Below are 115287 nucleotides of genomic sequence, written 5' to 3' on the forward strand. Positions count from 1 at the left end.
TTTATTGGGGTGGGGGAAGTAACAAAAGATGTGAATGATTTAAAGGGAATTCCCCAGAATGAAATAATATTGATAATGTTGATGAAACTCACAGTTGAATTTATCTACCTAATTTGGCCAATCCTGAATATACAAGATTCTAAAGGGAATAAAGGGGAGAGAGAAAATAATCTTGACTTAAAATTTTTAAGACTATTCTCATTAAAAATTAAATACCTAGTACTATACCTAGTAGGAACTCTCTGTACTTTTTGTTCATTTTTTTTCTGTAAATTTAAAACTGCTTTGAAACATAAAGTCTAATTTATTTTAAAACATTTTGATGAAATAGCCCTTTAAAAATACTTTTAGCCTTTTTTGCATTGCATTTCCTAAGAAAAATATAAAACAGCATGGGAGAATAAAATTACAATTGAAGAGGTCATGCAATTTAAACAAAGCAGGTCATATTCTTTAGAGATCATGTTTTGCTGTCTTCAATATATAAAAAAAATTCTAATTTACTTTATTCAATAGAATTCATGACGTGTAAATTAGTAATACAAATCAAAACACAATTTAAACCTATTCATTGATCATTTTCAAGAATGATTAAACTGAAATTTTGAACATATTTAAATGTTTGTTATTGCAGTATTCAACTTCTGAGAAGATAATTATAAATATCTTATTAAATTTCTTTAACCCTAGTTCCAATATTTCTTATATATTTACAATGACTCTCTGAAATGATAAATTCCCTTTAACATTAAAGAAATACATAAACACAGAAGAAAAAATCTTTTAAAAATCTTTGTAGATTATCCTAAATCTATCTATCTATCTATCTATCTATCTATCTATCTATCTATCTATCATCTATCTATCTACTACGTGTTTACGTACAACCAAGTAAAAATAGAGAATCAACATGAAAGAAGATAAAAAGTGATCATAATGCCTGCGTACTTAGTATGATTGATCATTTGATTTGCCTGGCAAATTTAACTTCCTGGAAGTCAGATCCAAACTAAAACAGGACAAAATCAAGACAGGTTACATAACTTTCAGAAAGGAAGAAGCCTACCTATTATTCAAGACACTAGAGGCCTTGTGCACAAAATTCATGCATGGGGGGGCGGGAGGGGGTGTCCCCTCAGCTCAGCCTGCACCCTCTCCAATCCGGGACCCCTCAGGGGATGTCCGACTGCCGGTTTAGGCCACATCCCTGGGCCTAAACGTCCCTCTTACAATCTTGGACCGCTGACTCCTAATTGCTCATCTGCCTGCCTACCTGGTCGCCGCTAACTTCCACCCTCCCCCTGCCGGCCTGATTGCCCCTCACTGCCTCTGTGTGCCAGCCTGATTGCCCCTAACTGCCCCCCCCTGCTGGTTTGGTCACCCCTAACTGCCCCCTGCTGCTGGCCAGGTTGCTCCCAACTTCCCCCCCCACACACCCACCAGCCTGGTCACCCCTTACTGCCCCCTGCTGGCCTAGTTGCCCCTCACGGCCCCCCTGCCGGCCTGGTCACCCCACACAGCCTGCTTGTTCAGTCGTTTGGTCGTCCCTCACTAACTCCCTTACTGGCCTGGTCGTGGGCAGCCATCTTGTGAGAGTGTGAGGGTTAATTTGCATATTACCTCTTTATTATATAAGATGCTTTCAGGCTTTCAATTCTATCAGCAATTTCTGACAAGAGACCCAAGCTCCCGAGAGGGTTACTGCATGCCTGCAGGGCTTGGTCTCTGCCACCCAGGGGCGGGTTCCTTGTCCTCTCTCCAGCTGAGGAAAGCTAAAACTCTTTCTCCCAGTGTTTGGAAATGGTCTCTTTTCTTGACTATACATAAGGAAAAGAGATGACACCCCCAGTTCATTTTTTTCTCCTAATTATGCACAATGTTAAACTTACATAACTCAGAAAGGATATTAACCTTTGTTGTTGTTTTTTTAATATATTTTTATTGAGTTCAGAGTGGAAGGGAGAGGGAGAGAGAGATAGAAACATCAATGATGAGAGAGAATCATGCCGCACACTGGGGATCGAGCCCGCAACCGGGCATGTGCCCTTGGCTGGAATCGAACCTGGGACCCTTCAGTCTGCAAGCCAACACTCTATCTACTGAGCCAAACCAGCTAGGGCTTAACCTTTGTTTTGAGTTTATTCTCACAAGTTATCATTCATTATTCAAGTGACAAGTAGAATAATTAATTTCACTTCTCTGATTTGAATTTCAGTTCTCTTTCTGGCTCCAGTTTACATAATAACTGGCAGTGGAATTAGATCACTAACAGTTGGTTCTTCTCTTTATAAATTGATTGATATTATCAAGTCCATCTTAACCTTAACACATTTGAGCTTTGGTGAGTTTCCTTTTGCCAGCTCCAAACATAAAATTAGTGTAACTGTGTATTAATATAATCTGCCTATATCTTTGAATTCTTGTAGATGAATTTAGTTGTGATTATCCTTAGATATATAAAAGCAACCAGTAGTTTTGAAAAACTTTTCTTATTGACCTGTTTTATGACTTGAAAGAAAAAAGTAGAAATCTAACATTAGAATTCTAAGTAAATCCTAATCTGATTTAAATTTAATTATGATTCCTTTGACTAGTTTAATAATATTTTAGTATCATAATTATGGCAATAAATAGGATATGGGCTTATTATGGTATTAAACACTGAGATTAACAATGGCTAAAATTTGGACACATATGTAATACCCTTTGTAATACTTTAAGCAATAAAAAAAAAACAAAAAAAAAAACCAATGGCTAAAATGCTTAAATTTGTTTACAAAAGTAAATCTAAAGAATTGGCTTAGTATTATACATAACTATATACATACATAACAAATATACTACATATATTTAATTTATATATATTAACCCCTCCTCCTTACCACCATTGGTCTCATTTGGAGGATACAAGGGAATAGATCATTCTTCTGAAAACTGTCAGTAAAGTAAAAGATCAGAGATTTAACCTCTCTTTCCTGTGTGAACTATATTTCAGGAAACTAAAGAGTTGTCGAAGGATTTTTTCTCCTCTAAAGAGGAATTCCAGCCAATGAATAAAAAATAAATAATAGATTAGAGTATCACAATTTTGCAAACCCCGAATCAAAGAATGGATCAAAGCAGTGGTAATCAATGGTTGCTAACATCATTAAAAGAGAGCCGACGAGATACTATGTGCCTCCTGGTGGAAGTACACATACAGCAGTCCTCTTTCATCCCTGGAGGGTGCATTCCAAGACCCCCACCTGAAATTACTGTATGTGTACAGAACTCTACATATACTGTGCTTTTTTCTTATACATACACACCTATGATAGCATTTAATTTATACATTAGGCACAGTAAAAGATTAACAATAACTAATAACAAAACAGAACAATTATAACAATATACTGTAACAAGAGTTATGTGAGTGTGGTCTCTCTCAAAATATCTTATGGTACTGTACTCACCCTTCTTCTTGTGAAGCATTGGTGGAACCATTTCATAAACACGATGGCCATCACCCATGCTTTCTGATTATGTCGCCAAAATACAGGCAGATCATTCTTGTTTTTGAGAGCACTCTGTACACTATGACTGCCTTTATCATATGTCCTCCAGCATTGCCACATAGTTCCACAGTTAATCTGTCCTTCCATGTTTTATGCCCTGGTGCCTCATTTGCATTTTTATGAATGTAGATTTTATTGGGCACCTTTTTTGAAAACAGCTCCGCAATTAAAGACTTGCTTTTAGATGGTATCCTTTCTCTTTATTGTTTCTTTTTTTCTTTATTGATTAAGGTATTACATATGTGTCCTTATCCCCCTATTGCCCCCTTCCCCCCCATCCTTTCTCTTTAATCAACTTTTTCAACTCTGCCAGAAATGTGACAGCGGCTTCTTCATAGGCAGACACAGCCTCTCCAGTAATTTTTATATTTTTCAGTCCAAACTTACTCCTGAATCTGTTTAACCATCCCTTACATGCAGTACATGGCCTGGTATCACTGGTTTTGGGAAATCCCTTGCTGAAGTCTTCCTAGAGGCTCTGTGCTTTCTGGTGCAACACATTGCCATCATCGGAATGTTTTCTGTCCATGTCTCCCACCCACACATTTGATGTCTTTTCCATTTTAACTAATCAATTACTGTGGCTGCAACTTTTGCAGTTTGGGGTGCAACAGCAAAAGTAGCACAAATTTCTTTTTCTTTCTTCGCGGTTTCATGGATAGAAGATTTGTTCTTACTGTAGATATGAGTAACCTTAGCATATGACTTTATTTTTCTTGAGAGCTTTCACTTTTTTTACTTAAAGGAAGTACTTTACGCTTTCTCTTTGGCATATCTGAATTGCCAACATCACTACTCTTGTATTTTGGGGCCATTAAGTAAAATAAGGGATAATTGAGCCAAACACTGTGATAGAAAAGTCGATCTGATAACCAAAATGGTGGCTACTACATGACTAACAGGAGGGGAGCATGTACAGTGTGGATACGCTGGACAAGGGGTGATTCATTTCCTGGGCAGGGAGGGGATTTCAGCATGCTACTCAGAACAATGAGCAATTTAAAACTTATATATTGTTTATTTCTGAAATTTTCCATTTACTATTTTCAGACCACGGTTGACTACAGGTAACTGAAACCATGAAAAGCAAAATATAGATAAGGAGGGAACTACTATATCACACATGAAGCAGCCCTGCCAAAAGACTGAACCCATATCAAATTAAGCCTCTAAATCTAGCTAAAAGTTTATAGGAAACCTAGCAGGAAAAACACGTTAAAAGATACCATGGGGCCCTAGCTGGTTTGGGTCAGTGGATAGAGCATTGGCCTGAGGACTGATGGGTCTCGGGTTCAATTCCGGTCACGGTCTAGTACCTTAGTTGCAGGCCTGATGCCCAACCCAGTATGGGCGCAATCAATGCATGTGTCTCTATCACATTAATGTTTTTCTCTCTCTCTCTGTCTTTCCTCCTCTCTTCCACTATCTAAAAATCAGTGGAAAAATATCCTCGGGTGAGGATTAACAACAACAACAACAAAAATACTATGGGGAGGTAGGTGCAGAAAAATCCAAACACTGAAAATTCTACAGACCGACATGATTTTTCAAAAACCAAATTGCAAGGAACAAGAAAGAAAGTGGGAAAATTACTTTAAAATAATTTGGACTCCCACAAATTATTTCAAAATTATAACATTTTTTAAACAATTGGAAATATGAACACGTGCTTAAATATTTAGCATTATTGAAGAATTGTTGCTAAGTTTTTCAGGTGTAAATAATGGTAGTGTTATTATGTTTTTGTAAAGAGCTACTTTCTTTAGAAATATATATTGAAATACTTAAGAATTAAACGAATTTTTTATTCACAAATTTGCTTCAAAATAAAATGGGGGGATAAGGATATGAATAAAACAAGATTGTCCATACTGAAGCTGGGTGATGGTATTGGATATAAGAGAGCTTATTGCATTTTTATTTTATAAAGGGCTTATCTTTAAAATATATATGTAGAAAAATTTAGAGATGAAAAGGTAATACATGAAATTTGCCTCAAAATTATCCAGCTATGAGGTAGGGTCAGAGTGGGTGAGTCTACAGATAAAATAAGATCTGTGACCATGAGTTGTTAATGTTGAAGCTGAGACGTAGGTGCATGGTTTATTGCAATATTCTCTCTACTTTTATATGTGATTGACATTTTCCATAATAAAAATTTTTAAATTAAAAATTCACTATCGGCAGTGACCTCGGTGGTCCCACAGATCTGTCTCTTGCTTCAACAGTATTTGAACAGAACAGACCCAGGGATGCCCCTCCTTCCAGCCTCCAGCCTCTTTTCCAGTCACCACCTCCTGAACCACCTCAGCCATCCTCAGACTCCCAGATCAGCCAACACCGTTTTGTTGTTGTTTGTTTTTACCTTAACTCATTGTCGAATAGCCATGAGCTCCCAAATTCATCAGAATTATTCCCCAGAGGAGGAGGTCGCCGTCAACTGCCTGGCCAACCTGCATCTGCAGGCCTCCTGCACCTACCTCTCTCTGGGCTTCTATTTCAACCACAAGGATGTGCTCTGGAGGGTGTGGGCCACTTCTTCCTCGAGTCGGTGGAGAAACGTGAGGGCGCTGAACGTCTCTTAAAGAAGCAAAACCAGCGCAGTGGCCGCATTCTCTTCCATGATGTGCTGAAGCCTTCCCAAGATGAGTGGGGCAAACTCAGGATGCCATGGAAGCTTCCACGGCCTTGGAGAGGAACCTGAACCAGGCCCTGGGTTCTGCCCGTGCAGACCATGGTCTCTAGAGAACTACTTCCTGGGTGAGGGAGTGAAACTCATCAAGAAGATGGGTGACACCTGACTAACCTCTGCAGGCTGGCTGGCCCTCAGGCTGAGCTGGGTATCTTTTCTGTTTTGGGAGGAGGGGGGAGGGACCAATATCTTCTTGAAAGGCTCACCCTCAAGCACAACTCAGAGCCATTGGAGCCCAGAGGCTTTTGCCTGAGCCTCTCCCTGAAACAACTAGGCATTCTTTTAGCCACCCTGGAGCCCCCTCCCATGCATTGAACCAAATGGAAATAATAAAGGGCTTTGCAGGACAAGAAGGTCACTATTACTCTTGCAACAAAATGTATTTATTTACCTGGCAAATTTTAACAATTATGAGTAAAGAGCAAATCACCTAGGAAAACAATAGGAAACAATGGTGCTGCAGAAAGCCTCCCTAAGACATTGTCTCAGAGCATAATACAGAATGGCCACCCACAAATCTCAGAGGTACAAAACAATGTTTATCTGCCGTGACAGGCTAAGTTAGGTTGCAGTAACAAATCATAACCAGGTGTTTTTTATTTCTCCAGAAGTGCTCTGAAATCGGAATCCCTTGCAGTGGTTCTCAACCTTCCTAATGCCGCGACCCTTTAATACAGTTCTTCATGTTGTGGTGACCCCAACCATAAAATTATTTTTTTTGCTACTTCATAACTGTAATTTTGCTACTGTTATGAATCGTAATGTAAATATCTGATATGCAGGATGTATTTTCATTGTTCGCGACTCACAGGTTGAGAAACGCTGCCTTAAGGCCTCAAACTGATGGTGCAGCCACAATATCAAGTCTTGCCTATTGCTGTGCCAGAGGGAAAGCAGGCCCTGGAGTGTCTCACATTGGTGAGGAAAGGATCCACTCTAGAAATGACATGTCACTTCTCAGAATTTATATGCTTGAATCAATCACATGATCCTATTCAACCACAAGGGGGCCAGGAAGTACATTGGCATCACATGCCCAGAAGAGAAGAGAAAGAACTGGAAATATGTGGCAAAGAACTCTATTGACTTTCTTGTTAAGAGAACCTGTTTCATGATGTTGAAGCTGCATCATACTTGAGTCCTGGTGATGACTGTACCTTGTTGCCACCTCTAACACAGTATCCAGGCTTATGTGCTCATCTATGCTTTTTGGTTATTTCTCTCCTAGGAGTCATGCAATATATTGTTTGCAGAAATTACAAAAGAAATGCAAGGTAAGTTGGATGATTCAACTATGCACTCAGCAACACTTTTTTAGAAGGAATTGTTTCATTTTTTCCCTTTTGGATTATAAAGTAGTGCTATTGTAAAAATTTTGGAAAATATGGACAACTAAAAAGGGGAGAAATCACCCATAATATCATCTTCAAAATATAATCCAGTTAATATTTTAGTGTATTTCTTCCAAAGTTTTCTATTATTTAAAAAAACTAGCTTTCATGGTCAACAAAACTATAACTATTTATTAGTGACATTGCTCCGAATACCTGATTTGATTGGTCCTGGAACAGCAGATTTTTAAAAAGATGTTTTAGCCCTTTTTCTCAAAACATGAACATTACACATGGTTATGTAGCACTTAAATACTAATGGTTAATTAACAGTTTCAGGTTACATTTTGTGTGTTATTTTTATTGATTTCAGAGAGGAAAGGAGAGGGAGAGAGAGATAGAAACATCAGTGATGAGAGAGAACCACTGATTGGCTGCCTCTGGCACACCCCCTACTGGGGATCTAGCTTGCAACCCCGGCATGTGCCCTTAGCAGTAATCAAACCCAGGACCCTTCAGTTTGCAGGCTGATGCTCTATCCACTGAGCCAAACCAAGTAGGGCTACATTCTGTGTTTTGTAGCAATGAATCCCTACTTCTAAAATCGCTTGTTAGTATAAGATCAGCCATGGAACAAAGGAATAATTGTAATAGTTATTTTCATTTGTTTCTGGTATTTTCTCCACCCAGATTACTTATGAAAAGGAACGGCTTTGGAAGTTCATATTACTGTGGAATTTAAGCCTCTTAAAATCATCAAGATTCTGGTTACCTTTCAAAATAATAAACTGCTGATTCAAGCAATGACTAATCTAAGAAATAAATTGGCCAGATATATTACAATTGGGATGATCTCTTCAAGTCCAGAAACAATTTGGTTATAAATTGGATCTTTAGAGGTTAAAGATGGTACATATGATTTTTCAGAAATTACTCAAACTTTTCTGAGGACTCTTTTCGACACTGCATTTGATATGCAGATTTCTTCTTTATTCCATTCGACAAAGGATATCACAGAAAATTTAACTGGCCCAGAATCTATACAAAGATCTCACAATCTTATATTACAGCAATCTCTCAATTACTTATACTACTAAATAAAAGAATAACAGCAGATTGTGAATTTCAAGGCAAAAATGGATCATGATTTATCCATTTTTATAATCCTTACAACTCGCAACAATGCACTGCACAGAGGAAAACATCCATTAACAAATAAATGTGATAGAAAGTACAATTTCATTTGTATATGAAAGGCATTTGTTTGGATACCTTGTTTACTTTCCTTATTGTTATTTGATATAAGCCTTTGTTTTCTGGAATATCTCCTTATAATTTCCAGAAGGAAAATTACCGAATTAGGTCATCTGGACATTTCTTAATTTGACAAATAAGTTTCCAAAATCTTTGTCCTAATTTAGATCCCCAACAGGATATGAGTGCTTATTTCACTCTACCCTCACCAATGGAATTTATTCATATTTTAAGCAAACGGACTAATTAGGTCCATGGGAAATATCTCTTTCGTCTTCATTTCATTATGAAGGTGAACATTAGTAAAATTTGTAGTAGGCACTTAAATTTCCTATTTTGTGAATTGAATTCATGAATATACATTTCCCACTTACCTATTTAAGGTCGTAGTGTGCTTTATTTCTATTATTTATCCTCACACTGTATAATATACTTTTATCCCAAATATGCACATACACACACGTATATGTATGTCCCTGTGGTTCCATAAACACAGTGACCTCATTTTATTAATCTGTGAACAACACCTAACACAAAAGAGAGAAAATACAGCCTGTACTTTGCAAAATTATCCTTAACTGTAATAGAATTTTCTGTGATTTCCTTTGTAGGATTAAATGAGATAATAAGCAAAGCATCTAGAACAGTGCCCGTCACATAGATGTTCAATAAATTATTTTGAGCAACTAGTCAGTTTCACGGTTGAACTAAAACCACACGCTTGCATTTCAGAGTTTAGGAAAATCAAGATTAGGGAGAGAAAAATCAACATTAACTATCTTTGAAGGGTAAACTTATAGTTGTAAATTGCAGATTTGGGATAGGAACACCAGTTCTCAAATCTCTCATCATCATCACATCTGACTGGCATACTTCTCTAAGCTACTGTGACTAGTGGAGTTTTTGAGGGGCCGGTATGAAAACTGAGCTGGAGAGACCTTGTGGCCGTGGTTGGGTTCTTCCCCCTCCAGCCTGTAATGAACCCTTGATCCCATACGGAGATGATCCTTCTTCCCTCGTTTAAATGTACAGGAAACGGGTGGCACGAACAGAAAAGCTCAACAAGCACACGTGTGCATCACATGCATGAGAGTTTGTTTTCCGCCCCTCAGATGAGCTGGCTTTTGGTTTTAGGCGGGGGAGGCAGCTTCTCGGGGCCAGTGTGAGGAAAGCAGAACTAACGCAGGGAGAGGGAGGACCGAGCTGCAAAGGAAATGGCCCGTCGGCGGGAGGGCCTAAGCTCGGGGTGGGTTAGGGGCATTTTCCTTGCGGCCGGGGAAGCGCGGGGGGGTTGCCAACAAATCTAAAGTAAAGAAGCTAGGACCTAGCTGCTAGGTTTTCGGGGATAGCAGCGCGGATGGAAGCCGGGTTTGCCACCCGCAGGCGGCCGTGCCCGGTGCAGGCTGGAACGCTGCTCGGGCTCCAAGGACTCCGGAGGCTGCGGCGGAGGAAGCTGCGACTAGGACATCCACGGGCAAAGGGGGCCGGACACTGACGCGGGTCGTTGCCCGATCCCGGTTTCAAAGCATCTAATGGGGAACGGAGTCCAGCTTTAGGGCCGATCTTCCCCTGTCCGCGTCCTCCTCAGCCTCTTCCGGGAAGTGGCCTCGGCTCTGGCCAGGGCCTTGGGCTCAAACCCCGCAGCGCAGCGCGCAGGCGCCTCCGGACTGCGGCGGCCGCGGCGGGAGGGCGGGGCGTGCGAGTCGAGGGAAGCCTCCTCCGCGCCTGCGCCGGGCGCTCACTCCCAGGTCGGGAAACTAACCTGGAGCGGACGTCGCACACTCCCGGGACTCCGGTCCAGCGGCTCCTCGCTCCGGGGCGGCGTCGCATCGAGTGCCCGAGAGCGCCGCTGGGGCGTGGGGAGGTAAGAGCCTCTGGGGACCTGCATCGTGGCTTCTGCTCAACTCTGCTCCCCTCCCGGAGGGGGCGGGGTGCCGCTGGACGCTCTGCCCCAGGGTCTGGGTCTGGCCCTCTTCCTCCGGGGACCGAGCCTGGGCCCGGACCGGTTCCTTATCTGATCCCCCTGAGCGGGCCGGGGAGTCCCGACCCTCCAGCCTCGGGTCCCCCCGATCGAGCGTGAAAGGCCGCATAGGCCTGGAGGGCAATCTCGGCGGCTCTTGGCCGGCGCTGCCGCCCCGGGTCGCCTGGAGCGCTCGTCTCTGCGGAGGCAGCGCCCCGGGCCGCTGCCGCTCCGGGGGAGGGGCTGCGCGGCTGCAGGGGCCGTGGTTCCCGCGAAGGAAGGACTCGACCCCCGCCTGCGACCCGTCCTCGCCCCGGGTGCTTCCCGCCCTGGTCCGTGTTCTCATCACTTTGGACCGGAAGGATGCGGCAGTGTTCCTTCTCCACTACCCTTGCTCTGGTACCTTTGGAAAATGCTGATAGATGACCTAACTTTTAAACTCGTAATTTGTTTGTATTTCCGTAATTGCAAATCATTGTTTTCCAGATTAAGAGTGTTCTTGTTAGACTCTTATGGAAACCAGCCCGTAAATTTGATACGTTGATGTTTTTACATAACAAAATAGGCAACTTGTTGGTCGACTTGGGTTCCTTCGTTTATTATTTTCAACTCGTCGTTTTTTGAATTGGCAGAAGTTTAATGGTTTGATCTAGAAGTATTATATAATTTTCCACCCAATTTCTTCCTTTATTTCCTCCCCTCATGTTAAACTATATGCTAATGTCAAAAAGTTCTAAACATAATAACGAATAAGGGAAAAGAATCAATGATATTCCCATTATTTAGAAGTAATTAACCACAGTTAATGTTTTGACTTCATCTTCGAGCTTTTTTATATTTTTTAAAACTCATTTTTTAAAAATATATATTTTATTTTTTTACAGAGAGGAAGGGAGAGGGATAGGGAGTTAGAAACATCAATGAGAGAGAAACATGGATCAGCTGCCTCCTGCACACCCCCTACTGGGGATGTGCCCACAACCAAAGTACATGCACTTGACTGGAATCGAACCTGGGACCTTTGAGTCCGCAGGCCGATGCTCTATCCACTGAGCCAAACCGGTCAGGGCTCCTGTCCTCTTTTATATTCTCTTCATAGGTGATCTCTTGCTGCCAATTCCCAATTCTTTATCTCAGACTTATTTACTGAAGCCGAGATCCTTATATCCGACTGCCTATTGGACATCTCCCCCAGGATGTATTCAAGTTACATGAAATAACTGTCCGGACGGGAACTCATGTTTTCCCTCAGTTCTGCTCCTCTTTGTATTGCCTGTCGTGGTCAGTGGTACTGCACAGTCACCCACAGTGGAAACCTGGCAGTAACCCTAGCATTCTCCCTTGCTTTCACTCTCCAATAGTTCCTGCTCTCTAACCGCTTTTATATCTGTCTCCTTTCCATTTGCACTGCACTGTCTACGCCTAGGTCAGGTCCTCATCATCTGTTACCTTAACCATTTTAGGAGTCTCCTTACTACTGTTTTGTTGATTTTATTTATCTTCCATGTTGCTGCCAATTATTAACATCATGAAGACATTTTTAAGAAACTTTTTTTGTAAACATGGTAAATGTTTGTAAATCTGAGAGTATATAAATGACCCAGTGAGTAAACATATTACCTAAAACATATTACCTAAAAGGTTATCATATATACATATAATAAACTTAGAATAGGGATATATCTTATATTTCTTTTGTATCTTCTACTGCCCATGGTAGATTACTGGCACAATATGTACATCTTGGTGGACTGAAATGGGAAGCATGTGCAGCTTAATAACATTTCATGAAAAAGGTTTCAGTATACAGTATTTGCATTATCAAACCTATGAATTGTTGGGTTATGCTATTATTTTGTAATTATTTTACCTTATTGTATATTTTTAGGCATCAAATAATATAATGCTTAGTACATTGTTATATAGATAGAGATACTTTGTGAATAGTATTTATTGAATTGCATAATTTTTTAAAGAAAAATTCCTTGGCTTTTTCTAATGAAAAACTATTTCTAGACCTTTTAGTTCCTGTGCTTTATTTTTTTGTACATTCTATATTCAGAGTTCCCGTACTGCTTTTTACTGTTTTATTTATTTTTAATGTAATGGTTTTGTTTATCAAAGAGATACCTGTACATAATTTAAAGATTTAAGTACTATTAAAAGACTTATAATGAAAACTAATAGTCCTCTGCATCAGTCCTTCTCTCCCTTGCATCCCATTCTCCAGAAGTGTCCTTTCTCAATCAACATTCCTCATCAGAATCACGAAATACAGAAAATGATTTGAGTAACTATTTTTTCAATTCCCCCAAGGATGGTATATAACTAGTTATACTTTAGATGCATGGAAGAGCAGTTAATTTATTACATAAAGTGGATGCCTTTGGGCAGTGGTTCTCAACCTTGGCTGCACATTAGAATCACCTGGGAATCTTTTTAAAATCCTGACTTCTGGCCCTGACCCGCTTGGCTCAGTGGATAGAGCGTTGGCCTGCGGACTGAGGGGTCCCGGGTTCGATTCCGGTCAAGGGCATGTACCTTGGTTGCAAGCACATCCCCACTAGGGGGTGTGCAGGAGGCAGCTGATCGATGTTTCTCTCTCATCGATGTTTCTAACTAACTATCCTTCTCCCTTCCTCTCTGTAAAAAATTTATAAAAATTTTTTTAAAAAAAATCCTGATTTCTGGGCCCCATCCTCCCTAAATTCTGTTTCTTTGTTGCTAATGTTGTGGCCTCACCCCATAACAAAGAAACAGACTTTCCGAGGATGAGGCCCAGAAATCAGGATTTTAAAAAGATTCCCAGGTGATTCTAATGTGCAGCCAAGGTTGAGAACCACTGCCTTAGGACAGGGGTCAAACTATGGCCCGCGGGCCACATGCAAATACAAATATTGTATTTGTTCCCGTTTTATTTTTTTACTTCAAAATAAGATATGTGCAGTGTGCATAGGAATTTGTTCATAGTTTTTTTTTTTAAACTATAGTCCGGCCCTCCAACGGTTTGAGGGACAGTGAACTGGCCCCCTGTTTAAAATGTTTGAGGACCCCTGCCTTAGGGCATTAAGGCTTACTTCTCTCATAGAATCCTTATTGAGGAAGGCTGCTCCTGAAATAAATGATTATTCAACTCTTTTTTTACCTCTAATTTTTAAAATAGCATGCGTACTTATACAGCTTTCTCCCCATTCTGCCCCCATCCTACCACAGTTTTAGATATTATGTACCAATTTGTTATAGAAGATGAGAGTATAGGTTTGTTATAACTACCTCCACCTATAAACACTGCATTGCATTGTTCCTCCCCTCTTTTCTATATTCATAAATTAGTTATGTTAATTTTTAGTTTCATTATTTAGTGTTCACATCATTGTGTAAATATTGTATACAGCTGAGCCTGGTAGTATATTATGATGATACTAGAGGCCCGATGCATGAAATTCATGCAAGAGTAGGCCTTACCCTAGCTGCTGGCACCAGCTTCCCTCTGGCACCTGGGACCCGGGATTCCCTTGAAGCCCTGGCTTCATCCAGAAGGTTGTCCAGAAGGACGTCTGGTCTAATTAGCATATTATGCTTTTATTATTATAGATTTCCTTTTTTATATAATTTTGTTTTTCCTAGAGTTATTAGCTCTTTTAGATATCTTTCCATGTACCTTATAATGGATGTTTTACAGCTTTTTAATGTATCTTTCATATCTTTTTTTAAATATATTTTTTTATTTTATTGATTTTTTACAGAGAGGAAGGGAGAGAGATAGAGAGTTAGAAACATTGATGAGAGAGAAACATCGATCAGCCGCCTCCTGCACATCTCACACTGGGGATGTGCCTGCAACCCAGGCACATGCCCTCGACCGGAATCGAACCCAGGACCCTTCAGTCCGCAGGCCAATGCTCTATCCACTGAGCCAAACCGGTTTCGGCCATATCTTTTATTAATCTATTAACAACCCTTCAGATAAGATAGATAAATCTCCTTTTTGTAGATTGAAACACATCAGATAATCTTTGTTTGTTTTTCAATATCTCTCTTGTAATTGTCTGTCACTCTGTCAATCTCTGTGTCAGTCGTGATGGGTTGCTCTCCTCTCTAGGCCAGTTGTAGAGCTTTCTTCCCAGAGTGTGTCCTTTTATGGTCTGTGAATTCCATTTGTCTTTCTTCGTGTTGGGTAGCCTGTTTCCAGGATTTCAGGTCTTCCACTTCCTTGCTATCTTCTTCATGTTGGTACATCTTCTAGTAGCTTCCTGAGAAAGACTGAATGGGAGGCAAATTTTTAGGATTCTACATGTCTATACATGTTTTTTTATTATACCCTTACACTTGGCTGATAGCTTAGCTGATTATAGAATTCTATGTTGTAATAATTTACTTTTAGAATTTTGGAGACATGGTTCCATTGTTTTCTCGCTTCTAGTTTGCTATCATGAAGTCTACTTCCAAAATGACAGTCAGTCCTTTCTATGTGACCCGTTATTTCTCTCTGGAAGCTTTTATATTTATTCACTAAGTATGTGTTAAGCATTTTTATGTGGCAGGTACTGGTCAAGATAATTTGAAAATATGGGTGAACAAAAATACAAGATTCCTACGTTCATGGAGCTTAAATTTGCAGAGGGAGTTATTCTAAATGGTAAACAATAAATGTAATAAATACACTATACAAAATGTTAGAAGGTTGTAAATTAAATAAATGCCTAGAAAAGAGAAAAAGGAAAGCAGGATGGGATGGGGTGGTCAAGAGTGTTGGGGAAAGGAAAGGTGGGGGATGCATATTGCAGTATGATGTGGTGTGATCTTTCCTTAAACCACTCAGGTATTCTGAAATTTCATAATGATGTGGCTCGGTAAGGGTTTTTCATTAATTGTGTTTGGCCCTAAATGCACCCTTTCACCTAGGAACCATATCCTTCAGTTCTGGGATATTTTATTTGACACTTTTGTTCTTTCCCCCCTATACTTTCTTTCTGGAGTCCTTGTAATTTGAATATTAGACCTTATTAGATTGGTTCTTTAATTTTCTAATACTTTTATTCTTCATCCCCTTCTTTTTGTTTTACTTCCTAGAATATTTTCTCAACTTTATTTTCCAATGCTTTGATTTCATTTTTTTAAACGTAGAACCGTTTTAGACTTACAGGATTATTGCACAGATAGTACAGAATTCCCATATACCCCACTCCCAGTTTCTCTGCTATTACAGCTTACATTAATATAGTACATTTGTCATGATTAGTGCAGTCCGTACATTACTCACATTACCTCAGTTTTTTCTAATAGACGTTTTCTGTTCCAGGATACCACATTACACTGAGTAGTTTCATCTCCTTAGGCTCCTCATGGTTGTGACAGTTTCTCAGTAATTTGGTTTTGATCCTCTTGAGTGTTGAGGATTACTAGTCAGTTATTTTGTAGAATGGCAATTGGGATTTGCCAGATGTTTTTCTCATGACTAGATTGTGGTAATATGTTTTGGGAGGAAGACAACAGAGATAAAGTGCCATTCTCATCACATCATACTGAGGGTACAGACTATCATTATGACTTGTCACTGTTGATCTTAACCTTGGTCCTCTGGCTTGAGGTAGTGTTTGTCAGGTTTCTCCACTGTGAAGTTGTTTTTCATACTGTACTCTTTAGCAAGTCACTGTGTGCGGCATACACCTGAGTAGCGAGTTATGTTCCACTTCCTTAAGAACAAAGTATCTACATACATTATTTGGAATCTTTCTGCATGGCAAATTTATCTTGTTCCCTCATTTACTTATTTAATCATTTATTTATCTCATAGATTGTTTTAAAGTTTTGGGTTATAATCCAGTACTACTTTATTTATTTTATTATTCAAATTGTTCCAGCTTTGGCTTTCGGGAGCTCTTTCAGTCGACGCCTGTATCCCTTTGACATACTTCCTACATTTTTGTGTGTGTGTGCATGTGTGCGTGTGCACACTCCCGCTCATGTATGTGCGTGTACTTTCTTCTTAGCATTACAAGATGCTCCATGCTCATCTTGTATATTTCCTGCCCCAGTCTTAGAATCACCCATTTCTCCGAGGAATCTCGGTTCTTTTTATTGGAGAAACCAAGATCTAGGCACCAACTGTGATTGTTGCCATTGAGAGGTCTTGCTTCTATGCCCTCCCAGATGACAGAGCAATATATGTATATATACTGTATATGTGTATTTGTATATATGTGTATATATATATATACTATCTATATACAAATATCTAGAAATATTTCTATCTGTAATCATCTGTGCCATATTAAGGTAAACATAAGTTTGTTTATACTGATGTCTCAAACTCAAATCCATTACTACATAGATCAGTGATGGCGAACCTATGACACGCGTGTCAGAGGTGACATGCGAACTCAGTTTTTTGGTTGATTTTTCTTTGTTAAATGGCATTTAAACATATAAAACAAATATCAAAAATATAAATCTTTGTTTTACTATGGTTGCAAATATCAAAAAATTTCTATATGTGACACGGCACCAGAGTTAAGTTAGGGTTTTTCAAAATGCTGACACGCCGAGCTCAAAAGGTTCGCCATCACTGACATAGATCATTGTAGCTTCCTTTCCTTGGTTATTTATAATCTTTCCCTCTAACAGAGAGAAAACTGGCTCCTACCATCAGCCATCAAATTATTTAATTTGAATTCCAGTATACATGTATGGTGATTTCAGAATTGTTAACCTGTACCCTCATGGGAAACAACTTTATCAACTAAAGTACAATGCTCGTGTTCCTTTTGCCTTTAGTATTACATACTCCACTCATTTCCAAAGATAGCACTTTATTTCTCCACTTGTTTTATACATTTGTAACACATCTAGATAGATTCTTTTGTCACATTCTGCATTCCATTGGATAATCCCCTGACCTTCTTAATAATTTTTAAAAAATTAGCATGCACTGAGGTTTATTCTTTGTGCTATAAAATTCTATGAGTATTGACAAAGGCTTAATGTCTTGTACTCACTATTACAGTACCATACAGAATAGTTTCACCACCCTAAAACATCCATTTTGCGTTACCTGTTTAACCCTTCTCTGCCCCAGAACACTGGCAATCACTGATGTTATTACTGTCTCTGTAGTTTTACCTTTTCTAGAATGTCATGCAATTAAAATTGTACAGTATATACATATTTTTAGACTGGCTTCTTTCACTTAGAAATAAGCTTTTAAATTTTATGTATGTCTTTTTGTGGCTTTCATAGCTCACTTATTTATATCACTGAATAATATCCCATTGCATGGTTGTACCATAGTTTATTCACTTACTGACGGGCATCTTTGATGTTTCCAAATTTTAGCAGTTATGGATAGAGCTGCTGTAAACATTCAAGTTCTTGTGTGAATATAAATCTTTAAATCATTTGGGTAAATACTTAATAGTATGATTGCTGGATCATATAGTAAGACTTTGTTTAGTTTTGTAAGAGACTGCCAAACTGTCTTCCAAAGTGGCTGTACCATTTTGCGCTCCCACCAGCAATAAATGGGAGTTCCTACTGCTCAGTATCCTTGCAGCATTTGGTTTTGTCAGATTTTTGGATTTTAGCCATTGTAATAGATATGAAATGGTATCTCAATGTTTTAGTCTGCCGTCCCCTAAAGAAAATTGATGTTGAACATTTTTTTATATGTTTATTTTCCATCTGTATGTGTTCTTTTGTGCTGAGGTGTTTGTTCAGAACTTTTACTCATAGTATGTATTGACATCCTCTCTAATTCAGTAAGAAAAAAAGAAATAAGAGGTACACTTTTTGGAAAGGAACAAATAAAACTGCCTCTATTTGTAATGATATGATTTTTTCTTTAAATATATTTTTATTGATTTCAGAGAGGGAGAGGAAAAGAGAGATGGAAACATCATTGATGAGAGAATCATTGATTGGCTGTCTCCTGCATGCTCCCTACTGGGGAATCAAGCCTGCAACCAGGCATGTGCCCTGACTGGGAGCTGAACCGTGACCTCCTGGTTCATAGGTTGATGTTTAACCACTGAGCCACACCAGCCAAGCTGGTTTGTCTGTATTTATTGATGGTGAAACTGACCACTGGATTCAGATATGTTGGACTGATCCCACCATTATACTTACCCTCCAACCTTTCATCTAAATTTCACCCATTGATAGCCATTGCCTAATCCATTTAGGGTATTAGGGTCTGTGAGAAGATGATTTTAATATCCTTCTTTATTTATTTACTGGCATTCTTATCTAAAGGACTTTCCCTCAGCAAATATTTTGTTATGGTAAAGCATGTTTTGTAAATAAAGGGTAGGATAAATTCTTGGCTCTTTTCCTTTAATGTATCAATTTCAGAGTTAATGGGTTAGTGCCCTAGCAACCCTCCAATGGGTGGGGGTTTGTTTTGTTTATGTTTTAAGCATCATTATGATCTCTTGGTTTTTGTCTGTTTGATTTATGTTCAATCCTTTGCAGTCTTCATTCATTTGATGTCCAGTTGTCCCATTTAAGCCAGTGGGAGCCCTTCAACTTGTTTCCTGTGTCCTTTTGATATTATCACATTAGTCATTGATAAGATTCCTTTAGGGTCCTCAGGCTCATTTAATGGAGTTTCTGACACAGATTAATGGTTCATCTTTATTCATAAAACTAACTTTTACTTTTCTTGTTCCTCTCTCTTGAATGCTTGTTTTCTCTTTCTTTAATTTCTGCTCTAAGCTTATAAATTTTTAATCTTCTTTTCTAGTATAAGCATTTAAGGCCCTAGGTATCTATTGAAGCTCCACTTTTGCTGAGTCTCACAAGTTTTTATATGCAGTCTTTTTTTTTTTTTTTAATATTTTTTATTGATTTTTTACAGAGAGGAAGAGAGAGAGATAGAGAGTTAGAAACATCGATGAGAGAGAAACATCAATCAGCTGCCTCCTACACACCCCACACTGGGGATGTGCCCGCAACCCAGGCACATGCCCCTGACTGGAATCGAACCTGGGACCCTTGAGTCTGCAGGCCGACGCTCTATCCACTGAGCCAAACCGGTTTCGGCTATATGCAGTCTTTTATCTGGATGTAGTATACAGTGGGGCGTTGTTACGAGTGTCCCGACTAACGAGGTTTTTTTTTTGTTTTTTTTGTTTTGTTTTGTTTACTTTAGTAAATCTTTATTGTTCAGATTATTACATTTGTTCCTCTTTTTTTCCCCCCATAGCTCCCCTCCACCCAGTTCCCACCCCACCCTCTGCCCTTACCCCCCCCCCCCACTGTCCTCATCCCTAGGTGCACAATTTTTGTCCAGTCTCTTCCTGCATCTCCCACACCCCTTTCCCCACCAAGAATAGTGAGTCCATTCCCTTTCTGTGTCCCTGATTCTATTATTATCACCAGTTCATTCTGTTCATCAGATTATTTATTCACTTGATTCTTAGATTCACTTGTTGATAGATGCATATTTGTTGTTCATAATTAGTATCTTTACCTTTTTCTTCTTCTTCCTCTTCTTAAAGGATACCTTTCAGCATTTCATATAATACTGGTTTGGTGGTGATGAACTCCTTTAGCTTTTCCTTATCTGTGAAGCTCTTTATCTGACCTTCATTTCTGAATAATAGCTTTGCTGGATAAAGTAATCTTGGTTGTAGGTTCTTGGTATTCATCACTTTGAATATTTCTTGCCATTCTCTTCTGGCCTGCAAAGTTTCTGTTGAGAAATCAGCTGACAGTCGTATGGGTATTCCCTTGTAGGTAACTGAGTTTCTTTTTCTTGCTGCTTTTAAGATTCTCTCTTTGTCTTTTGCTCTTGGCATTTTAATTATGATGTGTCTTGGTGTGGTCCTCTTTGGATTCCTTTTGTTTGGGGTTCTCTGTGCTTCCTGGACCTGTAAGTCTATTTCTTTCACCAGGTGGGGGAAGTTTTCTGTCATTATTTCTTCAAATAGGTTTTCAATATCTTGCTCTCTCTCATCTTCTGGCACCCCTATAATTCTGATGTTGGTATGCTTGAAGCTGTCCCAGAGGCTCCTTACACTATCTTCGTATTTTCGGATTCTTTTTTCATTTTCCTTTTCTGGTTGGGTGTTTTTTGCTTCTTCGCATTTCAAATCTTTGCCTTGATTCTTGCGCTCCTCTGGTCTGCTGTTGGGAGTCTGTATAGTATTCATTATTTCAGTCCGTGTATGCTTAATTTCTAGTTGGTTCTTTATCATAACATCGAGGGTCTCATTAGATTTCTTGAGGATCTCACTACATTTATCGGCGCTTCTAGACAGTTCTTAAGAGACCTTAAAAGTGTGGTTCTGAACTCAATATCCTCCATTGACAGTTTTGTCCTGTTTCTTTGTCTCCACATTTTTTATGCTTTCTTTGTGCACCCCCTAGTGGTCTTTGTGCGCAGTCTTGTTGTAGTTAAGCCTTGATTGTTGTCAGCAATACCGGGGGTGATTTGACCTCCAGGCTAACTGGCTATGAGAGTCAGCTGTGTCTGCAGTGGGAGAGCTTCTGTGCTGGATCTCTAGGGTGGTGCTAATCTAGCCTTTGCCTGAGGCTATCTGGCAAATGGCTCTGCACAGGGCTTGGGCGGGGTGGGTCGCACGGGATCAATAGAGCGGGTGGAGGGAGCAGTTATGGCTGCTCTCAGTCCCGTCCCCAGAGGCTCTGCCTCTCAGAGTCCCAGCAATCGCTGCAAACATCGGAGAGAAAGTTGCCCTCGCGTTCCGACCGATGCTAGACAGTCCCGCTTCTCCCGTTTGAGTCTGGGTCCCTAGAGACTCGCCCAGAACTGGAGCTCAGAATCTGAGACTCCCTCCCAATTGAAAAGGACAACCGGGCCCTCAGCTACCAGCCCGCTCCGCGCATACCTCCGCACCTTTGTATTTTCCGCACTGCGCCTCCTCTGAGTCTTGTATGCTGTTCTCTTTCCTTCTAGTTGAAGAATTTTCCCTCAGCCAGTCTTCTGGGCGATATCCGTTCCATCTTTTAGTTGTATTTGTGAAGTGGTTGTTCGAGGCAGCTAACTCCGGTGTTTACCTATGCCGCCATCTTGGTTCCCCCCGCCCCCTCCCCCCCCCCCGACTAACGAGTTTTTTGAGATACCAGCTGTCTCTCCGCCCATTTTTTGCATTGAGTTGATAGAGTAATTTGAGTTAATGAGCTCCTTAACGAATTAAACTCGTAAGTCAAGGCCCAACTGTATTTATATTATTTAATATATGGTACTTATAACTATTTTTAGCTTTCAATTATGAATTTTTCTTTGATTCATGAGTTATTTGTATAAGTGTTTCAAAATTTACAGTAGTTAATGTTTGCATATTATGTTGTTAGAGTTGGTTTTCATGTCTTTTTTTTTTTTTTTTTTTTATAGAGGCAAATTCCCCAACTAAATTATAGATGCCTCAAAGCAATACTCTCAAATTTTATTTGTGTCTCTATCCTGACTATGTTTTTTGGCATACAGTAGATGGCATAATACTTATATGTTAGAGAATAAAAGGAACTATCATACTTTTTGTTTTCTAGGTATACAAGAATTAAATTCTGAATAAGTCTACAAGTAGGATGGACAGTTATTTTAAAGCAGCAGTCAGTGACTTGGACAAACTCCTTGATGATTTTGAACAGAATCCAGGTTTGTTGGTTTTTCATTTTTGTCACTAATGAAATTTTAAAATGTCTTTAATTCTATTATATCAGATATAGAGTACTCTTAGCAAAATTTGGTTTCGATTTTGGTCATATGATTATCTTCTACAAAAGATTCACTTATTTCATTATAACAGATTAGTTTGTTCTTATACTGAATGGAACAAATAGCTAGAAATAAAAGTAAGTTAATTAAAAGTTTTTCTCCAGGTACAAATTTAGCTAAAAAAGAAGGATCTTTAAAACCAACATAGGAACCAGCTAAAAGTAACTTGAAAGCTCTACATGAGTTTGTATTTCATTACTATGAGAGTTGGTATTTTCCACATCTTAGAATGAAGACTAGGAACCTGGAAGATGGAACAAAGAAGGTAGATTGTTTTTTATAGTTTAACTGAGTTATTTTGAGTGAATTTCTATCACTTTATGATATTGACAGTCAAAAGTAAAAACCCCAAGTACTTTAAATCCAAATAAAAATAATTTTGGATGTTATTACTATTTTGCAAGAGAGTACTCTATCTCTAAAAAAAGTTGTTAGCTTGGAAGTCTTTGAAACATGACATCTTTGTAATAATTTTTATTTGGGTCTCTTGAATAACACTGTATCTTTATTTTAATTAGATGAACAAGATTATCTCCAGGATGCACAAAATGCATATGATTCTAACCACTGTTCAGTTTCTTCAGAGTTGGCTTCCTCACAGTTAACTTCACTGTTACCAAAGGATCAGCAGTGCATTAATTGTTGTGTCTCATCAGAAACATGCTATGAAACAAATCAGATTTCACTGAACGAAAAAACAGATGAGGGACTAACTTCTATACAAAATGAGAAAAACGTAACGGGACTTGATCTCCTTTCTTCTGTGGATGGTGGTGGCACTTCAGATGAAATCCAGCCTTTATATATGGGACGATGTAGTAAACCTGTCTGTGATCTGATAAGTGACATGGGTAACTTAGTTCATGTAACTAATAATGAAGAATATATTAAAAAATTATTGCCAGATGATTTTAAGTCTAGTGCAGATTCTTTGATTGGATTGGATTTATCTTCAGTGTCAGAAACTCTTTCTGTTTCATCAACAGACCATGGTAATAATGCTGTCAGAGAACAAAATTATGTCAGCTCTGAATTACAAAATAGAGAAATCAGTGGAACTAACGAATTGAATATTAACATAGATACAACTCTTTCAGATTCATGTAATTATAGTGGAAAAGAAAATTTAAAAGATATAAAGATCTCTAATCAGTTAGGACCAGTTGATGATTTGAACATGCCATCTGCCTTGACTCAACAAAGTTCCAAAACATTTGATGCCAAAGACAACCTACAACACAAGAACCAGCCATGTGAATTAGTAAAAGCGGATGGCTGTGTGGTAGAAGAGGAGGTACATGTGGCGGCCATAGCTCCCACAGAATGTTTAAAAGAAAGAGGTAGCCTAAATGCTTTGCCTTGCAGACTTCCAAAAAATGACAGTTTATCCTTAAATGATTCAAATTCAAGAGATGAAAATTTCAAATTACCTGACTTCTTTCAAGAAGATAGGACTGCTATATTTATAAAAGAATCTGCAAAAGAAGACTCAAAATTAGATCTTAAAGATAATACAGATGTAATCCAAGATTCTTCTTCAACTTTACATGTTTCAAGTGAAGATATATATTCCTCATTGTCCTGTCTTCCAGTACCTGGGTCTTTGTGTGGATCATTGATTGAAAGTAAAACACATGGTGATTGTTTACATCAGGATGAGCATAAAGATAATATACAAGAAGCAGTGGCTGTGCATGAAGAAATAGAGAAGAGTGTTATTCTGGGTGGGGAACCATTGAAGGAGACTGATCTTTTGAAACAAGAAAAATGTAAAAACATACTTCCTCAGCCATTAATTGAAAAGATGGGAGATGGAAAGGCAGATCCTGACCAGAAGGAAATCAGAGTTGACTCTTTGGATTACTCTGATAACACCAATTCTTCTACAGCAGCAGAATCGCAAATGGAGCTTTTGGGTGCGAATGCCCCAGATTCTTCCAATCATTGTGAAGGTCTCACTTCTCTAAGCAATGATATTGATGGACAAGACTTAGGTTATTTTAATATTGATGAAGGCATACAAAGTGGCACACTAGTTAGTGATGCTGAACTTGATGCCTTTCTAACCGAACAGTATCTTCAGACAAGTAACATAAAGTCATTTGAAGAAACTGTAAATGACTCAAAATCTCAAATGAATGAGATAGATTTGAAAAGCCTAGATGATGGAAATGACAATAATACATATTTCAATGCTGAAGCAGGAGCTACTGGGGAAAGTCCTGGTGAAACAGTTGATAAACAAAATACAACAGAAATTGGTAGCCTTTCTTTAGGGGAAAAAAGTACAATTCCCATTGAACAAGGGTTAGTTAGCAATAAATCTGAGAGTTCTAGTGAATTGTCAGTCTCTGATTTTAACAGTCAATCTGTTTATGTTGGAGGGGCCAGACCTAAGCAGTTTAGTGTTCCATCAAGAACAAGGAGTTCAAAAGAACCAAATAAACCAGATGTTCCAACTGTGCCTGAAAGTGAACCCAGCCTAACCATTGCTCCAACAACTTGTACTACAAATTCTATAACCGATCCTCAGGTTAGTTTTAACTCTAATTACATTGATATAGAAAGTAATTTTGAAAGTGGATCCAGTCTTGTAACTGCAAATGAAGAATCTCTACCTGTAAACACTTGCAAAGAAGGCTTGGTTTTGGGCCAGAAACAGCCTACTTGGGTTCCTGATTCAGAAGCTCCAAACTGTATGAACTGCCAAGTCAAATTTACCTTTACAAAACGGCGGCACCACTGCCGAGCATGTGGGAAGGTAAGTTATACAAAATTTTTACGTCTTATTCTTTTGAGACATTTTAAATGAAATTCTATGTGACAGAAAAGCTCATTAATAGATTATTAAAAACTTCAGTTAATTTAAAATCATTGTTTTTCACCTTCATAGAAATATAGAAAGCATTATCATTTTATAGATTGTTTGAGAGTTGAATAAATGTCAAATCATCATGAGTATTACATAATGGAAATGAGGAACACTATTTACTAATTTTTGTGAAATCTAAGAATACTTGTCTTTATTTATCTAACATTAACACATCAGATACTCTCAATTCAGCCAGATCTCCATTTATCCTTGAATACTTAATTTCAGAACTACTCTGTAGCTAGTGTTGTGGTCAGGTAAACACTGAAAAAAGATAGGCTTACGCAAGGTTCATAACAGTGACGCTGACCTCATTTGTGTTCTGGCTGCCATGATTATCTGTAAACTCCTGAGAGTTGGCTATAGAAGTAACATTGCTTTAAAAAAAAACACAAAACCTCAGATGAGTACATGCTTAGAGAGAGAGGGAGAGAGAGAAACATCAATCGGTTGCCTCCTGCATGTGACCTGAGGGGGCACTGAACTCACAACGTAGGCATATGCCCTGACCAGAATCGAGCCAGAGACCTTCTGTTGTACAGGATGACGCCCCAACCAACTGAGCCATACTGGCCAGGGCTAGATAAAAGTATTTTATTAACTATCTATGAATATAGTGATCCAAAAAATTATATAATAAAAAAAATGGTTTTTGGTTAATTAGATTTGGGGCCTCCCCCCCCCCCACCTCCAATAGGTATAAGTATGTATGAAATAAAACCAAATTTGATATTTTATTCTTTATAGGTATTTTGTGGTGTCTGTTGTAATAGGAAGTGTAAACTGCAGTATCTAGAAAAGGAAGCAAGAGTCTGTGTGGTCTGCTATGAAACCATTAGTAAAGGTGAGTAGTAACCTGACATTTGATCTAAGTAATTGAATATGTCTTCATAACAATTGGATTGTGACAAAGATAAACTTCTTTATTTTCTTAAGGCGAGGACCTAGTGTTGACTTATGTGGCTTAGGTGGGACATCCCAAGGCTTGGTTTCTCTTCTTTTTGTTCCACTGTCACACTTAATGCTACCAGTTTGGAAAGGAAGCATTCAATTTCTGGAGTGGCATTTCATTAACTTTTTAACAGGTACCAAGTCCCTAAGTGCTGCATTTCATCTGCCTATTGTTTTTGCCATCATCATTGTTGTCATTATCATCTTAATCTAAACATTTATCGAATACCTACTGATAAGTGGTATTTAATCTTATATATTAATAGCACCAGGCAAGATAATAGTTCTTACCCTTTAGAAAACTACAGCCTAAGATGGGAATAAAATAAGATAATGATATCTATCTTATAGATAAATTTATAGGACTGCCACACTATTTGTATATTTTTGTCTCATATTTTTTTTCCCTTTTCAATTTATAGAATTTTGTTTTTATGTTTTTCCTACTGTTTCTCTGGCTCCCTAGCTAACTACCATTATGAGCAATAATCTTTGTGGTCTTGAATTCTCACAGTTGTATGTGTGTGTGTGTGTTGTGTGTTTTGTGTTTTTTTCCTCAAATACACATTTGTTCTTTTGAGTACTTCTTGGCATTTTCTAAAATTTGTTGACAATTTAATTCCCAGCAAATATTACTTGGGACTCTTTAAAGACCAAGCCTGTGTACTAGCTCAGGCAGTGCTTCCTGTTAGCCAGGAGAGTAAATACCTGATAATAATTTGTTTTTCTCTTTTGAATGAAGATAAATTTTTTCAGCAGTTCTCCAAAAAACTTTGATGTGAGTCTGTTAGCTTGAGGTAAGCTGCTTTACTCCCTGCTGTTGACATGTGTTCTGGAAGATAATAGAGTATAAATCTTTTTATATTTCTGTATTATCGCCATTGTTTGTGAGGAGGTTAGCTTAAGTGCTTATAGTTCTGGTTTTTTTTTACACTGCTTCAATAGCCTAGAAGACAACTACTCCTGCTGTTAGCCATGAAGATTTGAAACATTTGAGTAGATAGGTCAGATTCTTAGGTGGACATTAATACATATTCTGACTGTAAGAATCCAGAAGGGGAGAAGATCAAGGGTCATTAAAGACTCTAAGTAGGGTATTGAGCTCAAACATTGGTTTAGCAAAGAAATTCTTTTGAAAAACCATTTGTTTATTTAGCTATCTTTTATTTATTCTGTTTTGATATCATATAGCATGTAATTTTATTTATGGTTCTCTTTAGCATTACTTTATACACCACAAGAAAACATAATAATTTCTTTTCATCACCTTTAGCATTGAAAATGGTAGAAATGATCATTTAAGATAATGTTATTAAATAAGAGGAGAAAGATGGCTCAAAGGTTGTGAGACACATTTCATGAAGTATTAGAAGAAAAAATAATTTGAATAGAGATATGGACATTGAGGAATTTGTGCTGAGACTGTAAGTTTCAAGACAGCCTGGGTGCGAGTGCCATTAGGTTGATTTAGGGCAAGATGGAAATTCCTTTGAAACCCAGAGTAAGATGTTCGGATTTCAGTTGGTTAGTGGAAACCATTTCATAAGAATGCTATCATTTACTGTCACTTAAGGAAGGCACTTTTAGTAGTGGCAGCATGTATAGCAGGTCTGTTTGGAGATATGCTGAAGGGAGAGCTACCAGTTCTGTTCTGTGTTACTCGGATGAAAAATCATTCAGCAATGTTCGGGTACCATTCTGTATTCTGGAGCACTGACTGAGAACAAATAGACTCCTTGTTCTCATGGAGCTTACAAATTTGGGAAAAGTGGACGGACAGTAGGCAAAGAGAATATCAGATGATGATAATATCCTAAATGAAAATAAAAGAGTGTAAGAGGGGTAGATAGTAACAGATTGGAGGCAAAAGTCTGTATTTTTTTATAAAGTGGTCAGAGTAAGATTTTATGATAATGACATATGAGCAGAGACTTGAAGGAAGAGAATAAAGCTATGTGATTATCTATGGGAAGAACATTCTAAGCAGAGAGAACAATAAGAGCAAAGGCCCTAAGCGAGGAGAGTGCGTCTTGATTTGTTGAAAAACAAGGAGGCGTAGGTGGCTGGATCATAATGAGCAAGTGGAATTGTAGTGAGAAATGAGGTCAGACAGTAACAGAAGGCAGAGGATGTCGGGATGTAGGCTGTGTAGGGTCTTATGAGCCATTGTAAAACTTAAATTGTTCACTCCAAGAGTTGGGAAATCATTAAAGGATTTTAAACAGAGTAATGATATATGATTTATATCTTAAAAAAATCACTCTGTACTATGTTAGAAATAGACTCTAAGGGTAAAAGGCAAAAATAGTCATATTAAATAACAATAATTTTCTTTAATAGATATCAAACATAAGTTAAGTATAATGTTAAAATAACTGATTGGTAGCTTATACAGAAGTGGAGTGCTGCCAACCAAAGTAAGGACATGATCTTTGTCAAGTGCCACTTCTTTTTCTTGCTAAGCCAATGATTTCTTACTCCTTACAACTTGAAAAATAGAATATCATATTTACTTCGAAATTTTAAAAAATCTGAGATTTTAATGGTATTTTCTCCCCGTTATAGCTCAGGCATTTGAAAGGATGATGAGCCCAACTGGTTCTAATCTTAAATCTAATCACTCTGATGAATGTGCCACCATCCAGCCTCTGCAGGAGACCCAGACATCCAGTGTACCTTCTTCACCTACAACCTTACCAATCTCAGCCCTTAAGCAGCCAAGTGTTGAAGGTAACTAGAAGAAAATCCTGTGTCTTAGACTACAGATAAATTATTAAAACAGAAAATTTCTAGTGTTGACAAGGTCTATTGAGGAAAGAGAAGCCAGACTAGATATCAGAAGGAATTTAATACAGGAAACTGGTTATACATCTATATTAGAAGGCTGGAAGAGCAAAAAGGCTATGCTCAAGTGACTCAGGGATTAGAAACAGCAGGAAGCAATCACCAGTGCTAGGGCAGGGGGAACAAAAAGTGAGAAGCAGTATTACTTGAGTACAGTACAGAAGTACCAGAAGTACTTGGTTCTCAGACCTGGGATTTAGGGTTTGGGGTACCATGTGGTTGGTCCTGTGACCTCTGGGGGAACACCAACAGGCAAATGGTAGAACCATCAAGGAGACTAATAAGGTTCATGCTCGGATGACTGAAGGAGTGTTCTGGGGTTGATGTAAAGGAGTACTGAAAATCATGGAGCATGCAGCTATATCTGGGGGTGCTGCTACTTCAAGAATCTTGGCAGGAACTCAAACGAAAAAATTCCTTCTCATCTTCTAATCTACCTGTGCCTACCATTGGTGAAACCTAACTAGGCCCAACTAGCAAGAGGGTCTAGGAATTGCACTTTGCAGACTTCCAGCATGGCATCAAAGAGCTTGGTGGAAAAGGTAGGCTTGAGTTTGAGAAATAATAGGTAAAAACCTGGCTTACCTCCATTTCCTTAAAAATCTGTTTCTAAATGTATGTTTTACTAGAATAAAAATGGTTTTTAAATCTTTGGACTCTGTTCTTTTTTACAACCTGTTGTAGATTAGGATCTTAAGTCCATTCACATTTTTAAACATCAACTATTAGTGTGTTGCATGCTATAAAATGACTTTAACTATCAGTTAAAGGCAAATTCAGATACTTGTGGCAATTATTTTGGACTTTAGTTTCCTCACTTAATAGCTATGTTCCATTTATCATTATCCTATATAATAAAAGGGTAATATGCAAATTGACCCTAACAGTGGAACAACTGGAAATTACTGGTCACTATGACATGCACTGACCACCAGGGGGCAGATGCTCCATGCAGGAGCTGCCCCCTGATGGTCAGTGCACTCCCACAGGGGGAGCTCTGCTCAGCCATAAGCCAGGCTGATGGCTGCGAGCGCGCAGTAGCGGTGGCAGGAGCCTCTGCAGCAGTGCTAAGGATGTCTGGCTGTGGCTTAGGGCTCCCAGGCTGCCAGAGGGATGTCTGACTGCCAGCTTAGGCCCAATCACCCCAGGAGCGGGCCTAAGCTGGCAGGTGGACATCCCCACAGGGGTCCCAGACTGCGAGACAGCACAGGCCAGGATGAGGGACCTCCCTACCCCCAGTGCATGAATTTCATGCACTGGGCCTCTAGTAACTTAAATAAGGAGATTCAGCATATATAGGAGTGGGCAAAAGTAGGTTTACAATTGTAAATGCACGAAACAAGAGTTAATAAAGCTATTGTAATAATCTTATCCCATGTGTCTTTTTCCATCTGAATAAATGTATGCTTACATATTATAGTTCTAAAGCTGAATAAATTTGTTTTTAGAAATATTTATATATTTTCTTATATTGACATTGTGAATTATTAAACTATAAAAGTATTGCAAATATAAGAAAGATACTTTATTTAATATGTGTACTCATAATGCAAAAATTATATATGATTCTAGTTTTTTCAGTGTTATTCTGTATTATATTTTGGAAAGTAGATATATTAATCCTTTTAATCTTAATATTGTTCTAAAAGCATCTGGCAAAAATTTTCATAACCCTCCTTTGTAGATGCTTTATAACAAAAGAACAAATATTCATGCTGATATCTAGTTATTTCCTCCAAATATATGAAAATCTTAATAAATATTAATAAAGTTTAATATCTTCATTATAAGAATAAAACATATTATGCTTCTCTCATCAAATAAATTAAAAGAAATGACCTCTAATGCACAAGTGATCCTGTTTCATTTTTTAAATTTTTATGCCTCTTTCTGTTCTTCAAGTGTTTTTCTTTGCTTATCTGCCATGCTCTGTATAGTCCATTTTTCTTTCCTGTGCCTTAGTCCCTAAATTTTATTCAGTTTCCACTCCACACTCACAAATAATTTTTAATAATATAGGCTTTAAGTCTGCCCCCTTTGTCTTTAAGAAATAACCTCTCCTGTCCATTCCTTTTCTTGTTGTTTTTTTTGTGTTTTTTTTTAGATATTTTTATTGCTATTTTACAGAGAGGAAGGGAGAGGGAGAGAGAGTCAGAAACACTGATGAGAGAGAAACATTGATGAGCTGCCTCCTGCACACCCCCTATTGGGGGTTGATCCCGCAACCAAGGTACATGCCCTTGACCAGAATCGAACCTGGGACCCTTCAGTCCGAGGGCCGACGCTCTATCCATGAGCCAAACCGGTCAGGGCGTGTCCACTCCTTTTCCGAATATGTGCTTCCCAGGCTCATCCTGCCTTAGTATGGATTAGAAAAAGACTTGCGCTCTGGGTAGCTGCACATAAGGCCATTTCTCTAGGCTTGATAATAGATAGCAAAAGCTTTTGAAAACATTTTCTGACCCATTTTTATATTAAATCATTGCAGTATTGCCAAGTTAAAATGCTTTATTTTTTAAACTGAATCTAGGATTATGTTCCAAAGAACAGAAGAGAGTATGGTTTGCAGATGGTATATTGCCCAATGGTGAAGTTGCAGATACAGCAAAATTATCATCTGGAAGTAAAAGATGTTCTGAAGACTTTAGTCCTCTCTTACCAGATCTGCCCTTGGTAAGGTATCTAAAGAATGACTTGTTAATTTAATAAAATTTTATTTTATAGGTAATTCAATTCCTTATGTGATTATTAGAGTATGGTTTTGTTGGGTTTTTTTAACACTATGAGTTTCCTAAAATGAGAAATATTTGATATAGAGGATATTTTTTAGGTTTTACCTTTTCATTGTCAAACTTTTGGTCTCAATACCATTTTGTGCTCTTAAAAGTTATTGAGAATTCAAAAGAGCTATAAGTTTTGTAGATTATACTATAGATAATTACTATATTAAAATTGAGAAAGTTTAAAATTCATTAGTTAAAATAAACTAATATTAATAGAAATACTATGAGAAAAATTTCAAAACAAAAGTTTAATCAGGGATAACTTTTTTTTTTTAATATTTTTTATTGATTTCAGAAAGGTTGGGAGAGAAAGAGAGAGATAGAAACATCAATGATGAGAGAAAATCATGATCGGCTGCTTCCTGCGTGCACCACACTGGGGATCGAGTGACCGGGATTTGAACCTTGATCTCCTGGTTCATAGGTCGATCCTCAACCACTGAGACATGCTGGCCCAGCAGGGATAATATTATTTTACATTTCAGTTTTATGTCTAACTTAGTAGAAGAAAAGCTCTCATAATTGCCTGTATATTCAGTCTGTTGTGATATGTTGTTTTGATGAAATTATATGAAGAAAATCCTAGGACCTCACTGACTCCCTGAAAGGGTCTTGGGGACCCCAGGAATCCTTGGACCACACTTTAAGAAACACTGTTATAGGGAAATAGAACTGAGATTTAGACTAATATTTGTTTAATGATTTTCAAGGATTTAGTAAAGTATGTGATGGTGTATTTATGTTTGCATTTACACAAATGTACTAGGTGTTGAGTAGAAGATACATAATATAGACTCCTAGTCCACTAAGAATTCTCGTTGTAAAGTAGCAAAATGCTCATAGAAGCAAATATTAATACACGAAGTAAGAATGTTTTATTCATTAAACAAATATTGAGTATTTACTCTGTGCCAGTTACCTGGTTTATTCTGGGTACATACATTAGACAAGATGGATATGTATCATGCTCTGTTCAAGTTCACATACCATATGCTGTTTGTCAGTAAGAGTTCTGGAGCTAGGCCCTAACCGGTTTGGCTCAGTGGATAGAGCGTCGGCCTGTGGACTCAAGGGTCCCATGTTCGATTCCGGTCAAGGGCATGTACCTTGGTTGCGGGCACATTCCCAGTACGGGGTATGCAGGAGGTAGCTGATCGATGTTTCTCTCTCATTGATGTTTCTAACTCTCTATCCCTCTCCCTTCCTCTCTGTAAAAAATCAATAAAATATATTTAAAAAGAAAAAGAGTTCTGGAGCTAGATTTTGCATGTAGCCATTATTACCAAAAGTTTCTGAGCTAGCACCTACCCTAATCAATATTTTAACAAAATGAAAGTTCTAAATAGGTTAGTAAGTATTATTTGAATTCATAAATGGTATCATTTAATATTGACTCAGGTTTGGCCAGTCTAAAAGAAAGGGCTTTATTTAAAGATATTTGAGATACAATATATTACTGGTGGTTACTATTTTGGACTATAGTTACCATTCTGCTGCCTAACCACTCCCCTCTCTGTCTTTCCCCCTTTTCTTCTCCCTTGCTTACCCAAGGTGTTTTGGTTGTCATGAGAAAGAGATCCTTGGGTTAACTTAATTTGCTCACTATGTGATATGGTATAAGATCCTGAAATTCTCCTTGCCTTCTTTTTCTAATCTACAAAATTAAAGTCATTAGTACCTACCTGAGCATACAGTAAAGCTAAACCTTATGCTCCTAGATTTGAAGAAGCCAAATGGTACTGTTTCTAAGGAAATTTGGCTTCTGAAGAATTTCTGAGCCCATTTCGGTTTTATTCTTATTAAAACGATATGTTTGGCTATAGAGATGAACATTTCACATTTGAACAGAGACTAGAAACTGACTTTTTTTTATTCCATATTTTACAGACGGTAAACACAGTGGATCACGTCTATTCTGCTACAGTGGAAAAACCAAACAATGAGATAGGAGATATTACAAGAAATGAGATAATTCAGAGTCCAATTTCTGAGGTTTCATCTGTGGAAAAACTGCCCATAAGCACGGGAACTGAGGGGTTGCCTACTTCTGGACCTTTTACACTAGATGATGATGTTTTTGCAGGAACTGAGGAACCATCTAGTCCTACAGCTGGTGTTTTAGTGAACAGCAGTTTACCTGTTGCTAATACTTCAGATTATAGGTTACTATGTGGTATTGACAAGAATGTGGGCAATAAGATTAGTCTTCTACCTTGTGATGAGGACAGTTTGCCCCCTCTTCTGGTTGCATCTGAAGAAAAGGAATTAGGTAGGAATAGCAGTTACTTAAATTTAAAAGTTGTGGTGTGTTTTTTTTTAAAGAATGTACTGATGAATTTTGTCTGTGTTGTATGAAATGCATTTTTTTAAATTTAGACAATTTGAAACATGTATTATGTCTTGATAACTTTAGTTTACAAAAAGTCATATATGACAACAAATTCTAAAAAGATTTGAACTTTTGAGATGAAGATGATTCAGTTATAATATCTGCCTTCCTAACTTAGAGTGAGACAAAAGGCCAATACAGCAGGGAAACTCATAGACTTTTAGCTCTGAAAATATTTCCATTGTATTAGAGTTTTGATTACATATCTTTTTTTTTTTTTAAAGGAGAGTGGTGCCTAAAGAAAAGAATATTGGATTAGATGACAAAGCTAGGAATTTTAGTTTGTCATCGGCTATTTAATATGTATATGACTTGAAGCATGTTATATAATCTCTTTGGGCCTCAGTTTCTTTTTAAGAGAAGAGAACCTAGATCTATAAGGTCCTTTCCAAACTGAAGATCCTATGGTTAGCTTCTACCTCATAGTAGTTACCTAGGATACTTGCATTATGCTGCATCCTGCAACATGAAGTGATTATGCTCTGTGCATGGCAATGTAGGGGAATGGAGCTTAGGACCTCTTTATGTCAGTAGGTGCTATTTCATAAACCTGGCTAGTGGTGAAAATACCTTCAAGCCCTGTTCTTTGCAGGCCATGGATATTTTTCTATTGATTGGCAAGATTTTTATTTTATTTTTTAATTTTTTTTGCCACTTGTTGCTGGCATAGGGCATATGTCAGCGAGCAGCATGTACAACTTGGGTCTAGATTACTTTCCTCAGCATTGTAAGTTTCAGAATTTATAATTGGAATGGCTGGCAGACTAGAATCCACTTTACAAAAATGTTTGTTTTAAAATTTTAAAGGTGCTAAAATTATATAAATATGCTTTTTAATCAACATTTTTGTGTATACACAACATATCAAGATTTATATGCATTGCAGTATTAATTCTTTACATACATAGAAAAGTAAAAATCTATATATATAAAGAGGTAATATGCAAATTAGTCAGGATGCTGTAACAGTCACAACTGGCTCAGGAGGAGGCTGCGCGCACAGAGGGGGCTCGCCCCCGGCCCGGAACGGACACACACACGGAGGCCCACCCCTGCTGGGAGACAGCGGACCAGCAGTCCCACCTCTGCGCATAGCTGCAGAGGAAACACCTTTTCTTACCACTCGTTGGCTAAGCTCCCTGTACACCACTCACAGTGTTCTTGGTAACTTGGGTAATAAGAATCCAAGAAGGTGTTCTAGGGTTTTCCACCTCACTCCTGGAGGAAAAAACGAAGGTCCGCTGCTGGAGGGACTAAGAAATGTCATATCCTGCCCTAGTTAGTTTGGCTCAGTGGATAGAGCCTCAGCTTATGGACCGCAGGGTCCGGGTTTGATTCTGATCTAGGGCATGTACCTATGTTACAGGCTCCTCCCTGGCTGGGGCCTAGGTCAGGGCTCATGCAGGAGGCAACCAATCGAAGTGTCTCTCTCACATTGATGTTTCTCTCTGTCTTTCCCTCTCTCTTCCACGTCCCTAAAGATCAATGGAAAAATATCCTCAGGTGAGGATTAAAAAAAAGAAAGAAATGTCATATCCTATGAAAGAGACATCTTGAAAATGCCTAAAGAAAGTTGTCATTTTTTCGTGGTGAAGGGACTGGAGTCCGTGTTGATGAAAACACCTTGGTGGCTGTGGCAGCTGGCAGTGGCAGCAGCAGCGGGGTGATGGGGGTGGCGCCTTCCCCTGGTCACCTTCCGTAGAGAGAGGCCAGACTGCAGCTTAGGCCCACTCTCTGGGGAGCGGGCCTAAGCCATCAGTAGGACATCCCCTGAGGGCTCCCAGACTGTGAGAGGGGGCAGGCTGGGCTGAGGGACCCCCTTCCCCAGTGCACAAATTTCATGCACCGGGCCTCTAGTAAGTATATAACAGTTGTCCAGGATATTGATTGACTTTTTGGAACATGTTTGCTTTTGTTTAAATTTGCTCAAGCCATTGGTAGATTTATAAATCTTGTTTTTTTCACTGCAAGCATATTTAACAGGATGTCATATTTATTCTAATTATATGTCATTTTCATGAATTAGGGCCTGTAGTAGAAGAACACCCATCTCAGGAGCAGATCATTTTGCTTCTTGAAGACAAAGCTTTTCATCCTGTTACATTTGTCCTAAATGCTAATCTACTCGTTAATGTCAAGTTAGTATTGTGTAAGTAATGATTCATCTTTCTTTGCCTAATTGGAAAGCAGTATTTCTGAATTAATTACAACCTCAAGTTAGATTTATACTGGCAATCATGGAAAATAAGCAGCACTGGATATTGGATTTTTTAGCCAAATATGAATATAAGTTTTTGCAAATTTATATTTGGTGGAACTTAAAATACAAGCTTACAGATTTTTACTAGTGTCCCTCAATAAGTCCTATGTTAAGGTCATGGGCTTATAGCTGAGCTGTATTTTGATGTTCATGATACAATTAAATACATTTCATTCATTTAGCTTTTAGCGAAATTAAAATTTGGTAATTGAGGTAAGCAAGAATCCTGATTTAGTAGCAATAAAGACAGTTTAAAGTCAATGACTTGTGATCCAATTAAAAGTAAGAAACTAAATAATCTTCAGTAATAAATAATCCTTAGTACTCAACAATGCATCTCTCAGCTTTTCATTCTCTTTGAAACTAACCTAATTCTTACCCACTGCATTTCACCATATTAGTGCATCTTTTATTTTAGTGTTATTTATTAGTTGACTCCATCAGATAATCTTTTCTCTTTTCTACATTAATCTTAAGCAATTCAAAGTTTTTGTGAGGAGAACTCTGGAAAAATAAGGAATTTGAAAATTGTGCTTCATGCAAAAGACAATTATATTTAGTTTTTTTGGTTAATAGAAGTGGAAATTGATAGTTGTATGTTTTTATCACTTAAGATTCCTCAGACAAATATTGGTACTTCTCAACCAATGGATTGCATGGCTTGGGACAGGCAGAAATTATTATTCTATTGTTATGTTTGCCAAATGAAGATACTATTCCTAAGGACATCTTCAGACTATTTATCTCCATATATAAAGATGCTCTAAAAGGTATAGCTTTTTATTTTGAACTGTTTTATTTTTGTTTTAATTTTTTTGTTTGTTTGTTTAAAGTATTACAAATAGTAGAACATACTTCTCCTTTTTCCCCATTGACCTCCCCCTGGCCTCTTCCACCCCCCAGCACATTACCTCATCCCCCTAGTGTCTGTGTCCATTGGTTATGCTTATATGCATGCATACAAGTTCTTAGACTAGGGGATGGACAAATTAATTAAAGGCATTTATGCTTTTGGTTATGCTAACTGTACTAAAGATTTATTTTGTGAAGAGATTATTGCTTTTTCAGGTCTTAATCATTGTTTTCAGTCTCCTTAAATCTAGCATTTTATCTGATTAGTGTCTTTATACAGATTTGAAAATATTTTTACGTCAAATATATTTGCCTTTAATTAATTAATTTATTTATTTATTTATTACCTTTTTTATTTTTTATGTGTCTATATGTTTTTCTTACTGCTTGTATAAGATTGGGGGACATTTTGATTTTACTTGACCATTCAGTAAGGAAGAAATTTTTTAAATAGCTTATGGTTATGCCTAGCTCCAGGAATAACCGAGCTTTGTGCACACAAGGTATTGAATAGATGCTTGTTCTAGAGTGGAAATAAAATTCTACATTGGCTTTGTATAAGAAAGTTTATATGGGAACATTCAAACTCAGAAAGCCTCTTTAAACAACTTAAAATCTTTTTTAAATGATTTTATTTCCAGGAAAGTACATAGAAAACTTGGACAATATTACCTTTACCGAGAGTTTTCTCGGTAGCAAGGACCATGGAGGATTCCTATTTATTACACCTACTTTTCAGAAACTTGATGATCTCCCCTTACCAAGTAATCCTTTTCTTTGTGGAATTCTTATCCAGAAGCTAGAGATTCCCTGGGCAAAGGTTTTCCCTATGCGTTTAATGCTGAGATTGGGTGCAGAATATAAAGGTAAGTTTTAGAATATTAAGTTAAATTTCATAGGTTCAAATAGTAAAAGAAGAATCCAGGGGTATCATTAAAATAAAAATTTTAATGGATTAATGGAACCACTTCTGTTTTGCTGTACTTTTAAAATTCCAAAACAACCCTCCTGTACTACCAAATTAGTCTACAAAACCTTGATATGTCATGAAGTCAAGTTTATAATCATTATATAAACTTACCTTAAAATATATTTTTTAAGTTTTAGAACAAACCCACAAAAACTTGAAGTTTTCTAAAAAGTATGTACTGTAGAGAGTTCATTTTATGTTGCCTATGCGGTAAGAAGACAAATTATTGCCCCCTTCAATTTGTGTACATTAGAGAGTCAAACTTAAAGGATTTTTGGATTATCAGTGCTACTACTTTCAGTTCCTGACTATAATCGAGTTGACTATTTTTAGAAAAGGAAATACTTAAAAATAGTGGCTCCCATCTTTGTTAAGCATGAGGTTCCTTTTTCTTATTTTTATATTCCTGACATTTAGCTTATTACCTAAAAGTGATGTAGACTGTATCATTTATGTATAATACTAGTATATGTATATGTGTATATTTGAGTGTGAGTTTGTGTGTATCTTTACATATCTACCCTTGATACAGTTGAGATTCTAAAGAGGTTTATATGTATGGTTATATCTAAGTTGAAATTATTTCCAGTGTTAAACTTTAAAAAAAAGAAAAAAATATATATATATTTGAGAGAGAGGGAGGAGAGGGATGTGGGAGCGGGGAGGAAGAAGGAAGGAAGGAAGGAAGGAAGGAAGGAACAAAGGAAGGAAGGAAGGAAGGAAGGGAGGGAGGGAGGGAGGGAGGGAGGGAGGGAGGGAGGGAGGGAGGGAGGAAGGAAGGAAGATAGATCTGAGAGAGAAACATCGATTGGTTGTCTTTGACCAGAGAACGAACACACAGCCTAGGTATGTACCCTGACCCAGAATCAAACCTGAGACCTTTTGGTGCATGGGATAACAGTCCAGCCAACTGAGCCACACCAGCCAGGGCTCTTTCTCCTTTTTTTGAAGAAATAGTTTATTTATTCAATGTGAAGTACATCTAATGAAATTTTATACATTTCATTCTAATATAATTTAATAGATATTTTTGGAGGAAATTAAATGTAGGAAGATTATAAAGTGACCTTTACTATTTCAAAATGGACAAATTCAGTGAGAGAGAGATTCATTAAATCCCTCTCTTTGGCAAATTTTATTAAACTGTGATTTTTGGGAGGGGGTCCTTATTTAGGATTTAAGTATGAGATGCTATTAAATTGTATAAAAAGTAACAAGATTTAATTTTTTTTTTTTAAATATATTTTATTGATTTTTTACAGAGAGGAAGGGAGAGAGATAGAGAGTTAGAAACATCGATGAGAGAGAAACATCGATCAGCTGCCTCCTGCACATCTCCTACTGGGGATGTGCCCGCAACCCAGGTACATGTCCTTGACCGGAATCGAACCTGGGACCTTTCAGTCCGCAGGCCGACGCTCTATCCACTGAGCCAAACCGGTTCCGGCAAGATTTAATTTTTATCTCAGGTTTTACGCTGTGTAAACCGAAGAACTTAAAAAAATTTTCATTCTGAGCCAAGTGTTACATCCATTCAACCTAATATTTTGTCTCTGATATTAATATTTGAATGCTATTTTTATGGAAGGTTAGATCAGTATACTAATACTAGGTAATTTTAAGTAATTATGTAGCATATAATCTGTAAGTTTGGCCTGTATCACTTCTAGATACCAAGTCTGTTTCACACACTGAAAGGAAAATCATGGGGCAAATGAGGGACTTCTCAAAAGATACACAGGGATTGGAGCTGCAAAGCTGTGGTAGCTATTTAGTAGTGATGAGGGCATATCAGCAGTTATTCATAGAAGTTAACTAGTCTCAGCTATTTTTTCTGAGTTCTTTATGTTCTGCTGGGTTTTGGATAGACTAGCATTTTGGTGTTATTGGTGCCCATGCCTCTTTGGAAATGGACTTGGAAGTGTGGTGTGGTGTGTGTGTTTATATTGTTATAGAGATAATGTACATATGGAAAAATTAATGACAGAAGTTGATTCCCGTGACTAAAAACTGAAAATAAGTGTCTGAAATTAGTAATTTTCAAATGGGGATTATCTATGCTTTTATGTTGAGATCATTTGGCTAAAATATCATTAAATTTTGGATTAGATGACTTGTGAGGTCCCTTTGAAACTGACAGGATGTCATTCTAAGTCAGAACCTTTTGAAAATAGTTTTAAGTAAAATTCTATCAAATTACAAGGTTGCTCCCTGATTCATAAGAGATGAAGGAAAAAGTCAGCATTTACTTAATGTCATTTACCACTACATCTTATGTTTTTTCTAGTCTACATCCCCTGTCCTCCAAATAACTTATCCTTTTAAACACCACAAAACATGTAATAGCAAAGATGTGAGTTCCCCTGACTTAAGTTTTGAAAATAGATAATGTCAGGTGTGTTGTCTTAGAATTTTAAGAACTTATCTATAATAATAAAAGCATAACCAGACGTCCTTCCTTCTGGACAAAGCTACAGTGGGTGGGGGCTGCGGCAGAGGTGGCAGAGGCCCCGGGCCACGGCGGTGGCGGGTGGGGGCCAGGGCCAAGGCCCTTGCACAGATTTCGTGCATCAGGCCTCTAGTATTTGTATAATAGGTATTAGAGAGGTTTGCTCCTTACCTAAGCTGAAGGTTAAAAATGTACCTGCTTTTTATCATCATAGAAATAGTCTTACCTTCCTTTTTCACCTTCTTTTCCTTCCAGAGGTCCTGCTACATTGCCAGCAAGTTATCTTTTTCTTCCTGCTGTGCAGTATTTATAGTGCCCTAAAGAAAGAGGAAGGTTGTTAGGTGACAGGCTCCATGTCCCTTCTCCTTCTCTGCATTGATTTCTCTCACTCTGTGTGCTTCTGTTATCATGCTGACCCAGGAACTATAAAAGTTTACTATATAAATCTGTAAATTAGTACAGTTGAATATTAATTATACACGCCATTAAAATATTTAATTCTTATTTTTCTTCAAATTCAGAACTTGATAGGGGGCCCTAGCCAATTACTGTAATTTTCCAACCATCATAATTTTGTGGAAACATATAGTGAAAAGATTAAATGTTTTGGAATCAGGCAAACCAAATTTCAAATCTATGTTACATTAACTTAGTGACCTACTTTCCCATTTGTAAAGTAGGGGTAGATATACTTGCCTCATGAGGTTGTTATAGAGTTTAAATAAGATAATGTATGCAGAGTTCCCAGTTCAATGCCGCACCTGATTAGTACTCAGTATGGGTTAATTTTCCCCAAAGAAATGATTGGGGGTAATTTATTCATACTGTTTGAAAAATAAGAATTAAAGGTAATACATTCAAGACTCTGTTGTGTTTGTTTGGGCTTTTTGGGCAGTAACCAGTTTGTGTTTTTCTTTTGTATAGCATACCCTGCTCCTCTAACAAGTATCAGAGGCCGAAAACCTCTTTTTGGAGAGATAGGACACACTATAATGAACTTACTTGTTGTGAGTAATTGAACTATTTTGTTAAGTGTTCTTATATTGTTACTTTAAAAATGTGTTTAGTAAATTTTACACACTTATGTTTTCCTATTTTAATTTAGCATATTTGGTATAATGAAAGTTTACTTATAAATATATCCTAAGTTCATTTAACACAAATGGGCTGCTTCTAATGAATTGCTTTTTAGAGCACATCTAATTTATATGTACCTGATTTATATTGCCTTTCAATTCATCCTGCTGGGGTGCTTACATATTTAGGTAATGTGAGATCTACACAGATGTTGAAGCTTTTGAAGATGTAGTTAAGGTGTTTGTAAAGTTAGTAAGTTTGGTGAATGTGAACAAAGTGTGGCCTAAGTTTCCTCATTTGCTTTAGGAAGGATTGGAATAAGCCATGTTTCAGGTTCCTTTCCACCTCAGATTTCTAGAATTTTGTATTTACCTGTTACCAGAAAAAAGAATTTCAGTGGACTTACTTTGATTTATAATATTCAGTTTGAAGACCTATTTGAAAGATCTTTAAGTAGAAAGAGGAGATCACCCCCAAATACTATAGAATTCTTCCTGGGAATGATATTGTTTACTACTCTGTGGAGTAGCTGGATTAGTTGGTTTTATAAGTTAGTACTAGTTTGTAGATGGCATTTTCAGTTATGTATCACAAGTCTTAAAATGATGGATACTTTTTAATGGATTTGATGAATGGGTAAATGTGCATGAATAGTAGTTTAAGGTTTATGGAAATGTCATAATTTTATATAGGACCTTCGAAATTACCAGTATACCTTGCATAATATAGATCAGCTATTGATTCATATGGAAATGGGGAAGAGCTGCATAAAAATACCTCGGAAAAAATACAATGATGTAAGTATAATTGCTTCATTAAAATTTTGAAGATAATTATTAAACATTAGATTTCCTTACAAGTGTGTCAATTAAATTTGATGTTTTGAAGCAGACTAATATATAATGGCAAGATATATTATTTTTGAAGTTTTAGATTTGCCTCCTAACAAGGCATTTAATTCTATTCTTTCTTCTTCTTCTTCTTCTTCTTCTTCTTCTTCTTCTTTTTTTTACTGTTTTATGCATTGAGGTGATTTTATCGTAATAACTTTGTTTCTATCACATTCTTGGGGGTTTTCCAGACCAAAGTTTGAGGTTTATGAAGCTGGTCAGAAATGTGACTCTTTGAATTAGTGTAACTGATAAAGGCATGAAATGGTAAAAGTGTTTCTAAATGAATGTTGTTTTTTTCCCTAGGTAATGAAAGTAATAAATTCTTCTAATGAGCATGTCATTAGCATTGGAGCTAGTTTTAGTACAGAAGCAGATTCTCATCTAGTCTGTGTACAGAATGATGGAGTTTATCAAACACAGGCCAATAGTGCCACTGGCCACCCTAGAAAAGGTGAGTGTTGGTTCCTAGTGTTGATCCATTAAACCACCTCAATAAATAGAATTCTTTTCAAAGAGGAAATATATATATTTTACGTGTATGCTGAATTGACAGTGATAAAACATGCTTTAAAATTTTATCTACACAAATATGTATATATATGTGTATATATATGTATATATATACACACAAACATACACACACACACATATATATATATATATGAATATATTGATTTCAGAGAGAAGGAGAGGGAGAGATAAAAACATCATTGATCAGCTGCCTCCTGCACGCCCCCTGCTGGGGATTGAGCCTGCATGTGCTCTGAGTGGGAATTGAACCATGACCTCCTGGTTCATAGGCTGATGCTCAACAATTGAGCCACACCTACGAGGAAACACACAGAAGTATTTTAAAATTGCTTCTGATTTGTGTTTTTCTCTTAGGCTACATTAGGTTTAAAGACTTGGAACACTGTACAGAGATATTCAGGCTTAATATGTCCTGTATGGTGGGAGTCTTTTTTCCCCCCCAGTTATTTGTCTCTTGAATGAGGTTTTTTTCACCTCTACATGCTTTTTGCTCCAACTCTCTTAATTAAGGGAGCACAGGATAGATAAGAATGTAGAATAATTTATAAAACTATAAGTGGCTGGGAATATAAAAATGATAAAGGTGGTAGAATACATAGCAGGTCTGAGTGACATGACTCTCAGTTCTGGTTGAATGACCTTAGTGACTGCTGGATTACCAAACCCGTGCAGTAGAGGGCCTAACCAGTGGAAAGTTACATGGAAGTACACATTCCATAAAATTAATACATTAGTATAAAATAACAAATTTTAAGATATTCTAACATCTGTCAGCTAATACAGTTTTTTTCTTCTGATTATAAAAGTAATTTATACTCATTTGTAATAAGCTTGGAAAATATATTTTTAAAAGTAGCAGAAGAAAAGAGTAGTAAAAGAAAAAAGTGTCAATATACAGCCATTGTTGATATTTTTACTGTATTTCCTTTTTATATTAATATCTGTGTTAAATAGATGATATAATACTGGATATTTATACTTTTGTATTGTGTTTTTTTCACTTAACATGTCAGTGATATTTTTGACATTAAAATTTAACAACTATTTAATATTTGTTGAATAGGTATATATTTATGTGGTGTAAGTTTGAAAGATATACAAATTTATAGTATAAAGTCTCTTCTTCCTTGACCCTCAGGCTACCCTCTCCTCCTCCCCATAGGCAACCAAACCAGTATTTTCAGTTTCAGTATGTACATCTTTTCTGAGACATTTTTTAAATAAGTCATTTGTTCCAGACTACACCTTGCTTTTTCTTTTGTTAACATACTTTGCATATTATTCTATATTAGTATATAAAGAATTTTCACATTCTACATAACTTTCCACTTTATATGTGTACTTCATTTAATTGTCCTTTATATTGGTGGAGATAACTTTTACCAGTCCTTGGCTATTTATAAAATAATAGAGGCCCAGTGCACGAAACTCATGCACTCAGGGGGTTACCTCAGCCCTGCCTTTGCCCTCTTGCAGTTCAGGAGCCCTCAGGGGATGTCTGACTGCCGGCTTAGGCCTGCTCCATGTAGGTAGTGGGCCTAAGCTGGCAATTGGACATCCTTAGTGCTGTTGTGGAGGCGGGAGAGGCTCCCGCCACCGCCGCTGTGCTTGCCAGCTGTGAGCCCGGCTTCTGGCTGAGTGGCGCTCCCCCTGTGGGAGCACACTGACCACTAGGGGGCAACTCCTGGGTTGAGTGTCTGCCCCCTGGTGGTCAGTGCACGTCATAGTGACCGATAGTTCCACCATTCGGTTGATTTGCATACTAGCCTTTCATTATGTAGGACTAGAGGCCCAGTGCACAAAATTTGTGCACGGGGGTGGTCCCTTCAGCCCAGCCTGCACCCTCTCCAATCTGGGATCCCTTGGAGGATGTCCTCAGGATTGGGCCTAAACCGGCAGTCGGACATCCCTGTCACAGTCTGGGACCGCTGGCTCCTGCATGCTTGACTGACTGCCCCTATTGCCCCCCCCGCCCCCCCGTCAGCCTGATCACTCCGCCTCTGCCTGCCAACCTGGTCGCCCCCAACTGCCCCCCCGCCAACCTGGTCGCCCCCAACTGCCTCCCCGCCAGCCTGGTTGCCCCTAAACTGCCCCCCCCCACCAGCATTGTCGCCCCTTATTGCCCCCTCTGCTGGCCTGGTTGCCCCCATCTGCCTCCCCTGCTGGCCTGGTCACCCCACACAGCCTGCTGTTTGGTCATTTGGTCACCCCTCATTGCCCAGCCCCCCTTCCCCCGCCAGCCTGGTCGCCCCACACAGCCTGCTGTTCAGTCATTGGTCATTCCTCACTAACCCCCGTGCCGGCCTGGTCACCTCATGCAGCCTGCTGTTCGGTCATTTGGTCGCCCCTCACTGCCCCCCCTGCCAGCCTGGTTGCCCCACGCAGCCTGCTTGTTCAGTCATTTGGTCGTCCCTCGCTAACCCTCTGCCGGCCTTGTCGCCCCACTCAGCCTGTTCAGTCATCTGTTTGGTTACGATGGCCCCGGGCTCTTTATATATATAGATACTGTGAATAACATTGTATCCGTACCATTAATTTCTGAAAATGGAATTGGTGCATAAAAGAATACATTTATTTGTAATTCTAGTAGATAATTATCAAGTTGTCTACCCAGAGATTGTTGATTTATGTTCTCACTAGTAGTGGATGTTCAATTTCTCACACTCTCCCTGACACAGACACAAACATTTTATTATTTTTAATATATTTTTAAAATTGATTTCAGAGAGGAAAGGAGAGGGAGAGAGAGATAGAAACATCACTGATGAGAGAGAATCATTGATCAGCTGCCCCTTGCATGCCCCCTACTGGGGATCAAGCCCGCAACCTGGGCATGTGCCCTGACTAGGAATTGAACCCAGGACCCTCCAGTTTGCAGGCCAGTGCTCTATGTCCTGAGCCAAACTTGCTAGGGCAACATAAACATTTTAATTAATACAACTGTCCATCAATTATTAGGTAAAACTATTAACTTGAATGCAATATTTATCTTATTTATTAGCTTTCTAATTTTAAGTGGTGTGGGCATGGCATTTATCAGGTACTTAAAATGTGCCATGCTCCATATTATATATTTAGCAAATATATTATAACATAAAATAGAGCAGGTTAAAACATAATTGTTGTATTTTTTTTTATCAGTGACAGGTGCAAGTTTTGTAGTATTCAATGGAGCTCTAAAATCATCTTCAGGATTTCTTGCTAAGTCCAGCATAGTTGAAGGTAGGAGTTTCATCTTTAAGATTGTTTTAATGTAAAGATGTAAAGTTTTCTTTTTGAAACTGTATTTGATATTTATATAAAAGGATATATGTAAGTTATGTCATATTCTCCAAAGTACCACAAGCTTCTGTGAAATCATTCTGCAGCCCCAAAATTAGAACATGATCAATATTTGGATCTATTTACACCTTCTTTCTTCTCTCTCCAAAAATTAACTACCAGACTGAATACTGTTTATCATTCTATTGCTTAATTTTTTTACACTGTATAAAAATATGCCTAAATAATATGTTTATTTGGGAGATGTATAAAATTGATATCATTCTTCACACAGTCTTATGGAGCTTATTATTTTCATGCAGTGTTATGTCTCTAAAATTTATCCATGTTGTTGCCAGCAGCTATGGCTTATTTATTTTCAATGTTATTAAATATTTTATTTTGTGAATGTGTGACTATCTTTCAATCATGAACATCTGGGTTGGTTCTCTGTTTTTGCTATTATGAACAATGGTGCTAGTAGCATTCTTGGTGTGTGTCAACATTGGGCATGTGTCTAAGAGTTTCTCTGGAGTATATCTCCAGGAGTAGAATTTCTTGGCTGATAGATTAGAAAATGTTTAACTTTATAAGATATTGCTAAATTATTTTCATTATTTAAGATTTCCTGTTGATCTTCATATTCTCCAAACTTAGTTTTATCAGACTACTTAATTTGTGTCAGTCTGGTAGGTATCTCTGAACATGGTCATAATTAGCATATCCCTATTAAGTCGAGCATCTTACAACATATTTATTGGACATATATGTTGTCTCTTCTGTGCAATGCCGGTTCACATCTTTTGTCCATTTTTCTGTTGTTTTGTATATTTTTCTGATTTATAGTTGCATAGTTTTCTATATACTGTAGATTTCCTACACCATTTTATAGTGTATTTTTAATAGAAAGTCTTCATTTAAATACAATGTAATTTATTAATCTCTTATGGTTAATGTTTTTTATTTAAGAAATCTTTCCATCCTGTGGTTAAAAAGATGTTCTCCTGTTTTGTCCCAAAAGATTTAAAGCTCTGCCTTTAATATGCATGTATCAATCAGATAGGGATCCATTGACATTTTTTTGCATTTGAATAGGATTTGATCCAGCATCAGTGATTCAGTTCTCCCAATGAGAGAGGTTTTTTACTCACACCAAATGTGTGGATTTTTCCCCTCGCATCAGTTAATTTTCTAGTTCTCTGGCACCAACTGGGTGTCCAACAATTTAGTTCTGACATTAACCACCCAGAGTTAGCACAGACCCCATAGGTTAAGGGCTCAGTCCCACGACACTGCCCCTCACTTTAGATACCAATTAGAAGTCTAGGGCCTCTTATACTTCTAACTGGCTGTAAATCAGAGGATCCCACTACCTCTTCCTCAGGTTGGTTCAAACATTTGCTAGAATAGCTTACAGAACTCAGAAAACACTTCATTTATGTTTACTGGTTTATAATAAAGCATTTATAAAGGATATGACTTAAGAATAACCAAATGGAAGATAAGCACAGGGCTAAGTATGGGGAAGGAGTCATGGAGATTCCATGCCCTCTCCAGGCGTACCACCACCCTTCCTTCACATCACCCTTCTAACACCTTGATGCGTTCCCCAACACAGAAGCTCCTTGAACCCGGATATTTGTGGATTTTTGTAGAAGTCTCATTATATAGGCATGCTTGATTAAATAAACGGCCATTGCTGATTGAACTCAACCTCCAGCACTCTTCCCCAGTTCTAGTCCAATGACACAAAGTGACCCTTACACAAAGTCTTTTGGTTTCCCTTCTTCTTTGTCTTGACCTCAGATTCAAGGACTTTCCAGTCTATTATTTCTGGCTTCTTAAGCCAGTAGGGCCATTGCAGCTTAATGGATCACCAGACACTGTCCCAAGACTTTGCCTGGGCAACTTTGGGCTCACTTGTTGAATTTTCCTACAGGGGTCACGGTATTGCATTTCCTATTGTCTACTACTGAAACAGTTGCCTCATACATTTTGTCTAGTTTTATGATTGGTTATTATGAAAGAGTTAGTTTAGTATCATAGCCAGAAATGGAAAATTTTTAACCATTCATTTAAAAAAATTTATTTACCATTAAAAAATTAATCCTTTGTGAAATAGTTTTCTTATTTCCTAATAGAAAACAACCATTAAAATGATTTAACAGATGATTTTTAAATATTTTCAAATAACAAAATACATTTATATTTTGGAATAAATTTTATGGCTTAGACATATAAATTGATATTTAGTAAAATAAATATGAAACATAACTCTCATTTTCAGATGGCTTAATGGTGCAAATAACTCCAGAGACCATGGATGGCTTGCGGTTAGCTCTACGAGAACAAAAAGACTTTAAGATTACATGTGGGAAAGTTGATGCTGTAGACCTGAGGGAGTATGTGGACATCTGCTGGGTAGATCCTGAAGAAAAAGGAAACAAAGGGTAAGAACTTTTTGTTACTAAAATGTAATTGATTTGATGGAAAGGGGAAGGATAAAAACATGTTGTTAATAAAAAGAAATCTTTTATGAATAAATATGGAATTATACCATGAATTTCAGTGCTTATACTTTAATTATTATATTCAGTCTCTTTTTCAAACATATGCCTAACCAGCCTCATGTGTGTTTTCTTGGCCAGGATGCTGTCAATTATTGAAGGGTGGTCAATTGGGAGGGGGCCAATGACAGTATGTCCATTGTGTAGCAGTGTGGGCTTGATGCAAGACACTTTTCCTGTGGTAGGGTACCTATTTTTGTCAAGTAAGTAAAGGAGTCCCTTTGGATGTTTATTCTGTTTTATACTGACTCACTGTAAATACAAACAACTGAATTTAATAATATATACTTTAGAGGCCTTACAGAATATTACTGCCATTCATTCCTTCCTTTTTTCCATTACCCATTTCGTTTCTTTTCTTTCTTTTCTTTTCTCCTCCCTCCCTCCCTCCCTCCCTCCCTCCCTCCCTCCCTCCCTCCCTCCCTCCCTTCCTTCCTTCCTTCCTTCTTTCCTTCCTTCTTTCCTTCCTTCTTTCCTGTCTGGAGCAAAGAAAGAAGAGGGCTAATGCTGTAGTACTCTAAAAATTTTTTTAAAAATTCATGAGACAGCTTTTCTGTTAAAAGACTAAGATATTATTTTATTTTTAAATATATTTTATTGATTTTTTACAGAGAGGAAGGGAGAGGGATAGAGAGCTAGAAACATTGATGAGAGAGAAACATCAATCAGCTGCCTCCTGCACACCCACCATTGGGGATGTGCCCGCAACCAAGGTACATGCCCTTGACCGGAATCGAACCTGGGACCCTTCAGTCCACAGGCCGACGCTCTATCCAGTGAGCCAAACCGGTTAGGGCAAGACTAAGATATTTTAAACTTCAGGTATGAATTGGGCATATGAAAAAGTAGGTAAAATTTGCTACACATCAAGAAATCTTGGTAAATGAATATAAACTAGTTTTAATTATTTTATATGTAATTGAGATACCTTACTGCTGTTTTAAATTTATAGCTTTCATAATTTTTCTCCTTATTCCATTTATTCAAATTTAATAATTCATTTCATAAGAAGCACCTTAGTAGTATTACTTCCTTTGTATTTCATTTTATTCTATAGTGTTATTAGTTCCGTGGATGGAATATCGTTACAAGGATTTCCAAGTGAAAAAATAAAACTGGAAGCAGATTTTGAAACTGATGAGAAGATTGTAAAGTGTACTGAGGTAACTGCAAAAGAAAATGCCTTCCCTTTACATGCTGTGTTTAGATATGGTTTTTGTCTTTTTTTAACTGGGAGATTTTCCACTTCTCAGCTTCTGAATGTTTAAGTACAGTGTATTACACTTTTTACATTATATCTTGAGACACATATTTCTTACCAGGCTTCCTTTTACAACGCCAAATTTGGTTTTCCGTAGTATTATTTATTTCAGGCTATTATATGACAGCACTGCCTGCCAGCTCACAGTTAAATTTTGGCAGCATTTCCATTTCTGTTTATAAAGAAATATATTGTTTGATCATATTATTTTCATTTTTCTCTTATTTAACAAAAATTAAAAGATTTTGTTGATGTCAATTTATAATCACATATACAAGTTATTTTTAAAAGCTTCTTTTATTTTAAGAAGGGGATATGAAATTATACAGTAGACCTCTAAACCCTTAGTCTACCTCCATACTCACCCTCTCTCTACCTCCCAGGTCAGACAATCAGTGTTACTTACTGCGTATGTATTCTTTGTGATTTTTATGCAGGCACAAGATAGAAACTATAGAGAATATAGAAATTATAAAACATTATTACTTTGTTCTATCTTAACTTTATTAAAATGTCCTTACAGGATGGTAATCTTACAGGGTTGATTCATTAGTACCCTTCTCTAAACTGAGTTAACAAGGCTCCGTTGCTACAGGTTAACTTTAGGCAAAAATAGCTAAGTCATTTCCAAATTCCATAACCTTTGGTTTTAAGTTAACTTATAGTATAAGTCATGGTTTGTTTGTGTGTGTAGATCATGGTGTGTACATCCATGTGTAATGCTCATATATATATTGCTCTTAAGCTAATGAGTTTCATGGCACTAGCATTAGAATTTTATTAATAAAGTTGAAATGAAAGTAGCAGTTGTTGCATTTTTAAATCATGACCTGTTTCCTAATTTCAGGTGTTCTACTTTCTAAAGGACCAGGATGTATCTGTTTCAGCAACTCGTTATCAGTTTGCAAAAGAAATAGCCATGGCTTGTAGTGCTGCACTGTGCCCTCACCTGAAAACTTTAAAGAGTAATGGGATGAATAAAATTGGCCTCAGAGTTTCCATTGACACTGATATGGTGAGGCATGTTTTTGCAATGTATTTTCTAAATGAATTTATCATATATTAAAATAATCAAAAGGTGTTTCTTTAACCTTTTATTTTGGGATGAATGAAGACAATGAAAATTTGTTGAACATCAGTTTGTGCACACACTTCATGTTGATTATCTCCTTATTCTCCACAGTGGGTCAGCAAACTTTTTTTGTAAAAGGCTACACAGTAAATATTTTTGGCATTGCGGGCTGAATGATTTCTTTCAGAACTACTCAGTTCTTGTATTATAGTGCAGAAGCAGCCATAGATAGTATGTGAACTAATAGGCTCGGCTTTGTTCCAATGAAACTTTGTTATAAAAAACAGAGTGCCGATTGGCTTTCAGGCCATAGTTTGCTGACCCCCTGCTCCACAACAGTGCTTCCTGTTTTTCAGTTTATTATTCTGAATAGATTCTATATTCATACGATTTAAATTTACTCTAAAAGTGTATACATAACAGTACAACTTTATTGGACATTTCCAGAATACAGCATTCTGACTGTAGTCTATGTAATTGGCGCCTTAACTCCTGGCTACAATGTAAATGTTGCCCAGTAGAGTTGTGTAAGGTAATAGACTTGGAAAGATCGCCTTCCATCCTCATCTCCAAACCCTTTTGTCCACCTCAATACTCCCTCTTATTCTTCCTGGTAAGGCAATCAAATGATACCCATTTTTATGTATTCTTTGTGATTTTATGCATGTACCAGCAAATAAGTGTGTGTCCTTTTCATTTCCCCCTTTACACTGTATTTTTTTAACCTTGCTTCTTTAACTTTCTATACCTTAGAGATATTACACGTTACCACATATTCTTTTTAAGTTGCATAGTAGTAGTTTATTATATAAGTGTACTCTTATTTCACTAATTCTTATGCATTTTTATATGTACTGATTGATATTTAGATTATCCACAATATTTTGCCTTTGTGTGAGTATATCAGAAACATTCTTAGAAGTAGAATTGTCTGGTCCGAAATGTACTCAATAGGTATTACCATACTGTCTAAAATAGAGGTTATACCAATTTATATTTTTACCATAATTTGTGAGAGCATTCTTGACCCTCACATACTTATCAAAGCAGTATGTAATCAAACTTTTGAACTTTACCAATTTGATAGGTAAAAAATAGTACTCCAGTATTATTGTAATGCACATTTCTGTTTCCAACATCCAATATAATAAATTACAAAGCAGTTTCTTCTTTAGAATGGTTTATCTAAATATGAATGAGTTCAAAAGCTGAAGATTTGCTTTTCTTCAGCCAGGATGTGTTGTACTCAGAGTTCTTATTGGAAGGTACTTATATTTTCATCTTACTGTTAAAAGTTCCTTTTTCAAGGAAAAATCTGATATTTGTGTGTTAATTTGAGTAAGCACTGTTAATATTTCTTTAGGCAAATTAAAATGTAATTTTCATCAGCAACATTAAATTCAAATATTAAATATGCAACAACAAATTAAAAATATTTTAAAGTAGATTATTTTTATTAATACCATGGGGTTTGTATTTAAGTTATGTTGTTAATCATTCAAAATCTAGCCCTTCCGTGTGTTTACATGTTCATTGAGAAGAAACTTAAAGTATGAATTAGTGGCAATTTTTTTATTTTAATGATATATGTGGGAGGAACAATTACAATTTATGTAATAGATGGATAAAAATATAGGAGAATATTTTATGAATAAAATGTCAATTATTTTCTTAACATGCTTAAACTGGATGATATTTTTAATTTAATTATTTTTACATTCATCTGCGGAGCTAAACAAGATTGCTCACTTTCTAGGGTTGACTTACCAAGATTTTTTTTTTTTCCAGGTTGAATTTCAGGCAGGATCTGAAGGCCGACTTCTTCCTCAGCATTATCTAAATGATCTTGATAGTGCTCTAATACCTGTGATCCATGGTGGAACATCCAACTCTACTAGTTTACCATTAGAAATAGAATTAGTATTTTTCATTATAGAAAATCTTTTTTAGTGAAAAGATATTAATGAATCATATTATTTATATTGCAAACTGATTTGTTAAAACTAACTCCAGCACTAAACCTAAAATGCCACAAACACTAAAAGTAAATATGTTTAATGTTTGAAACACATAGAAGTTTTGCTTTATAGGCCGGAATGATCTTTTTAAAATCATTAGTACAATTTCAATCTCTAAAAACTTAATGCGATCCAGTTTTTGAAGATTTACACTTAAAAAATACTAAAAAGACAAGGATTACTTCTTCAAGAAATTTGTAGCATTTGTTGTGTTATTTAAATGCTATGCCAAAGTATCTGCACTTAGTAATACCTCTTTATGCCAAGATCGATTTTAATGAAGGCTCTTTTTCAGATGTAACCTTATAAAGGGAAATATCTGTTTTCTGTATATGCCAGTTAGATTGCTGGTTTCTAAAGTCTGTTAAAAATATACTTCAATAGCACAGACCAGTTTCCATATTAGACTTAATATGATGTTCTTTGAATAAGGCAGACAACTTATTTGTATAATTGGAGTGGAGACCTACCTCCGTGACTAGATAAACTCTGACTGTTTGGATTAAAATCAGAATTTTCCTTTTTTTCTTCTCAAATTATTCCATATATGGTTTTCTCTTGATTAAATGGGTATTCTTAAAATAACTGTGGGTGCTTCAGGATTCTGTGCTTCTGTAATTTAAGTATATTGTTTTTATAGCGAGAACATGTGATTTGGTATGTGTTTTATAAATCTTTAATAATTTATAAATAGGCAATATTTTTGTATTGCAGTATATTATTTTTCCTCCTTTCTTTCCAAAGTGTACCACTATATTTGCCACTTATATAAAAAGTGATTGACGACAGGCCAGATGACCCTTGAAATAGTTATTATGTAGCAATAAATGAAGCATGAAACAGATTTTTATTACTTTGCCTTTAAACCTTACAAGTTTCTTGGCAAGTTCACATGTTTTCATTGACACTAATGTATTTATTATAAACTTTAATGAACTAATTACTTTTGCATATTTTAAATTCTTTATATGGTAGTTATTTTTTATAACAGAATATTAACATAAGTTAAATTCTATGTATTTAAAACTATTACAGAACTTTCCTCTTTACTTCAAACAGCAAAATAAGAAATGTTGTGTTGAAAAAAAGAGTAATGAGTGTATTGTTAGTTAGTCCTGTCATTTAAGTTATATAAAATATAATCATATTTTGATGCTTTTTTTATTCTTAAGTGGAATATATATGTTTTTGTATAAAAAACTTGTATATCTCAAGAAAAAGAAATTATACTAAAGGGCCCTGTTTTAAGAAAAATATTTAGGAAGTATCTTAACTTGAAGACCAAAAAACGGTTAAACTCAGGAACTGAGGTCTTAGGTTAGGAGAGGCTAAGAATTTTTATCAGATTGGTCATATGGTTCCTACTAAATCAATCTGTAGTACTAGCCAAAGACAGTATGGAGGAGAATATCAATCGTATGTGAATAGCTACTTCAAAAACAGTGTGAAATGTTGCAAATATTAAATAAAATAACACATAACTTGTGAAATTAATTGCAATAGTATAAGTTAAAAGCAATCACATATCAAACTCAATTTATGTTTTCTTTATATAGTGTGTTTATTTTGCAATATAAATTATTGCACAATCTATAAATACTGAATTTAAAATAACCAAATGGTGGAGGGCTCTTCCATGATGGGATAGATTTTGATTTGTTTTTTTACATCTACATTTCATAAAAATTGGAATTATGTGCCTTTGGAGGCACCTTTTTAAGTATTCTTTATAGTCCTAGGTGGTTTGGCTCAGTGGATAGAGCGTCAGCCTGTGAACCAAGGGTCCCGGGTTAGATTCTGGCCAACGGCACATACCTTGGTTGCAAGCTTCTCCCGGGCCTGGGCCCTGGTCAGGACTCCTGTAGGAGGTAACCAATCGATGTGTTTCTCTCACATCGATGTTTCTGTCTTTCCCTCTACCTTCCACTCTCTCTAAAAATCAATGGAAAAATATCATCGGGTGAGGATAAAAAGAAATTAAATAAATAAAGTATTCTTCGTAGAGTATGTCTCTGAATGCATTTGTTGCTTATTTTGGTCATGTTCTTCATATTTTTAAAGGCGAAAAAATAGAAATGGTTCTTTGTACTCAGTCTGCATTGATCTGGTTTTGGTATGCCTTTTACTAGTAATACTATTCTCTGAATTTTGAAATGTGAAATAAAATCTAGCTGTTTTATGCAGCCATCGAACAAACTTTGCATATATATACTTGCTCTCTGCAGAGCACTTTATTAGCCTTCACTGGTTGAAAGATGAATAAGTAGTTCTTTCCCTCTTGGAGCTGAATGTGTGAAGCAGATCATTGACAAAGTTAAAGTCATTGTTGTAATAGAAATACAGATCTAATCTAGGTGGTTGGAAAACAACCCAGGAGGATAACTACACCAATAATGAGAGGCAACCTGAGAACCTGTTAGATGGTGGACACTAAACTTGTCTAGCCAAGAAATGAAAATCTAAAAAGTAATATGTAAAAAGACCAAACTTTCCCTCATAAGGCAATTTACTTTAAAGAGTCTTTTGTGCTCTAGCTGGTTTGGCTCAGTGGATAGAGCATCAGCCTGTGGACCTAAGGGTCACGGGTTTAATTCCAGTCAAGGGCATGTACCTTGGTTGCAGGGTCCTCCCTGGCCCTGGAACCCTGGTCAGGGCTCCTGCAGGAGGTAACCAATTGATGGGTTTCTCTCACATCGATATTTCTCTGACTTTTCCTCTCTCTTCCACTCTCTAAAAAAAAGTCAATGGAAAAAATATCCTTGGGTAAGGATTAAAATAGTCTTTTGTGTTGTGTGAATGTCTTACCTTAAAATTTAATTATTATAAAAGTAGCCTGATATGGTATCTCAAATGCCCAAGTTTATAACAGCTTATAACAGTTTATAACAGCTTCGATTTAGATACTGTTTCATAGGTAAATAACAGAGCTTTTCTTTTTTTAATAGCAAGCATAACTTTACTCATTTTTAAACAATATATCTTGAAATAAACCATAAACCTCCAAACCATGCTAGGTTTTAATTTTTCTTTGTGATTAAAAAAATATTCCATATATGTACATGATTCACATATCAGAAAAAACTTATCAATGTAAGTTTTGCCTGTCACCTTGTATGCACATACCTTGTTCTTCCCACTCTCCATACTCAACAGATAATCATTTTTGTTAGTTTCTTGTGTATCTTCCTAAGTTTGGGTACAGTAATAGCAAATACATACATATATTTTTTTTCCTCCATATATTTTTTAATCTTCACCGAAGTTATGTTTTTATTGATTTTAGAGAGTGAGGAAGGGGGAGAGAGAGACATGGATGTGAGAAAGAAACATTGGTTACCTCCCGTATGTATCCCAGCCAGGGATAGAACCCACAACCTTTTTTATGTAAGGGATGATGCTCCAACCAACTGACCCAGCTGACCAGGGCTCCTTTTTTTTATACAAATGTAGCATACTATTTACACTGAAGAACACAGTTTCAATTATACTTCAATTACTTTGAATTATGTGGTTATGTTTAGAATCTTAAAAGACTGCATTGCTTGTTTCTTTTCCTCAGTAATTGATAAAAGCATCTTATTGCAGAAAGGCAAGAAAATCCATTATTGAAATTATAACCATATGTTTCAGTGGGAGGGTTATTTTCTCTTAAAATTTTCATTACTAAAACACTTGCATGGTTATTTTTTATTTGATCTTTATTTAAAAATCTTTGTTTTTTCTACCAGGCACTAAGCCTCACCATCTAAATTTATCTTTTACCACTTAACACATTTATTTTTACATTATTAATAGCTTTAAATATTTACATTCTGTGTTTGGGATTTAGCTTGGAATGATACACAATTTAACATTGAACACCTTTTGGGAAATATTTTTTGCATTTGCATAGATAAAATTGAAACCATATTTTCACGGTTTTTACGAGTGGAGAAACAGGTCTAATTCAAGTGGTTTATTGTGAACCTCTGAATATGATAAAGGTTTTTTCTCTTTGGTAAAGTAAGGTGCTTGAAAGCCTCCAAGATAACCCACAATGTTCCATGCATCCTGGTATTCACACCCTTGTGTAGTCCCCTCCCACACTGTACCAGTTGGTCTTTATGACCAATGGAATATGGTAGAAGGAATGGGATGTCATTTCTACGATTATGTTATAAAAGACTGGTTTCCATCTTTGCTGCATTTCTCTCCACCCTCTTTCATCCTTTTCTCTCCCATCTCCTTCCCTCTCTGTCTCTCTTTCTCCCTCTCTATTGGATCATTCCTCTTGGGGAAGCCATTTGCCAGGTGTGGGCAGCCCCATGGAGAGGCCCACTTGGTGAGGGACTGAAGTCTGACAACAACCACATGAGTGGAAGTAGATCCTCCAGCCCCAGTCAAGCCTTCAAATTGCAGCTCCAGCCAAAACTGCAACCTCATGGGAACCACTCAACTAAGCCACTCTCAGATTCTTGAATTTCAGCAACTGTGTAAAATAAACATTTGTTTTAAACTGATGTATTCTAGTGATTTATTTATATGCAGCAACAAATATGAGTTAACAAATAGATGATACCTTTATTTTTAGCAGCTGTAAGTAAAACTGGCTAAAAATGATAAATTGCTCTGACTGCATATTATCACCATTTATGGATTCCATGCCACAAGTAATGTGTGCTAAGGGCAGAGAACACTAAAAGAAAAAGTAGGATTTGGCCATGTACAAACAAAGATGCAATTATGGGAAACTTCCTGTTTCTGGAAATTACATGCTAGGATATTTAGATCATGCTCTTGCCAAAAACAACTAAAGCTGATTAAGATACAAAAAATCATCTTAAGCCCTGACTGGTTTGGCTAGGTGGATGGAGCGTCGGCCTGCGGACTGAAGGGTCCCGGGTTCGATTCCAGTCGGGGGCATGTGCCTTGGTTGCGGGCACATCCCCAGTGGGGGGGGGGGGGGGGTGCAGGAGGCGGCTGGTCGATGTTTCTCTCTCATCGATGTTTCTGACTCGCTATCCCTCTCCCTTCCTCTCTGTAAAAACTCAATAAAATGTATTTTAAAAAATCATCTTAAAACATGAAGGAGATTTTAAGGCAGCAAGTGATGTCCTGTCCAAAGGTAAGAAGAGAAGTTAAGTGAACATGGGGCCCTACTGTGACAACCTTACGGAGTAAAGGGGACATAGCAAAGTTCAAGGCCTACACAAGGTGGTGAATCTAACAGAATTTTCCCAACAGAGGCTGAGACCTATCCCAAACGGTTTCAGTCTTTGGATGAGGATGAACCAGAAGTATAAATTATGCAAAAGTATAGCCAAGTTTAGAATTGCCCACATTGCACAAAGAATCTGAAGCATTCAACCTGCTTTAAGGTGGTCCCACACTGGAGACGTCTCCTGGTGCTGTCACCATGGCAAAAATGTAAATCCTCTCCATAGAAAAGTAATTTCACTGTAGGCCTCAAATTACTTTTCAAATGTAACATCTAACACAGTAAAAAATAAAAAGTAGGCACAAATGGAAACTAGTCTCCAGAGGCAAGAATTAGTAGAAACAATGAAAACAAACTCAGACAGACTTAGGCATTAGATTTATGCCTTCTGTGTTTAAAGAAATAATAACAATTTCAAAATCAAGCATGCGGTACCTGTATAGCAGGGGTGGGCTATGGAATTTGGAAATGACTTAGCTATTTTTGCCTAAAGTTAACCTATAGCTATAAGAGCCTTAACTCAGTTTAGAGAAGGGTACTAATGAATCTACCCTATAAGACACCATCGCATAAGGACATCTTAATGAAGTTAAGATTGAACAAATAATGTTCCATAATTTGTACGACCTATATAGTTTCTATATTGTGCATGCCTAAAAATCACAAAGAATACATATGCAGTAAGTAACGCCGATTGCCTGATATGGGAGATAGAGTGAGGGTGAGTATGGAGGTAGACTAGGGGTTTAGGGGGTCTATAATTTCATATCCCTTTCTTAGAAAAGAAACATTTAAAAATAACTTGCATATGTGATTATAAATTATCTCAAAATATTTTAATTTTTGTTAATTAAGAGAAAATGAAAATAATATGGTACAAGAACATATTTATATATAAAAAAGGCCAAGCAACTGTCCGACTAGGGGGCAGACACTCAATGCAGGAGCTGCCGAGCTGTGGTGACTTGGCAATGGTGGTTCTCAGGTGATACACCTGGAACCAGAAAGGAGGGAACCCAATTCCGGGGTGCATCATCCAAGATCTGGGACCCCTCAGGGGATGTTGGAGAGCCGGTTTCAGCCCGATCCCCACAGGCCAGGCTGAGGGACCCCCCCTCCCCCCCACCTGCTGGAGCGACCCCGCTCATTCCACAGACACCCTTCAAGCAGGGGCACCACCCCAGGTGCAGCGGGCCAGGGAGGATCACGGCAGGTTGGCTCCAGGGTGTGTCCCGCCCATCTCTCCAGTCCCACCCCACCGGCCACCTTCTAATTTAATTTCCTTTTAATGTCCACAAATCTGTGCACCGGGGGACTAGATTCTGAATAAACAAATATGGCAATGCTGCCAAAACTTAATTGTGAGCTGGCAGGCAGTGCCTGAAATAAATAATACTACGGAAAACCAAATTTGGCATTATAAAAGAAAGTCTGGTAAGTAATATGTGTCAAGATATAATGTAAAGCCGAAACCGGTTTGGCTCAGTGGATAGAGCGTCGGCCTGTGGACTGAAAGGTCCCAGGTTCGATTCCGGTCAAGAGCATGTACCTGGGTTGCGGGCATATCCCCAGTAGGAGATGTGCAGGAGGCAGCTGATCGATGTTTCTCTCTCATCGATGTTTCTAACTCTCTCTCTCTCTCCCTTCCTCTCTGTAAAAAATCAATAAAATATATATATATTTTTAAAAAAAAGATATAATGTAAAGTGTAATACGCTGTTCTTAAACATTCGGAAGCTGAGTAGTGCAAAATCTCGCACTTAAAAAAAACAAAAACCACATTCAAGCCCAGCATGTAAAGGGAAGGCATTTTCTTCGCAGTTGCCTCAGTAAACTTCACAGTCTTCTCACCAGTTCCAAAACCTGCTTCCAGTTTTATTTTTTTCACTTGGAAATCCTTGTAATGATATTCCATCCACGGAACTAGTAACACTATAGAATAAAACGTAATACAACAGAATTATTACTACTAAGGTGCTTCTTATGAAATGAATTATTAGATTTGAACAAATGGAGTAAGAAAAATTAGGAAAGTTATAACTTACAATTCCTAGATTTATTAAATTTCAAGTCCCACCTGCGGTTGCCTTGGCAGGGCCAGACCTAAAGATTTTGGGGCCTCACCCTCTTCCTCTGTCTACCCAGACCCTGGCCTATCTGCAAAACTACCTACCTTTTTTCTGACTATTTTTCCCAAAAACACAATTCGCGCGACACTTGAACAGCCCAGGGCCGCGGAGCCTGCGCACCAGCCGCAGCCTCTGCGCCTGCGCATTCTCGCCACCCCCGCCGCTTCCACCTCCGCTTCCCAAGCTGCTCTCAGGCCGCGCTCGGAGACTGACGGCTCATCCCTCGTTCGCTGAGTCTTGTTTCCACGCCACCTGCGAAGGGTCAGCCGCGGTGCCCACGGCTTAGCGCTTGCAGACCGCAGGCGTCTGTTCCCATGGCAACGACCGCTGGGGGCCCTGGTAAGCACCAGTCCCCGCTCCGCAGAACGGGCTCCGCATCCTGCCTGCACTTCCTTGCCCTGTGCGTGGGAAGAATGGGGGAATGGGACACTTTGAGAGACACCTCTGGCAGCGCCCCTCCCTTTTTTGGATCCTGGCAATCCGCATTCTCAGCGCGCGTCCACAATCCATTGGCCTGGAACCTTGGTTCTGCGTGGGTGTTAAGAGGGGGGGGGGGGGGGGGGACATTCTGACGACAAAGAGTGGCAAGAATATTGCGCCCTACTTCGTGTTTTTTAAGAGAAGTTTTAGGCTCATAGGAAAATTGAATGGGAGAAACAGATTCCCCATATATTCCCTACCTGGATACATGCATAGCCTCCCCATTATCAACATTCCCCAGTGAGCAGTACAGTTGTGAACCTGCATTGACACATCATAATCACCCAAAGTCCAGTTTACCAGGGTTCACTCTTGGTGCTGTACATTCTATGGGTTTAGACAAATGTATAATGATATGTACCCAATCCTATGGTATCATACAAAATAGTTTCTCTGCTCCCAAATACTCTATGATCCAACCCTTATCCCACCCCAATCCCTGGCAACCACTGATCTTTTTACTATCTCCATAGTTTTGTCTTTTCCAGAATGTCATATAGCTGGAATCATATATTATGTCACCTTTCAGATTGGCTCCTTTCACGTAGTAATATGCTTTTAAGTTTCCTGCATGTCTTTTTATTATTTGATAGCTCATTTCTCTTTTAGCATCAAATAGTATTTCATTGTTTGGGTATGCCACAGTTTACCCATTCACCCTCTGAAGAGCAGCTTGGTTGCCTCCAAGTTTTGGCAATTATGAATAAAGCTGATGCAAACGTCCGTGCGCAGGTTTTTGGACGATAGTTTTCAGCTCCTTTGTGTAAATATCAGGGAGTACAACTGGATCATATGGTAAGAGTACATTTAGTTTTATAAGAAACTGCCAAACTATCTTGCAAAGTGTCTGCATTATTTTTCATCCCCACCAACAATGACTGAGAGTTCCTGTTGCTTCCCATCCTCACCAGCATTTGTTATATCAGTGTTCTGGACTTTGGCCATTCTAATAGGTGTGTAGTTGTGTTATCGGAGAAATGCATGGGTGTTTTGGGGGGTTTTTTTGCTAGTGGGAGTGGAGTCCTTAGGATATCTCAAAAAAAAAGAATTTTCTGAGACTCACATGGAAGGATGAGTGATCTTTATTTGTGTGGAATTACATCTCTGGGTTTGTAAAGTCCCATTTCCCTTAAACCAGTCCTGGAAGATGTGCATCTAGGGATTCAGTAGAGCTAAAAGCAATGCCAGCATCCAAAGTTTCCATTCCATGATGGAATTGGGTCCAGTACAGTAATAGGCTAGTTACAGTTATTCAGTCCATTGTTTGGGGACGCATGGCTCTGGGCCATGTGGGCAAATGCAGGGGACCCAAGAGAGTGCACCCCCTGCAATAAGAGTCCCAAGAGATCAAGAAGCAAACTCCTTTTAGGAGCTTAAGTATCTCAAATCTTCAGGTGCTTGAAGTAGCCACACCTACTATAGCTAATGACCTATTTCTAGGTGTGATTGACAGGCAAGTACCTTCCCTATTTCATCCAGACTTTACTGGGCTTTATTCTAAACTGCAGCTTTCTGGTAAAGCTGCACAGATGACACGTTCATAATATTTGGCCTTCTCTTTGCTTCTTCCCAGTTATTATAACTAGGTTATATTACAACGAGAGGCCCAGTGCATGAAATTTGTGCACTGGTAAGGTGGCTGCTGGCCAGCCGGTACTCCCTCCCTTCCCCTGGCTGGCCCCACCCCCTGGGCAAACTCCTGGGCAAACTCCCAGTCGAGGGGACAATTTGCATACTATGCTTTTATTATATAGGATGGTATCAGTTGTACTTTGTTGTTTTGTGTTTCTCTTATGACACATGATGTGGAACACCTTTTCATATGCTTGCCATCTGTTTATCTTCTTTGGTGAATTGTTTGTTGAGGTCTTAAAATTGGGTTGTTTTCTTATTGTTGAGTTTTAAGAGTTCTGTGTATATTTTGGATAACAGTCCTTTATCTGATGTGTCTTTTGCAAATATTTTCTCCCAGTCTGTGGTTTGTCTTATTCTCTTGATGTTGTCTTTCCCAGAACAGAAGTTTTTCATTTAATTAAGTCCACCTAATTCATTATTTCTTTCATAGATGGTGCCTTTGGTGCATAAATAAAAAGTCATTGCCATACTCAAGGTCATCTAGGTTTTCTTCATATTATCTTTTAGGAGCTTTATAGTTTTACATTTTACATTTATGCCTATGGTCCATTTTGAGTTAATTTTTATGAAAGGTATAAGGTCTTTGTCTAGATATCATTTTTTTGGTTGTGGATGTCCAGTTGTCCCAGAACCATTTGTTGAAAAGACTGTCTTTGCTTCATTGTATAGCCTTTGCTCCTTTGTCAAAGATCAGTTGACTATATTTATGGAGATCTATTTGGGGGCTCTTCATTCTGTTCCATTGATCTGTTTATTCTTTCACCAGTACCACTCGGTCTTGATTACTTTAGCTTTATAGTAAGTTTTGATGTTAGGTAGTGTCATTACTGTGTTCTCCTTTAATATTTTGTTGGTTCTTCTGGGTTTTTTTGCTCTCCATATAAAGTTTAGAATCTGCCCTGGCTCATGTAGCTCAGTTGATCAGTTGTCATCCCATGCATCAAGAGATTGCTTGTTCAATTCCTGCTCAGGGCACATGTTCAGGTTATGGACTCAATCGCTGGTGGGGGCGTGCACAGGAGCTGATCGATGTTTCTCTTTCACATTGATGTTTCTCTCTTGCCTTCTCCCTTCCTTTCTCTCTGAAAATCAATAAGCTATTTTTTAAAATTTAGAATCAGTTTGTCAGTATCCATGAAATAACTTGGTGGGATTTTGATTAGAATTGCTTGGATCTATAGGTCAAGTTGGGAAGAACTGACATCTTGACAATATAATCTTTTTATTTTTGAACATGGATAATCTCTCTATTTAGTTCTTTAATTTCATTCACCAGAGCTTTGCAGTTTTCCTCATATAAATTTTGTACATGTTTTGTTAGATTTATACCTGAGTATTTCAGTTTCTGAGGTGCTAATGTAAATGGTATTATTTTCCATTTCAAATTCCACTTGTTCATTGTTCATAAATAGAAATTCAGTTGACTTTTGTACATGAACCATGTATACTTCAACCTTTTCAGTTTAAATTTTTTCCTGACTGTAAACATAATGCATGATCATTATAGAACATTTATAAACTATTTTGAAGTAGGAAAGGAATCCACCTAATGATAATACTCAGAGGCCCCCAGAGTAACTTTATGGTACATTTTTGAACAATTCTGACTTTTAAGAAAATATAGTTAAAATCATAGCATATTTGCCATCATATACTATATATCTCTTTTTAAAAGTTTCACTATTTAAAAAACATACAAACTAGTTTTTTAAAGCATTAGTTTTTAGTGACTTAGAACAACACAGATTTGTTATTTTATAATTCTGACGTGGGTCTCACTGAACTAAAATCAAAGTGTCAGCATGGCTACATTCCCTCTAGAGCAGTGGTTCTCAACCTGTGGGTCGCCTAAGACCATCAGAAAACACATATATAATTACATATTGTTTTTGTGATTTATCACTATGCTTTAATTATGTTCAATTTGTAACAATGAAAATACATCCTGCATATCAGATATTTACATTATGATTCATAACAGTAGCAAAATTACAGTTATGAAGTAGCAACGAAAATAACTTTATGGTTGGGGGTCACCACAACATGAGGAACTGTATTAAAGGGTCGCGGCATTAGGAAGGTTGAGAACCACTGCTCTAGAGGGTCTGGGGGAAAAATCAGTGTAACATAACTTTGAGATGACTCTGTATCTATATATAGAGATTTGCCTCATTCTTTTTAATGGCTGCTTAATGTTCCATTCCCTGGATATACTATAATTTATTCAGTGTATTTACTGTTGGTGGATATTTAGGTTATTTTCCCCTTTTGTTTTTATAAACAGTGCTGCAATAAATATCTTTATATCAAATGTGTCATTTCCCACATGTAAGCACATCTGTTATGGAATAAATTTATGAAAATTTATAAAAGTGAAATTTCTGGGTCAAAGGATAGATGTATTTTTCTATTTAAAAATCTTTTTCCTTTTTTTCTTTTTATTGAGCTAATTTGCACACTTACAGCTCATTCATTTTTTTTTTAATATATTTTATTGATTTTTTACAGAGAGGAAGGGAGAGAGATAGAGAGTTAGAAACATCGATGAGAGAGAATCATCGATCAGCTGCCTCCTGCACATCTCCTACTGGGGATATGCCCGCAACCCAGGTACATGCCCTTGACCGGAACCGAACCTGGGACCTTTCAGTCCGCAGGCCGACGCTCTATCCACTGAGCCAAACCGGTTTCGGCTCATTCATTTTTAAAGCATGCCATTCATCTGTTTTTTAGTACTAGTATATTCAGAGTTGGTATATAATCATCAGCACAATCAATTTAAAAACATCACCACAGAAAGATGTAAAAATAGGGGAAGGGACATACGTGAACTCCCTGTATCTTTCACTCAATTTTTTTTTTTGTAGAGCTACTGGTAAAACTGTTCCCCCCAAAGTCTTAATTCAAAAAATTGCAACTAATTTTGCCTTTCTCTTGGCCCTATCTTCAAAGTTATAGCCTACTTAAAATAGAATTAATGTCATAGATAATTTGAGTCATCTTAAAGTCTATAGATATATATACAGTTGTGGCTAAGTACAAGGTAGCAATTTCATCCATTAACAGGGCAAGGAGAACTTTTTACTTAAATTTTTTTTAGTTTCTGGAGTCATGGTATTTTATTATTAGTATATAGGTTATCCTTATAAAAAATTTGACTGCAGTGTGTTTAATAGTTGAATGGTACTGTGGACCAGTATATACCATTAACTAACATTTACTTTTTTCTGGTAACATGCATAATTACCTTTTTTGTAAGGCTTCTAGTGTATCTCTAAAACTTCATTGTTGACATCCACATCAGTCACATATTTTATCTTGAGAATATACTATGATTAAATTATTTTTCCATTGTTGGACATGTCTGTTATAGCCAATAGTTAATGTGCCTTCTAAAAATGCCTAACTTAAATATTTAAAATACGATGGCCATGTATTTTCACCTAAAAGTCTCTGATTCTATTACATATGCAAAATAGGGCCTAGTGTTTTGGGTAGGAAATTGCTTGGGGGATAGTGGATGCTGCAGCCTAATTCTCTCCTTTATTCTATAGTCCCACATACAGAGTGGTTGCTGAGTCCCATGTATGTTATTTTGAAGTTATATGCTTCTCTTTTCTGTAATCAATTTTTACTTTTTCTTTTCTTTTCTTTTTTAAAAAAAATACATTTTATTCATTTTTTACAGAGAGGAAGAGAGAGGGATAGAGAGTTAGAAACATCGATGAGAGAGAAACATCAATCAGCTGCCTCCTGCACACTCCCCACTGGGGATGTGCCCGCAACCAGGGTACATGCCCTTGACCGGAATGGGACCTGGGACCCTTGAGTCCACAGGCTGACGCTCTATCCACTGAGCCAAACCGGTTCGGGCAATTTTTACTTTTTCTTAATGTGTTATCAGCAGTTTATGATGGCTGGCCATTTTTAGTTTTTTAACTGTTGTTAGGCAGAATTAATAAATAACAGAAGATACAATCTCCTGCATAGGGAACTTGCAGCCATTTGGCAGGCACTTAAATGTTTAAATAAATGAACAAGAATTAGGGAGGTAAGATTATAGATAACTGTTTTCATTGTTTTTCAGCTTTTTCTCATTGCTATTGTAGGATATGGCATAATTTGGGATAGATCTGAATTCAAGTGTTTTGGTCTCAGTTAACTCATATTTTAATGTTTAATTAAAATAAACTCTGGTCTGCCAAAAAGTAATTATAGATATGGGGAATTATATATGTTTGTACATGCTAGATAAATCTGTGAATATTAACTCAGGTATTTACTTAGTCATTCATATAAATGTTGCTGAGACTCATAATCTGAAGGTAAATATGCTTAACTGTGTAATTTAAGGTTCTAAATTGTTAATGTAAATATGGAATGGGGCTTTAGGTGGAGAAAACAATTAAATGTACAAAATTTAGAAGCTTTTAATACAGCTTTGGCTTAACATGTTTTTAAGGGGCCTGGAATCCATGTGACATAGTGTGAAAATTCCTGCTTTAAAATATCTGTGTCTTACCTGTTTTTTTCTTTCTTTCTACATACTTTTTCATGCTTCTGAAATTCAGACTATCCTATATGTTTACTAGTTATTACTTACATCATATGTAGCATGTTTATATATTTATATATATTAAATACCTGCCATATCATACTTGTTCTCATTTTTTAAAATCTCATGTTTTTCTTCGTTGAATTACTTTATTCTCTCTGCTGTGCCCTTTTTTATTAACATTATTTACCCCATATAAAACAATCTATTCTTTTTCATGGAAATGCTGTTATTTTAGGATCTTGGAGCGAAAATATACTGCAGTATTTTCTGAGAAATAACCAGATCACCACAGAAGATGGTGCCCAGATCACCTGGTATCATGCTGCTAACCAGAAGGCACAAATGAATGAGGCACTGAAAAGTAAGTCAGTGCAGTTATTTATATTTACATTGGGTAATAGATGAATCCAACTCTTTAAAAAATATCTGAGCATATATGCAGGTACCAGACACCTTTTATTTTTCTCAAAAGGTCTGGCATCTTCTGCAGTCCCTATTTTGTAAGTATTAACTTCTTTTATTTGGACAGGCACTGCCCACATGATAGAGGCTGATGTCCTCCTCCCAAGTGAGGGATCTGACCATGGCCAGCCGATCATGGCCCATCCCCCTGAAACAAGTAGTGATAATACTCTCCAGGAATGGCTGACTGAAGTTACAAAAAGCAATAAAGGCATCAAGCTGGATTTTAAGAGGTATTTATACAAATATATTCAGTCTTCTGGTTGTTACAGAATAATTTTTTTTGGGGGGGGGGAGTTAATAGCCTTTCATATCTGTTCCTGACTGACTAACTTTGTACTTTTATCTAAGTTGAAATGGAATTGCAGACTGATACATTCTAGGAATGGATCTAAGACCCACTGAGCTGTTTAAAGTTAATTTTTATAAAGGAATTTACTGTAAGTGACCATACGGTAATACAACAGTAAATTTACAATGCTACCTTTGTTAAAAGGTAGTCCAGAAGAGAAGGAATTGAGAGAATTTTGTTGAGGTAGTTAATGCATATTCTACTTGATTTATGTTGTTATATTTGTGTATAGGGGATTATTTAGATTTCTTCAATAACTGAAATATTCCTTAAAAATAGTATTTTGGAGGCATTGATAATGAAGAGCAAGATTAAGTGCCATTTCCTTCCCTGTAGCTTTCACAGTAAGTTTTACTTTTCTGGTATTTTGGTAGTGTGAAAATTATAGGTAAAGCCAGAAATATATTGGGTCACCATAGAAGCTCACCATAAGCACTAAAGCAACTTCTATGAAAATCTAGGATTTGTGGTAAGCCTACTTCATCTCTGAACAATATTTTTGAATTGAATGATCTCAAGAAATTAATAAAGATTTGGAAATCTGCCTGGCTGGTGTTGCTCAGTGGTTGAGCATCAACCCATGAACCGGGAGGTCACAGTTTGATTCCTGGTCAGAGCACATGCCCAGGTTGTGGGTTTGATCCCCAGTAAGGGGTGTGCAGGAGGCAGCTGATTGATGATTCTCTCTCATCAGTGATGTTTCTATCCCTCTCTGCCTCTCCCTTCCTCCCTCTGGAGAAAAAATAATATATATTTGGAAATCTTTATTCATAGAGTTATTAAGAGGACTCTAGTCATTGTTGTGGGGCTAAATATACCAATAAACCTCCTTATACTGTTGGTGAATTCCAGAGCTATTTGCAGTAAATGGAAAAACTTTTAAGATGGTGAATGTTCCAATTCCATTTAATTGACCAAGAAATTTAGTCCCAGAGTAGTTAAGTGATTTACTTAAGGACAACAGCTGAGCTTGGCAGCTGAGCGAGGACCAGATTTCAGGTTTCCTGGAGCTAGTTCAATATGCCATGAAACAGTACTTGATCTTTAATGCCTGGTGACTCAAAGTTTTAGAGCTCCTTGCCTTTTCGTGTGTTTAGTTTTTTGTATGTTTATTATTGCCCCTGGAGTTATTCCCTGTGATGTATTCTTTGGCTCCTTGCCAGTCAGATTAGCTCATTTATTTTTTTAGATCTATATATTTATTGATTTCAGAGAAGAAGGGAGAGCTAGAGAGAGATAGAAACTTCTATATTGTCAATCATTGATCACCTGCCTTCTGCACGCCCCCTACTGGGGATCAAGCCCACAACCTAGGCATGTGCCCCAACCAGGAATCAGTTCACAGGTTCATGCTCAATCACTGAGCCACACCAGCAGGGCAGCTCATTCATTCTTAAACATTGACAGCTACTACAAAAGGCCAGTAAAAAAAAAAAAAAGACTTTTTGGTAATAACATATTTGAAGGGTGTTGCCCGTCTGCCTAGAAATTGCACCCTGAAGCAAAACTCTTCACCTTCTCAGTAAGAGAAGCTGAATGACCTTTTAGTCAAAATTTACTACTCGCCAAAACCGGTTTGGCTCAGTGGATAGAGCGTCGGCCTGCGGACTGAAAGGTCCCGGGTTCGATTCCGGTCAAGGGCATGTACCTGGGTTGCGGGCACATCCCCAGTAGGAGATGTGCAGGAGGCAGCTGATCGGTGTTCCTCTCTCATTGATGTTTCTAACTCTCTATCTCTCTCCCTTCCTCTCTGTAAAAAATCAATAAAATATATTTAAAAAAAAAAATTTACTAGCTCTTGTTTTGTACATTGAAGTTAACTTGTTCAGTAATAATATTAACTAAGTAATATATGATGATTTAAAATTTTTATTTGGAGTAGCAAACTCCCCTGTGTTTTAGCAAAAATTATTTCCCCTTAGAATATAATTTTAAATGAGTTATTGTAATTTTAAGTGTGATTTTAATTATGTCATCCCTAATTTCTAAATGAATTTAATAGAAAAATAGGATGTGATATTCAGAAGTTTGACATACAAGTAACTTTTTAGGAAAAAGAATTTATTCTATAAAAACAAAGTTTAAATTTTTTTCTAGGGATTTAGAAAAGTACTAAGCAAAGAGAAATTTTAGATAGTATTCTGATCAGGACTTCCCTCTTCAAATTATCAGTGTGGCAAACCTTTAAACAGTCCTTTATGGGAAACTTAATACTAATACATGTAAGAACTGAGAATGTAATTAGAATTACATGGAATTTATAGTTTAACTAGAGGCCTGGTGCATGAAATTCATGCATGAGAAGGGTCCCTAGGCCTGGCCAGCGATCAGGGCCAATCTGTGGGGTGACTGGCAGGGCGTTTGGGACCCCCGCTGGCACCTGCCTTGTCTGGCCTGGCGCCACCCACTCACTATCCCCACCCCCTACCGGTCAGGGCCTGTGGGCAGCTCGTGCATTGAGCATCTATCCCCTGGTGGTCAGTGTGCATCATAGCAACTGGTCATTCCACTGTTCCGTCGATTTGCATATTAGGGTTTTATTATATAGGATTGAGAGGGATGTGTCATTATACAGGATTTATAATATTGGGTCTTCCAGGCTTTTCCTCCACATATACTCCTTTAGGATTATCTTGTCAAGTTCTAGAAAAATAAGAACTATAATAACGAAAGTGTTATTTCCTTTAGTAAGGTTTTATGTTTTACTTAATGTAGGTTTTGTTTTTCATATTTAAGTGTTTAGTAAGGGAGAGTATCATTACTTTTTGTATTAGTAGTCTATATTAGTGGTAACTAAAATATTTACATATAAAATAGAATATGTATATTAAATTCTTGCTTCATTGTGTCTTGTGTCATAGTTTCTTATTGCCACAGTGCTTTACATGTAGTATATGCTGATGGAATTTCACTTATATATGCTGGAGGAATTTCAATTTTGGGGAGAAAATTCTGTTTGACACTAGATATTGTCAGATGGAAAACCAATGTTAAACAGCCCTATGTCAGCTTTCTAAATTGAGGAAGCCTAAAAAGTTCCCCCAACCTCTGCAAACACCAGATTTCTTAAGAAATCAGAGTCCTTTCCAGAAAAGAGTTTCAGGGTTTCCCCCTCTGCTGCACCCAGGAGGAGCAGAACCCCATAGGACTTGCAGACATGCAAGCTTTGGAATCACAGGTATAAGGTGCTTGCTACCAAAAATGGGGGAATTTGTAGGAAGTACAGTGTCAGATGACCAGTATTGTCGTTTTAACATGGTATTGATACCCTTCAAGGCAGAATGCATTTGAGACAGAGAAATACAGAATCTGCATTAGAATTTGCAGTGTTAGAGTTTATTAGTCCACTAAGATCTAGGGCCTCCAATAAAAAAAAGAATGAAATCTTACCATTTGAGACAGCATGGATGGACCTAGAGGGTATTATGCTAAGTGAAATAAGTCAGACAGAGAAATACAAATGCCATGTGATTTCACTTGCATGTGTAGTCTAAAGAACAATATAAATGAACAACAAAACAGAAACAGACTCCTAGGTATAGAGAATAGACTCATGGTTGCCAGAGGGGAAGGGCATTGGGGAACTGGTGAAAAAGGTGAAGGGATTGAGAAGTGCATATTAGTAGTTACAGAATAGTCATGGAGATGTAAAGTACAGCATAGGAAATATGGTCAATAATATTGTAATAACTATGTATATGCCAGGTGGGTACTGAAAATATCAGAGGGAACACTGTAAAGTATATGATTATATAGCTACTATGCTGTACACCTAGAAACGAATACAAAATAATCCTGAATGTTAATTGTAATTGAAAAATATTTTTTAAATTAAAACAATATATATATAAAATCTAGGCCCTCCATTCCAGGGGCAGAAGAGTGGGGGAAAAGAGCTTACCACATGGGAGCAGAGTGAAAGGCTAGCGGCTGGTCTCCTCTGCTTTTAATGCACAGTATCCTTGCTCACTAATAAACGTGACCCCAGAAATAACGGGATTATCAGTTTTTCTTCGTAAAATAGAGGGCCCAAAAGGAGTGGAGTGAAAAGCGGTAGAAGCATAAGCAGAAGGATGCCAGTCCCTTAGTAAGAAAGATGGAAATGTGGAGAGGGGATGCTGAATGTTTTCCCCCCCAACATCCATCTTTCAAGTTCTTAGCCTCCCATCACAGTAGTCACTAAAAGCTAATTTTCTTAGAAATCAAAATAGGCCTTAAAGGGTCTGAAATGGTTCAGCATTATAAGTAGTATAGTTTCCAGAAAAGTGTATGTATACATTTTTTAAGAGGAAAAATTAGATAGTCTGAGTAAAACCTTATTGTTTCAAAATCTCTAGGTCTATCGGTCATTGACAACAAACTGTGTTTTCAGTCTGGCAGCTGTAGAGCCAGCCATGATGCTCTTGGAAAATGTGAAGAAGCGTCTGAAGCGTCCTGTGTGGATTAACGCTGATATTCTTCCCGGTCCAAATGGAAGCAGCAGAGTAGTGGATGCAAAACCTTTTATAGACACTGTGACTTCCTTCTTTCCAGATGTGACCTTTTCCTTGGGTTGGACAACAGGATGGCATCCTGAGAAAGTTAATGAAGGTAATAATTTTTAAAAATGTATTTCTTGGTGGTCAAATTAAAATATACTCTAGCCCAACCGGCATGGATCCGTGGTTGAGCGTTGACCTATGATCCAGGAGGTCACGGTTTGATTCCCCGTCAGGGCACATGCCCTGGTCGCGGGCTCGATCCCCAGTGGGGGGGTGTGCAGGAGGGAGCTGATTAATGGTTCTCTCTCATCATTGATATTACTATTTCTCTCTCCTTCTCCCTTCATCTATGAAATCAATAAAAAAATATTTAAAAAATATATAAATACTGAAAATATAAAAATACCTTTAATACAAAACCAAAAGCACATTCCACAAAATCTAAGAACCTAATGGAGAGAAAGGTCTAGCGCTAAAGATACGTGTATGATTCTTCTTTCTATTATTTCAGTAGACACTTCACTCACTGGTGACATTCTGTCACCAGCTTCCATGGGAAATATTTATTGGCAAGGTCTAGATGAAAGCTGCCTCTGTACATACTTTAAACAAATCCTAAGTTGGTCTCTTTGAACTTGTAAAACATTCTATAGTCTTTTTTTTTTTCTTTTTACTGTGGAGCAAGCTCCCATTGTTAGATGAAAGATAAAAAAAAAAAATGGTTTTAAGAGCTTTCCATGTGATTTGAGGCCAGAAGTAGGGCGAGTGTGAGTGCTGCTCCCTGGACATTGGAAGGGGCTCCCATGTAGGGTGCCGGGGCCTTGGTGCCCTCCTGTTCTCTTTGGCTGGATAAGAGTGTGGGAGGCCATGCACTTCTTTCTCCTCTAGGCTCGATCCCTTCTTTCCTTCACATGTTTCTACAGAAGGACCTGATATTTTCAGCTTCTCTTTTCTGGCTGAAACTTACTACACTATTTGAATTCATCTTTCTATTTCTTCATACATCCCTAGGTAGTAATTTCCAGGTAAACAGCCAGTAAGCCATCAGATGCTATGGACACCTGTCCATGCGGTTAAAATGATGAACTAAGAAGGTATTTAGAACCTATGGAGATGTGAGCTTTTATCCTGTGTTTAGGGCATTCATTTTTTACTTTTTTACTATTACTGTTTTTATTTATTTTTATTAAATGTATCAGGGTGACATTGGTTAATAGGAACATAGAGGTTTCAAGTGTACATTTCTGTGATACAAGATCTGTATATTTCACTGTATGCCCACCACCCAAAGTATTATTGTTTTAGATAGGAAGTTTTTTAGTCTAACATGAGATTTGAATAACTACTATCTAGTGACATTTAGGTTATAATCTCTTGGACCAATAATTGTTATGATTGAGAGAAAAAATAATATGTATAATATGTTTTAACTTAATTCTACTTCAACTTTCTAATCATTCAAATTTTTATTAATTTCATTAAAAATTGTAACATATAATTTAAAGTGTTTAAAGAAGGTAAACCAGAAATGATTTAGTACCTTGCTTACTAATTCTGAACTTCTTTTAGTCACTGTTTAACTCAGACTTTAACCTCAGCCTTGAATTGAGTTAAACCATATCTGGGTCTTTAAGTCATGTTGGTGTTGAATTATTTAAGGCTGCTTTCCCACACTGGCCTCTTGTCATTACCAACGTGTGTTTTATCCTCCCTTGCTTCTTATGCCACAAATTTTATAAAGAGATTTTATGTTTTTGTTAATGGAAGTATAGCTTCTGTTAGCAATAATGTTAAGTGTAGCTTCTATTAGCAAATTTTCTAATTAAAGATGTATAATTTTTTTCAGATTCAAAAGGAAAGCAGACATTTCCCTTCTTTCATGAGAAATTTAACTGCTAACCTAACATATTCACATAGGCTTTCTGTAAAATGCTCTTTTACTGACCAATGCTTTTTTACAACCTGCTTTTGATAGATTCTGGGTTATTTTAGAAATACAATTTTTTTTTCTAAAGTTTTATAAACAGTTAGGTGTGATTTTTACAATGTCCTAGCATGATTGAGAGCACATATATAAAAGTCTACCACTATGTCTATTTTAGGTAAAATGTATTAGAAATCTGGACTAGCCAAAAGCTTAAAAATTGAAGTTAAATGTCACCCTGATAAATTAAAGAGGAATACGTAAATAAATAAATAAAATTTAAAAATTTCAAGTTAATTATTACTTAACTAGAGGCCCGGTGCACAAAAATTTGTGCACTTGGGGGGGAGGGGGGGTTCCTCAGCCTGGCCTGTGCCCTCTCGCAGTCTGGGCCCCTCGGGAGATAACGACCTGCTGGCTTAGGCCTGCTCCCAGGTGGCAGAGGGCAGGCCCAATCCCTAGGTGCAGCCCCTGGTTGGGCTCAGAGCAGGGCCGATTGGGGAGTTGGGGTGCCGCCCCGTCATGCACAGAGCAGGGCAGATTGGGAGGTTGTGATGCCACCCTCAGTCACGCTCAGGGTAGGGCCGATTGGGGGGTTGGGGCACCATCCCCTGTCACACTCAAGGCAGGGTCGATGGGGAGGTTGTGGCGCCACCCCCTGTCATGCACAGAGCAGGGCCAATCAGGGGGTTGGGGTGCTGCCCCCATCACACACAGAGCAGGGCCCATCAGGGGGTTGGGGCACCGCCCTCTATCACCCACAGAGCAGGGCCGATCAGGGGGTTGGGGCGCTGCCACTCTCACATTCAGGGCAGGGCCGATGGGGAGGTTATGGCTCTACCTCGTCACACACAGAGCAGGGCCCGTGGGGGGGGGGGGAGCTCCCCCCTATCAGGCACAGAGCAGGGCTGCTCAGGGGGTTGGAGCCCCGCCCCCTGTCACACACAGAGCCGCAGGGCGATCAGGGGGTTTGGGCGCTGCCCCCTGTCACGCTGATCCCAGTGCCGGGAGGCATATTACCCTTTTACTATATAGGGTAGAGGCCTGGTGCATGGGTGGGGCCGGCTGGTTTGCCCTGAAGGGTGTCCTGGATCAGGGTGGGGGTCCCCACTGGGGTGCCTGGCCAGCCTGGGTGAGGGGCTGAGGGCTGTTTTCAGGCTGGGGGTGACTGAAGCTCCCAACCGCTCCTTTTTTTCTTTTTTTTTTTTTTTTTTTTTTTTATTCTGGGCCAGCTTTACCTTGAGGCTTGGCTCCAGCTCATAGGCCTCCGCGGCTGAAAGTAGGTTTCTGGCCTTTGCTTACAATGTTTCGAATCTGCTGGCTGAAGTCCAGCGGTATTTGTTACAATGTTTCTTAAACTGCCCGCTCAGAGGCCTGCAGCCGCAGGCGGGGAACGTTGGTTTCCTCCGTCACTGAGGCAACCAAGCCTCATGTTAGTTTCAAGCTGCCTGGCTGCCGGCCGCCATCTTGGCTGACAGTTAATTTGCATATCTCGCTGATTAGCCAATGAAAAGGGTAGCGGTCGTACGCCAATTACCATGTTTCTCTTTTATTAGTGTAGATCAGCTAACCAACACCTACTAGCCATCTTTCTCTTAGAAAAGAAAACGTAATTAACATAAATGGAAGATCTTAGTTTATAGGGAATATTAATGATGAGGAAGTGCCTAAAAGTCTTAGAATCTTTAAAGTAACTACTGTGTCAAAATTTGCTTTTTTTGCACTTGAAATATTAGTAAATTCTTTTTTTTTCATTTATTGATTTTAGAGAAAGAAGAAGGGGGAGAGAAGGGAGAATATTTTTATTGTTCCACTTATTCATTGATCGATTCTTGTATGTCCCTAACTGGGGATCAAACCTGCAACCAGAATGGTATGTAACCAATTGAGCTACCCAGCCAAGGCATTTTTTTTTCTCAGATTCGCTGTGGATTACTTGTGGCATGATTTTATTATTTTTTTTATTATTTTTTTTCATTTTTTTTTTTATTATTAGTTAAGATATTAGAAATGTGTCCTCATCCCCCCCATTAACCCCCAACCTCCCCCCCCACACACACACACACACTCATGCTCCCATCCCCCTGTTGTCCATGTCCATTGGTTTGGCTTATATACATGTATACAAGTCCTTCAGTTGATCTCTTCCCCTTACCCCCACCCTCCCCTACTTTCCTTCTGGGGATTGATAGCCTGATCGCTGTTTCTCAGTCTTTGGATCTGTCCCTTTTCATCAGTCTGTGTTGTTCTCTATAATCCACAAATGAGTGAGATCATGTGGTATTTATCTTTCTCTGACTGGCTTATTTCACTTAGCATAATGAGCCAATGATACCACCGATAAGGGTTTAATTTCCAACATTTACAGGGATCTCATGAAACTTAACAAAAGGAAGATAAACAATCCAATAAAAAAATGGGCAACGGACCTAGATAGACACTTTTCAAAAGAGGACATACAGAAGGCCGAAAGACATATGAAAACATGCTCAAAGTCACTAATTATACGAGAGATGCAAATCAAAATGACAATGCGTTATCATCTCACACCTGTCAGAATGGCTATCATCAACAAATCAACAAACAACAAGTGTTGGAGAGGATGTGGAGAAAAAGGAACCTTTATGCACTGCTGGTGGGAATGCAGACTGGTGCAGCCACTGTGGAGAACAATATGGAGCTACCTCAAAAACCTAAAAATGGAACTCCCATTTGACCCAGTGATCCCACTACTAGGAATATATCCCAAGAAACCAGAAACGCCAATCAGAAAGGATATATGCACCCCTATGTTCATAGCAGCACAATTCACCATAGCTAAGATTTGGAAACAGCCTAAGTGCCCATCAGCAGATGAGTGGATTAGAAAACTGTGGTACATATACACAATGGAATACTATGCTGCGGTAAAAAAAAGGAACTCTTGCCTTTTGCAACAGCATGGATGGAACTTGTGGCATGATTTTAGATTTAACTTTCATCTACATTTTCCACCCAACATATTTTCTTGCACTAAGTGATATTTTAATTCTATATGTATTCAAATGAAAGTTTGCATGAATTACCTATGAATTTACATATGTAATTTAGTTTTTATTTAATTGACTTTAGTATTCTAGTAGAGAAGTTAAATTTCTTTCTTTTGCCCTAGCCAGTTTGGCTCACGGGATAGAGCGTCGGCCTGGGGACTGAAGAGTCCCAGGTTCGATTCCAGTCAAGGGCATGTACCTTGGTTGCAGGCACATCCCCAGTAAGGGGTGTGCAGGAGGCAGCTGATCTATGCTTCTCTCTCATTGATGTTTCTAACTCTTTATCCCTCTCCCTTCCTTTCTGTAAAAAAATCAATAAAATATATTTTTAAAAAAATTTCTTTCTTTTGATTTCAGGTTATAGTTGGACAATGGTGAAAGAGATGGAATGCATATGCAATGAACTAAGTCAGCCTGTAACTTTTCCTGTCAGAGCAGCATTAGTCAGGCAGTCTTGTTCTCAGTTTCTTTGGCTGTTAAAGAAATCAAACAGGTATGTATAAGTTTAACAGCATAGAGTGTGCATGTGAGTGTGTGTGAAAGACAGAGACAAAGGATGGAAACTAATTATGTCAAGACGGTGTGTGTAGGAGAGGATATGAACACTGATTCTGTAAGCATATAGACTCCCTCACTAGAGTGAAGCTTCTTTTTTTTTATATATATATATATTTTATTGATTTTTTACAGAGAGGAAGGGAGAGAGACAGAGAGTTAGAAACATCGATGAGAGAGAATCATCGATCAGCTGCCTCCTGCACATCTCCCACTGAGGATATGCCCGCAACCCAGGTACATGCCCTTGACCGGAATTGAACCTGGGACCTCTCAGTCCGCAGGCCGATGCTCTATCCACTGAGCCAAACCGGTTTCGGCTAGAGTGAAGCTTCTTAATGAACCTTAACATTGTCTCTTCCTCAGTTTTTGCACATAATAGGTGCCCAGTAAATGTCACTTTTTTCATTGCTATACATTGACAAATTTTTAAGCAGATAAAATAGTTACCCTCTGAATTCTATAATAATTTCAGAAGTCTATTCCATGAAAACTTTTTTTTCATCCTCACCCAAGGCTATTTTTAATTGATTTTTTGAGAGAGAGGGAGACAGAGAGAGAGAGAGAAAGAGAAAATGAGAAACATTGATGTAAAAGAGAACAATTGGCCGCCTCTACGAACCCTGACCAGGAATCGAACCCACAACCCTTTTGGCTTACGGAAGGACACTCCAGCCAACTGGGCCACCCGGCTGGGTTCTTTGTCTTTGAGGCTTAGTAATTTTACTAGACTGTGTCTCCATAAGGACCATTCTGTACCTTATGGAGACACAGGGATGTGGACTTCTTTTCACTATGTAGATTCAAATGTTATTTTCTGAAATATTTCTGTGAATTATATTTTTATATATTTGTTCTTTTGCATTTGTAACACTATGATTTCTCTTTTAGGGACTCCTATTATGAATATGTAAATCTCCTTTGCTTATCTTTGTTATCTATTATTTTCTCTCTAGTCTCTCCTTTTATTTGCATTTTATTTGATTTGATTTTATAATTTGTCTTTTCTGTCCCTTACTGTATTTTCAATAATGTCTTTTCTTCCTTGTATACCTTTAGATTTAATATTGTTTTTGTAATAGTATTAATTTTCCACTTCTTTCCTAAGATCTGCCAGTTAATGTTTTACCACCTCCTTTCTGTTGTCTTGCATTTGAGTTCATATCTCTACTTTGTGCTCTTTCTTCAGAGGCAATTGCATCAATTAAAAAATGTTTGGTTGTGGTTTTCATCTGTTTTGTGGCATTCTTTTTGTTCATTTGTTTTATCTTTTTCAGCTATCTGATAGTTATTTAAAGATGAGGTATTTATTATTCCATCTGCCATTTGTTTTTTCTTATATTTTATTGTACTGTCTTGTATAAAACCTCTGCCAAATTATTTTGATTATTCTACTTTAACGAAAGTGAGGTCTTTTAGATCAGCTACTTGTCCAATGTTCATATTTGAGAGGAACTAGGGCTATGGTTCTTATGACCCAGAGAGTCTTACGTGTGAGTTTGTTTAACCTTTAACTTCTCCCCAGTCAGTGCTAATAGGTGGTTGTAGTTTAAGTAAAATCTTCCATCTATTTCTTAAATTTAAAATGTTGGGTTTCCATAGCAGTGGCCTTGTTCCCTATGGCATTTCTGTGTAAAGTCTTTCCTTGTCTCCACTGCTTCTCGGGACCAAAGCTGATCCAGGAAACTCTGTAAAGTGTTTAGGTAGAAATTGCTCCTCATCTGTAAGTGGCGTTTGTAGGCTTCCTCTGTAAACTGCTACATGGGCGAACTCCATCTCCTTATGTACCTGTCTGGCCTTAATGTATTGCCACTGGAAACCTTTTTTACCTGTTTTGTAATTTTCAGTTTCAGCTCGTTCTTAATTTCATTGAATATCAAGTTTCTGTTTTCATTCTTCTGTTCTTTTTGCTGCTTTTGGGTGATTCTTAGGAGAAAAGGGAAGCAGGGCTGACTTTAGGCTGCCATGTTCAAATAGGATGTTCCTACCATCCCATTTCTTTCATTATCTCTTGCCTCAATTTTCTCATCTTCCACTTCTTGTGTAGCCAATCACTCCCCTGAAATTTCTCATTTGAAGATCACACTTTGTTCAAGCCAAATTCTTTACCTCTGCAACACTTAATTAAGTACTGCTGGTCACCCCCTTCGGTCTGAAACTTCCTTGTCTTTCACCTCATGGCATTGCACTAAGTGGGTTCTTCTGTGTCTGTCTAGTTCTTCTTTGTTGTTGATGATTTCTTTTTCTCCATCCTTAGTGTTTCATTTCTCTTGACTCCATCTCTTTCAGAGTTTTCTTGTTTTAAATATGAAAGGTGAAATAATAAAGCTTTAATGGAATATAGCACTAGAAACTATCTTCACTACATTGGGCAAGGGGAAGAATTCTTAAACAAGATACAAAAATCACTAGCCATAAAGGGATATGTTTGAGTAATTTGAATACATGAAAATTCAGAAATTCTTTCTATCAAATGATACCATGAAGAGCATGAACAGGATAGACAGAATTAGGGAAGATTTTTATCTAATCTAATGAGGGAATATGCAAATTGACCATCACACCCTCACAAAGATGGAGTCCCCCAGTCATTTCAGCCCCGCCACTGGCAGCAAGCAGGCAAGCAGGCCTTGCAGAGAGCGAGCGGACAGCAGGTCCTGCTTGCCCATTGCTGCGGCAACTGGCGGGCAGGCAAGCAGGCCCCACAGAGAGTGAGCAGACAGCACGGCCTGCTTGCTTGCCCGTCGCCATAGCGACTGGCAGACAGGTAAGCAGGCCCCGCAGAGAGCAGAGAACCACGGAGAGCAGGCCTAAGCTGTCAGTAGGACATCCCCTGAGAACTCCTGGATTGGAGAGGGTGCAGGTCGGGCTGAGGGACACCCCCCCCCCACTTCCCCGTGCACGAATTTCATGCACCAGGCCTCTAGTTAGATTCATAAAGAACTATCATTCTATTACTTATATATCACAATTTATTTATCTATTCTATTATTGAATGACATTTAGATTGTTTCATGGTTTTATTGATTTTAGAGAAGGAGGGAGAGAGAAACAGCTGTGTGAGAGAGAAATATCAAATGACTGCCTTCGCACACCCCCTATTAGGGAGTGAGCCCACAACTTGGGCACGTGCTCTGACCAGGAATAGAACAGGCAACCTCTTGGTGCATGGGACGATGCTCAACCTGCTGAGCCATACTGGCCAGAGCCGTTTCATGGTTTTGACTGTTACAAAAGATTGCTGCTGAGAACATTTATACACACACACACACACACACACACACCCCTCATGGTGACATGTGCCTGCATTTAGAACAGTTATATCAGGAGAGAATTCTAGGAATAGAATTTTTAGGTCTTAGGGTATTCATATTTTCAACTTTAGTAGATAATGCTAAACTATTTTCCAAAGAAAATGAATAAACTGTAGTAGCTACATGATTCAACTTGGATAAATTTCACAATGTTCAGCAAAAGAATCAAGACCAAAAATTATATTCTATACCATATTATTCCATTTATATAAAATTCATTAAAAGAAAAAATTAAACTGTTTTATTTAGGGATGAATACATAGTTGGTAAATAAAGAAAAGCAAGAAGATGGCTACCACGAAAGTCAAGGTTGTGAGGACTCCTGGGGAGAGGCAAGGTTGTGGTGGGGCAGTGACAAAGGTGCCTCTCGAGGTGCTGGTAATGTTCTATTTCTTGACTTGTTTTAGTTACACTGGAGTTAATTTTCTAATAATTTGTTAAAATGTACACTTACACATTTTTCCTACATATGGTATTTCACTATAAAAAGGGCTTTAAATATAAGACCTGAGAATTGATTTGAAGGAATACAATTCAAGATATCCTTAGGCGATTTTATTTTTCCTATTTTAGTTTAAGTAAACAGGGGGAAGATTAAAAGAGAGAACTCTAGAAAGCTCTGGAAAGCTCTTTTTTTAAAAAAAAAATTATTTTTTATTGATTTCAGAGAGGAAGGAGGAGAGAGAGATTGAAACATCAGTGATGAGAGAGAATCATTGGTTGGCTGCCTCCTGTATGCCCCCTACTGGGGATTGAGCCCACAACCCAGGCATGTTCCCTTGACCAGAATCGAACCTGGAACTCTTCAGTCCACAGGTGGGCACTCTATCCACTGAGCCAAACCGGCTAGGGCTGGAAAGCTCTTCTTTTAACCTCAGTTCACATCATGTCTTTTTATACATTTTGTCACCATAGTGCTCAAAATCAGTAGATGCCATATTAGCAAAAATAATAGATTTATAAAGTAGTTCTCATTTTCTTTTTTCCCCCCCGTTCTCAGAATTTAAAAGTCCATTTTGATTTGTCACATAATATTGCTATGGAAGAAAATCCAAAAGTACTTCCCTCTATTACATTTCCAGAATGGTGTCACCATCCTTAAGGACAGGAATGTGTCAGTATAACAAGAATATGTGCCTTCGTTAGACTACTTTTTGGTCATTGGTAGAAAAAATGCTTTGGAGATTTTCCCCTGGATTTGACATGTTTATGGGGAAAATAAATACGAAACTAACAGCTTTGCATTTCTCTAGACTCCAGTGCAACAGGAAAATGTCACTGAAATGAAAATATACAATTTATATAGCATTAAAATTCTGAGCATATTCTTTTTTTAAAATATATTTTTATTAATTTCAGAGAGGAAGGAAGAGGGGAGAGATATAGAAACATAAATGATGAGAGAGAATAATTGATTGGCTGCTTCCCGCACACTCCCACTGGGGATTGAGCATGTAACCTGGGCATGTGCCCTTGACCAGAATCGAATCTGGGACCCTTCAGTCTGCAGGTCGACGCTCTATCCACTGAGCCAAACCGGCTAGGGCTGAGCATATTCTTATATCCATAACAAATCTACATATAGTATTAATGTTTTTTAACTCTAGAAGTAGATCTAAATTTATTCCATTTGGTATTTTCAGTGACATCTTGTAGCATATCTCAGACAGAAATCCCCAGAAGGAATAGTGAAGCCACTTACAAAGTGAATGAGTGTTGGGGGTGTCAGTGGCACTTGTGTCTGTTCACAGTCTCTTCCAGTTGTGCGCTGACTCTGGTCAGGCTACTGACGAAACCCAGGTTAGAGCTATAGCATTTGTGTCGAGAACAGATTCCTTGATCAGCAGTGCAATCTCCTCAGTTCTTTTGTCCAAAATTTGGCCTATTTTCAGTGCTACTAGTCTGAGTTTCCAAAGCCATTTAACATTCCTGTAATTCAGATACAGCAGTTAGCTAATTTAGCACCAGCACTGTAATTTTTTTTCCTCTTTAGTCCATTTAATGTTGATGAAGGAATGAAGGGATAATTTCACCATTGCTAATTAATTTTTTTTATCGGTGTGCATTTTGGTTGGAGACAAACTATTTTTAGGCTTATTGGAATTCCTCATCACTGTTTCTTATCTTCCACTTTTAACTATAGAATTCTGTTTTATTTTAATGCAGGTACAGCTTGACTATATGGACTGGAAAAAATGATAACTATTCCATTGAAGATTTACTTTGTATTAGAGACTATTTTGACAAAAAACAAGTTTTCTATGATATCTTGGAACCACAAAATTGTGAATTTAAACAAGCCATTGGAATAAAAGTTAATCTCTAAGAAGATTCTTCTAAATTATTTGGTTTCATAATCCTCTGCTCTGGTCTGAATTAATTACCATATAAATTGTGATGATTGAGTTATGCTCCAATTCATCCAATGAAAAAATACGTATTGAGTCCTAGCTGGTTTGGCTCAGCAGATAGAGCATCGGCCTGCGGACTGAAGGGTCCCAGGTTCGATTCCGGTCAAGGGCATGTATCTGGGTTGCGGGCACATCCCCAGTAGGAGATGTGCAGGAGGCAGCTGAATCGATGATTCTCTCTCATCGATGTTTCTAACTCTCTCTCCCTCTCCCTCTCCCTTCCTCTCTGTAAAAAATCAATGAAATATATTTTAAAAGAATACATATTGAGTGCTTACTGTGTATTAAGCATATGTCCTTATAATACTGTACTTACCTAAAAGATTTGGAAAGAAGAGATTTCATTGAGCCTAATCTAATAATTTAGAAAAAATGATATTTAAAACCCTTTATAAAAAATAATTCTGATATACTGAAAATAAAGAATCCATGTGTCATAATAGGTATGAATCACATTTTGTTGGCACTTACATTCCAGAGATCCACAAAAATGTGGCACCCTCTTCCCATTTTCCTGGAGAATTGGTTATTTCAGAGACTACAAAAGAGTAAGAAGGCTTCAGAAGTATTTTTATTTATTACTTGAGGCCCAGTGCACAAAATTTGTGCAAGGGGCTTGGCCCTTGCAGCCCCAGCTGCCTCGGCCGGCCCTCGCAGCCTCAGCTTCATCCAGAAGGTTGTCCGGACGGTTGTTCGGTATAATTAGCATATTAGCTCTTTTTTATATGGATTATTATTACTTTAAATATATTTTTATTGATTTCAGAGAGGAAGGAAGACGGAGAGATAGAAACATAAATAATGAGAATCATTGTTCGGCTGCCTCCTGCATGCCCCCTATTGGGGATCAAGCCCGCAACCTGGACATGTACCCTTGACTGGAATTGAACTCGGGACACTTCAGTCCATAGGCCAACGCTCTATCCACTGAGCAAAACCAGGTAGGGCTAGAAGTGTTAACTATTATAGGGCTGAAGAGCTTTCTCATTAACAAAATCGAATCCACTTACTGAATAAATTAAATTGGATGGACCTAGAATTTCCATATTGTTGGGAGCATGCTGACTGCTATGCATATCTTTGTATTCATTGTTTCAATCATAGTATCTTCTCTATAGTGAGCAAAATACTCTTGGAATTTTAATCCTGGTAATATATCATTTGATTTTCAAGTTTCTCACCACCTTAGTTCATGCCCTTCTTCTGCTCCTAGAATTTCAAAACCTAATTCTTCATAACTTCATTCTTCACACTCAGAGATACCCTGAGTATTTCTACATACATATCTGATTCCTGTTGCAAACATCTGTGACTTTCCATGGGGATGCCAGTGATATATTCTACTTAATGGAATGAAAAATCCCATAGGATGGTTTTACAGTCAGGCTCACACAACCTCATCTCCTAAGGGTTCTTGGGATTGATAGAGGACTACAAATTCTTCTAAATGTGGCCAACAAAGTTTTAATCCTACTAAAATATATATATATTTATATTGGGATGAGAATAGAAACAACAGTTTTTCTTTCATAGTTTTCTATTTACTCAAAGTAACATGTGGCACAGCTTCTCTTGAGATTATGTTGAAATATTTATCATTAGTATTTGAGATAAATAAAAAACAGTGATAATTAAAATAACATTTTAAAACTTTATTGATACCATTTTATGAACTAATCTATTTACATACTTTCCAGTCTGTATCCTTACAACTTAAAGCGAAGCACTTTTCTCAATATTAGAACTTGCAAAAAAGGATTTAGCTGCCTATAAACACCAGGTACAATTCTATGTTCTGAATAAAAATATATTTCTAATATAATTAATATTAATGTTCTTCAAAACATTAAATGGAACATCTCCAGGCTTTTTCCCAAATAAAAGCCACAAGAAATTAAATACTTACTATATACATTATAACTTGCTTATAACAAATTACCAAGAAAAGCATGATGCCCATTGTCAGGATCTCCTTACTGACAAAAAGCAAAGAAAGTTGTATATGACAACATCAAATTAATACACTCAGGTTCTGTATAGTTTGATTTATTCTGTGCTGTAAACCGCTAGATTGAAATAAAGATTTTTTTGTATAAACACCATATTTTGAAATTTTATAGATAATGTAGTCATTTTATAATAGTAGCATGGTTTTCATTTATTTTGTTAAAAATTATTCACAGTATTCGCAGGTCATACAATACTACATTTTTGGAATGTCATACTAAGGAAATTATCCTTATACATCCTTATTATAGAAATGTCTAATAATTATATATTAGAAATAAAGACATTGTTTAATATTGACTACTTAGTACATTTTGTAATTAAGTTTCTACTGACTTTCTTAACTTTAGCTCACCTAAGCTAATAATCAGGTGGTTTCTTTTTTTCTTTTTCTTTTTTAATAAAATAAAGCAAGCAGTTAGTTTCTATTTGTGATGAACCTCAAACTTTTGGGATATTTTTGGGATTGTTTTTAGAAAGACAAAAATAAGTAAAGAGGAATGTTTTTTAACTTTAAAATATATTTTCATTGGGAGCGTATGGATAAACTTCAAAAAAATTAACAGGAATTAAAGGTATGGAAAATGAAGAATTCCATTACATTTTTGTTTAAATGTTTAAAAAAAACAAAGCAAAGCAAAAAACAGCACACAAACACTTGGCATAGATTATTACTACCACGTAAAACTTACCTACCATTTAACACTGATTAAGCTAACAACAGGAACATTAGTTTCTCTGTCTACTATAATGATTGACCATTAAAATTTTAACTAGATTTTCATCTACCTGCAGTCAACATTATATTTTATTGATTTCAGAGAGAGGAAGAGAAACATCAATGAGAGAGAATCATTGATTGGCTGCCTCCTGCACACCCCACATTGGGGATGGAGCCTGCAACCTGGGCGTGTGCCCTGATTGGGAATGGAACCATGACCTCCTGGTTTATAGGTCGATGCTCATACACTGAGCCACGCCGGCCTGGGCAACATTTTTAAAGAATCAGTTCATCCTTTTTTTGTAGTTTAAGCTGATAGATCATAGAACATTTCATAGCTGTCAGTATTTTCTTTTAGACTTTTTTGGGGTTTTTTTTAGTTAATCTTCATCCAAATAATGGAGCATATATTTTCCTTTGCTTTTCAGAGAAAGTGGAAGGGAGAGAGGGGGGAGAAATACGTTAGAGAAAAATACTTTTAACTTTTGAGAAAAATACTTGTAACTTTGAGAGAATTCCCTAACCGGAAACTCTAGAGTATTTGTGTCCACAGTGTCTCATATGACACACATGTTGATCCCCCTAATCATTATGGACTAACCAATTACAGTATTTAAAAGGATGAACATTTGAGATTTCTTCTCTAGTTGTATATTTCTCTGATAAAGACATATGAACAAAATACGTTTTCCAGCCATCTCTTAAAAATTTACTAACTGCTTGATTTGTTCTGTTTGCAATGACTGTCTCCTTAACATTTTTTTACTTTTAGGGAAAATAGGTACTGTTGGCATAAGCACTTTTTGACCACAAGAAAGAAGGCTGGGAATCTTGGTGACACTGACATCTGTGATGGGAGGGTGAGGACTCACATTTAAGGGTGGCAGAAATCCTGGTCTGGTTTGGGGAAAACTGTGATCTGAAGGGAAGGCTCCTGACCCACGCCTTTCTAACACTGCATGGTTCCTCCTGCTCAGGGGGCCTGGGGGGATAGTCTCCGACAAGTCTTTGGACCCTGACAACAAGGAAGGAGTTGGTGAGAGGATCTTTTTCTTTCCGGTAAGTGCTTTGCCATCCTCTGAAGTTGTAGGGATTAGACCAGCTGAGAGCTGGGAATCGGAGCTGTAGTGGTTTGCCCCTGAGTTTCTTTTTTGAACTATACTTCTTAAGGTGGAAGCAAATACTGTCTGGTTAGAGTCCGGGTCCTGGTCAATAGGGATTTCAATGCATTGCTGATTTCCTTCTGAAAAGCATGACTGATAATTCATTTCATCATATGACGTCTTTCTTGAGCTGGCCTGATCAAAGGCTCTTAGCAAATGTGCCGTGTCTTTTATGTCAATACTTTGGTGCCTAGTGATGAACCGCTTGGAAAGTGCCAGCCCATTGGTTTTGTAGGATAATTCTTCCTCTGGGGTAATATCCTGGAGCTCCTCTTGCAAAGAGGCCACTCTGTTCATTAATGAGGGGGGACTCTTGACCCAGGGTGGCTTGGGCCCATTAAGGGCCACAGCAGGCTTCCTCACAGGAGAGCCCAAGTCCCGGGAATCATCACAGCTTCCCAAGAACTCCACATCATTAAAGCCAAAAACTCTCATATCAGTTTCAGAAGAATGTGAAAGTGGCATCGAGACTGTTTTTATGTCTATTTCTGAAGGGGTGACACAGGTGGCTTGGGAATGACACCCATCTATATCCGAAGGAGGCATATTTAAGTACTGCTGGGTAGTGTGCCTGCCAGAGGGCGATTTCGCTGTTGTTATGATAATGACCTCTTTTCCTTTAGCCTTGCAAGCACTAAGTAGAACTTTCAGGGTCTCTTTATCTTCTGAATTGAGAGCATAAACAAGGGCTGAGTAACTAGAATGGTCTTGCAAGCTGAGGTCGGCCCCACTCTGTAGGAGCAAGGAAACAACTTCAGGGCCAGCTTTCTCTAAGCAAGCATGCATCAAAGCGGTTTTCCCAGACTTGTCCTGTATGTTGGGATCAGCATTGTTTTCTAACAGGTATTTAACCATTTTGGCTTTACTGACACTCTGGTGATCCACATGTTTGGTCTTACAGGCGATCATTAAAGGTGTTTCCCCACGGTCATTGCTCTCATTGATGTAGGCGCCGCCTTCTAGCAGGAGTCTTGTGAGGCGAAGCCGGCTCAGATGGACTGCTTTTATCAGGGAATTTCCATCACTTGAAATTTCTACACCTTCATCCATCTTCAAAAGTCAGAAATCAATACCTGCTTATCAAAGAAGATGAAGACCAAAAGATTAGCCAAAATCAATGTCCTCATTTATATTCATGTTTTTGCATACAATTTCTGAAATATGTATGGAGAAAGAGGACATAAATGAGATTGTCATTAATAAGTACAGGACAAAATAGTGAATTACAAAATTAAAAAATTTTAGACTAGTAACAAGCTTTAGGAAGTTACAAACTAAAATTTACTTTTAGAATCTTCACTGAATACTTATGCTGTAACACCAACCTAGTACTGTATACATATTCCATCTTACAATAAATAAAAGTAGTATCATACAAAAGAACATGTGAAATATCCCACATTAATTAAATAATAATCAGCTTTTTAATCCAAGCCCTTTAATCATGAGACAGTCAAAACAAAAAGCAAAAGAAAAGGCCTCTTACATGAAAAATACAGAGACCAGAACAAACAGAATAAAAGCAACTTGGAGGTTACAGATATTAATTAGTCAGGAAAATGAAAACTGCAAAAGCTCATTATCCCCAAAGGGATAAGATGATGTAACCAAGAAACAACAAGATTCTATGGAAAAGTGAATAAGATCCAGAGACTCTTCAGCTTATCTCCTGAAAGCTCCATCATATGTCATTGTCAATATTGACCTTTCTTTATTCATCCAATTTTTCAAAAATAAACAATTAATTTACTTAAGAATCATACACAAATGGGAAACTGAAGAGAAAAGCAAAAAGGAGTGATTAACAAAATCAAGAGGAAGTTATCTCGTGGGGGTGGGGTGTAGAGAACAATAAAATCTGGGAGGGAGGCCTGGGGAATTTTAAGATTCAGGTAATGTTCTGTTTCTCTCCCTGTGCAGCATGGATATAGATGTCCATTTTATTATTGTTTTTTAAAACAGTACATATTTCACATGTTCTTTCGTATGATTCTACTACTCATCTATTTATTGTAAAATGGAACATGTATACAGAACAAGAGCATAGCGCTTCTATAGGATGTTTCATAATTACGTTTTACAAAGCGTCTATCACATCTTAGTTTTTACAACATAGTTCAGTTTTTGTGGTAGTACCAACAGCATTGATGCCTAGATATTCAAGGAGCTTCAGCTACTATGTTCCTGAAAGGCGGCATTCAAAAGAATATCCTTACTAACTTCCTCATTAGTATCATTCCTGATGCTAAGCAGAGGACAACTACTCAATATACAAATACATAAACACAATGAAAGTGAATGCTGTGATCTACTTTATGATCTACTGAAGTTATTCCAGAGCCAGACATACCTGCAACTCAGGAACTTAGGAATTTTAGGACTGGCTGACAGCGTGGGTCCCAACCCAGAGGTCTATTCTGAATGCAAAGCATCTGAAAAGAGCTCACGTGAGACAGTGATTCAAAAGAAACCTTTTAGCATTTTTAAACTACAAATGTGTTTAATAGGATTAAAGCAACAGGATTTAGAGAAATGATTGGAACATAATATTAAATATAGAAACCACTTAGTAACTGCAGTTCAAGAAGAAAATGGTATCAATAATGTAAAAACACTGTTGACCAAAAGCAGCATTTGAGAAACAGATACTCAGATGAGAACAAGTTCTCAGATACCACATTTTAATATTATACTCTCATGTAGTTTTTAGTATTGGGGCCAATATTGGTTTTTTTAAAATACTTCTCTTTTTTTGCCTACATCACATTCTAGTCTATAACTTTTTAAAAAATCTTTATTGTTGGAAGTATTACATATCCCCTTTATCCCCCATTGACTTCCTCCAGCCCACTGCTCCTCCCAACCCAGCACTGTCTGCGTCCATGGGTTCTGCATATATGCATAGAAAGTCTTTAGTTGATAACTCTTTTTTTAAAATAGTCTTATAAGAAACTTTGGGATTTTTAAACCTTTTCACCTATCCTCATGTAACAGCCGTTCTCCACAACACTAATTCTGACTACTTTCTGTCACAACTTTCCTTAAAGCTGGCATCAGGAGGTTCTGGGAGATGAAGGGGAGCTGGCAATGTACTGCCTGCTGGGGTGCCACACCGTAGTCCTATGGAAAGGGAGGGTGCTGTGGGCTCCAGGGCCTCAGAGAAGCTGAGCTATCCCACCACTAGCTCCTGGCAACCAGTGAATCTATCTGCCATGTGGGCGTAGGCAGACTCTCTACCCCAAGAACTGGAGGACTGTCTAGCAAAAACAACTCCATGAGGCTTACTAGTACTCTTTGTTCATTAAAAAACCCCTGGATTGTTGGCGTTGGTGGTGGTATTGCGGTGAGCATAGCTGCCTTCCAAAAAACCCCTGGATTGATCACTTTTTAGAACTGTTCACATTTAGTAGAGCAATTCTGAAAATCTTTAAACATTAAATTTTTCAGAGGAAAAAGTTGTCAAACACTTTCTTCTCCACATATGAACATAGCTGGTCTCCTAGTGTCTCATTTGTAATCAGTACCTTTTTGGAATAATGCCCTTGTCTTTATCTATACCCTCATCCTCTTTCACACTTGGTTCCTTTATCTTGCCCCAGCCATTTGCACAGCAAAAACGCTGACAATGAAGTTTGACTTATTTGCTCTTCCTAAAGGTAAGTCCTACCTGTGTGTGACAAGACCACTTCTTTCACCCACAGTTCTCCTAGTTCAGAAATGGCCTTGTCTCCTATCCCAACCTGTGAAACCCTCACTGAACATTAGGTGCTGACATTATCTTCACATTCAGTCAGACCCTTGGTTATAACCTAGCTTATAAATGATCCCCAAGTTCAGTTTTGCCTTCCCAACAGATAACAGTTCAGCTAGAGAATGTCTAGGGGTTAGACAGACCCAGATTTTTATCCCGACTCTCCTACTTACTAACTGAATGCCCTGCTCAAGTCTCTTAGCCTCAGAGCCTTGGGCTCCTCATCTGTGGAAAGGTAATCAGATAACATTCATCCCCTGGTGAAATCAATATCTACAAAAAGACTTTCTTGTTGTGCCTTCCTATCACTGCACTCTTCTTTTTAAAAAATTTGATCCCAGAATTTAGCCTTCTTTTATTTTTACCATGTCCCTAATCCACAGCCTACTTAAATAACAGGTAAAATATTTACAATGGTTTTTTTTAGGATGTGCAAATAATGTTCCCTAAACATAAATGGTATTTACCAAAATATGGAATGAAACTTTTAGGGAAAACAGGTACTTATAAAGAAAATAGGTACTTATAAAGAAAACAAGCATATTTTCTTTATAATTTTCTAGTGCAATAACTTCAACATTATTATAAGATTTTAATTGTTAAACAGCTGGATAAATTGTCTTTTTAAAAAATGTCTTTATTGATTTTAGAGAGAGAGGAAAGGAGAAGGAAAGAGAGAAACATTGATGTGAGTGAAACATCAATCAGTTGCCTTCCACATGCATCCCCACCAGTGACCGAACAGGCAACCTGGGCATATGCCCTGACTGGGAATTGAACCAGCGACCCTTCAGTCAGTGCACGGGACAATGCTTAACGAACTGAGCCACACTGGCTGGGGCTAAATTGCTTTTTATTTTAAAACTAGAGGCCTGGTGCATGAAATTCAGCCTGGCCAAAACAGGCTCTCCAACATCTCCGAGGGGTCCCAGATTGTGAGAGGGAGCAGGCCAGGTAGAGGGACCCCACTGGTGCATGATCGGGGCCGGGGAGGGACGTGGGAGGTTGGCCAGCTGGGGAGGAATCACGGGAGGGCTCCAGGGTGTATCCAGCCAGTCTTGCTCAGTCCCAATCGGTGGGACCCCAGCAGCAAACTAACCTACCGGTCATAGTGCCTTCCCCCTGGTGGTCAGTGCACGTCATAGTGAGCAGTGGAGCAGCCTTAGCATATCATTAGCATATTACGCTTTGATTGGTTGAACGGACAACTGGATGACTGGACACTTAGCATATTAGGCTTTTATTATATAGGATTAGAACATCTTTAAAATCACTTGCAATTCATTATGGTGTATTTACTATACTCATTTGGTCCTCTCTCTATTCTCAAGATGCCACTAAAATTACAATTTTGTTATTTTAAAAATGAAAAAGATACATATCCTAAAGAACAAAGAAAACTGGAGGACACATATCAGGGGAGCAATTTCAAACAAGCTTTGGAAACAGAGCAGGAATGGTGGCGTGGTAAACTGCCTTCGCATTGCAGAGGCTGCAACAGAAATTACCAGGGAGATGAGCAGGGAACCAGCTTACCCCTAAAGCCCATGAAGTTTAGGACGCAGAGGCCCTAAGTGACACAGCAAGTGGCAATGAGGCGCAGGGCTGAAAATGAGAGGATCACTCAAAGTCTGGGAACAGAACAAATGGACCCCAGGTTCTTTACCCCACCCCAAGTAGCAGACTCTTTTAGGCAAGAAAACAATGGTTTATTCTCTGAACAGATTGATCAAAAAAGCTCTAAACCTCATGGCAGCATGCTGAAAACAGAGGGATAAAGTGAGAGTCTACAGGCTGAATGGTGCACCCACCCCAGCTTTCTGCCCTGCTACCTGAAGACTGGATGCCAGGCTAAAGAAGTCAAAAACACTGGATCTTAGAATTATGACCCCTTTTAAAAACATCTGACAATAAATGAAGCAATTCAAACCATAACTGCATTCGCCTCTCCAGACACCCACTCTACATGGAAATAGAAAGTTACCTGAAAACATTATTCAAAATTTCATACTTCACTTATGCCTTTTCTCCCGCTGGATGCGTTTTCTGTCAGCCAGCTGTCAGTTCCTACGAAGGAATCAAAGCTATTCAGTTATGTAAATACCAATAATTTGTTGCACTCATCTCTCCCATTTGGAGTCTAGCTTTTTTTCATTCCTTAAGGCATCCCTACAGTGTTTGTTCAGTTAATCACATTTCACTGATTATGAGTCTTGTAAAAGTGGGTCCTATGCGTGGCAACCCTCTGTGTTTGCAGGATGCAGCCTGCCCTGTAAGCATGGCTGGCATAGGAAGGGAATCGGCATGCACCAGGTCAGGCCCCCATTCTGTGCAGGGGAGGAGGCTGCAAAGGGAAAGGTGGGAGCTCTCCCAAAGTCATTCCTCTTATTTGCCTGCACCCCAGGGCTTATGTAGAAGTTCCTGTGTCCTTTATCTTATGTTCCCAGTTTCCCACAGAGTAAGTGCCTGATTCGTGTGGTGTCTAACTCCCCAGTGCAACATGGGCTGAAGCACTTTAAAAGTCATCTTGGAAATGGTAGGCTTGGCCTTTCCTGTGGTGTTTTCTCCCTGTGCCACCTCCAGTTTTCCTTTCATTTGGAGAGAAATGTTATTTTCCTTTGAGTCTCTTACTCCACCTCCCAAAAAAGGATTGTGCCCCCTCTCATAATGTCAGCTGTCTGACATGGTGGGGGAGGGCACCAAGGGGGTGGAAATTAACAAATGCTTGCCCCTCCCTGCCTTTGTGCTGCCCACAAGGGGACAAAGCCAGCTTAGAGAAGGCAGCAGGCTGTGTATCAGAGGTCTAGGCTTTGTCTCTTCCCAAGTTACCCACCCTTGGGAAGCTAATGCTCTGAGCCTCCGTTTCCTCATCCCTAAAATGGGGATAAAATCTACTTTATAGTAGATAATTGTGAGGATTTAAAAGACCCTAATACACTGGTCTCTTAAGACTTCAATAAATGTCAGTTTCTGAACACCCATCACTAAATGAGAATCCTCTGGGCTGGTGGGGTCTGACACTGACAGGCAAGGTCCCTATAACCAAAGGGCAGAAGAATCACATGAAGAGTTTGTTAAAAAGACTCCAGTCTCCACTTCCAGATATTCAATAGGGGGTGCCATCTATGCCCACTTGGAGAAAATCCTCATTCCTCATTCCGTCACCCACATCCTATGTGCTACCAACCCCTGCTCAGGATCCCACCAGGCTGCCTCTGGCATCACCTCCCAATGGTCTGATGCTCAACTCCCCTGCAGGAGTGAAGGGCAGGGATGGCTGCCACAGCCTAGATGTAGAGGGAGCCCACAGGCCCAGAGAAGAGTACAGCCTTGAATTAGATGGACCAAGGACTGGAGGCGTGCTGCCCTGCCCTGCCCTCCCCAGAGAGAGCTGCAAAAATTCAGAGTCCCAGCAGACAGCCCAAGGCCAGGATGCAGAGGTCAGCTGCACCTGGAATGAAGCAACTCTGCCTGCCACAAGCAAAATATGTCTCTTCCCCACGCAAGGAAAGGGAGCAGTGTCAGAACAAAAAATGCATCCGAGATTGCCCCAGGAAATGTCATGACCTGCCAGGAAGAGTGTTTTACCCTGGCACCAGCTAGTAAATATTTAGTAACTGTTCAAGGGAAAGAGTAACTGGTAAGGTTTACCCTATTTCCCACATGTACCCCCAAAGGGCTAATGTCTTCTCAAACTTACTTCGCTGTCCCCCAAGCCTCTGGGCCTTGGGCCAGCTACACCCCCACCCCAGAACATACACATAAGATCAGCAAAACTATACCTCCAACTGTCAGGGATCCAAGCTGTTGAGGATTCTGGCAGCGTCTCCACAGACCCAGCCGGCTCTGGGAACCAAGCTCCTTCAGTTTTTTTTCAGAGTGCGGTGGGAGCGAACCCCAAGTGCTGTCGGAGAAGGGCAAAGGAAGGTGACTGGGGCGACAGCGCCGGGGCACGGATGGGGGTGGGGTGCGCGTTTCCTCGCCTGGTCTCTGAGCTAAGCAGGCAGGCCATCTACGAAATGGGGTTCAGCACAGAGCCTCCCCAAGCTGCCCTCCCGGAGGACGCTGCCCTCCCTTAGGAAATGGTATGCCCGAGGAGAGAAGCCATGGCCTCCATCCCGGGCAGGTGCACCTCTGGACCCCTGCTCTCTGGTAACGAATTCCAAGGTTTTGGTGCCAAAGCTGTACGCGCCGGAGAGGCGCCGAGTCCCAGCTGCCCGCCCCTGTGTGGCTCGCGTTTGTGAAGCCAGTGGCTGCAAACAGCTCCGCAGCCCCCAGCTCGCCCTCCGCGACCAGCCTGCACCTCCCACAGCCCCGGCGCCCCAGGCACCTGCGGAGACGCGCCAAGTCCGACCCTCCGCCCCGCACGCTCCTGCGGCCGAACGCGCGCCGCTCGGGCTGGGCGCCGACCCGCATTCTCCCAGACATCCCGCGGCCACGGGCGGCCTCACCGGTTCCCGGCGCGGCGAGGAGAGAGCAGGCGAAACCCGCATCCCGGCGGGGTCCAAGCTCGAGCCGCCGCAAAGCCCGCGGTGGCAGGGCTGAGTCTCTGGACAGGCCCCTGAGACCCGGGGACCCTCGATTGGCGCGGGTCTCGGGGTGCGCGGTTGGTGCGTCTCCCAGGGCCTGGAAGCCCTGGACGCGGCGCACAGAGGCCGCGGGGCCCCGGGCCGTGCCCTCATTGCTCTCCTCCCGGCAGCCCACACGGCAAACCAAAGTTTCCCCAAGTGCAGCCTGCAGAGCGGGCGCCGCACACTGACCTGGGACGCGCTGTCGAGTCGCGGCGGCACCGCCTTCCGCCTCCCGGGCTCTGCTAGGACCCTCCGCGCAGGTGACCCTAGGGCGCCCACCCTGTTGGATTGTGGTCTTCGGCGGTTCAGTTCGCAGATGCTGGTAGGTGCCACCCGGTCCCCGCCCCTGTTCGTCTGAAAAAGACAGGCGGCGGCTGGGAGCCGCGACGCGGCCGAGTGGGGGCCCGGAGGCGCGCGCCTCGCCAGACGCCCGGGCCTCGCGGCGCTTCCGCTGGGAGTGGCTCGCCCGCTGGGGCTGAGCTGCTGGTGGGGGCTGCAGGTCAAAGTCGATCGGATTGCGGGGGGGGGGGGGGGGGGGCGGGGAGCTCAAGCCTCACAAGCTCCGCCTTCTGTCGCCAGAAGAACCCCTCCCCACTCAAACTGGTCCCTGGGCTTTGGCCATGCCGATTTGGCCCAGAGAACGGACCGCAGGGTCTTCCCACTGTAGAGAGATGGCCACCCCTACTTCCCGGCTCCTGATCCCCCCCCACCCCCGTTCATATCTTTGTTTTTTCCCAGTTCATATCCCCCACCCCCACCCCCTCACCGCACCCCACCCCATCCCGGGCTGATTCTGGTGTGACTCCCTCTAGGTAAAGCCAAAGCCTCGCTTCTCATTGGGGTATTGGTGGGAGCAACCGTCCCTGTTTCTATGCGTTTATAACTTTATACACTATTATTAAATATTAATATAACACGAACAAAATTTCACAAAGTACATTCTACGTGTTAAACCTCACTAGGGACAAAAAAGAGGAAATTAAGTAGAAGCAACGCTTTTTACTCCATTTATCAGGGATCGACGGGTGGGGAAAAGACCATTTTCTGTTGTTCAGAAAATGTTAATCAAAACTAGTTTGTAGTTTTGAGTCCTCAAAAGGGGAAAGTGGGCTTATCTCTGGGTAGGCTTCCTTTACTTAGGAAAACAACCCGCTGAAATAGACTCTTTAGTGAATATCTGTAAAGAAAGTTCACAGGATGTTTTAACCCAGACTTAGGTTCTAGGGACCTAGAATCCTGGATCTGTGTCCAGCGAGGGGAGATTGGAAGTTCCTGGGGAGGATGCGGCAAATCTGCATTGAAGGCACAGATCTCCTTTCTCCCATTAAAATAACAGAAAGTTTCTATTAACTTATAGAACATATTTAATGGTGCATATTTCGCAAGTTCAATGATTTTGCACAAACTGAGGCATCATTTAGATCAAGAGACTGAACATTCAATACCAGCATCTCAGAAGACTCCCTCATATCCCTCCTTTGAGGAGGCAGGGAGAGTAGTGGCTTCAACCAGCATAGATTACTTTTACTTGCATTTGCACTTGATAGCAATTGGATCCTACAGAATTTCTCTGTTGTATGGCTTTCACTAGGCATGTTTAAGAGTTCCATACCGTCTATGGTAATAGTTGGTTCATTCTTATTGCTGTATAGTATTCCACTGTGTGAATGTACCTCAATTTATTCATTTTATCACTGACAGACATTTGGTAATTCTCAGGTTTGGGACATTACAAATAATGCTGCTAAGGACATTCTAGTAGACGTTTTTGGTGAACATATATACACATTTCTGATGGGTACATACCTAGGAGTTGAATTGTGAGTCTAAAGCAGGCATATTGCCAGCTTTTCAAAGTAGATGATGTAATTGTCATTCTGATTTTATTAGTTTTCTATTGCTGATTGTAACAAATTACCACAAACTCAGTGGCTTAAAACAACATGAATTTATTCTTACAGTTCTGGAGGTCAGATGTTTCAATTGGGTTTTATGGGACTAAGATTGTAAAGTGTTAGCAAGGCTGTGTGTCTTCTGGAGGCTCTAGGGCAGGGGTGGGCAACCTTTTTGTGAGTGCATGCCAAAACCAGCAAAATCTCTGACTCAAAATTCTTATGCGTGCCAACCCTAATTTTTTGAGAACATGTTACGCCTACTTGATATCTCTTAAGGTGTACGTATGTGAAGAACCTTGAAGAAATAATAAAATTCATTCGAGTGACAAAAACACAGTATATGATGATGAAAAATATTTATTTTTTGATGTATACATGGACACTGATAGTCTGACAGAAAACTTTATGACTCTGTTTGATATTATCAGTGGGACTTTTGCTGCTGCATCACTGATGACAGATTTTACATCAGGTTTATATTTCGTGACCTTCAGAGATATGCACGAGCTACTACTTTCATCCGTCAGGGTACTCCTATTACAAAATACCACAAAATACCATGTGCGGGCGCGCACGTACAGTGCGATTGAAACTTTGTGGCCCATGCGCAGAAGTCGGTATTTTGTGGAAGAGCCACACTCAAGGGGCCAAAGAGCCGCATGTGGCTCAAGAGCCACGGTTTGCCGACCACTGCTCTAGGTGAACTATATCTCAGAGGACCCTCCATGGCCACGGCCCTGGGGCGCCTAATATGCAAATAGACAGGACGGCAGAATGACCAGTCACTATGAGGCGCACTGACCACTAGGGGGCAGACACTCAATGAAGTAGCTGCCCCCTGGTGGTCAGTGCGCTCCCACAGGGGGAGTGCCTCTCAGCCAGACTAGCGCAGCAGTGGTGGCGGGAGCCTCTCCTGCCTCTGTGGCAGTGCTAAGGACCTCTCGGGGGATGTCCACCTGCCGGCTTATGCCTGCCTGCCTGATGGCCCCTAACTGCTTGCCTGCCTGCCTGATGGCCCCTAACCGCCTCTGCCTGCCTGCCCGATTGCCCCTAACTACTTTGGCTGCCTGCCCGATTGCCCCTAACTACTTTGGCTGCCTGCCTGATCGCCCTTAACAGCCTCTGCCTCTGTCCCTGCTGCCATGGCTTCATCCGGAAGAACATCCTAGAATGATGTCTGGAAGGTCGTTTGGCTCTCTGGTCTAATTAGCATATTATGCTTTTATTATTATAGATTATTATAGATGGAGCAAGGGAGGACATTGTGAGATTGATAGTTCAGAGTTTTTCCAAAACCTAATGACTATTTAAAATTGTCATTTTACTCTTGCTTTATCTTTTCTTTTTCCATCCAGTGACTCCTTTTACAAACTCTGGCCCCTGGGAAAACACTAATCCTCTTTGTTGAAGTATGCTGATGGCATTTCCCCTCCTAGGCTTCCTTGAACACAATGCATTTTCCCCAGGAGAGTGTGTCAGGTGAAATATTTGGCAAATTAGTAAAGGAAAAAGGATCCAAATAGCTTCAGAAACCACATTTTAATAGTTTGAAAGTTAGAACATTAAAAAACTCATGCATTGTTGGTTACAGTTTAATCATCCCCTGTGGTTCTGAGTTGCCCACCAAACTAAGCTTCATACTGGCCCCTGAGGTTCCCTTGCACAGTCTGATGTAGCTCGTCCAGCCTTAATGCCAGGATTTCCTGTGGAATTCATCCGCGTCCCAGCCATATTGAGTGTTGCTGGATTCTGGGTGCACATGGCCTGTTACTCAGCTTTCAGATGCCACTTTGTCATGAAGTACTTGCCCTCCCCGCCCCCAACCAAAGGCTGCAACCACAGTTTGTGGATTCTCTAGGACACTTAACACTGCCAGCCTGATGTCACAGTTATTTGGGTCCATGTCACATGGCCTTAGAGACAGAGAGCATGTCTTAACCATCTTTGCCTCTTGGCAGCCTCTGGCCACTGCTGGACACATAATAGGTGCTCATGAATGTGTATTACAGTGAATGTGTAGAGGGGTTGAAGAAACTAATCAAAGCAGGAGAGTCTTCCGTCAAAAATGTCGGCAAATCACAGCCTGTTGGTAAATCACAGCCTGTTGGTAAATCACAGCCTGTTGGTAAATCACAGCCTGTTGGTAAATCACAGCCTGTTGGCCAAGTTCAGCCACTGCTTGTTTTGGCAAGATCATGAGCTAAGAATTCTTTCACATTTTTAAATGATTGGAAGAATATTTCATGATATATGAAAATGATAGGAAATTCAAATATCAGTGTTCATAAAGTTTTATTGGAGCCCAGCCACACACTCATTTACATTTTCTAATATTTGGGAAAATGAAACAACCTATGACACTAAGTATGATAATTGTTTTGGTCAAGAAGTAAGAAGGTTGCCGAAACCGGTTTGGCTCAGTGGCTAGAGCGTGGGACTGCGGACTGAAAGGTCCCAGGTTCGATTCCGGTCAAGGGCATGTACCTGGGTTGCGGGCATATCCCCAGTAGGAGATGTGCAGGAGGCAGCTGATCGATGTTTCTCTCTCATCGATGTTTCTAACTCTCTATCTCTCTCCCTTCCTCTCTGTAAAAAATCAATAAAATATATTTAATAAAAAAAAAAAAAAAAAAAAAAGAAGTAAGAAGGTGCTCAGAGAACAGTGAGAATACCTTACCTTGCCTAGGCGGCATCAGGGAAGGCTTTTCAGAGGAGGTAACATTTTCTTTAAAAAAATTTAAAAATATATATATGTATTTTGTATTTATTTCAGGGAGAAAGGGAAAAGGAGAGAGAGTTAGAAACATTAATGATGAGAGAGAATAATTGATCCACACAATTGGGGATCAAGCCTGCAACCCAGGCATATGCCCTAACAAGGAATCGAACCAAACTGAACCATGACCTCCTGGTTCATAGGTCAATGCTCAACCACAGAGCCACTGTGGCCGAGCAAGGTGACATTTTCCAGTGAGACCTGAAGGACAGGTAGGTATCATATCAGTGAAGAATAGGGAGACTTTTACAAACTTCTATCTTCTGTAAGCCATTGTCATTTGAGGGTTTCTGTAACATGCATGCAAACCTATATCATAATGACTACATTCTCTGTGCCAGAACAGACACTTCCTTAAGCATGTTGCAGGACCTGCTTTTCCTGTGGATTGGAAGTCAGAGCCACAGGATGGACCAGTGTTGGGAAGAGCTTTGAGCTCCTGGATAGAGGACTCTGGGTTGCTGGCTGTTGTTTCTCTTTAGGGAGGTTTTCTTTGGGTGGCCCCCAAATATCTTAAAAATGTACAAAAACAAAAGGCTTGTTACATGCCGTTACCCCTGCAGTTTCTCAGACAAGTTTCTCTCTGTGAGTTTACTGTGTATCTGGAAGACTTTCTCAATCTTTGAGCTCCTTGACAAAACTCTCTTCTAGTACCGGGTTTTGGGAGGGTTCCACCTAACATCAGCAATTGGTGAGAGCCTCCTGGCCACTTTTGTTTTCAAGGTACCATATTTTTTCGTATATAAGACGCGCCCCCCCCCCCCCCACTTTTCCAACCCCAAATTAAGAAATCAATATTTTGCTGGTTTTCCTCTTAAGGCCTTCTTCTTTTTTGGCATCTTTAGGAGTTGTTCTTCCTGTTTTCTTCACTGTCTGATCATACACTCAGTGGGAGGACGTCCAAATTGTCTCTCTGCAGCTCTATTTCCATGCTATTTTGCACAGCTGATTGAATTTTGCAGAGTAAGACAATTGCTTACCGGTATTTATCTTTTTATTTTTTGACATCTTTATGAGCTCAGAACTCTCCAGTCCCTGTTGCATCTGCACACTCTCCACCTCCATCTCCAACTATGGCATCCGCTGATTTCAATAACAATAATGCTTGTGATTGGAGGAAGCCTGTTTGTCAAGGTATGGGCAGCTATGCACCTGCATGGCTCCCTCCTTGGCTGACTGGCTGACTTCCGTGTATAAGATGCCCCTCGGCTCGGTGCGTCTCAGTCGTGGAGTGGCCTCTCGCGGTCTCCTCTGCAAATGGGCTCCCCGGCCGAGCGCCCCCGTTCCCGCCCCGTGATCGCGCGCCGAGGTCCGCGAGGGGTCGCCACCAAGGTTTCCACCGGTGCACAAGCAAGAGCGTGGCCGCCATCCCCTCCAGCAGCTCCCTCGTGGCCACCCACGACTACTACCAGCGCCGCCTGGGTTCCACTTCCAGTAACAGCTCCTGTGGAAGTGCCGAGTACCCTGGGAAGCCATCCCCCACCCCCCGGGTCTCCCCAAAGCCGACCCGGGTCACTAGTGGGCAAGCGTCTTTTCTGGGAAGTCCACTCTCCCATTCATGGCCACAGTGTTGGAGTCCCCAGAGCACTCGGAATCTCCCCAGGCCTCCAGCAGCATGATCACCTGTGACCTGGCGCGGGAAGCCACAAGGAAGCAGCCTGGCAAAGTCAACGCTGGGCCCCCATCCTGAGTGGCCACCACCAGCCACCAGACTTCCAGAGGCGCTAGGCTCTTTGAGCCCCTCCCCCGCTCCTTCATCCCCTTCCCTCGCACCCCACCTGGCCACCCCACCTGGCGTAGACTAGGCCAGCTGCAGCAAGCAGAAGCAGTTGGGTTCTTTTATATCAAAACAGCAACACACCAAAAAGGAAGTTGGGAGAGCCCCACTCTTTACTACCCAAGCCACACGCAAGCCTGCCTAACACCTCATAGCCATGTGCCTTGCACCAAGTGGAAAATAAATGAGAAGCAGCCAGCAAAAAAAAAAAAAAAAAAGATGCCCTTCAATTTTCAGTCTAATGATTTTAGGAAAAAATAGCATCTTATACACGGAAAAATACGGTAATGAATTATTTCTAAGGCTTAGATTGTTTGCAAGGAGGCTGAGAAGACTTAGCTTTAGTGTCTCTTCCGACATCTGTCACCTAAATCCTAGGTAGCTCAGACATCCCAGCTGATCTTTAAAACAAGGATGATGTGGCCCTGATCAGGTAGCTCAGTTGGTTAGTGTTGTCTTTTTTAATTTTATTGATTAAGGTATTACATATGTGTCCTTATCCCCCCATTGCTCCTCTCCCTCCTCACCCCCCATGCCCTCACCCCCTGGTGTCTGTGTCTATTGGTTATGCTTATATGCATGCATACAAGTCCTTTGGTTGATCTCTCCCTCTTACACCCGCCCTCACCTACCTTCCCTCTGGGGTTTAAGCATCTGATCAAATGCTTCTCTGTTTCTGGATCTGTTTTTGTTCATCAGTTTATGTTGTTCATTATAATTCACAAGTAAGTGAGATCATGTGTTATTTATCTTTCTCTAACTGACTGATTTTGCTTAGCATAATGACTCCAGCTCCATCCATGCTCTTGCAAATGATAGGAGAGCCTTCCTTTTTACAGCAGCAAAGTATTCCATTGTGTAGATGTACCACCGTTTTTTAATCCACTCATCTGATGGGCACTTAGGCTGATTCCAAATCTTAGCTATTGTAAACTGTGCTGCTATGAACATAGGGGTGCCTATATCCTTTCTGATTGGTGTTTCTAGTTTCTTGGGATATATTCCTAGAAGTAGGATCACTGAGTCAAATGGGAGTTCCATTTTTAGTTTTTTAAGGAAACTCCATACTGTTCTCCACAGTAGCTGCACCAGTCTGCATTCCCACCAGCAGTGCACAAGTGTTCCTTTTTCTCCACATCCTCGCCAGAACTTGTCATTTATTGATTTGTTGATGGTAGCCACTCTGACAGGTGTGAGATGGTACCTTATTGTTGTTTTGATTTGCATCTCTCAGATGATTAGTGACTTTGAGCATGTTTTCATATGTCTCTTGGCCTTCTTTATGTCCTCTTTTGAAAAGTATCTATTTAGGTCCATTGTCCATTTTTTTATTGGGTTGTTTATCTTCCTTTTGTTAAGTTGTATGATTTCCATGTATATTTTGGAGATTAAACCCTTATTTGAGATTACATTGGCAAATATGTTCTCCCATGCAGTGGGCTTTCTTGTTGTTTTGTTGATGGTTTATTTTGCTGTGCAGAAGCTTTTTATTTTGATGTAGTCCCATTTGTTTATTTCCTCTTTAGTTTCCATTGCCCTAGGAGCTGTATCGGTGAAGATATTGCTTCAGCATATGTCTGAGATTTTGCTGCCTGTGGATTCCTCTAAGATTTTTATGGTTTCCTGTCTTATGTTTAAGTCTTTTATCCATTTTGAGTTTATTTTTGTGAATGGTGTAAGTTGGTGGTCTAGTTTCATTTTTTTGCATGTATCTGTCCAATTTTCCCAACACCATATACTAGTATGTTGTCTTGATAAACCAAGGTTACAGGATCAATCCCCAGTCAGGGCACATGCAAGAATCAACCTGTGAGCAATGGGTCTCTCTCTCTCTCTCTCTCTCTCTCTCTCTCTCTCTCTCTCTCTCTCTCTCTCATTCTCTCTCTCATTCTCTCTCTGTCTTCCCTAATTCAGTAAATAAAAATTAAAAAAATTAAGCCCGGCCAGTGTGGCTCAGTGGTTGAGGGTCGACCTATGAACCACGAGGCCACGGTTCAATTGCCGGTCAGGGTACATGCTAGGGTTGTGGGCTTGCTCCCTAGTAGTGGGTGTGCACTAGGCAGCTGATCAATGATTCTCTCTCATCTTGATGTTTCTATCTCTCTCTCTTTTCCTCTTCTTCCTTTCTGAAATCAATAAAAAAATTAAAAAAACAAAACAAAACAGGACAATGCAACATCTTAGGGAAATTAACATCAGCTCTGTGAAGAACTTTAGACCAGAACTAAATGCCAGATATAATTTTTACTTTAAAAATTAATGACAGCCTCTGCTCAGTATGAAGATGTGTTTTTTTTCTTCCAGTGATTCATAATTCATTCCAAAAACTCATTTTGTCATGCATAGGAGCCATGTAAATATGAAAAGCCAGCCAAACAAATTAGTCAGTATACTGACAAATATGTTTTCATTAACTGGCCCACTGTTGATTCATGTAAATCAATGAAGAGATGAAAAAATGCTGGACTAATTGAGCAGATGCAAACGTTTTCATAACATGATTAACTTCTTACTCATGTCTGCAGGATGCAATAAATTTGTAACCTTAAGTGAGAATACTGTAGCAAACATTTGTCATTTTTGGTTGTCCTTCCCTTTTTGGTGAGTCCAAGATGTCTGGCTTCTCCCTCTGGAAGCTGGAGAGGAGCAGATAAGTCCCCTCTGGACTCCTTGGACATCTGACCAAGGCTCAGCCAATAGAGGCCTTCTGCCGAGACTTTGGTTCTTCAGGGAGTGACAGCAAGGCCAGAGACCGTCAGAGATCATTCAGGATGACTGGGTGGGATTGAGCCTTGAGCAGATGGTCAGAAGTGATGATGCCAGGTCCAGCACTGCCGGGAGCCGGTCCATGCTTGCTGTTTCAAGGGACCTGGCATATATGGCATACTGTTCTTAATATGTTTGCTCACCTTCTTGGCACTATGTGTTTTAACCAAGGTCTCTGAGAAAGGTTGTTTCCCCAGGTAGGGATTTTCCCCTGAAGTTAGGGAGGGAATAAAACCTCTTAACTAAGTGCCAGGCCGGTAATTAATCACTTTAACTATGAACAATCATGCTTAAGCTACATAATCTTTACTCCCTGGAATGGAGATAAGAAACGCCCTAACCTTTGGAATAGAGATTGATAGGATTGAATCAACTGGTATAAATACAGATGTAATAAGACAGCAAGAGACAGAACTTAGAAGACAGGACTGAGAAGACAGAACCTACACAGAACCTACAGACAGAAGAACTTCGCTGGAGAGAACATGGCAAAAGATCCTGGACTGAACCTGACTACAGAAATTGGCAAGAGAACCTGACTAGAACCTGGTGACTGAACCTGGCTGGAGAACCTGGACAGAACCTGGCTGGAGAACCTAGCGAGGGAACATGGCTACAGAACCTGGCTGGAGAACCTGGAGAACCTAGCAAGAGAACATGGACACAGAACCTGGCTGGAGATCCTAACCAGAACTTCGCTGGAGATCCAGAGCAGAACCTCTCTGGAGATCCAGACCAGAACTTGGCTGGAGAACCTGGCTGGAGAACCTAGCAAGAGAACATGGACACAGAACTTCGCTGGAGATCCAGACCAGAACTTGGCTGGAGATCCTGGCTGGAGATCCTGGCTAGGCTGCTGATCAACTGAACGCTGTCTCCGTGTCATTCCTTCTTCGCCGACTCCGTCCACACCTTTGGGGACCCCTGGACCTGCTGGGGTTGGACCCCAGCACAGCGCCACCCTGACTGAACCTCTGCTGGGATCTATAGTTCCTGTATCCAAGCCTAACTCCCCAATTTTCCTGAAATTCTTTGAGACACCTGGCTTCCTTCCAATACATTTTCCCCTGTACATTTAGCTGGTATTGGTTTTATAATTTTTAAAAACACTGGCTGTTTCATAGTCTATGTGAGAATAAGATACATGACATTATTCTATACCTGGGCTAATTCTAGACTAGGAAGAATTAATTTAAAAATAATAGCTATTTCAAGGGTACAACTGAAAGGAAAGCATGAATTCTACAAAGACTGTTGGGCTGTAACATGTTTGTTCAGTGCATTTAATTGTAACTCACCCTTTCAATGGACAAAGGACTAATCAGGGACAGTTTACAGTCTCCAAGAGCCTACAATTCAAAGAGACCTTGAAACCATCTCATCCAAACCCCTCATTTTACAAATAAGAAAATTTGGATTTAGCGTAGCTAAATGATTTACCCTAAATTGCATAGCCAATTAGTGGAAGAGCAGGGATTATATTCAGACACCGCTCCTGGAGAATTGTGCTATTTGGCAGGAAAGACAGGTATGGTGGGGAAGGGAGTAGCACAGACAGGTATCTAGTTTGCAAAAATGATAAAAACAAACAAACAACTGTTTGGTTCTGAGGTCTGGGCAGTCACCCAATCAAGTCATGAGGTCAAACCATTTCCACAAAGAAAATCTGACTAGGTGTTGAGATGCTGCTGGAACGCAGGGTTGGCTATGAATTGGATAGCCTTAGAGCCAGGGCCATCCTTTGGTCTGCATGTGGACATGCCTAGAAGAATCTCGTTTCCATTGGACTTCTCATCAATCCAATCTGGTCGATAGGTAGAATTATTCCTTCAGTTTGAGGTGTTTGCTTTGCAATTTAGGCTGATGATAGTTATATACCCTCCCACCCACCCCCTGCCCCCAGAACTAATAAATCATTTGGGAGGATGGAATTTGACTCATTTTAAATATCTTGAAAATAGATATTTAAAATAAAACTACTTTCTCAGGCATCACTACTACGCAGCATGCTTTAATGTTAGTTATTGACAGATGGGATGTGTCAAAACACTGACGTGCTTCAGGATAACTCATCTTTCCTTCATGTTATTGCCATTTAGAGTTGCTTTTTTATCATTTGATTTATGCCCAATATAGATCTTACTATTTTTTAAAGTTGCGATGCTGGTGACTATGTAAGGAATGGGTGAAGTGGGGGGTGGGGGGAGATTGAGGGTAGGTTTTCCAGCACAGAGAAGACTAGAGAATCCAGGCAAAACTGGGATAAGCCTTAGTGGGAAAAGTCCAGCATATGTTACTCCAGGAAAAAGGAGCCTTTAACCAAGAACCTTTCCGATAAGGCTGACAAATATGTAGTCTTTCATATTTGACCTTTCCTACTTAACAAATATGTAGAAGAAAGAAAACTAAGAAATGATCACCTGGTTAAGATACAATATTAAAAAATATTTTTAATACTTGTAAATATTTGGTGAGTGTTTTTACATAGTAGTATGATGAAAATAACGAATTATTATATTCTTCATTATAATCATTGTATAATAGATTATTTGATGGTCTACAGATTTAAGTTGAGGATGTTCTGTCTTAAAGAATGGAGAGGTTAAGATCTAGAAAATTAAGAATTGATGTCATGCCCTAACTGGTTTGGCTCAGTGGATGGAGTGTTGGCCTGCGGGCTGAAGGGTCCCGGATTCGATTCCGGTCAAGGGCATGTACCTTGGTTGTGGGCACATCCCTAGTGGGAGGTGTGCAGGAGGCAGCTGATTGATGTTTCTCTCTCATTAATGTTTCTAACTCTCTATCCCTCTCCCTTCCTCTCTGTAAAAAATCAATAAAATATATTAAAAAAAAAGAATTGATGTCACTTTCAGTTTTGCTTCCAATTCAAAGGAAATCATTTTAAGCAGGAAATGTTAAAATGGATTATGAGGCCTGCACTAGTGGACAGAGCATTGGCCCACAGACTGAAGAGTTTGATTTCGGTCAAGGTCACATACCTCGGTTGCATGCTCCATCCCCAGTCCTTTTGGGGAGGCTGTGAGAGGCAATCAAAAGATGTATCTCTCCCACATTGATGTTTCTCTCTGTCTGCCTCTCCCCTTCCCTTCCATTCTCCTTAAAAGTCAATGGAAAAATACCCTTGGGTGAGGATTAACAACAACAGCAACAACAACAATAAAAAACCCCACAAGCAAAAGAATGGATTATGAGGCCAACATATTAAATGTAATAAAATCTGTATCTCTAAGTTCCGTGGAAAAATACCTATGTGTCAAGGTTCTTGAAAAAGAAAACCACTTTTTTTTTGTTTTCTTAGAAACCCTTTGTTATGGCTGAATTTTAAGTGTTCCTTGATCCTAGTTAAGATTGATTATGATTATGACTGTATAAAAGAGTTCACCCAAGATAGTACCACAGCCACATTCTGTGCAGATAGTTTTCAAAATCTTATGCAAGGCAATGACTGAAATGTAGTTTGAAAAGAACAGGAAGATGTTTCCAACATCCTAAACTCTGGTTTTCCATCCTGACCAGTTTTCAGTAAGGAGTTAATCTGAGTGAGTGAAGTCAGTGTCGCCACTGGTTAAGTCAGTTCTTGGAGATGGACTAGATCCCTTCCTCTGATCCCTTGCTTGCTCACAATGTTCCTTCCTGTCCCATCTTCTCCTCTTTGCTTTTCTAAATCTTGCACCTCCTTGGAAACCCAGCTCACTTCCTCTATAGAGCCTTTGCTGACCATGCCAAGTACTATGGCATAGCCCCGTTGTGAGTTCCTATAATGTATACTAGTACAAGAAAGCAATAATTTGATCCTTAGATAGTATGTAGACTTTAAACAAATATTCCTTGCCTTCTTAGCCAAATTCTAAGCTCGTTAAGGTGCAGGGTCATGTCTCCGATCTCTGAGTCGCTGACAGTGCCACCTCAACACAGGCAGTGAACATTGGGTGACTGATCACCAACCCTACTCAGCATGGTGGGTCATTTAAAACTCTCCAGAGAGAAGAACCCAGCATGCAGAGAATAGGGCACCTTCAGATCTCCAAGTCCAGATTCAGTCTGTGGATCATATTGGGATTCCTGAGATAACCCCATAGCCTCAGCTTCAGCTAACATTAGAAGGCTTCTGTTACTTGGTACAAAGACTCGTAGACCTGACAAAATGAAATGAGACCCTAGAATATAGTTGTAAAAGGAAACATGTAACTTCTCAGATATTCTTTGACGATATCAACTACTTGGAGCAGAAAGCCTCAGGGGCCACTGGAATGGATTAAATGACTCAGAAAGCTCTTACTGAGACCTTTTTGAGTATAGGGCATGATTCTAGGAATGTGGGCCTAGCAGATGTTTTCAGTGCCCATGTCCCATCACCTTGGACTACCTCTCATTTCAGCCAGGCCCCCATTACCTAAGAGTGATCTTGAGAATGCGCCTTTTAAAGACTTTTCTTCCTTTCTTGCTTTAATCTCCTATTTCTGCTCCCTAGGATCGCATCCCAAATAAACCACCAGTTCCCAGACCTCCTCTAGGAACTTGAACTAAGACAGAGAGATATATAGGGTATGATATTTGCCTACAGGGGTCTTATAAGTTTAGATAGAGTATTTGGACATACATTTTTAGAAAACAATAAAATGAAACGAAAAGGCATATTTTAATTAAATGACACACAAATAGTATAGATTCTACTCCATTATGGTTACTGTAGATTTTATTAAATTTTAGTAATTGTTCTTCCAGCTCTGATAATTCTAACTAGGAAGCTTTGGTTCTTTCAGAATTATTTGTTTTTTAATATTTTATAAATCTTATATCTCGCTGAAGCATTCTGTTCTCGGCTACGTATGAAGAGGTGAGATTGGGTACATTTTGTACCATATTCTTAGTAATCTATAATTATATCTTGTCATTTAAATGATATTCTATTCAACTTTACAGAGCTTAAACATTCCTTAACATTTTGCTTCTCCTAATACTAAACGGAACACTTTGGTCTTGATAAAATTATCATGAAAGTTGTCATGAGAGTAAACAAAATGAATTAAAGTTATTGTTTTGTACTTGGGGCCAACATTTTAAAGAAAAAAGATAAAGAATTTAATATTTTAATTGCAAACTAATAAGATAATATTAAGAAAAATTATGAGGAAATAACATCATCAATAGAAACATACTATCAAAATTTCTTACTTTACACTATGGAAGACAGTATGGAGTTTCCTTAAAAAACTGAAAATGGAACTCCCATTTGACCCTGTGATCCCACTTCTAGGAATATATCCCAAGAAACCAGAAACACCAATCAGAAAGGATATATGCACCCCTATGTTCATAGCAGCACAATTCACCATAGCTAAGATCTGGAAACAGCCTAAGTGCCCATCAGTAGATGAATGGATTAGAAAACTGTGGTACATCTACACGATGGAATACTATGCTGCTCTAAAAAGGAAGGAACTCTTACCATTTGCAACGTCATGGATGGAACTGGAGAGCATTATGCTAAGTGAAATAAGCCAGTCAATGAAGGAAAAATACCACATGATCTCACTCATTCATGGATAATAGAGACCATTATAAACTTTTGAACAATAATAGATACAGAGGCAGAGCTGCCTCAAACAGATTGTCAAACTGCAGCAGGAAGGCCGGGGAGGGTTGCGGGGCAGGAGGTAGGGGGGTAAGAGATCAACTAAAGGACTTGTATGCATGCATAGAAGCATAACCAGTGGACATAAGACATTGGGGGATAGGGGAGGCTAGGGGACTGTCTAGGGCGGGGGGATAAAATGGACACATATGTAATACCCTTTGTAATACTTTAAGCAATAAAAAAAAAAATTTCTTACTTTAATGAAAAATTTTTAATGATTGGCCATATTAGAGAAATATTTTACAATAATTGTAGCACTCATAAAGTTTTGTATTCAGTTCTTTGTTGAGCGAATTTTTTTTTAAATTATTTTATTGATTTTTTACAGAGAGGAAGGGAGAGAGATAGAGAGTTAGAAACATCGATGAGAGAGAAACATCGATCAGCTGCCTCCTGCACATCTCCCACTAGGGATGTGCCCGCAACCAAGGTACATGCCCTTGACTGGACTCGAACCTGGGACCCTTCAGTCCGCAGGCCGACGCTCCATCCACCGAGCCAAACCGGTTTCGGCTGTTGAGCGAATTTTGAAGCTTTAAAAAGTTATCTTGAGACATTAGCTGGTCACATATAGTATTCTGGAATTATAAGCACGAGATCTTCAGCAGCCACAGGATAGGGTTCTAAAGGAAGGTTGTTGTCCTGGTTCCCTTTCTCAAGTCACTACTTTGTCTTCCAGCTTTGTTCAGATCAGGAAATCTCAGTAGCCCTATTTATGAAAGAGATCACTATAGAAATCCTTAAAATATCAAGTTTTTAAAATGTTTTTATTATTTTCTAAGCCTTTTTGAAATACATCTTATGAAAACAGGGCATTGTCTGGATTTGCATTTCAGAATCTGGACAAGACCTTTCTTTCATGCTGCATTTTGATACTACATTCTTCCAAGCCCTGAGACAGTAAGCATTTGTCTTAAGAGACAATGATGATGTGCCTCCCGTGGGTCTTTTACATGCTTTCAATGGCGGGACCTTACTGTGAACACTCCTGTTCTTCAATTCTAGGAATTTTTCTTTAATTATTTTTTTTGATAATTTATCTGTTTCTATTTTCTCTCTTCTGTTTTTCTGGGCCTTCTGTTTTTTAGCATGTTGATCCTTGTGAATTAATCATATATATAATTTCTCTCCTATTTTCATCTCTTTGTCCTTTTTTGTTCTACTTTTGGTAAGGTTTCTTCACTTTATCTTTCAACTTCATAAATGATTTTTTTCATTGCTAACATCATATTTTAATTAATTTTAACAACTGAGATTTATGGAAAATATAAAAAATACGGCATATACACAATTGTCAGCAGAACTCAGGCATGTAAGTAGTATAATATAAGGTGGTTTATCAAGCAGTCCACTGAATAAAGTATGCTGCTAAGGACACTGAGCATAGCCACTGTACATTGATCATTGATTTTTTGTTGTTAATCTTCACCTGAGGGTATTTTTTCCATTGATTTTTAGAGAGAGTGGAAGTAAGGGAGGGAGGGAGTGGGGGAGAGAGAGAGAGAGAAAGAAACATTGATGGGAGAGAGACACATGGATATGTTTCCTCCTGCTCCCCCATTGGGGTGGGAGATCAAACCTGCAACCCAGGTACGTGCCCTTGACCAGGAATCAAACTTGAGACCCTTTGCTGTGTGGGCAGATACTCTAGCCATGGAGCAACACCAGCCAGGATGATCACTGATTTAAAAAAAATTTTTTTAATGAGATTTAGCATTTCCAAAAACTCTTTCTTGGTATCTAAATATTCTTTTTCTATAACAGCATCCTCTCAATACACACATATATTATCTTATTTAATCTCTCTAAGGTTATTCATAAGGTCATTTTGAAATTTTCTTTTCAATATCTCTGAATTCATATTTTCCACACCACGTTCTCAGTTTTAAATCCAGTGAAAGAAAGTCTTGAAAAATGTAAGCAGAAATTCCAGAGTTTCATCTCATTGGCCCTTATGGGCTCATCTTGGGTTATTTGCTCATTCCTAAACCAGTCACATGTAGAGTGACCACACTTTCCCAGTTGGGAGTGGATCAGTGTTTTTCACTAGAGTAGACAGAGAGTCAGTTTCAACAGAACTGAGAGTGGGAGAAGAGTGGGCTTTCAAAAAAACTAGGAGGCTGTTGCTAGGAAAAGAGCAAATACGCTTAGATGTTCTGAAACAACTTGGCCTGGAGGTCAAAAGCCAATGCCTGAACTCCTGCAGGGACCATTTCCCAGTACTCACAATTTCATCCCCAGACAACATCACTTTTTAAAAAGCCTTGTTTTATGCCAAAATCTATCTTCCTTTAGCGGTCATCCATGACCCTAGCTCTGCCTTTGAGTGTGCCCTTGAATTATGTGAAGGCAGCTCTACCAGGTCGTTCTTTTCACATTCAATATTACGTGTTGTTATTCGTATTTCTAATCTAACCGATTTTTGACTCCTTTCTCCATCTTAGACTTCTCTTTTTCCTTCTTCATTTGTGCATTTTGGTAGAGAACAAGCAGCCTAGATTATAGAGTACCATCGTTTAGTATTTTCAAGTTGATTGACATTAGTTTCTGAATATGTAGAGTTCATTAATCACTCTCCATATATTGAGCTTCTACTACAATAATTCTTAAACCTTTGTTGAACATTAGAATCACTAGGAAAGCTTAAACATTCTGATGCCCTGGCCACACCCCAGACTAACTGGGATGAGGAGATGGGAACTCTGGCACCAGTACTTTTTTAAGCTCCCAGGGTGATTCTAATGCACAGCCAGAGAGAACAACTGCTCTGCATGTGACAGATCTCCTTACAATATGACCTCAATGGTTGTAGGTTTCCTCAAGGTATTTTTTTAGAAAATGATTTTGAGGCATATCTCCATCATTTGCCTCTGGCTAACCTTGTTCACTTTCATATGGGATAACTCATCAAGTCCCATCAGAGAAAGCAACCTGGGGCACAACAGCATAATTATTGAGGTTTCTGATGAAAGTGTTTATATTAATTCTAGGTAAAATCTTGTTTCTATGTAATTTTCTCAATTTGGCTGATTACTCCTGGAGGACAGTGTCTAAGTTTATTTCGCTGACCTCGTGCAGCAAGAGTAGCATTATGTTCTAGTGGGAACTGAAGAGCCTTTGAAATGATTTTCAACCAAAAATGTAATCTTATCTTTTATGACTATGAATTAAAGGCCATCTGTGAAGCTGCTGAGTTTTATAAAAAGTTTCCATTTACACTGACATTTATCTTGTAATGTGGCAGTATAAAAAATTCAAAGGTTAAGGCCAGACTTGCTCAGTGTAATGTTTAAATAGCATAAATCTGCACAAAAAAGGGGTAGATTTATTATTTATGTTTAACTACAGTGTCTATTGTGTGTCATAACATTGCATTTAAGTAAAATAGATTCACTGAGGAAAAAAGGAAAGGTGGGAGGTTGAGAATAAGGGAGAGAGAAGGTCTAGTGCAGCCGTGGGCAAACTACGGCCCAAAACTAAAAAAAAAAAAAAGACCATACCCTTTTATGTAATGATGTTTACTTTGAATTTATATCAGTTCACACAAACACTCCATCCATGCTTTTGTTCCGGCCCTCCGGTCCAGTTTAAGAACCCACTGTGGCCGAAAACGGTTTGGCTCAGTGGATAGAGCGTCGGCCTGCGGACTGAAAGGTCCCGGGTTCGATTCCGGTCAAGGGCACGTACCTGGGTTGTGGGCACATCCCCAGTGGGAGATGTGCAGGAGGCAGCTGATCGATGTTTCTCTCTCATCGATGTTTCTAGCTCTCTATCTCTCTCCCTTCCTCTCTGTAAAAAATCAATAAAATATATTAAAAAAAAAAAAAAAAAAGAACCCATTGTGGCCCTCGAGTCAAAAAGTTTGCCCACCCCTGGCTAGTGACTCTTCGTAGGAGCTGTCTTCCAATTGTCTTCTGACACTTCCTGACTTCAGAACATTTTCCCCAATTTTTACTTTGAATATTTTCAAACATGTAGAAAAGTTGAAAGAATATTGCAATGACATCTGTATATCCTTTTGTATCCTGAAGGCCTGAGAACCAGGAGAGCTGGGGCGGGGGTGGGGGTGGAGGGGGTTCTTGTTCAAAGGCCAGCA

At 39.0% G+C, this 115287-nt stretch overlaps 3 protein-coding genes and 1 pseudogene across 11 annotated transcripts; 3 read left to right on the forward strand and 1 right to left on the reverse strand.

Moving 5' to 3' along the window:
• The first annotated feature begins 10077 nt into the window (after positions 1-10077).
• Positions 10078-54294, forward strand: ZFYVE16 (zinc finger FYVE-type containing 16). Of its 7 annotated transcripts, XR_004967477.1 has the most exons (19): positions 10079-10695; positions 22300-22408; positions 23047-25289; positions 26148-26244; positions 28917-29081; positions 31726-31868; positions 33866-34247; positions 36394-36516; positions 37242-37397; positions 38121-38345; positions 41823-41905; positions 42668-42772; positions 43172-43319; positions 46541-46621; positions 48948-49110; positions 50285-50390; positions 51336-51503; positions 52736-52825; positions 53349-53475. XR_004967477.1 is itself a non-coding variant. In XM_036308758.1 (18 exons), the coding sequence occupies exons 2-18, from the start codon at positions 22339-22341 to the stop codon at positions 53508-53510; spliced, it is 4620 nt and encodes a 1539-aa protein (XP_036164651.1). In that variant the 5' UTR covers positions 10080-10695; positions 22300-22338; the 3' UTR covers positions 53511-54294. The 7 variants fall into 7 exon arrangements, 5 of the variants coding, with proteins under 5 accessions (XP_036164654.1, XP_036164655.1, XP_036164651.1 ...); XR_004967478.1 differs by lacking the exons at positions 52736-52825; positions 53349-53475 and adding an exon at positions 49309-49430 and having other exon boundaries at positions 10078-10695; positions 51336-51473; XM_036308758.1 differs by lacking the exon at positions 52736-52825 and having other exon boundaries at positions 10080-10695; positions 53349-54294.
• A 6760-nt stretch (positions 54295-61054) lies between these two features.
• On the forward strand, positions 61055-84217 carry FAM151B (family with sequence similarity 151 member B). 2 transcript variants are annotated; one of them, XM_036310695.1, is made up of 7 exons: positions 61055-61243; positions 67813-67938; positions 68107-68272; positions 72764-72981; positions 76565-76669; positions 78183-78318; positions 83861-84217. In XM_036310695.1, the coding sequence occupies exons 1-7, from the start codon at positions 61219-61221 to the stop codon at positions 84018-84020; spliced, it is 936 nt and encodes a 311-aa protein (XP_036166588.1). In that variant the 5' UTR covers positions 61055-61218; the 3' UTR covers positions 84021-84217. The 2 variants fall into 2 exon arrangements, with proteins under 2 accessions (XP_036166588.1, XP_036166589.1); XM_036310696.1 differs by lacking the exon at positions 76565-76669 and having other exon boundaries at positions 83861-84212.
• Positions 84218-84994: 777 nt separating this feature from the next.
• On the reverse strand, positions 84995-96754 carry ANKRD34B (ankyrin repeat domain 34B). 2 transcript variants are annotated; one of them, XM_036310647.1, is made up of 5 exons: positions 96508-96754; positions 95530-95651; positions 93732-93814; positions 90347-90428; positions 84995-89069 (listed from the first exon to the last, which is right to left on the reverse strand). In XM_036310647.1, the coding sequence occupies exon 5, from the start codon at positions 89044-89046 to the stop codon at positions 87535-87537; it is 1512 nt and encodes a 503-aa protein (XP_036166540.1). In that variant the 5' UTR covers positions 89047-89069; positions 90347-90428; positions 93732-93814; positions 95530-95651; positions 96508-96754; the 3' UTR covers positions 84995-87534. The 2 variants fall into 2 exon arrangements, with proteins under 2 accessions (XP_036166540.1, XP_036166539.1); XM_036310646.1 differs by lacking the exon at positions 90347-90428.
• A 3451-nt stretch (positions 96755-100205) lies between these two features.
• On the forward strand, positions 100206-102743 carry LOC118656012 (annotated as a pseudogene).
• The last annotated feature ends 12544 nt before the right edge of the window (positions 102744-115287 follow it).

Source organism: Myotis myotis, unplaced genomic scaffold, assembly GCF_014108235.1.
Source record: "Myotis myotis isolate mMyoMyo1 unplaced genomic scaffold, mMyoMyo1.p scaffold_m19_p_5, whole genome shotgun sequence".
Taxonomy (NCBI): domain Eukaryota; kingdom Metazoa; phylum Chordata; class Mammalia; order Chiroptera; family Vespertilionidae; genus Myotis; species Myotis myotis.

What these genes read in the sequence shown, in the direction of transcription:
- ZFYVE16 (XM_036308758.1), top strand. Translation starts at nt 22,339, where the DNA reads ATGGACAGTTATTTTAAAGCAGCAGTCAGTGACTTGGACAAACTCCTT. An exon ending in ATATAAAGATGCTCTAAAAG is followed by an intron (nt 37,398 to 38,120) that starts GTATAGCTTTTT and finishes TTTTATTTCCAG; the next exon opens with GAAAGTACATAGAAAACTTG. An exon ending in TTTCCATTGACACTGATATG is followed by an intron (nt 51,504 to 53,348) that starts GTGAGGCATGTT and finishes TTTTTTTTCCAG; the next exon opens with GTTGAATTTCAGGCAGGATC.
- FAM151B (XM_036310695.1), top strand. Translation starts at nt 61,219, where the DNA reads ATGGCAACGACCGCTGGGGGCCCTG. An exon ending in AATGAATGAGGCACTGAAAA is followed by an intron (nt 67,939 to 68,106) that starts GTAAGTCAGTGC and finishes TTATTTGGACAG; the next exon opens with GCACTGCCCACATGATAGAG. An exon ending in ATCAAGCTGGATTTTAAGAG is followed by an intron (nt 68,273 to 72,763) that starts GTATTTATACAA and finishes CTGTGTTTTCAG; the next exon opens with TCTGGCAGCTGTAGAGCCAG.
- ANKRD34B (XM_036310646.1), bottom strand. Translation starts at nt 89,046, where the DNA reads ATGGATGAAGGTGTAGAAATTTCAAGTGATGGAAATTCCCTGATAAAA.